Raw genomic sequence first — 130,948 nt, 5'->3', positions numbered from 1 at the left:
GCTCAGTAACTCGTCCAGACCACTGAGACAATGAAACCAGTCATCTTCTTCCTTTCTCTGGCCTTTCTTCTCCTCTCCTCTCCCACTTTCCTACCTCTTATAGACTTCGACCTTGACAAGCAATCAAGCATCATCGGGATCGGTTGATTTCTGGCCTTTTGGGAATCTGGGTCCAAGCCTACAAGCCTCCAACTCTCCAAGGAATGTTAATTACTTTGTTCGAATTGAGTGCTTGTTTTTTGAACTTTTTTCAAACTAAATTGATTGAACCACCAACTGTATTAGATTGAATTTTGATGTTAATGTTGGTTTTGAAAAATGAAAATGTGTGATGCTTACATAGCATTTGCTTTTGAAGTAAATCTATTATGCTTTTACATAAAATTTACTTTCAGTCTTCTATCATTTTGTTGTTATAAACTTAATTGTTAGTCTGTTTATATAGATGTCTATTTGTGATACTATGCTTCTAGTTTTGGTGTATTTTTTTTTCACGAGCACATAAGGGGCCACATTTGATATTTCGCACAAGACTTCTAAATACGACGGACCGGCCCTGAAAATCATGCATATAGATATGGTCCATGGCTGCTTCCTTCATGGCATTTTCTCTTGCATTCAATCATAAAGTGTGACCCGTTCGTTTTGTTTCGATCATGAATTGGAAAATTGCTAACACATTATTTGTGATATTTGCCATGATTACAAAACTATAATGGATCTGGGAGTGATACCATTCTCAGTATTATGTGCTTGAGCACACATAAATACATTGTAGTATGTTTTAAAAATATACTTATTACATTTCGTTTTATTTTTAATCATTAGTATATAAGATATTGGAAGGAATTAAACACGTGTACACTTGCGAAAAAAAAACATTTTCAATAATAAATTAGGAATCGTTTTACTATACCTCCTTTTACCATAGTTAATTAGGAATAGAACGTTCCCAACTGTCATGCGTCCAATATGATAGGCTTTTATGTTCGTGAGCTTATTTTTGTTTTAGTTTTTTTAGTTTTTTTTTAAATAATGTTTAGATCCCATAATCGTTACAAACTTAAAATCACGTCTCAATGTTTGTGTTTGTGTGTTGGAATAGTGTTTAAGCTGAGTGGCCTGAGCCTAAACTTGATTATACGAGAAATTTTTAAGTGCGCTGAACGTACCACATGACATATACCCATCAAATGAAAAGGCGACACGTGTTATGTTTTCTCACCTAAACATCCTCTTTTTCTCCCTCTCTGCTCTTCTTCGGCCATCTTCTTCTTCTTCTTCTTCTTCTTCTTTGTTTCCAAGTTAACTAATCTCTCTCTCTCTCTAATAATATTTTAAAAGGCTAAGGCGTAACCTAATCGTTTCCGGAAGAGCCTCAATAAGGCGCAAGTCTTGAGGCATAAGGCCTTATGATATAATGATTTTTAAATGTAAATTACAATATATTTGTATATATAGTTAACATAATTATACATAGAAATATTAAAACTACTAATAGTTATTTTTAGTTATTAAAATATAGGTATTTTATACAGATAATTAGTTGATTAACCAAATATCATATAGTAATTATCTTTAAAAACTTTAAAAAATCTTATCAAAACATGTTAAGTAGGAGTCTGCCTCTTCTCAGTCTTCTCTATATGTGAGAATTAGTCTGCGTCTTTCATCAAATCTCTCCCAAGCTTGGAGAGCAATATTTGCTGCATTTTTTCATTCTAAAAACTTCCATATGTAAGCTCTCCCTCTCTCTCCCTCTCTCCCTCTCTCTCTCTCAACTGTGTTTTTTTTTTTTTTTTTTCAGTTTTTCATATTTTTTTTTCAAGGCGTCTAATTTTCACGCCTTTGAATGCATTTTTTGCGCCTTTAACGCCTAGATTAGCGCTTTCAGCGCCTGTACACCTGGGCAGCAAAACACAAGCATTTTGGCAAGCGCCTCACGCCTTTTAAGCCTAAAGGCTTACCTTAGGCGAGCCTTTTAAAACACTGCTCTCCAATACAGATTACTACCAATCTAATTCAAGAAACTCCCAAAAACCCATAGCCAAAGCCAAAGCCATTCTTGTCACCCTTTCTAACTCTTTGACATTACTAAAGCTTTGACCTTTTTTCCCTAGCTAAGTCATAAAAAACAGATTAAACACACCAAACTTTGATCATCGTTCATCAAAGACCTCACTCTTTCTCTCTAATACAAACAAACATTGCCGGATTAGTCTCCCCTTAATCCCATTGATGCCTCTAATTTTACTAAACCATGCCTTCTCATTCAACCCGCCATTTTTTTTTAGTTCACTATATTGAGTATGCTCCCTGAACTAGATGACAACATAAACTCCATTCCCCATCTCATTTTTATTTCAGTTTCATGGCAACAACCACATCTACTCCTACTACTTCTACTTCTCTCAAAGCTCACACCTATCAACAACAACCCACCAAGCCCAGATGCCGAAACAACAACCCGACCCACACACATTCCTGCCGCGGTGACCCGAACCCAGTTCAGAGCTACCCGTCTTTAAAGCCTGGAAGATCTCATGGCAATCCCCTTCCACCATAATGTCCTTAAACTGGTGATGTATGGGGAATTTGGTAGTCATCTATATTGGAGAGAGAGAGGATGTTAATGTGGGAAACATAACACGTGTCGCTTTTTCATTCGATTGATATATGCCACGTGAATAATTTCCCTGACAATACTATAAAGCCAACCCCACCCTGATCCCCTGAAAAGATTATTCAAAATGAAGAGTGAGAAAAATGTAAAATTTTGATTGGCGCCTAAAAATCCTGGTAATAAATAGAATTCAACAAACAAGCCAAGGGCTGGGATCGATGCGTGAAAGAAGAAATCAGAACAAAGGTGAAGATCAGCCTTCCACGCGTTTACCTGCACAAAGCACCAGATTTGACTCCTGAGATAAATCTCCTGCCAAACAACCATTAAAGAGCTCAGTACTTCACTACTTCTGAAACTGAAAGTGAACCCATTGTGCTTCTGCTGCTCCAACCTAGAGTTTGAAATAGCTCAAACAATTGTATGGTCTTAAACTCGAAATGGTCTTGTGATCTTTGGGTTCTCTCTTCCTTATTTGCTGCAAGTTTCTTCCTTTTTTTTCACTCATCTGTTTGATTGCTGTAATTTTTTTTTTTGGGTAGTGGTTTATTGTGTTCTATTATTGCTGGCTTTTTCAAAATTTAGGGAAAAAATGCATATGATTTGCTTCATTTGCTGGTTTGTTTTATTTTCTGTATATAAATGTGTTTGGGTTTGTGATGACTGATGAGGTTTAAATTAGGGGTTTTGTTGGGGAAAGGTAGAGTCTTTCTCTGATTTTCATATCAGAATCTTGGGTTTATTTATCTACACGACCAATGGCCATCCTACATTTTTGGTATAATGTGTTACATAGAAAAATATTAATGAATTCTGGAAATGAAATCTGTTTTGGTATTTGTAATTACAAGATGGATTCTCAATTTGAAAGTTCTGATAATGTATACAGAAGCTTGTGCATGTGTTGTTCTAGGTTGCATTTCTGTGATATGAGTATCTGAAATTGGGTGGTGTTCATATTATTTTCTGCATTAGTCTGTGAAATCAACTGATTTGCACAAATATAGTTCAGTTTACTTGTACATATACTAATGTGTTCAACTCACAGCCGAGGTCTGCTAAATTGAAAACTGAGGGAGTTCAGTTGCAGCCTGAAAGACCAGATCTTCCTGTGGAAGAAATGGAACAAGAGCATGCACCTCCACAGAAGAAAAGCAAGGCAGGGAAGAAACGACCAAGGTACTACACTGCAGTTAGGCGATCTACACGCATCCAGAACACTGTGAAGCCCTCTCAGAACCGGGACCTAGAGCCCATACAGATCACACTCGGTGAAAGCGAGAGTGAAAGTGACAAAGAAGAGGAGTCTCCTCAGCTGGAGGAGCCGGCAGTGCATGGCGAGAAAACACTGGTTGAAAGAGTGGAGTACGCTGTGCAGTTATTGGAAACTATGAGCTCACAGGTATATATAACCGTATACCTTGCTATTATTCCCTTTCCTCTATCACATCACATTGTTTTTATACTAGGCTCTTAGCTGATTTACATGACTCCCTATAGACTACAGGACATTCCTCAACCATTAAAAAGATCCTAAACTCTTTAAGGCTCTTAGCTCAAGTAGATATTGCACAGATTTTTTTGCTATGTAGCTATTCATACATGTTACTTATAAAAATAGTTTCTTTTGTTTTCTAACAGGGTAACAGTAGGACTGGTGACTCCTCTGAAATCAGATACAAGAGTTTGTACTTTGAATTGCAAAAGCAGGTTATAAACTTTTCCAATTTGTTTTTTTTAAAATAATTTTGTTATCATATTTATGTACTGTTTTCAAATGTAACAACAGTCTCTTGCATATGCAGATTGAGGCTTTGAAAAAGGAGAACCATGAACTTTCTTTGAAGTTGCAACTTGCTCTCGCCAGAAATGAAGGAGTAAGATATTCAATACCACCTTATATTTTGTAACGATTCTGCCTATGCAACCTTCAGACAGTAGCTTTTACTGCAATTAGAAAAGTTGACTCCTCAGACTATTTATCTCTATTGTTCACTGGATTTACATATGATCAGACAATAGCTTTTATCTGTCTTTCTTCTTATTAGTTGGGATTTCTATGTATGGCTCCAGCCCATGAAGGGTCAGATGACTCAGATCACAAAGACATAGATTAAAACAACCTTTGTTTCTTTGTCAGATTTTTTTTTTCTTAGCGTTCTCTTCGTTTTGAGATTGGCCATTCTAGGTTTAGTTCTTTCATCATACAGTTTTGGTTGATCAGTCAATGAATTGTAAACACCATCAAGATTCAAGAAGCTAAAAAAAGAGAATTGTTTTTTATGAAGCCTTGGAATGCTGTCCCTTACTTTCTCCTTAGGCTGGGGAGCTATGTTTGACTTTGAGCTTTGTTGGATTGGTTGTAGTTTGATAAGGGAAGTAATGCATCTGTGGAATGGATGGGAAAATTCAAAGAAGTGTTGTTGGTCACAAGCTTGCCAAAACCTTCTGAAATGGCTGCTGCTGTCCAATGTCAAGATCCCAACGCTGCTTCTTCTTCAAAGAGGAAGAGATGAAGAGAAGTAAAGAACTGAGTCCCTTTTGTAAAGAATGAACCATGCTCATATTAGGTGGTATTTGGACACTGCTTCAGTTTGCTGATGTCCTAAAGTTTCGACGGTTTAGCTTAAATTAGACTTGGTTGTATGAATGGTAGCTAATATGATCTATTTGTGCACTTAGACTCGGTTGTCTCAGCAGTTTAGCTTAAGCACTTGACTTGATTGTCTGTATGATATCTAATATGATCTATTTAATCTTTCATGTTCCATGTTGTCTTGTTAAGTTGAATGTGAGTTAAATACTATAGGCACTGGTAATTATGTTGTTACACCCTTGCTGAGCTGAGTTTGAATGTGCATCCTAGTTGTCCACACAGGCTTGTTTGCAAATTATGTATGCTATTGCATGTTCATCTGATATGCATGAATTTCAGTGATGAAAAGGTTGGTCATTGCTAATTTGAGGAGCCCGATAGGAGCATAAAATTTGGTATTTATTGTCGCGGGTGACTGAGGTTACATCACAGACAACCCTGTGGCATCAAAATTTACATACAAATCAAAGAAAACGTTCTGCGAGATCAGCCTGCAAGTTGTATTTTCAGGCTGCTAACAACCTCCTTAATATTGCTCATCAAAAGACGAGTGTAATCCAAAAAGATCATTTCTTGGAATTGTTGCACCATTTTCAGATTCTACACTCTCTTCATCGTATGCTGCCTCCTCTTCTGGTATTGGCGGTGGTGGAGACGAGAAGTCTAAGCACAATCCTTGAATGACTTGTTCATATGATGAAGCAGACATGTCTTGAGAGGTGAGCTGGTGGTACTCCACAAGTTGATGGAGGCATTGGTTTTCTCTAACCAGATTTGCGTTCTCATTTGCTAATCTTGATTTCTCAGCTAGCAGTGCCTCCAATTGAAGCCTCACCTACATTGCATAAGACATTACTACTAATCTTACTGAGCAATAAAATCATAAACATTAATAGGAAAATTCGAACAACTCTCTTACCAAATCATCTTCCTCAGGTCTCAACCCCCTGTCAAACCCATCTCTGAACCTCCTATTCTCCTCCTCCAGCAAAGCACACCGCTCTTGCATAAACGATAAATCCGACCTAATCAACTTGAGTTGCCTAGCAAATGAAGCCGCTTTCGTTGCCATAGAGATTGCCAGCTGCAGGGAGACACAAAACTCAAACAATTAGTATTCAACTCAAAATTGGCACCACACATTGATCATAGTTCATAACTAAATATAAACAAAAAAAGAGAGCAAGACCAACATTTTTGGCTTTCTTCAGCTTCCCATCTTTAGGGCCCTGCTCATTTCCTTGTTCTTCATCATCACCATCTCCTTGTTCCTCTAAGCAATCACTGTTGTCAAACTTCCTCTTCAATCCTACATGAGCTTCTTTCACCTTGTGTTCTTGTTCTTCTGAGCCATCCTCTTTCCTATCTGAGCTGCTCAACTGGCTGTGGAATATCTCAGTCAATGTGGGTGGCTTAGCTAGATCATTAGCTCCCTACAAACACATCAATCCAGTTAGTCTCCAAATCAAAGGACTTTCCCCAATTCAAATCTCTAAACTTTAAAAACTTTTCTAATTCAGATCTGACACATTTGAAAGACAAAGAAAACTACCTGAAGAGCATTGTCTAAAGTGTTAGACAGCTGAGACAAAGTGTGAGCAATCGAATCAAACCCCCTCATCAGAATCATCGAGTCTTCCTTCAATCCTCTTCCACGCTTCGCTTCTCCAGCATTCTAAACACCCAAAACCCATTTTGAGCTAAAACCCAAAAACACAGACAACTCATTCAAAACAGTAGAATCACACACTCACCATTTGAAGAGAAGGATCAGCAATTGGTAAGTTCTCAGCCATTGGGACTCTGGAGTTGCGGTCCTGGAGAATCAAATCGATTCGGGTCTGTAGAGAACTCCAGAAGCGCTTATCAGATGAGGGAGTGAAGTGAGGAGAAGAATCAGAAGCAGAGAAGAAGTGGGAGGAGTCCTTGTTGAGCTGAAGTGGGGATGGAGTGTCCACTGAAGCTGCCATTGGAGGAGAAACAGGGAAAGGTGTAACGGCTAGTTTTTGGTTACGAAGGAGCGAGTGATATAATAATGGTGGGATTTATGAAGTTATATATAGTAAGATGCGCCGAAAGCCCAACGTTACTTAAATGTTTTTGTTCTTGAAGGAGTCAACATTATTGTTGTTTGATCTCGAAGATTGGAACTGTGGATCTGATCCACTGCTTTGCTTCTTGTTGTTTAATCTTGATGAGTAAAACTGTAAAAGTAGTATGGCTTTTGATATCACTGTTTGGGACCCTTGAGTGGGAAGATTGTGAAATTGACTTGTAGCGTTTTTACTATGGTAAGAAAGTCTCGGATTAACGTTTGGAGTTGATGAAAAGTTTGTTTACCGTGTATGTAATTATGAGAGCTTATTCAGTCCACGGCCCGTGGATAGACACGGGTCTGTTGCACACCCACGCGCTAACAATGAACTGTTGTTGGGGTTTATCAGATGATGAACATCACAATGTTTTAATAATCAAAAGGGACCATGTCAACTATTTCTGAAACACACTGCACCACACATTTCCACTTTCACCGCAACCAAGTGACCCCACTCACAAAAACAAAAAACAAAAAACCTTCTCTTATGTCTCTTACCTCACTCCTTTCTCTCGTCTTCTTTTGATATCAGATCTCAGAGAAAGGGAAAATGTATCCGATCAAACATCCACAATTAGCCTAACATTCCTCTCTCTCCTACTTGTTAGCATGAGTCAAATATACACACCGGATCTCACCAACCAAATCTCTAAGCCGTAGTAATTGACAAATTATCTTTGGTTTCATACTTGTTAATTAGTAGCCTAGAATTCTATAAATACCCTGTAATTATTCATATCAATACACAAGTGATTTTAGCCTATTCTATTTGGTATCAGAGCAGATGCTCTGTTTTTTCTGGGTTTAGTGGGAGCTTGGCTGGTATCACCTTTCTTCCTAACATACCTATGCGAGCTTCGCTGGTACATCTTCATTTTTTTTGGGCTTGCTTCTCCTAAACAGCAGTAAAAGAGTTTCTTTTTCCTTGTTTTGCTTTTTCATCCGAACCTTGGTATCTCTACCGGCGATACCTTGCCTCTACCGCCCGCACTTACCTCTGCCGGCGACAGCTCCGACGCCGCCCGCACCTACCTCTACCGGCGACAGCACCGACGCCACCCGCACCTATCTCCACCGAATCCAGCGGTCCAGTGGTCCTCCGACACCGCCGCACCTACCTCTACCAAATCTTGGTATCGAGTCTCCTCCGGCGACGGCTCCAACTACCCAAGAACCAAGCCTTAGCTTCCGCCGCACCAAGGCGTCGCCCTCAACAGCAGCCACGACCGGAAATCCCTCCACCCGACGTCGCTGGTGTCTCCGCTGCATTTCCTCCATCGATCGGATACTACCGACCCGACCCTCCCGGTCCGGCCCAGTTCCTCCTAGACCCAGTTCCAGCCCAAACGTCGATCCGACCCGGATTCACCCGGATTCGACCCGACCCGTACCAGATCCGGCCCGGCCCAGAAATAATAAACTCTTTATTGTCAGTGCAGGTGCACCGACAGTGAACGTGCACCCACGACAGATTCTTATTAGTTTTGTTTTTTTTGTGTTTCCGCTGCACAATTCCTGATTCTGTTTTTTCCATTTCTTTTCAATGGGTTCTGGAGACGAATCTGATGTTCCGAAATTTGAAGTATCTGTCAAGAGTTCTGACAGTGGGTCCTTTGGGGGTACTAAACTCAATGGGACCAATTTCCGTAAATGGAAGCGACTTATGACGGCTCATCTTCGAGGCATGCATAAGATGAGACATGTAACCGGAGTCACTCAAGCTCCTAATAAAGATGATATTATTGCCTACACTAAGTGGGACGATAATGATGGCCTTGTGATGTCTGTCTTGTGGAAAGCTATGAATGACGAGATTATTGATCTGGTGGAGGCATGTGACACTGCGCAGGCAATATGGCAGACACTTGAAGGCGTATATACTAATGACTCTGATTTCATACAGGTTCATGAGTTAATGTGCACCGCTTTGGCGATGCAACAAGATGGGCAACCGGTGGCGCAATATTTCACCAAACTCAGAAATATTTGGGCTGAGATTGATGTGAAACGTCCTTGCATGATCAAACATCAGGAAGATATTGTTTGGTACCAACGTGAGAAGGAGCTTGAGCGAGTTCACAATTTCCTGAAAGGTCTTGATACTAAACATAACAGTGCGAAAGGGGAATTGCTCCGCCAGCCCGAACCCCCTAGCTTAATAACTGTTTTCACATATATCTGTAAGGATGAATCTCACCAGGAAAGCCTTCATCAAACACCAGTTGAAGTTTCCAGCCTTACTATTCGTGCTAGATCTTCAGCACCACCTCTTCAGCAGGCCACTTCATCCCCATTTCCTCACCGAGGACCACCACCCGGTTTCGGGAATCAACCCCGCCCTCCTTGCTCTTATTGCCATGATACCAACCATGCTCGTGCAACCTGTTGGAAATTGTATCCACACCTTAGGCCCCAAAGGCCTAATTATCGTCCTAAGGCAAAAGCAGCTATTCAACTGGTTCAGGAACCCAATATTTATGGTGTGGTTGGACATGATCATCATACAGCAGGAGGAGCAATACCCACAGCATCAATAGCTGGTCGTGGTAAGATTGGTATGGCTTTACATATTTCTCACTTTGCTGGTTTTGATATATGGATTATTGATTCTGGTGCGTCCGATCATATGACTTATGACAAATCTTATTTTAGCATATTATCTCCTCCACCAGTACCATATGTTACTAATGCTAATGGTGAAGCCTTCCCCGTATTAGGAAAAGGGTCCGTTCGTATTACTCCCACAATAGAGCTTCACAATGTGTTATATGTACCTGCTTTATCTCATCATTTGATATCTGTCCCACAATTGAACACTGAAGCTAAGTGCTCTGTGACATTTTTTCCAATGTATGTGATATTTCAAGATCTTCTCACCGGGGAGTTAATTGGTCGGGGGTATCTACGGGGCAGGTTGTTTCATCTGGATCAGACATATGCGGGGGAGAAACCAGGGGCACAGTCCCGGATCGCTTTACTCTCCACTTCTGATAAGCTAAGTGAAGTTTGGTTATGGCATCGTCGCTTGGGGCATCCTCCATTTAGTGTTATGAAAAAATCCATGCCTACTTTGTTTATTAGTGTGGATGAGTCAGTTTTTCGTTGTAAAACATGTGTTTTGGGCAAGAGTCATCGGTCTACTTATTCCCCTAGTACTTCTAATAAAAGTTTTCTTCCTTTTGAATTAATTCATTCTGATGTTTGGGGACCCTCCCAAGAGTCTACTTTGTCGGGAATGCGGTATTATGTGTCATTTATTGATGATTGCACACGTCTTTCATGGATTGTTCTTCTAAAAACCAAAAATGAGGTCTTTTCAGCTTTCCAAGCCTTCTATACCACTGTCCAAACACAATATAATGCCACAATTAAAATTCTTCGTTCAGATAATGGGGGGAATATGTGAATCATGTCTTTCAGGAGTTTTTTAACGCACACGGAATTGTTCATCAAACAACGTGTCCTTACACACCTGAGCAGAATGGAGTTTCTGAAAGAAAAATCGTCATTTACTTGATATGGCTCGGTGTATTCTCTTTAGTGCCCATATGCCTAAATACCTTTAGGGTGATGCTGTCGTCACTTCTGCCCACCTCATTAATCGTCTTCCATCTCGTGTCCTTGATGACAAAGTTCCATATAAGGTGCTTGCATCCCATGTTTCCTTACCCTCTTTTCATAATCTTCCCGCCCGTGTTTTCGGTTGTGTTGCTTTTTTCCATCTCCCTAAACATCAGAGGTCTAAGTTGGATGCCCGAGCAGTTAAATTTGTGTTTGTTGGATATGGAGGACATCAGAAAGGGTACAAGTGCTATCATCCACCTACCAGAAAGTATTATGTCACTATGGATGTTACTTTCTTTTAGGACATGAGCTATTTCACGTCTTCTGATACTGCTCTTCAGGGGGAGATTTATTTTGAAGAGCTGTATCATGGACAGGGGGAGACAAGTCAGCCAGAAAATATGGTGACAGGTTCGGATGAGATTACTGATGTGTGAGCTACACATGCACCTTCCAGTGAGTCTGGTATAGTCACTCCAGAGATTCAGGTACCAGAAGCTGACAGCACAACTGAACCTCCTGCCTCCCCTACTGTTATTTATACCCCTGACCAACATACCCCTGGTACAGAAGATCACTCATCTGAGGTTAGTCATTCTATTGGGGCTAATACTAGTGAAGCTAATATTAGACAATATGTCTTACCAACTAGGTCTACTCGGGGTCAGCCAACAAAAAAATATGAACCTACCCTTCAGGCTAAAGCTAAGTATCCTGTGACAAATTTTATGTCTACTAAAAGATTGTCTAAGTCATATGAATCATTTGTGAATCAAATTTCTTCTGTATCAATACCTAACAAAGTGCAGGATGCATTGGGAGATCCAAAATGGAAGAAAGCAATGGAGGAAGAGATGGAAGCATTACAGAAGAACAATACTTGGGAGCTTGTATCTCCACCACATGGAAAGAAAGCCGTAGGATGTCGTTGGGTGTTTACAATAAAGCATAATCCAGATGGGTCAGTGAGCCGGTATAAAGCACGCCTAGTAGCAAAAGGGTTCACCCAAACATATGGCATAGACTATGATGAGACATTTGCACCTGTTGCAAAGATGAACACTATTCGGGTATTGCTCTCTTTTGCTGCTACTTTAAACTGGCCGCTTAGACAGTTTGATGTTAAGAATGCATTCCTTCATGGAGAACTTACAGAAGAAATATATATGGATCTTCCTCCTGGATATGTGGCAGCTTCTCCAGATAACTTCGTATGCAGATTGAGAAAGTCTTTGTATGGTCTTAAACAATCTCCTCGTGCTTGGTTTGGAAGATTCTCACAATTCATGAGGAAAATTGGCTACAGACAGAGTAATTCAGACCACACATTATTTCTCAAACACCAACAAGGAAAAATAACAGCCCTAATTATATATGTTGACGATATGGTAGTTACTGATAATGATACTATTGAGGTGGATAAATTGCAGAAGCAGCTAGCCACAGAATTTGAGATGAAGGACCTAGGTACACTCAAGTACTTCTTAGGCATTGAGGTAGCCCGGGGAAGTGATGGTATCTATCTGTGTCAGAGGAAGTACATCCTTGATCTACTAACAGAGACAGGTATGTTGGATTGCACTCCAATTGATACTCCTATTGAGCAAAACCATCGGTTAGCAGAGTACCCAGATCAGGTGTCTACTGACAAAACTCGTTACCAGAGGTTAGTTGGACGCCTGATTTATTTGTCACACACCAGACCAGATCTTGCGTATGCAGTAAGTGTAGTGAGTCAGTTCATGCATAATCCCAGTATGGATCACATGGATGCTGTTGTGAGAATTTTGAGGTATTTGAAGTCAGCCCCAGGGAGAGGAGTAATGTTTTCTAATCACAACAATATCATTGAGGTTTGCGGTTTCACAGATGCAGACTGGGCTGGAAATATTACAGATCGGAGGTCCACATCAGGATACTTTACATTTGTTGGAGGTAATCTTGTTACATGGAAGAGTAAGAAACAAAAGGTGGTAGCTCGATCTAGTGCTGAAGCAGAATACAGAGGTATGGCCCATGGAGTATGCGAGTTGTTATGGCTTAGAAATTTGCTGCAAGATTTGGGTGTTAAGCCTAAGTATGCTATGCAGCTGTACTGTGACAACAAGGCAGCTGTTGATATTTCACATAATCCTGTACAACATGATCGTACAAAGCATGTGGAGGTTGATCGTCACTTTATAAAAGAGAAGCTAGATGCTGAGATCATTAGTTTTCCTTTTTTTGTGCCTTCGGAAGAGCAACTTGCAGATATACTCACAAAAGGAGTGTCTAAGAAGGCCTTTTATGACTCACTTAGCAAATTGGGCATGGTCGATGTGTATGCACCAACTTGAGGGGGAGTGTTAGCATGAGTCAAATATACACACCGGATCTCACCAACCAAATCTCTAAGCCGTAGTAATTGACAAATTATCTTTGGTTTCATACTTGTTAATTGGTAGCCTAGAATCCTATAAATACCTTGTAACTATTCATATCAATACACAAGTGATTTTAGCCTATTCTACTCTACTTCTCATCTCCTACTACATCTTCATCGGCACCGTCCCACTGGCCATTACTGCACTCAGTCGCTATGTTTCACCGGTCCACCGCTGAAGGTGTTCACGTACAATCTACCGCAGCGATATAATGTTAGGATGCAGAGCTGGAATAGCATGGAGGAGACACCGGTAATGGCAAGGGAGTGGCCGTCGTGGCCGAGGCCGGAACTTCGGGTTGAAGAAACAGCAGTGTGGAGTACTGGATAACCGACCCCATCCTGTGGGAGGGGAACGACGGCGAGGGGAGTGAAAAGCTGAGGAGGAATCAGAGGAAACTCGAAAGATTGTCTCAATGCATTATCATGAATCTGGGCCGTTTTCCATGTCGACCACGAGGGTGAGGGGAAGCTGGCGATGAGTTGCGGCGGTGGGTGGCAACAATGGTGATGCATTGAGCGAAAGATAAGGATGCCATCTCTTGATTGGTTGATTTTCTTTTTGGAAAATTAATTCGATTTGGATTTACCGTTTGGGTGTTGTTTTGGATTTTATATTGTGTTTAGGGTTTTAATCCTTAAGGTTGAGAAGTAATAAGAATTTTTAACTAATTTTCTGACTATTAACAATTTTTAGATGCATTCAAGTTAATTATATAATTTATTTTTATTTTTAATAATAAATATATTAATTAACAACAATATATTTCAAAAAAAGAAAAATTGATGATAATGATGTTAAATTTTGAAAAAATAAAAAATAAACAGTTTGATGTGATCACAATAATGAGATTTAGATTTGGTTCAAATTATATATAATTTCGTCAATATATGGGTCAATGGGTGGGTGTTGATCGATCAGAAGTCCGTAAAGGTAGACATATATGCCAAATGTGTAAATTTTAAAATTTGTATATAGTTAAATAGATCATATCATATTAAGAGTGGTAATTTTTATAAAATTTTAGTATTTTACAAATACCTGAACAATTATCTAACATTTTTAGAAAGTTTTAGAAGTTTTAAAAACCACGTAAAATTAAAATCTGTACATGGCAGTTTCTTGACCGCACAAATCATTTTATAGGTGACTTTATTTATTTATTTTTAGTTTCAAAAAATCCCCATAAATAGATCTAGAGTCCAAAAAAATCACAACAAATTAGTACGTTCTCACATCGATGCCCTCTATCCAGTACTGTTAAAAATTTCAAATATTTATGTTCGAGTGACACAACTGTCATTAGGAATGTCAATACTACACCTTATTAACTAAGTGGATCGAGACCCAAACGTAATAGAAAATATGTGAATTTTTTACACTAGTCATCATACACTATACTAAGGACCCATTGTACTTTAAAATTTTAAAATTATTTTTCCTCAGTGTAGTTGATTTGAAAACGCACACACTTACGTAAAACACATATAACAAGTTATAGGACTTTAGCAAGCACGTTGTAATTCATGTTGTTAAATTCGAAAAAAAAAATGAAAATTTGACTGTTAGATGCAATAATAGTAGTGTGATTTTGATTTGGTTCAAAGTTTACATAATTTCGTCAATGTTTGAATTTTGATTGAGAGGTGGAACTTGTGTACCATCGGACGTCCGTAAGGGTATGTATATTTGCCAAAAATGAAAAATTCAAAAAAAAAATATGTAGTCAAATATATCGTATCATTCAAAGAACGTGGTAATTTTATGAAATTTTTCAAACACCTGAACAATTTGTTAACGTTTTTAGAAAGTTTCAGAAGTTTTAAAAGCCACATAAAGTTAAAATATGTCCCATGGCAGTTTCTTGACCACACAAATCTTTTTATGGGTGACTTCATTTATTTTTTTAGTTTCAAAAACTCCCCATAAATAGTTTCGGAGTTAAAAAACATCACAGAAAATTAGCGTGTTCTCACATTGATGCCCTCTATCCAGTTCTGTAAAAAAAATTATTTAAGTTCGAGTGACACTGCTGCCCTTAGGGTTGACAAATGCTACATAATGTTAACTAAGTTGATCGAGACCCAAACGTAATAGAAATAATGTGAAATTTTTACAATAGCCATCATACACTATAGTTAGGACATCGTACGGTTTAAATTGTAAAATCTTTTTCCCCAGTGTAGTTGGTATGAAAACATACATGCTTACATAAAACATATGTAACAAGTTATAGGACTTTAGCACGCACGTTGTGATTCATGCTGTTAAATTTGAAGAAATTAAAATTTGACTGTTAGATGGGATCATAGTAGTGAGATTTAGATTTGGTTCAAATTTTACATAATTTCGTCAATGTTTGGATCTTGATTGAGATGTGGAACTTGTGTACCATTGGACGTCCATAAGAGTAGGTATATCTTGCTAAATATGAAAATTTCAAAATTTTTATTTAGTCAAATAAATCATATCATTCTAAGAATGTGGTGATTTTTATGGAATTTTTTGAACACCTTGGTAATTTACTAACATTTTTAAAAAGTTTCAAAAGTTAAAAAATCCATGTAAGGTTAAAATCTGCCATGTGGCAATTTCCTGACCGCATAAAATTTTTTTTTAACTGACTTTAATTTTATTTTAACTTCAAGAAATCCTCATCTATAGCTATGGAGCCCAAAAAATCACTGAAAAATTAATACATTCGCATGGGGATGCGCTTGATGTACTCATCCCAACAGAAAAGAAAAAAAAGGTTGAATTAATTCAGAAAAATAAAAGAGGATTATCAAACAAATTAAATTGAAAAGAAAACGAATTTATTAAAGAAAGTTATAATTATATATTAAATTAAATCCTAACTTTTTGTTTTTGTTTTAAACCCTAACTTAGTGACCGTTTATCGGTTGTTGACCGGGATGACCTCCTCTTTTATCATCTCCTTTTTGTTTGTTCATATTCTATTCTCAGTACGAAGTATGAACCCAGTTACCCAGATATAGTGATGGAGACACACCAAGTTGGCCTTAGTTAGTGCCTCATGCGCGAGACTCGCTGCCCTTAATTATTTCATGTCTTCCTGCATCACCTCCACCACCAGAATACCCCACCCTTCGCCGCCAGCAACCGAATCTCCAATTTAGATTCTCCTCTGCCGATCTCTTCCTCAGTTTCTCCCTCACCCTCGCCGAGGGCCCCAACTTTTCTGACCATGAATCCGTCGTCCTTGAGAGGGAGCACGGCCTCCAAAATCCTATCCTGCCTCCATGCCACCGCCACCGCCACCACCGACTCCTGGGCGGTTGCGCCTTCTCATTCAATTTGGTCGACATAGAGCATGGCCTTGGTCCTATCCTGCCGCCACCCCTATTACTGTGTATTGTATATTGATCAATTCTGTACACCTTATTTTGCTTATTTGGTCTCCTTTTGTTTTGAGAGATCAATCTCAATTTGAACATTTGATGAAAATTTACTGTGGCCCAGAGGATGAATATGAATTCTTTGTTCTGTCAATACTATTCAAATCTCACTCGCCACCCTTGCGCTAAAATAAAGTCTGATCTCAAACGATCAAAAATACATTCCACATGTTGAAATCAACAGTTATGATAACCCGTGTAGATACGTGTATTGAATAAGTTACGTGTAATTATTTGATCTAATGATCTTAGTGGTGAATGAGAATCGTAACGCTAGTCTAGGATGGTAACTAGTATCTTAAACAGTTGATCATATGGCTAACAAAACCAACTTTCCATGGTCGTTAACCTTGAAACTCGTAGTTTTTACTCTAATATACATAAACTTTTTGAAACTATTTTCATACAATCTTGAAGAAAGCCAAGAGACAAAGGCGTTCACGACATTCACTAAAATACATACTAGTAACAAAAAGGAACCTGGACCACAAAACTGAAGGTGGCCTCGTTAGCCAAATAAAGGACCAAAATTGAGCAATATTTCAAATAAATCAGAATTGTTGGCTAGCCAAATAAATATAACAAGAAAAGCAATACCTGTATTATAGGGATTTTCTATTTGTTTATCTAGAAGAAACTTTTGGTTCTCAATTCCCACACAATCAATTTGTAACCAACTCAACGCTCCAATGGCCACTCTTACTTCATCCTCCTTCTCCTCTGTGCTCTTCTCCTCTCCACACTCCAACCTCACACCACCTTCTCTCTCTCCTTCACGCCTCTCTCTCTCATCTTCTTCCCACCTCTCCACCACTCTCTCCTCTTCCCTCTCAGTCTCTCATTCTTTTGTCACATACCCCACAACCTCAAGGCGCTTCAGCCCTTGTTCCTTCAGTGTCAAGGCCATTGTTGCAGACAAGAAGAAGGTCCTGATCGTCAACACCAACAGTGGTGGTCATGCAGTCATTGGATTCTACTTCGCAAAAGAGCTTCTGGGCTCTGGCCATGAGGTCACCATATTGACCGTTGGTGAAGAAAGCTCGGACAAGATGAAAAAGACCCCATTCACCAGATTCTCAGTAAGTACTCACACATTCTTGTATGTCTACTTAATGTATCGATAAATTAAGTAGACGAGTTTGATATAGTGGTGACTGCCTGATCCCGTGCTAGTTCACAACTGTTTTTCCCATTGTTATGTGATATTGAACGTTTGCTTTTGTGTTCTTAAGGAAATTGTGAGTGCCGGGGGGAAGACAGTGTGGGGAGAACCAACAGCAATTGCTAAGGTTTTGGAAGGATCAGCATTTGATGTTGTGTTGGATAACAATGGCAAGGATTTGGACGCAGTAAAGTACGGTATTGCTTCAATTTATGTGGTTTTTGGTATGTTGTGCATATGATAATTACTCTATGCACACAGGCCAGTGGCTGATTGGGCAAATATTTCTGGTGCAAAGCAATTCCTGTTTATCAGCAGTGCTGGGATTTATAAGCCGACTGATGAGCCTCCTCATGTCGAAGGGGTATGTTTCTCTTCCATCTGAATAAGACTTTGTTTTTGCTTTAGTTTACTAAGATCTTTACCAATGCAGGATGTGGTTAAAGCCGATGCTGGTCATGTTGCAGTAGAAAAGTATATTGCAGAAGTGTTTGGTAGTTGGGCAAGTTTTCGTCCACAGTACATGATAGGATCCGGCAACAACAAAGATTGCGAGGAGTGGTTCTTCGATCGTAAGTATATGATCTCAGACAGTTTCCAGTGTGATATAATTTAAGCCAAACATAAAACCAACCTGTAATGTACCTGTAATGTTTCCCTGTGCAGGAATTGTGAGGGACAGACCAGTTCCAATCCCTGGCTCTGGAATGCAACTTACAAATATCTCCCATGTTAAGGACTTGTCCTCCATGCTCACTTTAGCAGTTGAGAATGCAGATGCTGCATCTGGTAACATTTTCAACTGTGTAAGTGATCGTGCTGTCACTCTTGATGGATTGGCAAAACTCTGTGCTCAAGCTGCCGGACGCCCAGTGAACATAGTGCATTATGAACCAAAAGCTGCTGGGGTTGATGCAAAGAAAGCATTTCCATTCCGTAACATGGTAATAACATTTTCAGTGAGAAGTTTCAAACATAACATGAATGTCGACAACATAATGCATCTATGACTACTACTCTGAAAACTTATTGTGCTTAGCTATAAAAGGGCATCTATGACTAATCGTGTAGTACCCTGTACATTGACTGGCAATGCTTATGAGATTATTTTTGTCTACTTTGCAGCACTTCTATGCAGAACCAAGAGCTGCTAAGGATATTTTGGGATGGAAGAGTACCACAAACCTCAGTGAAGACTTGAAAGAGCGATTTGAGGAGTACTTAAAGATTGGGAGAGACAAGAAAGCCATCAAATTTGATTTGGATGATAAGATACTGGAGTCCCTAAAAGTTCCAGTAGCTGTGTGAAACTGCAATTTTGTGTCTTGTATCCCTGTGCACTAAAGAGATTGGTCACACCCCAGTTCAGAAGCAACTAACTGAACATTTCAATGTCTTAATGAATAAGGTGCAATTCTTGCAAGAAAGAAAGGAAAACTATAATTCATAGACATACAACAAAATCAATTCAGCATACCCATTTGCATCCATAAGCAGGAGACATATTCTAGCAACAAATGTAACAGGAAAAGAGAGCACACAACTGACTAGACTCTTGAACTTGAATGTTCCAAAGACTAAGCCTAATCTACAACAATAGATCTACGACACTGACTAAAATAAGCTGATATAGCTCATCAAAACAATTTTTGAATCAATTTAGCAAAGGCAGCAAATTGCATGACTCGGAGATTCTACTCCTCTTGCTTTATTTTAAGGCCCTTGAGCCTTGATTCCAATTCAACCTCATAATCAGCACTTTCATCTTCATCCTCATCATCAAATTCTTCACCTTCAGGGTCATTCTCATCCAAAGGCCCAAGCAGATGTGGGGAATTCTTAAACATATCCACTACCTCATCAATCCCTTCATCATATATGAAGTTACCATTTATGTTCAGCAACTTGAACCCAGGCTTGTTTACAAGAGCCTAAGACAAAAGTCTTGCCCCAGCCCTTCTAATTTGATTAGAGCTCAAATCAACCTCAGTTAATTGAACATGACCCTCTGCCAATGCTTTACTGATCAAAATTGCACCTTCATCCTTCAGCTCATTCTTTGTCAAAACTAATCTGGTAAGGAATTGTTTTGCTTCTACACAAGAAGCCAAAGCAGCAGCTGATGTGGGTGTGATATCATTTCCAACCAGTTCCAGAACTTCAAGCAAAGGTGCAGAATCCTTCAGAGCATTGGCAATGGCTTCTGTTCCTTCATCTTCCAAGTTAAGATAACTGAGGTAAATTTCAATAAGACCTGTAAAAGCAGATAGGACTTTACTCAAAGCAACACCATATTCTACACCAAACATGTTGTCACGCAAATCAAGCTTCTTCAAATGTGTGCAAGTCCCAAGTGCTTTAGCTAAAGCTACACCACCTTCAGAGCCCACCCTTGTCGATGAACAACGGAAATCCTCCAAGACAAGTGACCGCTTCACTATATCAGAGATGGCCATTGCCCCTTCATGTCTGGTCATATTATTGTGGAAATGAAGGACTTTAAGCTTCTCCGTGGATGGAATGAACTTAGAAACTGCTCTTGCAGCTTCTTTTGAAATACCATCATTCATCAAATAAAGTTCCTCCAAATTACTTTGTGATCTCAGAAGGGCCTCAAATGCGTTAACACCCTTCTCGCCCATGGCATTGTCTGTAATGTTCAGATACCTCAAAATACATCCTTCCAGGGCCGAAGAAAACAAATTCATGACTTCAATAGCTTTTGTCTCTGACATTCCAGCAATAAAATCTGACAAAACCACTTCTTTCAATTAATGTTTGATGGAAGATAGGATTGGTACAGCAACATGAGCTGCATCTAAACCAAAGCTTATATTGCTCATACATATCTTAGTATAGCAGTTTCCGTGCTCCCTTAGTGGTTTGAAAAGCTCTTCAGCCTCTTCTGCATCAATAAAAGATATGCGACCACCAGAGATATCAAAGACACTTTCAACAACAGAGATAGATTTCTCATCATCTTCCTTTATTTTGGGCCCTCTTTTCATAACTTCCATCATACGCTGACTTGAATCTCTGGCATACACCTGCACCGCAAAACTTCCATCACCACTTGCTTCCTTCTCGAATTGTTGCTCTGCAGCTGCAAAGGCTAGTGCTTCAATTTTCCTGGCCTCCTCCTCAGCCTCTTGTTTACTGAGCAGACCAAAATTTCGAGAAATCATCGATGGAGTGGTAAAATTGTTGGTCATCCGTTCTACAAGCGAAATTCTCGTGCCCTGAGAAGGAGGCCATAATTTGAATGACAGGCCGATGCTCGAAAGTTTCTGCTGTAGAATCCATGTCAAATTGATCAGAAAAAACCACAAGTACAGTCGCATCATAAAGCAAACGAGACCCACAGAGACCTCAGTAAACCAAAAGAACCAATCCAAAATGCACGAGTATATTCGCAGTCAAATACCTCGTAGTTTAAGCCACTGATTTCACTTCAGGACAACAAAATAGTTAAATCTTTAGCTAGTATACACTAACTATTCATCATAATTCGACAACAAAACTCGAAAACCCAAAATCTATCAGGTCATTTCACAGACATCCAGACCTTTCTGGTACACAAAACTCTCAAGTCTCAACAACATAAACATTGCTCTTTTTTATCGAATCAAACTTATTAAGACTCTTAACCAATACCAAAACCTCAAAGAATCATCACTTTCTTGAAACTAAATACATCAATCTCATCACAAACCAAGTCCGCAATTCAAATAAAACGTAACATCGAAACAAATTGCATCAATCTTTAACAGGATTAAAGTCACGAATACAAAATGAAACACCAGAATTCACAAATCGAAAGGTCAAAATTTTCAGTAATAAGAGATGAAGAGATCTATCTGATACAATTAAGAGAGATGTGGCTAAGAATAGATCAAAGAAGAAACAAAGTGATAAGAACGAAATTGGAAGCCCTAGAAATTTGAGGCGCGAGAGTGGAGGGAAAATATCATGAAAACCCCCCAAATCTATTCACTTTTAAAAATACCAAATCCAATGACGGAAAACTCCTTGACCTCTCTTGTAAGTTTTGTTGCTGTGTAAGATGGATTGGGCCCTTTATTCAACCCGACACAACAAGTGTGATGATAAACAACCTTTCTTCAAATGTTCTACTCTCCACAAATCTTTGATGAAAGAGATTCATGAGGTCAGAGTGTGTTAATAGGGAGAAATCGTTAATAGAACCACTACTATGTTTCTATACATTGTAGTGTACTCGTAAAAGCCATAACTTTGATTTGTAAGTACAATATATCGCTCAATGTATTCATATAGTACTTCTTACAACAAAAGGATTGATTCTCATCTTATCCTTCACTTTAAAGGCAATGTTCGAACATGTCATTTTCCCCAACTTCACAACTATCTTTACAAGATATTGTTACTTGTTAAGTGATAATAACATGTTGTATTTGATAATCTCAAAATTGTGAAAAAAATAAGAATTGTCAAACAAAATAGCGTCATTCGAATAACGGAGAATAATCAACCTAATGGTATTCATTATGGATATGAGACGGATTTATCCACATTGGATCCATCATTTCTCTATATCGTAAAATTATGATTTCATCATTGTATCATGATCATGATTTACCTATGATATATACCTCACCGTCGACCAAAGTTAGGTGCATTTTTTCTATATTTCCCTTCAAATAGACCAAAGGAAACCTAAGCGAAGGAACATATCGTATACAACCAATAGAAAAGATACAATATACAATAGGATTTGCTTAGTCACCTATTTCGCACCGACTAAACATGTTAATTAAAATGTGCAACATTATCTAGGACTAGTAGCAAAATGGCATTTCCATTGATTCTAATATTATCGCTCTCTACCGACAACTCTCCCTAGCTGTAATCTGGCATTGTCCCATTTCTGACATACCCTTGATTCATATTTAAAAGAACAAAAAAAAATTAAAAACTCCATTAATTTATATACTGTATGGACATGAACGTAAGTACATGGGCAAATTCAATCATGTTTTCATATGAAACCAAATTTGGAGGTTCAAGTGTCCCCTCACCCCTATACCAATAACTCCAATAAGTAGCCAACCTCAAACCCTCAAGGAGTCAAAATCATCTTAGCCACTCAGCAATATTTGAATCAATGTTTCTAATTACTCGCAACTCCGAGCCTTATAAGTAAAATGGCATGAGTTCGCAATTTATAAGTAAAAATGTGAATCAACACTGTTGTACACGGCTAACACAGGAAGGAATTGGAAATCCAGTCAGACTACCCTGCATGGTAAAGCAGTTGGAGTTTGATATAAGAATGGAGGATTAATCAAGATCCACAGGTTAACAATGCTGAGTTGCTGACTGATACTTTGTCCATGTATTATGGTGCCCAATCATTATCTTCACAAGTGATCCACTCACAGCCTCTCCTATCGTGTGCTACTATTAAAATCAAGACAGAAATAATAATTGATTTGGATATTTATTGAAATATTTTTGGTTTCTTTTTTAAAATAATTTATTTGTTGTCTAAACTCTAAAGTGACTTGAACTTGGCAATTGGGTTGTTTGACTCTTGCATTTTTTTTTTCATCCGGACTTACTGAGAGTCTGAGCCAATAAATCCATATTTACTTGCAGTTGTCTATTTGTTCACCATAAAATAGAATGTAATCTTGGCAGTTTTCATCTCATAAAAACTTGCATGTTGTATTCTTATTTCTTGGAGACATTACACTAAGCCTAATATAACTTAACTCATTACATGTAACTTTGAAGAAACCAACATACTGTAGTAAAATACTGACTTATAAATTGTGCATACATTATTTATCTAAAACCACAGCTGATCCAAAAAAAAGCACCTTCTTACATAATATGCAAGTAATTATCATATCAATTAGTGTAGTCTCCTTAATACTAATCTTGATCGAACAGAACAGCTAATGTTGAATCCAAAATCTGTTTACCTTAACAAACTAGGAACAAGAAGAATGAATACATGTACTTCCATACTTCTACTGCAGACCTTCCTTCCTTTTCGGTGAAAAATAAAATGGAGGAGTCATTGAAGGTCCCACTCAACTACCATAAAAAATGGCATTGAGGGAGCTTGGAGCACACAACCGACACCTTGTTTTATTCTCTCAAAGGAGTCAAAGCTATAAGAGAAACGAGAAAGAAAGAGTGACCTGCAATTGCGGCATTGCTGATAAAGAAGCCAGATCTCCCATGTGAAAGACAGGGTGAAGAGAGAGCAAGAAAGCAACCAAAAGGCTTTTGCTTTAATTCTCTCTACAAACCATGAGATAGCACTGTCTGTGTTCATTGCATCTTTCTTTGCTCTGCTCTGAGCTCATGTTCATGTAGACCAAGCAAGAAGTAAGGAGAATAGAGATAAGCTCAATCTCTGTAAGTTGTTTCTGAACTCTTTCTTAGCATTTTGTGTTTTGTGTAGTTGCTGGAGTTATGGTACTTGCTGTGGCATTGTTTGCTTTTGTGTTTAAAGTTTGGATCTTGCATGTTCTGGGTTGGGATTTGATGGAAAAGTTCGATACTTTTTGGATTTCTTTGCTGGAATATGTTGTCGGTTAGTCTTGGTAAGTTTGTTTCTTTGATTTTCTGTTCCGGGTATGTCTTATTGACTTATTATATTGGTTATTTCACTACCCCAATATTTTGTTTCTTGATCGCTTGATTGATATTAGGAGTGTATTTAATGCAGTGAATTTTAATACTACCCAAGAAGGCAAGAATTGGTAATGCTATAAGTACTAGAGATTGTGTGCCAAAATGAATTTCGGTCCTAATCTGAAACTTTAGTCCTACCTGATATGATAGAACATCAATTTATGCATCCAGACAAAAAAAAAAGATGAATTATGCATCAGACTACAAGATTCAAACGCATGCCAACTCACTGATTAATCCAAATTTGTCTTTAACTCTGGTTGCAGCTCGAATATTATGGGATCTTTGGGACTTGACAATGAGAATGTGGATGTTTACTTATTTTTGGGGCTTAAGCAATCAGGAAAAGGAGCTGTGAAGATTCCTCCCCGGGTTCTGTCACCACTCTCTTCACTTCTCGAGAGATCTGTCCAGAGCAATGAGATGCATATGGAGGCAACAGATATCAAGGAAGTCACAATATTTCATGGTTTGAGGGCACCCCCATTGAGCATTCGACAATACATTGATCGTGTTTTCAAGTACTCTGGCTGTAGCCCCTCGTGCTTTGTTGTTGCTAAAATTTATGTGGATAGATATCTGCAGTCGACACAAGTGCATTTGACTTCTTTCAATGTTCACCGGCTTCTGATAACAAGTGTGATGCTAGCAGCAAAATTTATTGATGATGCGTAAGTACTAATCCCATGTTTGTATATTTTTTATCTGATTATGTTGAGGCTATAATAGGACCTTTTATGCCCAAAGAACTGTCTTGGGCTTTGATCAGTAGAAACTTTGTGCTTGACTTGAGATTGCCTATGACAACACCCAAATTCAAGAACTAGAGATTGAAGTTTCATTTAGTGTACTGTGATTTCTGGTCTTTTTTTTATTGCAACAAGCTTCTGACGTTGAAGGTTGTTTTGCAGATTCTTCAACAATGCGTACTACGCCAAAGTGGGAGGAGTCAGTACAGCAGAGCTGAATAGGTTGGAGATGAAGTTTTTGTTTACTATAGATTTCAGACTTAAAGTTAGTATAGACACATTCAAGAAATATTGTTCTCAGCTGGAAAAGGAAGCTGCAGTACACCAGATTGAACGTTCGATCCAAGCTTGTGGTATCAAGGAGGATGAGATTGTCAAATCCTCCTCTCAATGCATGATTACATGATTTTTCTGAATTCCGATTTAGTTAGAAAGAAATTTGATTTTTTTAGTGTATGCCAGGAAAAGCATTTCAGCGAACCATTCTTTAGGTATCTCATTTCATTTTGTAAAGAGTAAAGTTTCTCTCTTTTACTTTTTCTTTAAGCTTGTAAGAACAGATTGTTCAACTTTTATGGTGAATGAAGAGTGACGCAGTGAGTCTTCCATTATTCTTGGTTGGACGTACTGCTCATTGTTAGTTTGAGAGAACAAAAGAAACTTATTTTACAAGAATCACTACACCCGCCACAAACAAAAAAGCTGCATCTTTAATTTACAGAAATTTATAGTGAGTGTGACACAGGTTCCTAGTGTTGAATACAAAAACGTTATCTTACAGATCACCATTGCCCTATGCCCCTATGGGAGCCACTATATTACTCTCCCTGTTTCACTATGAAAGTGTTCTGTTGTCTCCTCGATGAACTGTGTGAAGCTATATAAAGCTCAAGTTCCTCCAGGATATGACTTTCTCCCAGTTTCACAGCTCCTTCTAACGTAGTAAGTTCGTGGAGGATCCTTAATGCATGTATACATTCTGCCGGAATTCGGAGTCTTTGGATATTCAATGAGGGACGACTGATGAAAGCCTGATCAGTCTTCTCCTGGTCTACCACCAAGTCCCAATAATATCATCTTGGAGGCCTCTCCAGGGCAATCCAGCCAAACCTCCCTTTTCGAAAGTCCGTCAGAATACGAAATGCGGCTTGATGTGTGTCTCCATTGAACAAGTGAACAGAAAGCTTCTGAACAAATCTGCAATTAAGAAAACAAGCATTGATAAGAGTGATTTGAAAGAAGTTGGCCACACGCTTCAACAATAATAAAGAAGTCAAGACAATGTGATTCATACGTTTTACCACAGTAACCATCCGCATCCATCTTGTAGCGCATGTTAAGAGTCTTTGTGCCTGGAGCCAAAGTGATAGTCAACTAAAGTATTCATTCTGAAAACAAAACAATGGTTTATATCTCTCCAAAACAGATGATACATACCGACAGATGGAAGCCTTGCTAACATCTGGACAAGAATTGCTGCAATATCAGCAACACCATAGGATCTCTCTCCAATATCATCACAAATAGCAAGCTTTATTGCAGCTGTTTGATCGCTAATCCGCATTGGGAGTATACCAGGAGAATCTAGCAATTCAAGATCTTTCCCAAAATGAACCCACCTTGGACAATACAACAGTCATATAAGAATTAAAAACCATAATCAAATTTCACCAACTTCACAAGTTCACATTTAATGTGGCAAAGTGAATCTTAAAGAGTAGCCAAAGCAGAAATTTATACTTCAGTTCTCTTGTAACTCCAGGTCTTGGAGCGGCTGGACACATTCGTCTCGTCAGCAAACGGTTAATCAAAGATGATTTCCCAACGTTTGGATAACCAACAATCCCAGCTCGTACCTGGTTGCACAATGGAGTTATTATCAAACATTGCAATAATTAATTGACAAATCTTGTAAACTGCAGGGCAATTACATGTCCCTACCTACCGTCTGTATACATGTATATGTGCAATTAACTGTCCCTATCTACCGTCTATATATATGTATATGTAGATGATTATCTGCCTCATGAAGTTACCTAAACAGCTCCACAATACAACTTTCCAGAAAAAGTTATGAAGGTCAATTACCTCTTAGACAATATATATCACACACACCAGACAACTTGACACGTAAAGTTCTTAGATTATTGATTAAGATCACTAAATGATAGATAAGTAGTCTGGAAAGAATGTATAGGGAACTTACTGCACGAGGAAGAAGTCCTTTGGCTCTGCGTCTGACATTTACATCTGCTGCTAATGCTTTAGCTAACCGCCCTAGCTTCATAGCACCCTGTATTTGCCACATTAGAGTAATCATATTCTACTCTGAAGTCAGAAGTATCTATGTTACGGAAACCTGAAAGAGAGTATCTTATGGAACCATTCCAAGTTTGCCATTTGCAAAGACAACTTTCGTCCCTTCCCTTGCAAAATAGGTCGCCCAAGCATTCCGGTCAGCCGTGGATATCATGTCTTCTCTATTCAACACCAAAATTCTTCTCCTATTACCAAGCCATAAATCCATCTGTCCATTTAAAACCCAAAACAGAAGTCAACACAAACAACCTGTACTCTCAATTCCTAATCCCTGAATGTAGTTCTAAAAGAACAACAACTAAGTAGTATAACAAAAGTGCAACACCAAGCATAAAATTCTCTAACCTGTGGATGACTAGTAGACAGTGGAATTCTAGCGTCTCGAACCTCAATCACTACATCCATCAACTTGAGTTGTGTTTTGAGTTCTTTCTCAGTTTTGGCAATATGACCAGGATACCACTGCCCAAATAAGCATCAACTAAATAAGCACATTTTTATGGCATAGAAAACTACCCAACTTCCGTCATTTCTTTAAAGTTCAATCAAGGGTACCTGAACAGGACGCAGTGCCTTGGTCCAGTGATAGAGATCAGTATCCAAATCATACCAATCATCTTCAAAACCATCAGAATTGACATCTCCATTTTCATACCAAGTCGGATTTCTCCCACCAACAATCTACAAAAAGCTTCAATCTTTAGACACATGAGTCCAAAACAAACAAAACCCAGATCAAATTTCAAAATAAATGTTACAGAGAGCACATAAAGCAAAACCCTTTTGCAAAATATTGAAATTTAATAGGGAGGTGATTGTTACCTGAATAGTGGGAGCTGGGGATGAGAGAGAGGAAGTAGCAGAGAGAGCTGAGGAAGATGAAGATGAAGATGGTGACTTTGATTTGGTTCCAAAGGAATGAAGAAGGTTCATGTGAGTTGGGGTTGTGGAAGAAGAACTGGGTAGCCAGAGACTCGCTACTTGAACAGCCATGGCCATTAGAATTCACTGGTGAAAGCGTTTTGGTTTCGGATAATAATCGCTTGGAGTTTTAAAGAAAAAATGAGTAAACGACATGTCTCTCGCTAAAGCATTTTACTTTTTTACAGTCTGGGGTTTAGCAGTAAAAACAAACAAACTACTAAAACCTCCACAAGTCCACGTACCACAGATTAGATTAGCAGAGCTTCAACAACCCTAATTTAATTATTTTGATCTAAATTACTTTCCTAAATCAACTAGTCAACCAAATCATTTATCCTTGATTGAGCTGGGATTAGGAATCCTGAGTTGTTTGGGACACACGCCTTCTATATAAATCATGCCAAATATCCTACCCTTCTATTTATTTCCTAACCAATTTTGTTCTATTGAGTTGTGACTTGTGATTGTCATCACCATGGGGAAGAAATCACAAAACACTGCCAAATTCGGAAAAAAACTCAGATCCCAAAAATCTCTGGAAAAACAAAAGCAGACTAGTATGTCCTCTCTGAAGAAGAAAGCCAGCGAACTCGAGATTCTCAGCGGTGCGCAGGTCTGCTGCATTCTTGAGGGGCCAGCTGGGAGTGTTGCGCTCTGGCCGGAAAACCAAGCCGATGCGATATCCATTATCACCAAGTTCAAACAATGCAAAAAGAAAACCAAGCCTTATAAGGAGATCAGACGATCCAAGAGTATGGGGCAGCTTGAAAAAAACAAGGGTTTAGCTACGAGTCATGTTAACAGTGATCAAACTAAGCCTTGCAGCCGATCCAAGAGTATGGGACAGCTTGAAGAAAACATGGTTTTAACAATGGGTCATGTGGACAGTGAGCAATCCTCGAATACGCAGGAAAACTCTGAGAAAAACTTGGCGTTTGATATTGATCAATTGCTGAATACTCTCATGGATGACGACCTTGAAGATCAACACAGTTGTCTCGATATCGGTGATGATGATATCGATCAATTTTGCATGTTTGATTTTACTATGGGAAATGTTGAACCAAACACCAAAAACAAGGGTTTTGGTATGGCCGAATATCTGAATTATGAAGAAAATAAGGATTCTGATCGGATGAATTTTGATATTGGCGATGAGGGATTGGATAACTTGTCGGGGGAATCATGGAAGCATATGTCAGATTTCTTGGGTTCAAACAGAGACAGAATAGATCAGAGAATTGCATCAGTTAAGGGTGATGAATATGATCAACAAGTCGATTACCATGGTCTGAATACTAGCTCTGATTCTCTGCACGTTCAGGACAATAATGTTATTATTGATCATGATTTTAATCAAATCTTGAATGATTTTCTTGGTGATACCACTGTTGATCTTGACATGGGGTTTCCAGAGTGTTCGAGGCGCAATGCTCACACGTTGTCAGTACCAGGTTATGACCATCATCACGATGATAATATTTGTGGAATGAGGCCGTGCAAAACATTATGGCCGTCGCCACACTACCAGGGGTTGGAGAGAGCTTACAACTCGTCTAATTACTCGACGAATTTTGAGAATGAGGACAACAATATCAGTCCCTTTTCGTCAAGCCTGGACGAGCAGCCAAAGTTGATGGGTTCCAACAAATGTTTTGGAGATATTGGAAGAAATTAAAGAGCTTTCTCAGTTATTTTATGAAGTATATACCATGACAATCTCATTCTCTGCAATTAGATCTTTTTCTATATCTTCTTGATCCTGTTCTTTATGACACCATCAAACTCTTTTTCTACTAGCAGAAAACTTGATATACACCTAGCTCTAAACTAATGAATTTCCTCATTTAAAATGTGATTACTCATGCTAATCTGAAGTAATGTGGCTTACTCATGCAAGTCTGGTGTTACTCAATTAGTCATTCTCACGTGCAATTACTTGGTCATGCAAGTTGGTTTAGAAATCTATCATGACCAAGTCCCAAACCCTGGTTTACGTGAAAGTCTTATACCTGTAAACCTGCTGGTCTTGCTTGGTTTTGGTTATTTGGTACTCTGAACACTGGCTTACAAATTCAATCTCAAAGATGCAGCTTCAATTAGGTGGCTGGCTAGCTTTGACTGTGGGTCGAATTCTCTGAAGGTTGAGACGTTGAGGTAATAATGTACTCCGATCATAATTTTGATCAATTTTTGAATGAGTTCTGAACTTTTAAATTTTTAGTTCTGGCTGGCTTCAGAAACCACTGTTTATACTTTATACGCAGTTAAATTGACTACAGTCACCTTTGCTTATTACCACAAATAAAAGACTTCTAAATTGATAGAATTCAGCATAAAGCTAAAACTTGGAGGACAAATGGCACTAAAAGGATTAACATTATTGCATTACCCAAAAAATTACATCGAGTAACACTGGAGAGTCCTGAACTCCAAGACGAAACAGAAGATAGCACTTCTGTATGATTAACCTACAATTTTCTATACATCTTTCTAAATCATCTTGATAGTCAAAATCAAAACTCTGCAGCTTAAACTAGGCAAGTTTATCCTGTGAAGAGCTACCCTGATTAGGCCTTGTAAGTGCTTTAGTGAAAAATCTGCGGATCTCCGGAATGATTCGTTCCATTAGTGGATGATACCTGAGTAGTTTTGTCACAACAGTTCATATTCGTGCAATGCTGGCACAAATGAAACACAAAGCAAAAAAATGGAAACTTGGCAGTAAAGGAATGAGATCTACTACTTACCATGGTTTCTTGCTCAACTTATCAAACTGCTCTAGTATAAACAGAATGCATGCTTGCATCAACGACATGGCATTATATGCCTCTGATAACTCAAACATGAGAGCCACGTTCCCCACACAGATATCCTTTGAGAGAAAATGACAATAAATCAGAAACTATATTATAACCAAGCAGAGTAGTAATCTCAATTCAAATTGAAAATAGCTTGCCCACCTGCGCAATGGCATGTTCACATTGACGCTTAAGACCTTCCAGAAGATACTGATCAGCAGCTTTGAGGAGATCGTGAGCAATATCCAAATCAACATCAACTGATCCCGTGTATATGAATCTAGGAGCAGAAAGAAGATCACAATGATCAAGAGGGTTCAATCAACTTTTACTCTTAACCAGGGGTAAGTAGCCTACCTCATCATCAGTTCAAACACCTCCCATCGAATATTTGGAATCTCTACATCCTTGGCATCTCTTTCCTGCAATACATTTTTTTTTCACTTTGTTAATATGAATGATAAAAAAAGGCAAATAGACAAGCAATCAAACACAGAAAAGATATATTCTATGAGCTATTTCTCCGTCCATTCTTTTGTGGGGTAAATTTACACTTAGCCAGTTTACAAATATAAGGAACAGGTCAGTGACCAGTTTAAGGAATCAATCTACTGTTGCATTTTTGTTATTATCATTCACATATGAAATGTGGGGAGAAGGGGATTGGATTCAGTATATGTTCACCCTTTAGAAACAGCTACGAAAGTTAATCACTCCATCAATTCTTACCCTGTATCCACCATCAAACATGGCTCGAAATGCTTCTGAAGAAGCAAGCAAACAAATTCTGTGTGCGTAAAACTGTTTACCTGATCAAAGCAAAGGATTGGAACATTTACACAGTTAAAATAAAATGAAAACAGAAGTGACCAAAAGATAAGGGCCAAGAACAAGAACAATCCCCACCATCAACTAAGAATGTTATATCAGAAAGCGTTGGATTGTTTATGTATTGCTCACCCAAATACACCTGAAAATAGAACACAGTAATCGCATCAGAAAGTTAGAGATCTAAACATACATGCCAGGAATCAGTTTGTTTGAGCCCAGTGCCAAAACACAGTTAACCACAAATGTCTCTGTATAAGAATTTCAAAATACAGCCCTAGCAATCATCAACTAACCAAACTCTGGGCAATAATTGGATGTATTCTATTTTTAGATGTTCAAAACCCCTTTACAATAATGTGCTCAAGAGAGAAATATATCAGAAGAAATAACACTCCTTAAACCTCCTCAATGCTCAAGCACTTTGACAGTCAAAGAAAACAGTAAATCTGATCAGTGGACGTTCAATTACACCACTACTAATTATCAACCAAAATATAAACACATTGATCCCCTCAGAAATTTAGAGTAAAGAAAAATCACAATGTTATAAGTTCATTAAACCAATATAGTAAATACCTGCGACTTTGGTGCTAAAGGAACTGCATCTACATGAGAGAGTGGAGTGGCTTTTGTAGCCAATTCATGCAAAGCCAATGAAGCATCATGCTGCTGCTTCAGGCTTTGGGACTCAAGAAGCTCCAACAGAAACTCCAATCCTGCAAGAAACGGTTTCATGGAAAAATCCTTAATCCAAAGTACTGAACCAAACAATTTCATTTCCATTACAGTATCTCATTTTGAATTAGTTGGGTGGAGTACTACAAGCAAACAGAAAACAAGCACAGAACAAAAGCAAGAAAGCAGCCACATCAAACCAAGCAAACAAGAATAATACATATGGCAAGTGTTTTATTTTAGCACACGCTTGTCCAGCACCTGAATATTTAAAAAGATACCACACGAAATTACAAAATGTACTCTTTGCCTCACAAAGTCCTACCTTTGTAATTTAAGAATCTTAGCCCTACCTAATGAAGGAGTATCAAACACCTACCTTTGTGTTCAATGAAAATGACTTGACGATCTCCAGGCTTACAAAGATGAGCAAAAGTCAAAGCCACTCGACTTTGAACACCCTTGTCAGCAACCCGCATCAGATATAATAAATTGTTCAGTACCTGCTATAAGAAAAGGTACTGGAATGAGATGAATGTCTCAAGTAGCAATGGCAAAAGCAATTAAAAAGTGATACAGACACAATTAGCCCCAAAAAAGCTGTAAAATGTAACAGAGCTTACTCGTCCACAAATCTTCCCCTCTAATCTTTTCAATGTCTTTTCAACACAATCCTTAGTTCGCTACAAGTACCAGAAATTTAACATAATAAGGCAACCAATTAAAGTCATAGAATAGTATGAATACACAAAAACAAAAGTGGAATTAATACTTGAACAAGGAATTCTCCATCTTGAAATTTCTGAACAATTCCGAATTTAATGAGAGATGCAATGTTGTCCTACAATAAAAGGGTCAAATTCAGTCACATTAAGTAAACTAGGTAATGATGATACAAATAACTGCACAACAAACATAATTTCATCAAGAAACAAATTTTACCTCATTATCTGCAAGACCATATAGAGCAAAAGCAGCATTGTGTTGCAGAGATTCATTTTTGGATTCAAGCAACTTGAGTAGAGGCAGTATACCACCACTATGAGCAATGCCAGCTTGGTTATGTGTGTCCTGTTATATCAACCATTTACCCAATTAGGTAACTAATAATTATCCTAAGAATGGCTTAGTAAATACACTGGTCTATCAAAAATGATTTGCCATAATATCTCTCCTTGCACTACAAAGATACTTCAACAAATCAAAGGGTGGTCTCCTTATAAGTGCAACACAAGTGTCATAGTTTCATGAGGATTCCCAATGTGTATAATAAAGGCATTATACATTTAAAAAATGGATATAAAATTAACAATGGCAACCAGTTTCTTGTTGATTTAAACTTTAATATAGGTGAACTTATATAAAATCATTTGACAAGTCACAGATAATAACCTGTGCCAACCTCCCAATAGCAAAAGCCGACATCTCCCTGACCTGTGAATCAGGTGACTGGAGCATCTTAATTAATGGTTGTACTGCACCCCTTTGAACAATGTGTGCCTGCATCAACACATTTTTAAACATAAGCAAAATTATTTTGACAGAGAATTAGGGGGAAATAAGTGAATTTCAGTCCACCTTGCAATCTGAATCAGCCGTAGCAAACTGACCAAGTAAAAGAGCAGATTCTCTTTGGCTTTCCAAACAAGGTGAACTGTCACAAGAGTAAAAATACATTTAGAGATACCAATATCTGACTAAGGGCCAATGAGCCTAAGACAGCAACATGATTAAAGTAAATTCTACAAACCAACAGCATATAAAATTCACCATTACCCCAGTAAATCAATAACAGGTTGTAAAGCACCAGCAAGGAGAACAAGTTTCTTAATGCTTGGGGAAGAGTGAACAAGATTACCAATCACACCAACCTGATAATCCAGAAGAAAAATAGTCAGCTAGTGCTTACAGACGGGTGTGGTCAGAAAATAAAGAGAAGGAGAGAAGAAACATTAGACATATATAAGAACTTACTGCTTCAAAAGTCATAGTTGCAATCTCAGACCGCAGCATAAGTACCAGGTTAGGCAAAGCATTGCACTCTACAATCTGAAATTTCACAATTCATTTCGGCTAGAATACAAGAGGTGCTTCAAATGACGTATACCACTCAACAGGAAAACGTAGCTACCTGGTTTTTGTTTTCGTCATTTTTGAATGCTAAGATCTTCAGGGCCCCTGCAGCTGCCCTCTGGACCTTTGTGTCAAAGAAATTAAGCAACTCCACTAGAGGAGGGATACCACCTTCAATCCTGCATGCAAGAAGATATGAGAAACAAATATCGACATATTTTAGCACAACAATCAGAATGCCAGAAAAGCACCATACCTAACAAGGTTTTTAATGTTGCTATTCTCATGAGAAACGTTACAGATTGCATCCGCAGCTCTCCTTATAACACTATCGACTGCCCCATTAGAGCCCCGACAACTCTTGTGCAACTTTAAGAGATCAATAAGAGGCGACAGACCTCCAGCATCAACTATGAGATGTTGATTCTCCGGCTTTATGACATTAACACAGACATCCAAAATTTCAATCAAAACAGAAACGGAAAGCAATCATCTATAAATAAATAAAAACATCAAAATCGCGACCAAGGTCAAACATTTTGATCAAAATACTTCAATAACCAATAATCATCTATAAATCCAAATCAAATCCAATTTTGACCACCAAAAGTCCGAAAATATCGAAATAAGAGATCAAGAAGAGACAGAGAGCTAATCAACTACCTTAACGGCGATGAGATTAAGCGCGAAAGCACATTCTTTCTCGACCTCATACTCCTGCCCAACCAAACACAGGCTTCCGCCTCTCTCCGGCGGCGGCGGCCGTAGATGCTTAACCAGAGCCGGAACCGCTCCACAATCCACCAAGTCCTTCAGATTATCCTCTACAGCCAAATAACACAAACATCAAAAACCGTAAACCCCCAAATTCCATCGCAAACAAAACCCAATCGAATCGTCATAAAACAGAAATGAAACCACAAAAATCCAACTGAAGAAATGGATTACCGTCCTTGGCGAGCTCGACGATGGCTCGGGCGGCGGCCTTGGCGGCGGCGCGGGCAGCGTCGGAGGCGGAGAGGCTGGAGTCGAGAGCCTTGATGTGGGCGCGGATCTCAAGAAGCGGATCTTGGGGATCGACGGCGGGAGATTTAGGATCGGGTTCGTTTTCTAGGGTTTCTCCAACGAAATCCTCTTCCAGCTTCCGCTTCAGGCTGCGGCGCCTGGTGGTGACGGTTCGGCGGTCCATGGAGGATTAGGTGGGGGATGAGCGTAAATTTCAGAATTTTAAAAAAAAAAAAAGGTGTTTGTAGAATGAGAGAGACAAGAAATGAGAAGTCATATTTTATGATGGACGGAAAAATAAACTTCCCGCCTTTTGTTTTTGAGTGTTCCCGGGTAAAACTGTGTCACCCTCCAAAATATTTTCATGGGAGAATTTTACGGGTATGGGCTTGGGTGTAGGGGTGGCATTCGGTTTAAACGGTTCCGTTTTGGATTTAAACTGAAAATTAAATTGAAATTAAACTTCGGTTCGGTTTTTTTTTTTTTTTGAAAATTTTGTAAATTTGAAAAAAAAAACTGAATTACTGAATGTGACGTATAGTTCTATTTGACTATTTGAGGATCTAAACTTTTTTCTTACCCTAAAATAATCATTTCTAACAATCAAAACATTATGATTTTACAAAATTTATAGTTTCATACACCATAAAACACAAATTTAAAGTCCAAACTTCAAAGTAAATTGAGTTCACCAAAGTCCAAATAAACATGAAATTTTAAAGTCCAAACTTTAAAGTAAATTGAGTTCACCAAAGTCCAAATAAACATGAAATTTTTCATAACAAATGAGTCTCTTTGTGAATGCCATAATCCTTCATTCATCAATTCTCAAGACCATGAAGTGGTGTTTGGTGTCAACACATCATTCCAAACATTTCCCACCACCACATTTGAACATGACTCATTTCGTAATTCTACATCCAATATTAATAAGAGAAACATCACATATTAGAAAATAGAAAAGTATGATGTATATAAACTTTAAAACATCAAAATTAGAAACATCAAATGTTACCTTCAACAACTTCATGACATATTTCAACCTATTCCGTACTAAGCTCATGACTTATAACAACATTATCATTCATAATCAAATTTTGAACACATATCAACGTCTCCACCATTTTAGGACTTAATGAAGCACGATATGGATCAATCACCCTCTCACTAGTGCTAAAGCAAGACTCCGAAGCTATAGTGGAAACGGGAATAGCTAATACATCCCTAACAATGCGTGCCAATATAGGGTACTTGTGAATTCCATTTATCTTCCACCAATTTAACAAATGGAATTTCTCATGATCACTCTCCATAGCATCTCCAAGATACCTATCAACGTCATTGTTAATGAGTTCGGTTCGCCTTGCTCTTCTCCTTTCTTCTGTCTCCTTCAACATCTTATCAAACTCAGTTAAACCCTCAATTGAAGTTAAACTCCCTACATTCCCCTCATTAGACACTTGAGAACCACTAACACTAAATTCTTCATAAACCTTGTAAATATCATACAAGACGTCTTTCACCATCTTTGAGTTCACCTCCACCCTCTCATCCACCTCCCCAAATAAAATTTCAAAATAATCAATCACTTTCTCAAGCTTATAACGAGGATCAAGTACAATATCAATAAATATATATTGATTTAACTTATCTAAATCACCCTAATACTTATTATACTTTTCTATCATAAGTTCTCTAATCCCAATCAAATTTGGATTAACTTGTGCTTCTAAAAGACACTTAATTCGAAGCAAATCACCAAATGTATCATGGATTGAAGGATAATGAGAACAACATACCTTCAAGGTGACATCATAAAACGGCTTCAAAAAATCCATATAGCCTTGTGCTTCTTCCCAATCAAAACTACTTGGAATGGATAGAGTGTTGCCGTCGAAAAATGATATAGCATTAGGCTTATCACAAAACATCCTATCAAGGACTTTGTGGAACTTATAGGAAGATCTCAACATCAAGTAAGTCGAATTCCACTTAGTCGGCACATTCATAATCACACCCCATTTTTCCATCAATTTTCATCATCTCTTTCCACTTATTGAAATTGTTAAGTCTCTGTGGGGAAGACCTAACATACCTCACCGACAAACGAATAATCTTGATACAATCATTCATCACACCCAACCCATCATTGACAATCAAGTTGAAAATATGAGCCACACACCTCATTTGCAAATTCCGGCCTCCATGCATAATGACATTTGGATTTCCCTAAGAATTCACTCTTCTAATAAGATCTCTAATTGCTACATCATTTGCACTAGCATTATCCACAGTGATAGTGAGGACTTTGTATATACCTCACTCTTGCAAACAACTCTCCAACACCACCGCAATAGTCTCTCCCTTGTGATTGTGAATTGCACTAAACTTGATAATATTCTTGTGCAACACCCAATTGTCATCAATGAAATGTGCCATGATCACCATATAGCAAATATTTTGAACCGAAGTCCATGTATCCGTCGTCAAACACACTCGATATCTACTCAACATCTTCTTCAAGTTCTCCTTTTCCGCAAAGTACCTCTTAAACACCAACTTTGCTATTGTCTTACGAGAAGGGGTCACCCAATTGGGATTGAGCATCGACATAAAATACTTGAACCCATCTCCTTCCACATGCCTAAATGATAACTCATCCACCACAACATAATAGACACATGCATCGGTCATCTCCTCTTGATTAAACTTCCCAATAGCCAACTCATTACTCTTTGGTTTCCAACACAAAATACTTTGCCCCGAAGCCTTCATCTTCTCCATATTAGGAGGGTACTTGCAGCATTTGTCTATATGATTGTTCAAGTTCGTAGTGTCATTGCCACTAGGATTGGCTAAATACTCATTTCCACAATAATTACAAACTCCCTTCACCCTTTTCGTAGTGCCCTTGCCAACCAAGATCCTCTTAAAATGATCCCACACCGGAGCCCTTTCTTTTTCCTTCAACCGTACCAAGTATGTTTCGTCACTTTCTTCCTCTTCTAAATCAACCACCGGGTTGCCAACACTACTAGCTTGAGTATGAGTAGGAGTAGGAGAATGAGCGGGGTCATGAGTGGGAGTGGGAGTGGGAATTGCTGCTATTGATTCACCCATATTTACCACATTCTAAGATAGATAAATAAGAAAAATAGTATTAATAATGTTGTAACATACCATATAAAGTTATAAACAAGTAATAAAAATTAACATTGATAACAATGTGATATGGATGCACTTACACTTGCACTTTCACTTGCACTTGTGTTTCCCCCATTTTTTTGTAATGGTACAGTTAGAGGATGTTGCGACTTTCCTCTTCATTATAAGAAATTAAGCTGTCAAGTGTCAAGTAGAGGATTAGACAAGAAGTTTCATGACATCAAATTAAGCAAATGCGTGCATGATTATATAATATGTGTAGCTTGCAAGTTGCAACTTCTTCTTAATGGTTTTCTTTTTTCTCTTTCTTTAAGACTCTATGCCCATAGTTTAAGTCTAATTTTCAATATATGCACGCAGTTGATTTTCAATATAGCTTGTATCTCAATGTACATATGAGTTTATGGTGTAGATATAAATATATAGTAATAATCGTAATATGAAAGATAATTACCATATTCAATAATTCAAAGATAATTTGTTGAAATTTTCACTAATTGAATTGACAATTTGTTGACATGAACTAATTAACCAACGCCATAAGCTCTCAACTCTTCCCAATAGCCAGCACAAATTTCTTGGGCACCAAGCTAGGCAGCAATTTTCTTGTGGCCGCTGAGAGACTCTCAGTTCTCGTCTCTACCTCAGAGGTAACCGCTACATGAAGAATCATACAAGTGAATACAAACAGCATCAGTCATCCAAGACAAAATAAAAAAGGGAAAGTAAGTGCACAAAATGGGCCCATATAGTTGCGGAAATGAATATTCATGCAAAAAGCAGGCATGATTAGAGATTCAAAATAATTATTAACCATGTAACACATATAATCACTTTGGTTTTTGAGCCTCAAGTCTTGAATACATATATCCCCAATTATGGTAACATGAATATCTGACTTGATATCATCATAACTAAAGCAGTTTTTACTCTTAAGAGATCGTTACCCTTTCAGTTACCACTAAAATGTGATCATCTCATTTAAAGCCTACTACCGCTTGGGCATGAGCTTGTCTTTATTATTTAGGGATTGGGCTTCTTCACTTTGTAGGATGTGGACAGCTCTAGCCAGGAATATAATGAGAAAAAATGAGTTTTAGCTGCCAGATTGTATGGTACAAAAATTTGCCTTTTGGTGAATACAGTCTCGTTCAACTCATCAGTTGCTGACCAGGGAACATCTACACAACTTCCGTCCGATCAAATTAATTTCAATCTAACAGTTGTGACATAATGTGATTGAAATAAAATTTATTATCATATTTGTTTTTTTGTATGTAGATCTCTCTCTCTCTCTCTCTCTCTCTCACTCTCTCTCTCTCTCTCTCTCTCTCTCTCTCTCTCTCTCTCTCTCTCTTAGTTCCCTCTTCCCGGTGATCCCGTCGTCATTCAACCGCCACAGTTGAAGAACCAAATCCAAGTAGCATTCTCATTAATTAAGAGCTTTGTGCCAATGTTATTTCAATCATCAATTAAGACTGTTGGTATTGATTTTGTGGGGTACTTTATACTCTTAATGATTTGATGATTTGATAAGACGACCAATAGATTTGCTCAATCTCTACATCGTCTGTATAGGCGAGAATAAGATTTTAGACTTTCTTTGGCCCTTGGTAATTTCGGCAAAGAGAACACCGTCTGGGAAGAGATCCAAGGCGAAATAGATCTGAGGATGCGGAGAGGTGTTTGAGCTAAAATATTCATTTTAAGCTAATACGAGTTCTTGGCTAATTCTTGTGACTTAATTCCAACGACGTAATCTTATTAAAATCTATTTAGAGTTTTTTTATATGCTTAACCGATACCTACAATTAAAATATTATTCTAGAGCCTAAATAATTCATTGGCAATTGTTTAGAGTTTCTGGTCCGTTTGACCGGTTATTTGGAGAAGTTATTAACATAGAAGATTTTCGTTCTGTTTTAGGAATATATTTCGGGGTATTGGAGAATCCAAGTCTGAGTTGAAAAGGAATTGTTGTCCTAATTAACTAAGGGATTTTGATGACTTGATCTGAAAGAAATAACAAATTGTGTTCTCTCTATAAAGGGATATTTGACACAAAATCAAACACACAATCAATCAAACTTTTGCACAACAGCAAAACTAAAGCCTCCCAACAGATTATCGCTACTATATGCACCTTTGTTGCATGTAGCACAAGTCCAACTTACCTCGACAAGCGTCAAGTCCATCGATTCGCTACCTTAGCTTGTAGCAAAAACCAAAAATCTGCCTAGTCAACAACAATCAGTGCAAACGTCCCCACAATCTTGATATTTAGTTCTACTTATTCCCTAAGCGGTTCAATTAAGAACCGGCCATCCTACAAAGGGGTGGAGAAAAATCCTAGCAGTGATGATTGTTGGGTGCTCTTTTACTGCGGTAGTTGGGTGACGACAATGACGAGGAGAGGAGGATGCGGTCATGAAAGAAGACATGTCTAAAGACGATGACTGATATTGGTTAAGTAATTAAATTAAGTCTCATTGAACCACAACTGTTAGATTTAAAATGTCCTGATCGATCCGACATAAGTTGTACAAATGTTCCCTGGTCAGCAACTGACCAGGTGAGCGGGACTCTTGGTGAATATATGTTTCAAGATGATACAACACAGTAGTGAACACACTAGCTAGGTAGCCAGATACTGATTATCTTGAACAATAGTACGAATTCTTAAATGAATAGATCATCTACATAATCTACACTGTAAGGCATTCATCTGGAGTTAAGAATCCTTTAGACAGTTGGAAATTGGAAGTACATGCGATGTCAGTTTCAAGGGGAAGGCTTTAGTAACCTGATTTTTCCTAAACAACGGTAGCTCCATAGTAATTGAATTTCAATCTTTCATTTCAGAAAAAAAAAACAACAAAAGAAGAATCTGAGTTATATATCAACTTAAGCATTTGTATCTATATTTAGGTTGAGAGAGAGCATGGTACAATTGCCAGTGTTGAAACTTGAAACAAAGTTTGATATATTCCGGTTAATATTAGTAAATTAAGAATTATAGTTTCGAAAATATATTGGAGATCACTATAAAATCTATTGAAGTTGTAGAACTTTTAGTTATTTCGGAAAATTAAAACTCTTAACTGCGTACGTGGTACACTGGTACCCTAATTTATTGGCGTGCATGCACTTTAGACTGAGACATACTAGTGAGGAAATGTGTATTGGATAAGGAGGATTATAGTTTTAGTCTTTTAGAGATGTTTTATATAGATCAGAGCAGTGGCAAATCCACGTGTAGGCGAGTCTAAGCAACTACTTAGGCTAGGTTCAAGATGTTGGGCGTAGAGTAGGCAGTTTTATAGAAAAAAAAATCCATATAAAAATGGCAGAATCCGGCGAAAGATAGAAGTAGAAGGCAACGACGCAGCAGCACGTATTTCTCTTCTTCTTCTTTTTTCTATACTTTAGGTCCAAAACGACGTCGTTTCATTAATTATGTTCTAGTGCCAAAACAACGTCGTTTGTATACTTTTAATTTACACATAAAGAGTTTTGGACTTTTGGCTTTCTGCATCCCTTCCACAATCTCCAGATCCCCACCTCTTAGACCTCAATTCTCAAAAGACAAAATACCCTTCTCAACTTTAATTTCTCCTCCAAAGCCCCAAAAGCAAGAGAACTTTATTTTTGTTCTAAATTCATTCAAGTATTTGATTCACTATACTTCATTCAAATCGATCAATCAAGGTGTTTCAGTCTTTTTGTTTTTCTAATTCATTCACTCGTTTCTTAATGATTTATTTGAATGTTTGATTATCATGTAATCTTGTTGCCTCACATTGATGCTTTATAAATTTAAATTTGTTAAATTTAGTTTTATAGTTTAAATGTACATAATTACATGAAACCCTAATTTTGAATTGAAGTAAATTCTATTTTGAAGTGACAAGTCATTCTTGCCCTGGCTGGCAAAAATTCTTGTATCCGCCACTGGGTTAGAGGGTTTTCGTTTTCTATCTATGTGAGATTATCGGCTCATTTTTTCACTACATCATGTAGTTTTTGTGATAGTTTGAAATATATTATTTGCTTTATTATCTTCAAATGCATACGTGTTGTGTGATTGTATCTATATTAACATGCATGTCGATCATTCTTGCATACACTATGAACAATATAACGGAACAACGATGCATCATTAATCTAAGCAAATTAATTTTATGGGATATTGAAGAAAGCTAAAAAAGTATATTTTATTTCCCGCCTATTTTTCTATTAAGTACCCGGAAGTGTTTTTGGAGGGTGAAAATTTCGATTTGGTGCTCTGCCATTGTTATTTTATGACAACATTGCATCATTAAATGCCGTTATCTAAGCAAATTAGTTTTATGAGATATTGAAAAGCTAAAGCATCTCAAGTGTTCAACAAAGAACATGTTAATTAGATATGGCTATTCAAGCAAATCACAAAGTGATAAAATATATTCATCCATCAGTCATAAAAGCACATTAATGATTGTTCGAAAATTGGAATGGGAAAGGTTGACATAAAAAAACTTCCCGCCAATTTTTCTGAGTGTTCTCGGGTCAATACTATTTTCGGAGGGTAAATTTTTTTGGAGTTTCACCCAATTTCATTTTATGGGTTTGGGTTTGGGCTTGACGGCTTTGTTAGAGTCGAATATTATTTGTGTCGTGTTTGGTACAAAAATTTGCCTCTTGGTGACTAGGTTGGAAGATGATACAATGAGCTATTGTTTCAATACATCATGTAGTTTGTGTTAGGGCTGGATTGGTTGGTATACCAGCCTTAATTTTCCAATACCATATACCAACCAATATATATTTGGTATGAAAAATTCACAATTTATACCAACCAATAACGTTGGTATACCAATTAAGTGGTACGGTTGGTACGGTTGGTAATTGGCTTGTACCAACATATTTAAGGCCCAAACATTTTAAGGCCCAACCCAAATAAATAATAATAAATAAGTGAAATAACAATATAATTCCAAAGTCTTATATAACTTCAACCAAATTACCAAATACAAAGTCATAAATAGAAAGTCAAAGTCCAAATAGTCAAACTGTTAAAGTACTTATGAATTCTCAAAACAATTGAAAAAATAAATGATAGGTTTAAATGCGATATATGTTGACATGTTGTAAGCTGTGATTGTGCTACTGATAGGTCTAAGCATTTGTACTTGGGAATTCGATTGAATCGATTCATTCATAATTAAATAAAGAAATTGAAGACGAGAAAAATAGTGTACTTGAGAAAGAAACTCAGAGAGATTAGATTAAGGTTAGTAGATATATATGGTTTGGATTTATTTTTCAATAAATCTACAATTGAAATTTAAAGATATATATATATTTTTAATTAAATAATTTAATATAATATAAGTTGGTAGGTACGATATACCATGGTATATGGAAAATCTATACCACCTACCTACCGTATTTTTAATATTGGTACGGTATACTGTACCATATACCATGTACCAAGTATTTGGTATACCAACATATTTGGTACGGTTGGTATACGAATTGGTTGGAATGGTTTTCTATACCATTGCCACCCCTAGTTTGTGTGATAGTTTGAAATATAAATTTTGCTTTATTATCTCCAAATGCATACGTGTTGTGTGATTGTATCTTATGCATTCAACATGTCATTCTTGCAAACACTATAAACAATACAATGCAAGGTGGATATTTTTCTCTGTCTCTTGCCTGGAGTGTGTTCAGGAGTGTAAATGAGCCGAATCGAGCTGAATACTAGTTTGTTCATGTTTGACTCGTTTTCATTCGATCAAGCTCAATCCGAGCCAAATTGGATTTTTGTGCTTCATCTTCAATCTCGGCTCGGCTTGAAAAAAAACTCGAGTTAGGCTTGGGCCAGCTCATTGTATTAGATGAGATTGCACTCGAATCGAGCCGGCTTGAATCATACGAAACTAAAATTTTAAAATTTAGAAACTAAAATAAAAATTCAAAATCTAATGTCATTGCATCACACAAAATCTATTTTATTTGTAATAAACTATAAATAACAAATCAAACTTGTTATATAACTTAAAGTCATTAACTAATTATTCTAGAAATAAACTTTCAAGCTCTTTCGAACTAATATTATATTTTTAAATATTATTTCTCATATAAAAATTATACTTTATATATATTATAAAATTTAATAAGTGAATCTTAATTAATAAACGAGCCGAGCTTTTAACAAGCCCGAGCTAGCTCGCGAGCTAAACGAGTCGAACGAGCCGAATACTTGTTGTTCAAGCTCGGCTCATTTTCAAGGTTTGGCTAAATATTGAGCTCAAACTCGGCTCATTTAACTTTACGAGCTCGAGCCGAACACATGTAGCTCGAGCTTACTTACAATCCTAAGTGTGTTTGGACTTGGGAGGCTGAAATCTTTTCATTTCGCGCTCCATAATGTTCTTTGTATTTTTATATTTTCAATCAATGTAAATATACTACTTTTACCAAATAGTAGCGGCCTAATGCCTCAGTTAATCAAATATTGAATCAGGACATTATTTGAAATCTTTTTTTTTTGACTGAAATTATAGCCATGCATTTTCACTGTTGCCTGGTTTTAAACACATACGCATTCGGATTTTTCATTATTTTTTGTCAACAAATTAAATTTCCAAAGAAATGTCAAAGCTGGATTCACTCTTGATCAGTTACATTAATTGGGATATAAAATCTCAGATCACAAATTGCAGATTCATGAAGATCCTATAACATCTCTTGATCCACTAGGAGATGAAACTCCTCGGGGATCAAATCAGAGCACATTGTAGGTTAATTAGCTAGCGCGAAGTAGCAGTACGTATACGTCTTGTACTGGCAGTTCCAATTGATGCGTAGGTACGCATGGTTTGTCAGTGCAGCTAGCAAACCTCTCCCTCTCCCTCTCAACAAACAATGAAGAAGGTTCATGTGTGGTTCATGATATAGTACTAAACATAATGTCACGTCCCTATTTTGGGAGTGTCGATCGTGGGCTGCTGGTTGAAAGAACTTCAAGGATATATGGGATTTGCTCCAAGATTCAATGTGTGGGAGATATATGTCTGCTCCTTCCGAGGGGTTCAAGCATGCCGACCCGGTTAAATTCGGAGAGCTTGTTGCTAGTCGAGGACTTAACGTCAAAGAGGCGAGTTGGCCGTCCTACACACAGGTAGGGGTTTGGAGCCGATCCCCTGATGAACCCAAGGCATGGCGAAACCAGTGTATTGCCCCGTTGGATAAGGCTGGCTCCATGGGGATGGAGCGCCGCATGGACCAAGTGTGGCAGCCGAATGGCTAGGTCCGTGACAAGTGGTATCAGAGCCACCTCAACATCGCTGTCGTTGTGTTCGCCAAGCGCTCACACGTGTCGCCGTGTCCCTAAGATACGGGGGACTCCGCGGGGGAGTCGAGTAGGCAGGGTCGCCTCCAGGGGGGAGGACCGGACGAGAAGATCCGTGGCAATGTCCAGGACAAGAGAGATCCGGCGCGAAGTCATTGTTGGGTGGAAGATCTTTGGGAACTCCTTTTCGTCGCTCTAGGTATCGCGGGCGCACAAGAGATGCGCGGGCCGCAAGTGAGGATGTTGTGTACGAGGACGTACACGAAGTTTGGTGGGGGAGGATGTCACGTCCCTATTTTGGGAGTGTCGATCGTGGGCTGCTGGTTGAAAGAACTTCAAGGATATATGAGATTTGCTCCAAGATTCAATGTGTGGGAGATATATGCATGCTCCTTCCGAGGGGTTCAAGCATGCCGACCCGGTTAAATTCGGAGAGCTTGTTGCTAGTCGAGGACTTAACGTCAAAGAGGCGAGTTGGCCGTCCTACACACAGATAGAGGTCTGGAGCCGATCCCCTGATGAGCCCAAGACAGTGCGAAACCAGTGTATTGCCCCGTTGGATAAGATTGACTCCATGGAGATGGAGCGCCGTATGGACCAAATGTGGCAGCCGAATGGCTAAGTCCGTGACCATAAGCTCACTTCTCCGGCCCCCTTCCTTCTCGATCAGATTCCCTTACAGTACCAGCCAGCGCATTTCCGACATTATTCTCATATATTTACTAACTGCGACTACTCAGAAATCGAGGCTTTTGTCGTCGTTTCTAATCTATATATCTAATCTCCAGCACGTAACTGATCAAATGACAAAGAAGCTCACTTCTCCGGCCCCTTCCTTCTCGATCAGATTCCCTTACAGTACTAGCCAGCGCATTTCCGACCTTATTCTCATATATTTACTAACTGCGACTACTCAGAACTCGAGGCTTTTGTCGTCGTTTCTGATCTATATATCTAATCTCCAGCACGTAACTAATCAAATGACAAAGAAGTCAATCCCGTTCATCTACCTTTGCTATATATCAACTCGGGGCCCTATTGTTTTTGATAGTAATGACAGGTGAAATATATATAAAAATGAACAAGAAGAATCTGGGATTCAACGAGGTCCAACCCAAACGACCATGCATGCATACCAATATAATAGCAAGTTGCCATGTACCACGTGCATAAATACCACGTATTGTAAGGTTGGCATTTTTACCCGATGGGTAAAACCCTCTGGGTAATACCCACCCAACATCAAGCGTGTAATGCTCATCGGCTGTGTTGGCGGACCGGACTAGATTGGATTGGTGCCAACACTGACTTGAATTAGAATGGAAACATATTGGATTTGCATAGTTCCCAGTAAGATTGGTGTTTGGAGAACAAGATACAAGTTGAATTTCATTTAATTATTTCTTTAATTATATTTAAAAAAATTGAGATGCAAAATCCATTATTAGTTTGAGTTTTTTTCACCAACAATCCCTCAATTCTAGTGTACCTACCAATGTGATACCTCAACTCTTAATCGTACCAATGTGATACCCAGACTCTAGTATTGCTATCATTGAAGTACTTCCGTTAATTTTTTTAAACTTTTCCGTTATCTTGGTGACGTGGCAGGTACGTGAGGCCCACAAAGAGGGTTAAAAGACAAAATTAACCTCATCTGAGAGGAGCAATGTTTTTCCCGCCCTTTACCTTGAGAAAGACACCCAACAATTCCAATTTTGGCGCCAATTTTCCCTATCTACTCCTTAATTTGTGTCTCTTATCTAAACTAAAGAACTACCGCCAACCAGTCGACCACAATCTGATAAAACCTAGATCAATCTCATTTTCTATTTTTACCCTAGCACTTGTTAAACTAACAGAATAAATATATAAATTTATATGGAACATCTCATTTCCACAATCTCATAAGAATATAAAAACACATAACTTAACGAAATTCAAATACATGTTTAAGTACCATTAGTTGCCACCTTTTATGTTGATCTGCCATGATTTTTGCTTGTAAGAACTAATGGTACATGTAGTTGAATTTCGTTAAGTTATGTGTTTCTATATTCTTATGAGATTGTGGAAATGAGATGTTCCATATAAATTTATATATTTATTCTGTTAATTTAACAAGTGCTAGGGTAAAAATAGAAAATGAGATTGATCTAGGTTTTATCAGATTGTGGTCGACTGGTTGGCGGTAGTTCTTTAGTTTAGATATTAGACACAAATTAAGGAGTAGGGAGTGAAAATTGGCGCCAAAATTGGAATTGTTTGGTGTCTTTCTCAAGGTAAAGGGCGGGAAAAACATTGCTCCTCTCAGATGAGGTTAATTTTGTCTTTTAACTCTCTTTGTGGGCCTCACGTACCTGCCACGTCACCAAGATAACGGAAAAGTTGAAAAAAACTGACGGAAGTACTTCAATGATAGCAATACTAGAGTCTGGGTATCACATTGGTACGATTAAGAGTTGAGGTATCACATTGGTAGGTACAACAGAGTTGAGGGACTGTTGGTGAAAAAAACTCTATTAGTTTATCACAAAGCTCGCCTCAGTGATGGCGTCGATCTCAATGGAAGTGGAGGAGGCGTAGTTGAAAATGGGGGAGAAGACGGCGGAGGAGGAGGTGTCTTAGGCGGATACGAAAACTGAGCCGATTAGATAAGTGACGGAAATTTTGTCAATGAGGGAGGGGAAGACGGTGGTAGTGAGAGGAAAGCAACGGTTGGGAGTGGAGAAGCTTCTCCTTGGGATTGGGGCAGATTAAGGGGGTTGGGGTTGCAGAGAGACGAGCTCAATCGTGGTTTTGGGAATTTGGGTTAAATTTTACATAAATAACAACTTTGACCATTTTCTCGTGGTTGAGTTTTGAATCTTGATTGAATACCTTCAATCCCACCATTTTAGCCAAATTTGAAATGAATGTCTGACAAGATATAAGTTTTCCCGCATCAAGGTATCCCAACCTCCAAACACATCGTGTTAAAAATACGCCCTTTAAAGGGCTAAACATCGAAATTATTCGATTTACACTTAACTACCGTAGCCCTAAATCGCCACTTTAGGGTCTAGTTAAGCTCAAAAGCCCACTACATGCATTATTAGCCATGCACGGACAATTTGGTCATTTCAATGATCACACCATATTTGGCTATATAAATAGACATTTCATATCCACAAACAAGGTAAGTCTTAATTTTCACCTCTCCTCCAACCTTACTCTACACGTTCATCTTTGTAGTTGACTTAGGCATCAAAGTGTTGAAGGCCGGTCAACCCGGTCTTCACCCCGTGACGCTGTGTACTCATGGTTTCTAGGTGACGAAGCGTTTTCTCAGTTCGCCGGAATCCAGCCGTAACACACCGATTAGCCATATAAAATTTATTTTTGCATATCTAGTCCCTATATCAGGGCAAACAAACACGGTCTTTGGGTAATACCCATATGACAATTTGCTGGGTATGGGTAAATACCCACCCATTTCTAAATACTGATAGGTAATATCACTACCCACCCATTTACCCCTTTTATATGGGCACCCTATTTTTTTTTTCCCAATTTCAATGGGTACCTTATATTTTTTTTCATTTTTAATTGGTACCCATTTTTTTTCAAAATCTTAACCATGATTCATCATCCAGCGCTACACTTTGATCTCCCTTAATTAAAGTTGTGGTCTTAAACAAATCAGTACCATGACTATGGTCATAAACCCATATCACTCAGAGCAGTAACTTACATTCTTACATTCTAATCATCTTAAACTCATACCATGACTATCATCTATATCAATTACTTACATTCTTAGCACTACTTCTCTAGAGCAGCTATATGATCTCACTAGCTTCTCTCTTCTTACTACTAATATATGCCAAGGGAATGGAGTATTCGATTTGAAATACAAAAAAAAAATGACCAGTGGCACCAAAGATCAATTACAAAATTGAATTCTTAATGTATGTCATACCACTTAAAACTTCCTAATCTTGTTAACAGTTTTTGTGGAATGAAAAACAAAACAACACCCCAATTGACCATATTCCTAATTGTTACAGTAGATTAACAACGATTTATATTACTTCCATTAATGGTAAAAAACTTCATGTAGTTACTATAAAACATAAATCAAAGCAGCCAATAATCCTAGGGGTGGGCACGGGACGGGACGAGACGGAGCTCATCCCACGTCCCGTCCCACTCTTTTGAATCGGGACGGGATCGGGACGGGACGAGGGTTTTTAAGAATGCATCCCACTCGGGATTAATCCCGGTTGGGACGGGACGGGACGAGAAAAATCTCACATTCCTATAAAGTTAAATAAAAATCTATATTTTTACTTTTTCATTAACAAAATAACATTTAATAATGAAATTTTAACCAAAACAATACATATTATGTTCAAAATATTATAATTTACCATTATTATTTGAATTGATATAATTTTGGAGTTATTAAGAACATAAATTAGTTTCATTTTGATACAAATATATAAGATTTTATAAGTTTTCATTAAAGGTGGGACGGGACGGGATGAAGCGGGATAGAAATTATTCGTCCCACGTCCCATTCCACTATTATGAAACGGGACGGGATCGGGACGGGACGAACGTTTTTAGACATCCGTCCCGTCTCTACGAATTTCGGGACGGGATCGGAATTTCTGTTTTTTATGCCGACCCCTAAATAATCCTATGTAATTTTTGTACAGTTGTTACACTTTAAAATGGCTATGCAACTAAACAGTAAAGCCCTTGTAGAAAGGATATATAGACATATGTATATAGATAGTCTGGCCTTCTACTACTCAAATGAAAAGTGAATCAAATAATCATATTTTCAATTGCTTATACCCTCAAACATGTCCATGAGGAAGCAAGTGCACAATTTCATGATAAACAAAACAGTGAAAAGTTGGAACTTCTTAGACTTATTATGAAGTGCCTCTCTTCTATATATATTTTCTTATGTGGAGATCTATAAACCTCATAAGCACCACATCAAACTAAAACCCGACAATCTTCAACAACAATATGTACAGTCATGATCAGAAATGTATGATCATATCAAAAATCAAAACCCAAAGATCGCCAAAATCTTACAATTATGAAGATCAAAATCCATATCACATTTCACTCCCACTAAAACACTATCACCCAGTGCACACACTAAGGATAAACAAGCTAATCACACAATCAAACCAATCAAAATCCAAGAACTCATAAGCCATCTCTTCACTCTTTGATCAACATGCAAATAACACAGATTCACACATTCAGAGATGGGGTTTCAATTTCTAGTTAAACAACATAAATGGTATTGCCAATTGAAGCGTTCTGGAATGGTCCCGGACTACTTTGGTCCAACTCTGTCGACGACAGGTGGAAGGAAGTCATTAGTCCTAACAGATCGAACTAACGATTGGAAGAGTTAGTTACTGTTCAATTTTTTTTTGTTAAATCAGTAAGTTTGGTTTAAAATATGGAGGGGTAAACTCATCTTAATCTAGGAGGGTAAGTTTTAAAGTGAGTAATTAAGTATTAGGTTAGGGAATTGCGAAACTGATGAATTGAATCAATAGCAGTCATTCAAATATCCACACACTGATAAGCAACAAATGGATCAAATACGCAATGTAGATAACCAAAACTGAATACTGAAGAACAATGCCGGAAATCAACTCCTTGTGACTGAGCAAGCCCAAGAGACACCCCAATGAAACCCAACCGGGACAGGCATTGGACACAGCCTCACTCGCGGCTTCAACCCAGTCTCGAAAACTCCGATTGTTCTTGGTTGGCACTGAAGCTATTCGAGGAAATGCCTGAATGGACTGGAGCAACTAATGATTGCGGCTTCCTGGTGGGTTGGGGCCATTTGGGGTTTTGGGGAGAGAGTGAATGTGGGATCTTAGTGTGAGGTGGATAGGAGAAGATGATTTGGGTGGGAGTTTAGTAGGTCTGAGTAGTGATTGCTTTGAAATGGGTTTTGGGTTTGGTTGGATGAAAGCTCTGTTGTCATGGGCGTTTGATAGTGACGACTGCATTTCCCTCCATGATCGACTGAGACTGTAGTTTAACAAAAAAAAACAATAAATTTTGGTGGATTCATGAAAGGGGGTCAGAGAACGGATCAACTTAAAGCAAATTGAATATTTTAACCGGTTCCGGTAGATTCTGACTGAAATACACGGCCAATTGACTAACCCAGATTTTCAATGTATTAGAATGGAATAACGAACCACCTAACTAATTGGATAGGATTTATAGTGACCTCTCATTCTGCAGATCTACTCTTCTGGTCACGTGCAAACCGACGTCCCTCCTTTTACGGTAAAAAAAATACTTCACTGCATCACTGTACGTCTGCAGTGATAACAGAGACAAACGTTAGACATGATCGGACCACAGTGGGGTTAGACCAGAGCAGAAAGCTCCTTGGCAATTGAACACAAAACAGATAAAAATAAACCAAATAGGGTAATGAGTGGACGCACCACCGGACAAAAATATAAATTTTATGTAAACCCTAGAGAATTCCGGTTTACACGGAGCACTTAGGACCCCATAGAATAGTGTTAACTTGATCTCTCTGACGACAATGAACAAAGTTTAAGATGTTTTAACAGTTGGCCTAATGCCCTAATTTTTATAAGCTCGCGTGGCCTGGTAATGAGGTGCGTTAAAGAATAACTACTAGGAACAGTGCAGTTAATTTTAATTCAAATGTGACATTCTCCTTCAAACCTTCTCTTTTCTTTTCCCATCCAAAAAGTTATTTTTCGTAATATTATTTCGGGACTTCTTAATGTAATCAGGTTTTTAAGTATACTTCATATCTCCTACCCTTGTAGTCAATCTTGATCTATCTCCACCTGGCCGTAATGCGGGGTAAAGTTGCTTCAACCAATTTAGTCCAATCAATGGTCCTCCATCATGGGTCAAACCAATATATACTTCATTTGAGAAATGAAATGCAATCGAACCATTGATCGATGGATCGATGTTGTCATGTTCATGTAGTTACTAATCATTGGTTTGGAGATTATAAACAATACTAATGTCAAGTTGTCAACAGTGGATCGAGGACTGTTTATACGACTGCCCGTGAGGCCTGCTAGTTCACTCCAAGGATCTGATATGGATTGGAACGACAGATATCAGATATGTAAATAATAAAAATGCTTGCAGCTTATATCATAATCTAACGTACACTACTTTAATTAGGGTTTATCGGCTTAGGGTTGTAGCTTTAACAGTACTAAGGATGGCATTTAAACCCATGGGTATGGGTACTATGGGTAAAATATGTATTGGGTTTTTTTTTTGGGTAATAGGGAATCTAAAAATACCTATGGGTGGGTAATGAGTATTTTAAAAATACCCAAGGGCGAAATTTATGGGCATGGGTAAAGAAGCTCATCCAAATACCCAAATACCTAAAAACGCAGTTAGCTGCCATCTCTCTATTTTACCCAGATTTATCTCCAATTCTCTGACACCTCAACGGTTCAACTAGGTTCACTCTTCGCCGACAAGTACCAATTTCTAGCAACAACTTGGATTTCTCATCTCGGCTCTCAAGCTTTGAACTCGTACTCAGATTTCTTGAAGTTATTGACTTCGTTTAGATTTCTCCCATCACATACTCTTCTTCAGTACTTCTTCTCTTCTTTTGACACACTGTAGTTGAGTGAGCATCAAGAGTCTTTTTCATTTTATTGGTGATTAAGCTTCGTTTGATTTTATTGCTCTTATTTGTTTCGTTGATCTGAACCAGTCCCATTTGTTTTTCTTGCCTTAATTGTAAAACTTTAGTCTGAGATTGTGCTTGGTTGTCTCTACATGTCAAATTTGGGAAATGCAATGCATTGGTGAGCTGAGTTTTGGTGATGATGGCGCATGTGATGGTGCGGTCGACGTCAGAGGTGGAGAGGCTGGAGTCGAGAGCCTTGACATGGGCGCGGATCTTGGGGATCTAGGGCGGGAGATTAGGATCAGGTTCGTTTTCTAGGGTTTGTTCAATGAAATCCTCTTCCATGGTGATGACGGTTCGGCGGTCCATGGAAGATTAGGTGGGGGATGAAGGGTAATTTCGGAATAAAAAATGAGTGTGTGGGAGAATGAGAGAGACGGGAAATGAGAGGTCATATTTTTATGATGGACGGAAAAAAAAAACTTTCCCGCCTAAAGTTTGAGTGTTGCTGGGTCAAAATTGTTTTGGAGGGTATATTATTTTCACCGGCGAATTTATGGGCATGGGTTAGGGCTTGTCTTTGCCGGAACCGAATATTATTTGCCTTGTTAGTGGGATTGGGCTTCTTCACATAGTAAGATGAGGGGAGACATCTGACCAGGAATATAATGTCTAGCTGCCAGTTTTTTGTACCAAACAAATTCGGCTCTTTGTGACTAGGTTTGAAGATGATACACTGGCCATTGTTTCAATACATCATGTAGTTTTTGTGATAGTTTGAAATATAAATTTTGCTTTATTATTTGAAGATGCATACGTGTTGTGTAATTGTATCTTATATATATATATATATATACACGAAGCCGTTCATAATCGGACATCCGCAAAGCACAAAAAATGTGCGGATTCCCCGCTGTTGTCCATCTTGTAACCGCATCAAGCATCAACGGTGCTACTGTTCTTGCCGAATGTAGACCACAACTATCACATACAGTGTCGGCATGAAGTTGAAGGTCAATGTGATCAAGGTTGAAAGTTTTCCCGGCAAACTATTGCACACCATCAAGCTCGGTTGCAAACTCATAACATAAGAGTCCGATTGCAAAACAAAGCTCTAGGTTGAAGTTCGACATCCTTCTAACAAGAGAAACTCTGTTATCAGTTCCCAAAGATGGACGACGGCAGGGAATTCACACTTTTCTATTTTGCCAATGTCCGTTCTCGAACATGCCTATATATATATATATATTAACATGTCATTCTTGCAAACACTATAAACAATATAACGGAACAACGATGCATCCTAGTAATTATATGAGTGTGTCATCATTTATATAAAACTATTTTAAACTATTATATAGTCTAAGGTTATTTATATGATTTCACACTCATTTAAGTTGACAAATGAGATTTTTGGTTATAAGAGTATAGATCCCTCATATATTAAAGACTGTTTGAAACTATCTTATGATCTAATGTTATTTATGTGATTTTTTACACTTTTTTTATTATGTTATATATCTGATATATGTCGTTCGAATCCATATCACATCCTTGGAGTGAGCTAGCAGGCCTCACGGGCAGTCGTATATGCACTTATACAGTCATCCACAGCTGACCCGTTAGGATTAGGAATTTAGTATATTCATCTGAGATGGCAAACAAACCACATAATTAGCTAAGGTAAAATGGAAAAGTCAATCCAGAATTTCAAAATGATAATGCATGAGAAGCTAGAAAGAACCTGCGAATTTGGAAGAGGACAAGAACACCTTTCTCTCAAAAAAAAAAAAGAAGGAAAAGGACAGGAGTGCCCTACTGAGGGTATATGACAATGACTACAATATCTATAATATTTCCGATATTTTCGTGATATTTTCGTTTTTTTAAACTATGAAAATTTTCTTTCCATATTTAAAAAATTCCGCCCGATATTTAAGAAATTTTGTCTTATATCGCGAATTTATCGAAATTCACACGATATTCTCTATATTTTTCTGATCAATTGCCTTAATCTCATCTTAAATGTTGAAAATTGACATAAAATTTTAGTGGTGGGGGGGGGGGGGGGGAATCAAACCTTGCACTCCTGGGATGTATTAAATCATCCTAACCATCCCTGCTGAGAATTTTTTTATTATATTTGTACTGTTCTGGGAGAATTACTATTCTACCCTTATGTGTGTCTTAGCCTAATAGGTTTCCTGTTAGGAGATAGATTAGCATCTCCGTAATAGATTAGGACTCCGAATCCTACGGGATTGTGGTTTTTTTCTCTCTCTTCTCCTCCGCCGGCCGCCGTCGATTCCAAGCTCCAGCATCTCCTCGCCGGCGCACCTCCTGCTCGCCGCCCTTACAGCCGCCACATCGCTGCCCCTGCAACCCCCCCCCTCCCCCCCCCGCAGCCCCGCACGCAGCCCTGCAGCCAGCCCCTGCAGCCAGCACCGCAGCCCCCCCCCCCCCGCAGCTGCACGCGGCCCAGCCCCTGCAGCCAGCCCCGCAGCACCGCAGGGTCTCCTCCACATTCGCTCCGCAAAAACATCTTTTTGCCCCGCAAGTCCCCGCATCAAAGCATTCAAAATTGCTCCTCCCGCATATTCACGCAAGAGACGTGAAATTCACAAGCAAGGACTTCGCTCAAGAGAAGCTACTACCGTATACTACAAACCTTCAAAGGTAAATTTTTCATAAACGTTCCCGCTTTTGAACGTATAGATATATTATATCGGGCGCTATTAGCCTTCTTCTTGTCTTAATTCCGGCCTTTCTTATAACGCCGATGAGACTATAGAGGGATGGGTTTCCCCTCTTGGTCGATGTTTTCTGTGTGACGGTCCTGGGGGAGTCACGATTGTTTTGAAAGGGAAGTTAATCGATTTTCGTGTGGTCGCCTGAGTGCACCGCTGTTTTGGGTGCGATCATGAGTATCGCCGCTTGCATCGATTTTTCTTGTGACCATATACGTCACCCCTTCTCATTCCTATTATACTTGAATCTAATCGATTCCGTATTCGTTTTGTAGATGTCATCGCCATCTCGACCGGAATTTGGCCTTCTTGATCTAGAAGGAAAGGAATACCACCGCTGGGTTTTCGACATGGAACTCGCTTTCGAGAGCCGAGGGATTGAATGCATGTTTGCCGACCCTCCTGCTGATTTCCCACCCATGGCTAAGACTCAGACTCTCATCTTCATGAGCCGTCACATCCATGCAACTCTCAAGAGGCAATACTTGAACGTAAAAGATCCTAAAGAATTATGGGACAAACTACGCTTGCGGTACAACAACGTTAATGATAAGCTTCTTCCTGAATTGACCGTTAGATGGGATAACATCCGTCTATTGGACTATAAGAGAGTGGATGATTTCAATCAGGATATGCTTGCAATCCGATCTTGGCACCGTTGGTGTCATCAAGACCGACCTAGATCTTCTCAATAAGACATTGGACACGTTTCCAATCAACTATGAGGTTCAACCTCATACGTACCACACTCATGTAGAGGAAGGGAAGATCCGGTCTTTTGCCGACTTAATGGCACTCTTGGCTAAGAAGGAGAGACATTCTGAGATTCTCCTCAACAACAACAATAGACATGTTGGCACTAAAATAATTTCTACGCCACAATCTAACTATGGGAAAGCTCCTAAGCAAAAGAATCAATCAAGAAACGCTCCATATCAGCACCAAAATAACAACTCTCGTGGTGGGAGGCAACAAGACCGATCTCGTCCTCGGTCCAATACTTGGACCCGTGATGGTGGCGGCGCCGCACCCTCTGGGGGAGGCCGTCCCCGTCCCAAACTCTAAGGAGGCTGTGCGCCTCCTAATGCCTCCACTCCCGGTCATGGCAAGTCTCCATGCTTCAAATGTGGCTCCTTCAAGCACTTTAATCGCGATTGTCGCGCTAGCAAAGAGATGATCAAGGCTTACTCCGCCTACAAGAAGTTTCTACAACCCGAATCGAATCATGTGGATGAGGACCATGAGATCGAGACTCACCATATCTCCATGAAGCCCGAGCCCCTTGCTTCTAAGGCTAGGCCTCCGGTTGCTACCATGGATACTCCCGACTTTGATTAGTCGTTTTAGCTTCTTTAGCTTTATGATTCAAGTATTGTTTTGGCCGACCGCCATTGTTATTTTCATTGACTTTGTAATAGTCTTTTGATTTTGGAATTAGAAGTTCATGTGTGATGTATTAAAGATTGGCATTCAATAAAATTTCTCATTTCTTGCTTACAAGACAATCTCTTTGAGAATTTTATTTACCTGACATTTAGCATGATGATCAACGTGTGCAACTCACGTGGTTTTTAAATTGGACGCTTTTGGGTCACATGGGACCCCAATAGCACTACATTGTGAATTTGGAACTTAAAATTCGGAAAACGAACCTCGGAACCTCGAAAACGATGTCGTTTTGCCTTGGCCGGACCCGGTTACTATTCCAGCGTTTCCAGCACGTTTTGCCGGCGTATTCGCCGTCTTCCGGCCATTTTCCGGCGTTTCCGGCATCGCCACCCGGTTCCTGCCAGCGTCCCCTGTCGGACCTGAAGTTCCGGCCTCCATACCGTCTAGTTCCGACCGCCGCCGACCGGTTTTCCGGCAATCGGTGCCGCCGGTTTTCCAACGAGTTTTTCGACAATTTTTTTTCCATCATTTCTCGTCATTTTTCCGGCATATTGCAGCAGTCCCTGCTGCCACGTTTTCCTCATCCAAAATTCACCCGGTTTTGAGTTCTTTTGACATGGTTTTCCGATTTGTTTTTCCGGTTTTCTCCAAGTCCGTTATATACACTCACCGGTACTCTTTGTGTGTGTTTTCCACACCATTTTTGGATGGTTTATACCACCCTAGTTTACTGTTTGGTATTTCACTGCTTCAATACCATGATTTCCAACTCTTTAGTTGAAGAATGTAGTACTATTGCCATGTGATACATTCGATGAGATCGACCTTTGTTCTGATTTCCATTCTGACAATATCCTACGGCGTATTGTATAGAATTGTTCCCGTGTCGCTGACTCTCTTAATTGTCATTTTGTAGATGTCCCGCGGTGAAATCGAATGTCTAGCTGATTGCGGAACCACCCACACTATCCTACGGCACAGGCAGTTGTTCACGGATCTAGTGTTTTCGACTTTTTCGATGACTACAATGATTGGCTCGAAATCCATCATTCAAGGAAGAGGCACATCTTCTTTCATGGCCTAATGGTACGACTCTTAACGTCGTAGACGCTCTTTATGCGCCGAAGTCTCCCCGCACCTTGCTAAGTTTTAAGGACATACGTGCCAATGGTTTTCACCTCGATACTTATGTTGAGAATGGAGATGAATATCTTTGTGTTACCTCTGAGAAAGCAGGCCATCGCCGCATCTTAGAGAAGATGAAGAGTCTTGGGAATGGTTTGTATCTTACTTCCATTCAGATCTTTGAATCATATGCGGTTGAACGCAACTTTTGTGATTCGGACTCTTATATGCTTTGGCATGCCCGTCTCGGGCACCCTGGACGTGATATGATGATTAGAATTCTTAATAATTCACATGGTCATCCATTTTTCAAGTCCCGGAAGCGATTGGAGGATCACCACACCCGTGCTCCGCACGGTGAGGCCGTGCCTACCCATGCACCGCATGGTGTGGCCGAGCATGCCTCACTCGGCAGCTCCACGGCTTTCATGCCGTCGGTGGCGGCATCCCCTGCTTCACAAGAGCTTGTGATGCCTCCCGTGCTTTCAAATGCCTCCATGGCAATTTCTGATGCCTATCGCTCGTTTTGCAAAGCTTGTTCTCTTGCTAAATTTCAAGGAAGTCCTTCTTTTGCTAAGGCTTCAACCGAGAACATTCCATTCTTACAAGGTATCCAAGGTGATATTTGTGGACCTATTCAACCAGAATGCGGACCTTTTCGATATTTTATGGTATTGGTTGATGCATCGACGCGTTGGTCACACGTTGCTTTTCTATCCACAAGGAATGCTGCATTTGCCAAGTTATTAGCTGAGATCATCAAACTTCGGGCTCACCACCCCGATTATCCTATCAAATCCATTCGTTTGGATAATGCTGGAGAATTCACCTCCAAAACTTTTGATGATTACTGCATGTCTATTGGGATCGAAGTTGAACATCCCGTTCCTCATGTTCATTCACAGAACGGTCTAGCAGAGGCTACCATCAAACTTATTCAGCTTGTTGCTCGGGCAATGGTTATGGGTACTAACCTGCCGGTCTCTGCGTGGGGATATGCAGTGTTGCATGCAGCGACACTTATTCGTTTCCGACCCGCGGCTAACCAAGCATTTAGTGCGTACCAGATGGTAACTGGTTACGAACCCAATATTTCACACTTACGCATCTTTGGTTGCGCCGTTTATGTGCCTATTACGCCTCCGCTGCGTACTAAGATGGGTCCTCAGAGACGATTAGGTATCTATGTTGGCTATAATTCCCCAATGATTGTCCGCTACTTAGAACCAACCACCGGAGATCTCTTTACTGCAAGATTTGCAGATTGTCACTTTGATGAGACATGCTTCCCGTCGTTAGGGGGAGATGGGAATGTTATCATTCCAAATGAACGTCAGAAATTGACGTGGTGTGTCCCCACTATGTCTCATTATGATCCCCGCACTGCTCAAAGCGAGTTAGAAGTGCAACGCATTATTGACCTCCAGAAAGTCGCGGATTCGATGCCCGACGGCTTTGTAGATATTGCTAAAGTGACGAGATCAAACATACCCGCTGCGAACATACCGGCACGGTTGGATGTCCCGAAATACGGGCGTGGAAAACAAGCTCCTGGACCTAGCAACGTTGGCACCGCCCCTGACAGTGGGACGGAGGCCGGCGGCGGCACCACCGTACGCCGTGGTGTTGTCGGCGCCCCTTGTGGCGACGATGCCGAGATGGCCCGGCATGGAGCAGCTTCGGCCTCGGCTCCTCAAAGAAAAAGGGGGAGACCGATAAACTCTAGGGATTCAAAACCTAGAAAGAAACGAATGACTAAGGCACAGCGCGTCATCAACGATGAATCACCATCGTATGAAGTTGTCTCTGATTACAGCTATGTCCATGAATCAACTCAAGTGTTACCGTGGGACGCTATGGAACCTTGTTTGATTCCAGAGAACAACGAAATCTCAGTGAACTACACAAGTGAGCAGTCGGTTCGAAACCGAGCCACTACATGCATTGATGACGTTTTCGCTTATTCTGTCGCACATGAGATCATATCTGAAGACGACGTTGAACCTTGCTCTGTAGCTGAATGCGAACGCAGAGCAGATTGGCCGAAGTGGAAGGAAGCAATCCAGGTAGAACTTGACTCATTAGCGAAGCGAGAAGTCTTCGGAAAGGTTGAATTGACTCCAAGAGATGTCAAACCTGTTGGACATAAATGGGTCTTCGTTCGTAAGCGTAATGAGATGAACGATATTGTGCGGTATAAGGCAAGACTCGTGGCGCAAGGATTCTCACAACGACCTGGTATTGACTATGAAGAGACTTATTCTCCTGTTATGGACATCATTACCTTCCGCTACCTTATTAGTCTGGTAGTGTCCGAAAGACTAAACATGCAGCTTATGGATGTGGTCACAGCTTATCTCTATTGGGATCTTGACGCAGAGATATACATGAAAGCTCCAGAGGGACTACCTTTACCTCCATCAAGTGCCTCCAGACCACGGAGTGCTCATGCAGTCAGACTACGTCGTTCATTGTACGGGTTAAAGCAATCCGGAAGAATGTGGTACAATCGGTTGCATCAATACTTGGTGAGAAGGGGTTACAAGAATGATGAACTATGCCCATGCGTGTTCATACGAAAGACAAATTCCGGATTCGTCATCGTTGCGGTCTACGTTGATGACATAAACATAATCGGTACTCTTGATGAGATTGAAGAGACCGTGTCTTATTTGAAGTCGGAATTTGAGATGAAAGACCTAGGGAGGACGAAATTCTGTCTCGGCCTTGAGCTTGTGCATAGGGCCGATGACATCTTAGTGCATCAGTCAAATTACACGCAGAAGATGCTTCGACGTTTCAATATGGATCTATGCAGTCCATTGTCTACTCCCATGGTCGTCCGAAGTCTAGATATCAAGAAGGATCCCTTCCGTCCTAAAGAGGATGATGAAGAAGTTCTTGGTCTTGAAGTTCCATACCTTAGTGCGATTGGGGCACTATTGTATCTTGCTCAATGTACTAGACCGGACATATCTTTCGCAGTGATCTTATTAGCTAGATTTAGCTCCGCGCCTATGCTACGTCATTGGAATGGAATCAAGCATTTGTTTCGATACTTGAAAGGTTCCCTTGACATGGGATTTTTCTACCCCTATTGCAGAGAGAACACCGCCACGGTATCTCCCCACACCACTGACGTCGCCGACCCCGGCCTTGCCGCTGTACGCCGCAGCGACGCCGCCAGCCGCCATGGCGTGGAGACCGTGCGCGGTGCCGAGAGCAGCAACCGGTCCCGTGCAGCTCTTTCTCCCGATGCAAAGACTCCAAACAACTTGTTAGTTGGTTATGCCGACGCAAGGTACCTCTTTGACCTTCACAAGGCTCGTTCTCAAACCGGTTATGTGTTCACCATTGGGAATACAGCGATATCTTGGAGATCCACAAAGCAAACTCTTGTTGCTATTTCTTCGAATCACGCGGAGATCATCGCTCTCCATGAAGCAGTTAAAGAATGTGTTTGGCTACGATCACTTGTTCGCCATATTCATGATTCTTGTGGATTAGTCTCTACAACTGATCAACCTACGTGCATTTATGAAGATAATGCTTCTTGCATAGAGCAGACAAAGTTAGGTTTCATCAAGGGAGACAACACCAAGCATATTTCGCCTAAGTTCTTCTACAACGTTCAACAACAGAAGTTCTTGAATGTTCAGATCAATCAAGTGAGTTCAGAATCCAATGTTGCGGATTTGTTCACCAAGTCTTTGCCTAAATCTACTTTTGTGAAACATGTGAAGAGCATTGGCATGCGTCGTTTATCGGAACACTAGAGTTTGGTAGACTTCAGGGGGAGTCTACATCACATGTTAAGATCCTTAAGTAGTTGGTGCGTTGTGCTCTTTTTTCCTTCGATCAAGCTTTTGTTTTACCCAAGAGGTTTTTGTTTTGCTTGACAAGGTTTTTACCGAGGCAATGATATGTGCACCATGCAACCTAGGCATGCGACACAAGGGGGAGTGTTCCGGGAGAATGATTATTCTACCCTTATGTGTGTCTTAGCCTAATAGGTTTCCTGTTATGAGATAGATTAGTATCTCCGTAATATATTAGGACTCCGAATCCTACGAGATTGTGGTTTTATAAATGCTTATATATAGGCCACCATATAATTTAATAATACATAATTATTTCATCTTGCATCATGTACATAATTATATATAAGTGCTTGTTAATAATTTCAAAATATTTTAAATATCTTTATCGAATTTTACAAAAATCAATAGTGAAAGAGATATCCATTTTTTAAAAGGTCAAAAATTCAATTTTCTCGATATTTTAGTCATTAGTATACAGAGAGGAAGTGTGTTGAAGAGATATGATGCCATGCACCTAATGCATGAGAGGCTAGAAAGAATCTACGAATTTGGAAAAGGGACCGGAACGTCTTTCTCTATAAAAAAAAAAAAGAAGGAAAAGAACCGGAGTGCCATACTGAGGGTATATACAAAGGAAGTCTGAGTGTGTTGAAGAGATAGATACCATGCACCTATTAGCGGGAATCTCTTGGGAAGTCGTTTCTGTCTGTTTGCTTCCTTCCCTGTACTCCTAAAAGCCTCTTCCAACATTTCCCGTATCTCTCAATTCATTTCATTTCATTCCCCCCCCCCTCTCTCTCTCTCTCTCTCTCAAGCTAGGCTCGATCTCCTCTAATCCCGGCCACCACCACCACCGGCCTACTCTGAGGCTGACCTGCTTCCTCTACTCTCTACACCCAAATTAAACAACACACTCCGCCCACACACCAACATAATCATCATGTCTTCTCATTCCACCCACCACCTCTTTCTCTCTCTCCCACCTTCTGTTTCTCCCTCCTCCAACTACGATCAACCTAGACATGTACCTGGTAAGTCTCTCCCCATTTTGATAATTGAATCTATCACTCTTAATAGCGTAGCCAGAAAAATAGACCAAACCGGGCACAGAAATCAATAGTAAAAAAGTTTTCCTCATTGTTCACACTACTAACCAAATATACTGGTTCGTCTATATTGGTGAAAATAGTCTTAAGAGATTTTATACATTGAATTTTTTGCAAAGCAATCTTCATCGTCTGTACTAGTGTATATTACTTTCCCGAAATATTAATTCAAACAATCCTTCATAAACTTGTCACAATTCGTCTGCATCACCAAGGTAGTCTTTACAATATCTAATTAAAAAACTCTTTCTAAACTTGCATTTAAAATTGTTCAACTTAATGTGCTCGCATTAATATATGACTGAGACGGGAAACTGTAAATATATATATATATATCAATAAATTAGTAATAATAATAATTATTATTAAACTCAGTATAGAGTGCACAATGCAAAAAAGAGGGAAAATAAAGACACTAATTAAAGTGCTCATATTCCCAAAATCCAGCCCCTATGTAATAGGGGTGGCATTCGGTTTAAACGGTTTGGTTTTGGGCTCAAACCAGAAACCGAATTGAAATTGAACTTCGGTTCGGTTTAGTTCGGTTCACGGTTCTCCAACAAGTCAAACTAAAAACCGAACTGAACGGTTCGGTTCGTTTTTTTTTTCCGTTTTTTAATTCTTTTTTATATTTTTTTAATTCTAGTTTTAAAATATTGTCGATCGACACTAATAGATGTGATCGACATATATATTTAGGGACCATGTGAAAATTTCATCCATTTTGAACATAGTTTGACCGTCCGTACTAACGATTAACAAAAAAAAAGGCATTTTCACATAATAAAACCTCATTGACCGGGGCATTGCCAAATGAGTTTCCTTGTTTCGACCACGCACGATCGATGACAAACATTATGTGATTTCAAATATGTAAACAACTTTTCTCATTCGCATCTTGGTAATGGGTCCTCCCTTAGGGTATATTAGTGTTGTTTTTGATTTACCAGAAATTCATAAGGTTAAACGAGGTCCGAATTGGATGAAATTTGAAAATGATCACTAAATATATATACCGATCATATCGGATGCTGTCGATCAATTCCGAGAAGTTTCCTTCATATAGCCGCTTCATAATGCGATAGTTTTATTTTAAACCTAATATAAAGGTTATGATACATTAGTTGACACTTAGGAGATCGCCACTCTAGTTCAAAATATGATCAATCGACACCAGCAGATGTGATCTGTATATATATTTAGGGACCCCGTAAAAATTTCGTCCGTTTTGGACATAATTTGACCGTTCATACCAACGGTCAACTAAAAAAGAGGCGTTTTGACATATTAAAATCCTCATTGACCGGGGCTTTGCCAAATTGGTTTCTTTGGTGCGACCGCATACAATTGATGACAAAAATTAGGTGATTTCAGATATGCAAACGACTTTTGGTGTTCGTATTTTGGTAATGTGTCTTCCCTTATGACATATTAGTATTGATTTCGGTTTACCGGAAATTCCGACGGTTAAATAAGGTCCGAATATGATGAAATTTTTACAAGGTCACTATATATATATATATCAATCATATCGACTAGTGTCGATCGATCCCGAGAAGTTTCCTTCATATAGCTGCTTCATATTGAGGCGGATTTAGTAATTACATATCCGCTTGTATATATATATATATGTATATATATGTTTGTTTTAGCAAACTTATTTGAAACATACATATATGGGCATACATATAAACATAGATGATTATATATACATATATAACACTACAAAAGAGAAACATATAATTATATATAATATAAACCTAAAATCACATTAATCAAATCAAATATTCGGTAAGATAGACTTAAAACGACATTATTTTATGAATAGTTTGGTTTTTCGGTTCGGTTCGGTTTCTTATGTGCCCAAACCGGAAATCAAACCGATTAATTCGGTTCGGTTTGGTTTTTCTCGTGTTTGGTTCGGTTTTTTTCCGATTTCGATCCAGTTTTTTCGGTTCGATTTTCGGTTTTTCAGTCTTAAGTGCCACCCCTAATATGTAATAAAGTCGACATATTACATAAAATATTAATGGTGCAGTCATTTATACATGTAATATTGTTTTGGTGATTTATTGAGTTGGGCACTAGTGTAACTTTTTACATAATAAATTGTCTTTAGAAAAAATGACAACAAATTTCAGTGATCCCGGAGAACCATGTGGTAATGTCTAGTAATCCTCCTCAACTGTTATATTTTGACACATAGATTTATTACACCAAAATTATAATTTTTACACATTTTTATTATTTGTGAAATGACTTTCATGGGTATTGATAATTTTGAACTAAAATTTTGGGTTAAGAGTTTAGAGTTTAGGATATAGGGTATAATGTTTTAGAGTTTAGGATATTAGAGTGTGAGACTGTGGGGTGTAAGATTTTAAAAAGAAACTCAAGATAGTTTTTGATAAAATAGCTTAAATATGATTTTTTTAAAAAATTAAATCATAAGTGTCAAATGGTGATTGGAAGGGAGTGTCACTAGACATTGCCACACGGTTCCCTGAGAGGACTGTAAAATTCCTCGAAAAATGACCATTTAATACTAATTTGGCTCCCTTATTGCCTATTTGAATGGAACAATTCACAATGTAACAATTCACTCTAAGAGTATAATATTATTTGACCAAAAGTACAACAACTATAGTTTTGAATAATTTTAAGACTATTATAGCCTTATCTATCTAAACACTAAAAAAAAAGGTTGATGAGAGATAACACTTTATTAAAACTTCGCCGGACTCCGCCAACAAACACTAATCCTTAAAATAAATTACAGATCCACAATAATGTTTAATAATAAATTATTAACCTTCAACAACGGAATAAATTACTAACACCAATAACGACTAATAATAAATTATTACACCTAGCTAGTAAACATGTTATATCACCCAAGTAAACATGTTAGTGATGTTACCTAACCTAAGTTAACGTCTAATAAAAATAAAGCTAAATTGTCATATACCAATCTTTACCATTGTTAACAGACCTTTGGTTGTTCGGAGCTGAAGACAGAAGGGTTCTTCCTTCAATCTGCAATGCGGTTTCCAAATCTCGCACTCGAGGTAAGTATTTGATTCCTTTCCTTTCCACCTTTTCCTCAGATCAGGTAAAATCTTGCCTACGGATACCATATGTATCAAATAAATTTTCACACTCCAATCTTTGTCCAGACGTCTTTCAACCAGTGATTAATAAGTGGCATAAGAATCCTTCGATTCTGGGGGATGACACACAACAAGATGAAGAGGCTCCTCCTATCAAGGTCCTTAATTGATTAATTACGTACTCTAAGATACAATTTAAATTTTGTAAGTTTTGTTGATTCAGTCCATATTTGATCTGATGCATTTTAATTTATTATTATTATTATTATTTTCTTTCTTCTTTAATTTAGGACGACGACTCTGCAACAACCGAGATCATCAAGGAGCATGTGGAATCCATCAAGTCCATGCTGTCTTCTATGGAGGACGGGGAGATCAGCGTATCAGCGTACGACACCGCCTGGGTTGCTTTGGTCGAAGACGTCAATAGTAGTGGTTCCCCGCAGTTCCCTTCCAGCCTCGAATGGATTGCCTACAACCAGCTCGAAGATGGCTCTTGGGGTTTCGAGGACTTCTACTCCGCCCACGATCGAATCATTAGCACCCTCGCCTGCGTCGTTGCTTTGAAATCGTGGAATCTCCACCCCGACAAATGCGACAAAGGTAAGGCCGGGAATCCCGGGATTGATGCAAGTATTTCCACTGCCAAATTCTTTTGTCATCTTCTTTAAGGCCGAGGCCATAATATTTAATTATTAATCAAGTTGATTATTGCTGGGTCTTCAACAATACTTAGATATATCTTACTCTTAATTATAACTTAAAAAAAATAAAATTATAATGGTATTGAACTAAATTTACAATATTGAAAATAAAGTTATAATATGTGTTTTTTATATTTACAAATAACTAAATAAATTTACCACAATAACAATTATTTGTTCATAATCATGTAAAATATTATAGGCTTAGTAATTACACCTATTAGAACTAGAATTATCCAAAACAACACGCTATTTACCATAATGATACTAAATTTGTTGTGATATTAATAATTTAAAATACCACATATATACTTCGAAATACTTAAGAAAATTCTGATAATTACTCGTATACTACAGGAATGAGGTTTTTCAAGAAAAACCTAAACAAGCTGGAAGACGAGAATATCGAACACATGACTATAGGGTTCGAGGTTGCGTTTCCCTCTGTTTTGGAAATAGCTCGGAGCTTAAACCTTGAAGTTCCTGACGACTCTCCTGTGTTGCATAAGATCTATGATTGCAGAAACCTAAAACTAACCAAGTAATTTTTTTTCTCATTGAAGTTGTCTGAACAGTAAACCTTATCGGCTTATCCAAGCAACTATGCATAATGTGGTTTCCCCGTCTTTATAACCGTACGTGCATAATGATGAACTCATGTGGGTGTGGAAGCAGGATACCCAAGGACATACTGCACAGAGTACCCACAACCCTTCTTTATAGCATGGAAGGGATGGCAGGTCTCGACTGGGAAAAGCTTCTGAAACTCCAATGCCAAGACGGCTCGTTCTTGTTCTCTCCGGCGTCCACTGCCTACGGGGCTCAGCAGACCAAGGACCAAAACTGCATATCCTATCTGTCAAGAGCAGTCCGCAAGTTCAATGGAGGAGGTATGCTGGTTTTAGTTAGTACATGCATGTCAATTGTCTAAGCCAAACTGCAGCAAGGGACTTGATATTCTTTCTGTCTTGCTTTCCAGTCCCTAATGTGTACCCAGTCGATTTGTTCGAACACATTTGGGCAGTGGATCGGTTGCAGAGGTTGGGATTGTACAGATACTTTGATCCGGAGATTAAGGAATGTATGAACTACGTAGCCAAGTATGGATATACAGTATTTACTGACAACTTTGTTCACAACCGTATCTATTAGCTAGTTTTCTAATTAGTTTTTGGCCTTGATATCATGAAGGTTCTGGACTGAGAAAGGGATTGGCTGGGCGAGAAACTCAGAGGTTCAGGACATCGATGACACAGCGATGGGATTCAGACTGCTCCGATTGCATGGGCTCAAAGTGTCAGCTGGTGAGTTTGTTTTACGACACGTCATAACTCATAAGCATAATACGTTAAAGCTTAATTTGTCCCATTTTTGGTGTTTTGTTTTTTAGCGAACGGAATATATAATCAATCAGATTTATGATTTAGTTGATTAAATTTGGCCGGTGACATGGGTGGTGTGCAGATGTGTTTAAGCATTTCAAGAAAGGGGACGAGTTTTTCGGCTCCGCCGGACAATCAAACCAGGCTGTGACTGGAATGTACAACTTGTATAGGGCAAGTCAGGTGGCCTTGCCGGGAGAGAAGATCCTCTATGACGCTAAGGAGTTTTCAACAAAGTTCCTTAGGGAGAAGCAAGCTTCAAATGAGCTTCTAGACAAGTGGATCATAATGAAGGACTTGCCCGGAGAGGTATATATATATATATATATATTTTTTTTTTTCTCAGGTGTGGAGGTCTACACCAATAGTTTTAGAGCGGATTTCCATTTTTGCACCGTTTTATGATATATCATCTACTATCTAGATAGTATATTGTGTATATCATTTCTGTAAAATTTCAGCTAAGTTGGTAATCGTTAAGGCCTTTCAAATTGTGTTTTTTTTTATAAAATATGAACGGTTCATGTTTGACAAAATTCGATTTTATCTATTTGGTTTTTGATTTTGAAGGCCTTAACAATCATCAAATTAGCATAAATTTTATAAAATAATCTACACAATATTATTTAGTTACTAAACGGTGAAAATGATGAAATTCGATCAGAAAGTGGTGCAAAAATGGAAATCCGCACCAAATCCATTGGTGCGGACCTCCGCAGCCAAGAAGCCATATATATATATATATATATAGTTAGTTAGTTAGTTAAACAGTTGCTATTAACAAAAACTAATTAAGAGTGATCATATTAAATCAGATATGCGAGCTAGTTTCTAAACTGATCGAGAATGTGTTGAATATTGAAAATCAGGTGGGATATGCACTTGACGTTCCATGGTATGCGAGCTTACCTCGACTGGAGACTAAAGTCTATATCGAACAGTATGGTGGTGCAGATGACGTATGGATTGGCAAGACTCTCTACAGGTATTATTTTTGTTCATTTCTTCTCTAATTTTAATGGTGTATAATTCTTTCTCTTGTCCAATGTTTTGGACCTAGTACTGTATGTATAAATTTAGGTAATAATTAAAATGGTGCATGACAGCTTCTCTTTATGATTTATTCTTGCAATCTTATTATTAAAACTTTGATTCTAACGACTGTTTGTTTCGTTCTTTGTTCTCTCACTTCCAGTATGCCCTATGTTAACAATAATTTGTATCTTGAACTGGCAAAGGTAGACTTCAACAATTGCCAAGCACTACATCTCAGTGAATGGGACAACCTTCAAAAGTAATCAAACAAAACCTCAATTCCTTAGTGGTCAAATTATTCTTTTTCTTTTTGAGCTAGTTCAACCATGCACAGTTTATATATAACCAGTGAATAATGAAACTAATTTCATATCAATCTCATGTGTAATGCAGGTGGTACGGAGAATGGAAACTTGGAGACTATGGATTAAGCAAAAAGAGTCTCCTCACGGCTTATTTTGTTGCCGCAGCAAGTATCTTTGAACCTGAAAGGGCAAATGAACGACTCGCATGGGCTAAGACGGCCTCCTTAGTTGATACAATCGAGTCTAATTTTAAGGGGGAACCTTCTCATCAAGATAAGAAGGCGTTTGTTGATGAGTTCAAAAACCTTTCCAATATGCGAGAGTATGAAGTTGCAAGGTAATAATATAACTGACTAGCACAGACTCGAATGCATTTGCATGCAGATAGCTGTGTAAAGAGTTTTATATATCATCATCTTCATGTGGTTCATGTACCTTATAGGAGGTCGAATAAGAACAAGACTGCTGCGCAAGGAATTGTGGGGGCTTTGTTGGCGACGTTAAGCCAACTCTCATTGGACACCATGGTGCTACATGGCCAAGATATATCCCAATCTCTGCGTCAAACTGTGAGTGCATAATTGCATATACAGTTCTTATTCGAGTGCAACCTCTAGATCATGATCCAGATAACTATAACTTCCTATTTCATTGTTCCACTAATATTGTTTTGTGTTTTCGACATAATTTTTCGATTAAATATAGTGGGAACAGTGTCTACTGAAATGGCTAGAGAAAGGAGGACGGCACCAAGATGAAGCCGAGCTGCTAGTAGAAACAATAAACCAAACCGCTGGCATTTCACTAACTCGGGGGTTGCTGTCCAATACTCATCCAGATCATGACGAGCTTATCAAGCTGACTAACAAAGTTTGCAATCAACTTCGTTCTTGCCTAAACCAAAAGCACAAGGTTAGATGTTTCATTGATAAGGACTATTTTTTTTTCCTTTCGACGTACTGTAACGATAGGTTAGGGCTAAATGATGAATTTGTTTCATTGACAAATTTGTTTTGTTTTGTTTAAGGTAAATGATAATGGGGCCTGCGGAACGAAAATGAACCTGACAACGCAGGCAATAGAATCAGACATGCAAAAGCTTGTGGAATTGGTGATAACATCTTCGGATGTGGAATCCTTAATTAAGCAAAGCTTTTTCACAGTGGCGAGGAGTTTCTACTATTTGGCCTACTGTGACCCTAAAATCATAAGCCAGCACATTGACAAAGTACTCTTCCAGAGAGCAATTTGATTAACTCGCAGGAGATTAATTAAGTCATTGTAGATAGCTAGTATGAGGTTCTATGTAATCCACAGAATTAATCTTCATCAATTAAAGTACCCCTCAGATAATGATATTGTTATAAAAATAGTGATATATTGCATATATAATTTAATAAGTCGAATTATAAATAATTATAAATCAGAAACGAAGAATACGAAAAGAAATTCAACCAAAATACCGAACGATTGGTGATGGAAGAAGTAATCGAGACGTGTGTGATACCACACTGTCTTTAAGACGTTTACGCCTCCTCTACCGGTGCAAGGATGCTTGACGCTTGTCTCCCAGGATATAACGACTAAACAATTCTAGAAAGTTGCACTACTAACTAGAACCTTCATCGAACTCGAAAGGTACCTCTTTCTATCACCAGAGAAAAGCTAAGAATTTTGAGAGTGGGAGAGGATTGTGTTTCGAATGGAATGATATTACAATGAAAGGATAGTGGCTATTTATACAGTGAGGATTTGCAATCAGCAATAAATAAGATGGCGGTTATAGAAATCAAAAGATCATAACATATATGAGTTACATATGTTACAAACATTGATTTCAATTATGTTATAATTCTATATAACACACAATAACTCAGTTGTTACAAAAGAAGAATTTGAACAGTCAAGAGAGAATTTGAAAAGTCAAAAACCGAATTTTCAGAAATGCAAAAAGAATATGCGTTCCGACCCTCAATTCGGTGTTGCATTCGTGTCCGCAGGTCACACGGGCATACACGAGTTTTCCTTGTGACCTAGGATTTGCACCCCCCCTGCACGTGCGCGAGAGGGTATAAGGGGGCTTACACACTTTACAATCCATACACAATGTATTCTATATAAAGTCTTTTCGACACTTCTCTTTTCCAATGTGGGACAAATACATTTCCCTCATTCTAAGTAGCCATCTTTGAGTGACAATTTCTTATTCACCCACAAACCAAATTACACAAACAAACATATGATCTTGTAGCTCTCATTATGGAGAATTCAAATCTATGTTCATCTTTGATTAATTATAAGTTTAACTTAATTTAATTAATCAATTAAAATTTGGTTTTAAATGGTTTTTTCCAACCATTTTCCAACAATTCCCCACATGAATGAAATTGGCCACCAAAGACTCGATAGAATTTGGTGATAGATTTCTACGGTTGAAACCTGCATAGGATAGGTAGGTTTGACCCTTTGAACATTCTCTTATAAAAGTATGCTTACTTTACTAACTAAATAGTAGACGCGATGTCTTTGAACTATTCGTCATTTGTGTAAATGATGACATACTTTACATAGGAGTCTCCCTGGTACACTTCGGTTCTCATTTTTGTGCCTATTTTGGCCATGGAACACATGCATGGTTCTGCAAGTAGTTTGATAAGAGTTATGCCCTCATTAACTCCCCTAGAAGCGGCCCCACTTCTCTCTTGCATAGGTGATCTCTTAATTAAGAGTAACCCGTATTACTCTGCTCGATTTCTCGACCCATAAGAATCATTAAAAGTTTTAGCTTAACCTCATCCTTACGGGTATCACTGTTTTTCATCATAGGAATGGACTTAGGGAACTCCCCACAGTGATCCGAACTCATCTCCACAATTTGGTTTTCCCTTTTGAACCTAGATCTTGGGATCTCCAGTCAGCTAGGTTAGGTATCCACTGTAGTGATTTTTAATTTCCAATGGGCTTTAGTCCCATTTCCTTCGATGATTTTTCAACTAACTCTCTGTTTAACCCTTTGGTTAGAGGATCAGCAATATTATCCTTAGACTTTACATAGTCTATAGAGATAACTCCAGTTGAGAGTAGTTGTCTAATGGTATTATGTCTTCGACGAATGTGTCTAGACTTACCATTATACATCTTGCTCTGTGCCCTGTTAATTGCAGATTGACTATCACAATGTATACCAATCACAGGCACAAGTTTTGTCCATCTAGGAATGTCCTCTATGAACTGGCGTAACCATTCTGCTTCCTCCCCACATTTGTCTAGTGCTACAAACTCAGACTCCATTGTGGATCTAGTTATAACTGTTTGTTTTGAGGACTTCCAGGACACGGCTGCACCCCCTAGCGTAAATACATATCCGCTAGTAGACTTTGAGTCTTTCATGTCAGATATCCAGTTCGCATCAGTGAACCCTTCTATAACAGCTGGGTATGATGTGTAGTGCAACCCATAGGTATGAGTATACCTTAGGTATTTGAGTACTCTTCCAATCGCTTGCCAATGCATAGCTCTAGGATTACTCGTGTACTTACTTAGCTTATGAACCGCATAAGCTAGATCTGGTCTTGTACAACTTGTTAAGTACATTAGACTCCTAATTATTCTTGAATACTCTAATTGAGAAACACTTTCACATTTATTCTTGGACAAATGTAAATTCATATCTACAAGAGTTCTGACAATTCCAGAACCTTCCTTGTCAAATTTCCCAAGAATATTGTCCACATAGTGTGTTTGACTCAACACTAGCCCTTCTGATGTTCTCGTAATTTTAATTCCTAAAATGACATCAGCAAGTCCCAAATCTTTCATGTCAAACTTAGAATTCAACATGTCCTTAGTAGACTTGATCATCTTATCGTTGGGAGCAACGATAAGCATATCATCCACATACAGACATAGAATGATATATCCATTTTCAGTGTCTTTGACATATACACACTTATCACCTTCATTTATTCTAAATCCACTGGTGATCATGGCATTATCAAATTTCTCATGCCATTTTTTTGGTGCTTGTTTTAAGCCATATAATGACTTAACTAATCTGCACACCTTCTTACTCTGAGAAGGAGCAGAAAAAGCTTCTGGCTGTTCCATGTAGATTTCTTCTTCTACATCTCCATTCAAGAAAGCCGTATTTACATCCATTTGGTGTACTTCAAGTTTGTGCAACGCTGCACTTGCAAGTACCATCCGTATGGATGTTATTCTCGTCACAGGAGAATAAGTGTCAAAATAAACCAAATCCTCCTTTTGCCTATAGCCTTTAATAACAAGTCTAGCCTTGTACTTGTCTATTGACCCATCAGCTTTTAATTTCTTTTTGAAAATCCACTTGGAAGTCAAAGGCTTACATCCATGTGACAAATCCACTAATTCCCAAGTGTGATTTTGCATGATGGAGTCAACCTCACTTTTGATTGCTTCTTTCCACAAAGGTCCATCAGTAGAGCTAACTGTCTCTTTGAAGGTACGGGGATCACCTTCAACCATATATGACAGGAAGTCAGGTCCATAGGACTTTGCGGTCCTTACCCTTTTACTTCGTCTAGGTTCAACCTCAGACTCAGATTCGGACTCAGACTCAGATTCTTGATCCTGAGCATCATTAGTTTTGGCTCAGTTGTCTTCAGGTGCCCATTTAGAAGAATTAAATTCTTCTCTAGACTTCCATGGAAATACATTTTCAAAAAAAGATGCATTTCTCGATTCCATTATCGTATCCTTATGGATTTCAGGAATATTCGAATCGTGGACTAGGAATCGATAAGCCGAACTGTTATGTGCATATCTAATAAAGATGCAATCAACCGTTTTAGGCCCATTCTTCACCTTTTTAGGTTTAGGAATTTTCACTTTTGCCAAACATCCCCAAACTTTTAAGTATTTGTAGGATTGTTTTCTCTTTTTCCATAACTCATATGGAGTTTTCTCTTCTTTCTTTTTGGGCACCTTATTTAAAAGATAATTTGCCGTGAGAATCGTGTCTCCCCACATGTTGGGTGGCATCCCAGAACTGAGTAGCATAACATTCATCATATCCTTTAGAGTACGATTTTTGCGTTCTGCTACACCATTGGATTGTGGTGAGTATGGAGCAGTCCTTTGATGTATAATCCCATTCTGAGCACAAGTCTCAGCAAATGGCGATTCATACTCACCCCCTCGGTCACTTTTTAGTGCCTTAATTTTCTTGTTGAGTTGGTTCTCAACCTCATTTTTATAGAGAATGAACTTCTCTATAGCCTCACTCTTGCATTTTAGCAAATACACATAGAAATATTTCGTGCTATCATCTATGTAGGTAATAAAGTATTTATTATTCCCTCTAGATACCGTTGATTTTAAATCACACACATCTGTATGAATCAGATCAAGGGGTTCAGTATTTCTTTCAACACTTTGGAAAGATGATCTAGTCAGTTTTGTCTCTACACAAGTTCACACTTATGCATGTTAATTGACATATATCATATTCTTCACTACCATAAATTAGGAGGACTCATATAGGTGTAATAACTAGTTTTTGACAATAAACAATCCACCACCCATGGCTCTATGTCAATTTCAGACAAAACACATTTGTCAACACTGAGTTTTATACTCATAAAACCCTTAAGAACATACATCAATTTATTCGATAATTTCAGTTATGTTCTACAGATCAATCCAAAACTTGGCTTGGTCATACCATAGCTCTAAGTCATTTAGTCCCCAGTCATAATCACTGACTTTTTCCATGTTATCCTCTGATATCATGCAGCAGAGGTTCATGTCAGCAACCTCTTGAGTGACGGCTTCAATTAGGTTTGCATCATTCTTTTTGTTCCTCCTCGGTTTGTTGCAGTCGACAGACTTATGACTAGTTTTGTCACAATTGTAGCACTTGCCTTCAAACCTTGGCTTCTTGAAGATGCCTCCTTTCGGCCTTAGCTTGGACCCTTGATACTTGCCTTTCTTTTTTTGGAACCTTGACCATGTTCCATCATATTTGCCTTGGCAGAGACATCATTGATCCATGCTTTCTTTTCAGATCCTCGGTTGTCTTTCTCAATGCGAAGCCTAACCTCTAGATCCTCCATGGTCATTTCCTTTCGCTTGTGCTTCAAATAATTCTTGAAGTCCTTCCAAACAGGTGGTAACTTTTCAATAGCACATGCCACTTGAAAACTTTCACCTAGTTACATTCATTCAGCGTGAATCTCATGCAGGATTAGCTGAATCTCAGAGAATTGACTCATCACAGTTTTGGAATCCACCATTTTATAATCAAGGAAGCGGCCCACGATAAACTTCTTGGCGCCGGCATCCTCGGTTTTATATTTTTTCTCCAAGGATTCCCATAGCTCCTTTGCCGTTCCCATGCTAATGTACACATTGTATAATGAGTCGGCTAGACCATTCATGATATAATTCCTACATAAGTAGTCAGAATTATTCCATGCATTCATAGCAGCAATCTTTGCTTGATCGCCATGGTCATCTTCCTTAAACTCAGGAGCATTCTCCGTCAAAAATCTTGCCATATTCAGAGTGGTCAGATAAAACATCATCTTTTGTTGCCACCTCTTGAAATACAAACCGTTGAACTTCTAAGGTTTTTCCCTATGCGATACTGAGACAGGTACAACGGGAGCAGTAGGCACAGTTGGCACCAAAGGTCCCTTGCCATTTCCAGAATTTTCTCCGTTAGTCATTTTTTAGCAACTGAAACACACACACAAGGTGTAAGTTTACTTGAAAAATTGTGGATAAATATCGAATACAAATTATATAAGCAATATCAAATTAAACGTCTTAAGATTGTTATAAAAACAGTGATATATTGCATATATAATTTAATAAGCCGAATTATAAATAATTATAAATCAGAAACGAAGAACACAAAAAGAAATTCAACCAAAATACCGAAAGATTGGTGATGGAAGAAGTAGTCGAGACGTGTGTGATACCACACTGTCCTTAAGACGTTTACGCCTCCTCTACCGGTGCAAGGATGCTTGGCGCTTGTCTCCCAGGATATAACGACTAAATAATTCTAGAAAGTTGCACTACTAACTAGAACCTTCATCGAACTCGAAAGGTACCTCTTTCTATCACCAGAGAAAAGCTAAGAATTTTGAGAGTGGGAGAGGATTGTGTTTCGAATGGAATGATATTACAATGAAGGGATGGTGGCTATTTATACAGTGAGGATTTACAATCAACAATAAATAAGATGGCGGTTATAGAAATCAAAAGATCATAACATATATGAGTTACATATGTTACAAACACTGATTTCAATTCTGTTATAATTCTATATAACACACAATAACTCAGTTGTTACAAAAGAAGAATTTGAACAATCAAGAGAGAATTTGAAAAGTCAAAAACCGAATTTTCGGAAATGCAAAAAGAATCTGCGTTTCGACCCTCAATGCGGTGTTGCATTCGTGTCCGCAGGTCGCACGGGCATACACGAATTTCCCTTGTGACCTAGGATTTGCACCCCTACTGCGCGTGCGCGAGAGGGTATAAGAGGGCTTACACACTTTACAATCCATACACAATAGATTCTATATAAAGTCTTTTCGACACTTCTCTTTTCCAATGTGGGACAAATACATTTCCATCATTCTAAGTAGCCATCTTTGAGTGACAATTTCTTATTCACCCACAAACCAAATTACACAAACAAACATATTATCTTGTAGCCCTCATTATGGAGAACTCAAATCTATGTTCATCTTTGATTAATTATAAGTTTAACTTAATTTAATTAATCAATTAAAATTTGGTTTTAAATGGTTTTTTCCAACCATTTTCCAACAGATCTATGAATGATTATTAGTTGCATACATCGTATCACATGACATAAAATAGAAAAAACTTGGAATCATGTATTCCATAAGGACATTTAATTATATTAAGTTTGAAGATGTCGAAACTTAATGACACTAAATTATATGTACGATGGTTTGAACAAATTCAGCGAGCAGAGAAATATAGATGGCGAACCCTGTTATGGAAGAAAGTTGGTCTCTTTCAACTTTCAAGCGTGTTGGTGTAATGGCTTCCTTTCAAGTGAAAGCAAGTTAACAATGGCAGACAGAGTTGCATATAATGACTTGACGAAGCCGCTTCAACCTCAAGTGGAAATTCATCAGGTCCCACATTCTATGATTTAGTGTTGTTGGACAAATCACTTTCCCAAAATGCATATCGCATAAACATATCAAACTAACAGCTTCGCTCGTGTGTAACTCCACAATGTACAGATATATTTGTTTGTTGAGTTAGTACCGTGTTTGTTGAGAGCGAAAGCACATTCTTTTTGTTTGAACCTATATTTAGAAAGACCACGTGGCATGGTAGGACAAGTGTGCCGCTCCTACAAATACCGCTATTAAAATAGCCGCGATGCCAATATGGCATTGGCTGTAGTCGTGTGTCCATGTTCACGGCACATCTATGGCGTATTAAAGTTTGATTGTCAATTTCATGAAGCCGTTACCAAGTTGGAGCATCAACTTGAATTAGAATTAAGACATTTCAATGCTGGAAACATCAGTTACAGAGTTTGGCCACATTTGAAGCCAATTTAAGTTCTTAGTAACGTTTTCCATCATTCAATAGTTTCAATTTTACTATAAAGGGACCTTATGAGTCATTGTTAGTGGTCAGGGGACTTAGGAGTCATTGTTAGTGGTCCTCGAGTAAAAAATGCTCTGCGCTACTTCAAATTACCTTTTAATACAATTCTACAATTCACAACATTCTAGTCTCTTTTCAATCTCCACGTTTACTTTATCGTTTTATTTACCGGTATTTATCTTTATGCACTTTTTTATATTGTTCTCTACGTAATTGTTCATTTGTTATTTCCTGCACTTTATTTACGTTGATTGCTTCGTTCTAATATTAAGAAACTCACAAAGAATCAAGATCATCATTACCATCACTATCGCATTCACAACATTCACTCATATCACACAACACCAAGATCTTGGCTAGCAAGCCGATCCATGGTAAAGGTTTTGTATCCAAGGCATTGAGAACCCCACGCCTGGAAGTGATCTTTTCTCGGCCCACAGTCGTTTGATTATAAGTTAGATCCGCACAAGCAACTACAAAACCTTGTTTGGCCCATTGGCAACGAGTTTGCACACTAGCACACGTCACCAAGCCAGAATGACACATGGAAGCCAAAGCGAGCCTCGGCCTATTGACATGCGGCCGAGACAATTTTTGTGCCAACACTTTCTCGACCTCATATTCTTGTCTAACCGAACACTTGCTTCGCCTCTCTCCACCGCAATGACCGTAGATGCTTAACTAGAGCCGGAACCGCTCCACAATCCACCAAGTCCATAAATTGTCCTCTACAACCAAATCACTGAAACATCAAAAACCCTAAACCCCTAATTTCGTCGCAAACAAAACCAAATCGAACTGCCATAAACAGAAATGAATCCACAAAAATTCAAGAAAGAAAAGAATTACCGTCCTTGGCGAGCTCGATGATGGCTCAGGTGGCGGTGCGGTCGGCGTCGGAAATGAGAGGTCATATTTTTATGATAGAAGGTAAAAAAACTTTCCCGCCTAATTTTCGAGTGTTCCCAGGTTCCCGGGTCAAAATTGTAATGGAGGGTAAAATATTTTCATGGGCGAATTTTATGGGCATGGGCTTGTCTTTGCTGGAACGGAATATTATTAGTCTTGTGAGTGGGATTGGGTTTCTTCACATAGTAGGAGAGACCTCTAACCAGGAATAGAATGAGTTTTAGCTGCCAGTTTGTTTCGCACAAAAATTCGCTTCTTGGTGACTAGGTTTGAAGATGATATAATGGCTCATTGTTTCAATACATCATGTAGTTTTTGTTATAGTTTGAAATATAAATTTTTCTTTATTATCTTCAATTGCAGACGTGTTGTGTGATTGTATCTCATATATTAACTTGTCATTCTTGCAAACACTACAAACAATATATAACGTAACAACAATGCATCACTAAATGTCAGTTGTCGTAGCAAATTAGTTTTATGAGATATTGAAGAAAGCTAAAAAAAAAATCTTAAAAGAAGTTATGATGGAAGGTGGAATATTTCTTCCATCTCCTGCAGGACGTGTGTTTGGACTTTGGAGGGTGAAAGTTTTTCTAGTTCGCGCTCCATCATTTTAATTTTATTTGTATATATACTTTCAGTTAATGATTCACAAATATTTTCGATATTGCCAATAGATGTCGATGTTGTTAAGTTATTAAAATTTTAGTGATCTCGTAGCAATTTAATTAAACCTTTGTGAGAGAGTGCTATTTACAATGCTATTAGTGTAGAAGACTCTAGGCCTAAGACCGGTTCCAAAATAATGATTTTTTAGAACCGGAATCAGAAAAAAATAACGGTCAAGATTTAGCACAATTTACTTCCGGAACCGAAAGGAACCGGAACCACAAATATCTGGTTGGCTTCCAGATTTTTATGGTTATAAAAGTTCACTGTAATATATATTTACCTTCAAGCCTTAAACAATAACCATATAAAATATCAACTTCAAAATGCAAACACATAATGTCAACAACCTCTATAATACAATTACCCAATGATTAACAATTAACATAGTCAATTATTTTAAAAAAAAATTGAGAGAGAGAGAATGCAAACCTAAAACAATTTGGATTTTAGAGAGTAACAAAATAATAGAGGAAGTGAGGCGTAAGGTGATAGGGTTTTTTAGTGTATATAACAATTAGTATGAGTCTAAGAAGTAAAGAAAACAATGTGATGAGGGAGGCGACGATAAAAAATATTTCTTTTCGGGGTTTTTCTTATCTAGTTGTGAAGACTTGGTTCTAATAGTTCCAAATCATTTTCAAATTAGGAACTAGAATCTAATCGAATCGGTTATTTCGATGCGGTTCCTCAAGAATTAGTAATTTATTTATTTTGGAATCGAGTTGAATCAGTTGTTCCGGTGCGGTTCCGACGGTTCTAAACGGTTCTCGGGTCTTCAAAGGTAGCGAATTGATGCCTTAATTAATCTAATGTTGAATCGTGATATTATTTAGAATCTATTATTATTTTGGGTTTTTTTATCAAAAAAGTTACATTTGATACATATATTTTTTTTAAAAGTCGAGAAAGACTTCAAAACAATAAAAAAGTCATTGTTTAAAAAACCTTAAACCATTGCTCATGAAAAATATTAAAAATTTACGATTCTTGCCACTATGTTCTAAAACTCTCCAGCGCAACCGCCGCAACCTATCTTTGTCACATCCCGAAAGAGATAATAACAATATTAGAGTTTAATTTTTTGGATTAACAAGCGAACAAACGAATATAGTCCATTTGAACACTCGTCAAATTGGAAACATGTACAAAATTTTCACTAAACAACAAACATAACTTGAATTGGAAATTTAGTTACCATCTCACAAATACATTTGAAAAAGTTATGCAAGCTTTACAATATTTTTGAAACCAACAGAAGGTGATGAAATAGTCACCGACCCAAACAAATACAACAATGACTATCCAAAATGTACAACAAAGTTGACCAAGGTTATAACATAACCTTGAGACTTATATCTCAAATAGTACAAAAATCAAGAGAGAGCTAATAAACTAACAACGACTTCAGACATCATGGCTCGAGGAATGTGTACTTCTAAATTTCACATTTCCTAAACCCTTGTTGGCCCATAACCTGCACAGATACTATAGTAGGGGTGAGCTTTGTCCTCGCTCACCTAGTATGGGTCAACCCATTTATGTGGTTTGAATGTATGGTAAGCTAAGTTTTATGATAACTTAAAATATTTAAATGTGAGCACGTGCTTTAAACTTTTTAATAAGAATCAAGCTAGGTTATCATTTACAGGAAAACAATGCAAACAATGCATATATGGCTTTCAATAATATCTAGTCAGTGGTGACCGATCCTAACAACTAGGAGGTGAATATATCACAATTTAAGTTGAGGTCAATTATCTTTGTTGAATCAACAAAGGAGTATGAGCGTCCATTTAAATGGAATTCCCTCAATAATACAATATAGGATGGATCTAAGTCTTAAACATGACATTGTCCCTAAGAAGGTTTACGATTATTGACACCGAGGGGTGAATGAACTCTATTTGAACACTCGTCAAATTGGAAACATGTACAAAATTTTCACTAAACAACAAACATAACTTGAATTGGAAATTTAGTTACCATCTCACAAATACATTTGAAAAAGTTATGCAAGCTTTACAATATTTTTGAAACCAACAGAAGGTGATGAAATAGTCACCGGCCCAAACAAATACAACAATGACTATCCAAAATGTACAACAAAGTTGACCAAGGTTATAACATAACCTTGAGACTTATATCTCAAATAGTACAAAAATCAAGAGAGAGCTAATAAACTAACAACGACTTCAGACATCATGGCTCGAGGAATGTGTACTTCTAAATTTCACATTTCCTAAACCCTTGTTGGCCCATAACCTGCACATATACTATAGTAGGGGTGAGCTTTGTCCTCGCTCACCTAGTATGGGTCAACCCATTTATGTGGTTTGAATGTATGGTAAGCTAAGTTTTATGATAACTTAAAATATTTAAATGTGAGCACGTGCTTTAAACTTTTTAATAAGAATCAAGCTAGGTTATCATTTGCAGGAAAACAATGCAAACAATGCATATATGGCTTTCAATAATATCTAGTCAGTGGTGACCGATCCTAACAACTAGGAGGTGAATATATCACAATTTAAGTTGAGGTCAATTATCTTTGTTGAATCAACAAAGGAGTATGAGCGTCCATTTAAATGGAATTCCCTCAATAATACAATATAGGATGGATCTAAGTCTTAAACATGACATTGTCCCTAAGAAGGTTTACGATTATTGACACCGAGGGGTGAATGAACTCTCGGGCCCGATTCACTCTTTGGTATACTCACTTACAAACTATTCATCTATCCTCGGGTTTTAGCATTTCTAAAATAATAATGTATTTCATTCAAATAATCAATTACCGAGGCATCGACAATGAATTTAAGGACATATAAAAGGGGTTAGCTCACCCTACCTGGATTGAAGTGCGACTAGGCCCAAAATCGATCGAGGAATGATCCAAGAACGATCTTGTTGTGATTGACCTGACTTGACAGTAACAGCAGGAAATCGACCTCACCGTGACGAACCTGACTGTAACAGCAACAGATCGAGCTCACAATGATGAAACTTACAAAAGGCGTGGTAGGGGAGCTAGATGCTTGTGAGTTCAGTAGAGATGAGATTGCATGATTTCGGGGAGGATTAAAGCAAGGTGGGTGATGGTTTGAGTATGAGAGATGAGGCATGCTCTCTTGCTTGAAGTTACTGGGTCTTTCTGGATTGGGATCCGATGGAATGAATTGGAATGAATCTCCCCCAGGTTGGAATGAGTTGGATTGAATCCTCATCCATCCCCCGTCTTTGAAACAACAACCTTCCCTCTTTATAGTGGAGTTGGGAAGGGAGGATGAACCTTAAAGACCAATGGTGCTCAACGCTTCTCTTCATCTCGAATGAGTGTTCTATGGATAGGGGCGGTGATGGCAGGGATAGGTCGGCACCTTGGTGCTGCTGTCACCAACCAAAGATATTGGGCTCCTTAAATCATGCTCAAACGAAGTTGTGGGCGTGATTGCCTTTCTCTGATTTTCTGGTGCTACCGGAACTAGCCAAACACCAATCCTAGCAGCAAAAATGGTTGAACGTGTTTGTCAAATGGGGATGAAGCAACTGAAATGGGAAATAGATATGGGTTATGTGATGAGTTTTGGGCCGAAAATGGGTCTTGGCTTTATTAGGTTAAAGATACATTTCTCTACTAGCCCAATGTTGAATTTAAAGCCATAATGCATGAACTTTGGTTCTCAAGCCCAAAATTTGTTTACGTGCTCTATTTCGACGATGGACCTCACAAGCGCCGTTACCTTCCATACAATGACCCTCGTGTAAGACTCAAAGTGTAGCTTGGGTCTATGAGAATTGCATGACGTGTTTTAATTTATGTTTGGCTTGATATTAAGCTTGGCGTGATTTTAGGAACATTGATTCTGTTATTCGCATGTCGAGCCTTGACTTTGGGCTTGTGGAAAAAGAGGCATCAACATTAGCCCCCGTAATTATATGGGCCATGAAAGCAGGAGAATCAGCCAAATAATCAACACTAAATATTAGACCCCATAACTTAGATGAGTGTAGCACACTAGCATGATGGGTCACCTCTTAGTTAAACTTAGCAGACTTGTTTCTTCATCTCTTCGACGCCGGTAATGGTCTTTCCTCGAATAGCTCAACTGTATGGTCTATGAAATTCATTTTTTGGGCTTCTTGTAGTTTTATTGCGTCATGCCTCCTATGTTGCTTAATGGTAGGAGCACTTTGTGCTACATTCTTAATATGTTTTTACCTCCATTTGTACTTTGATTAACCCTTATTATTGTAATATCGAGTCATTGAGTCACAATAGGAGTCTTGGATGGTTATGGATGTGCTTTTTGTGCTTAAACGAGTTAAAAACGAAGAATTAGTCTAGAGTCCTAGTTTGAGTGGGAATCCTTATAGGACTAGGAAACCTAGTTGAATTAGGAGTCTTCATCTTTCTACGTTTTGGTCGCATTGGCGATATCTTGAGAGTCATGTTTGCATTAGGAATCCTTGTTAGACTAGGAAACGTACCATTTTGGAAAGTCCTACTTGAACTCAAACTCTTATTACGAAACTTTCCTAAATGAACTTTCATGTTCTAGTAACTTACTTATTCTAGTAAGTTTCCTTTTTGCAAATTAGAAACTTTCCTAATCTAGTTGAACTCATCTATTACATATGTCTTTTTAAGACAACCAATGTCTAGATTAAGATATTATTTTCGAATGAATTATCTTCTTCTCATTAATTTTGGTTTTTATTTTCAGATTAAAGAGATAATTCATGGGAAAAGGAATAGAGCACGGCAATGAGCTTGATGATGAAGCTACTCATGTTTTCAGCCCATGTCCAAGAAGAAAAAGGAAAGTCCAGCCGTGCTATCTACACATGAGAGAAATAAGGAGCCGTGAGCTACAAAGAGTCACATATACACGGATTAGAGGAAGAGAAGGACATGATTCCGTCCAAGTTCATTGAGGAAAAGAAGGGAATTCAGCTTTGCATTTAAGATAGAGCCGTGTGCATCTATTCAGCCAATGAGAAGAGTTCAGCCGTGTGTAACCCTAGAGAATCAAGGAGACAAGAGCTTATTCTACAAGAAACAAGGGCAGCCATTCGATCCCATCATGGCAGCAGCATCACAGCCGTGCATCCTCCATGGATCAGCCCAAAACCCTAGCAGCCTCTCCTCCTCCTTCCTCTATATAAGGCACGACCTCCCTTCATATTTGGTATCTCCATTCTCTCACAAAGCTAGCCGAATTGCTGCCTAAATCCATCCAGAAAATTCAAGCCAAAAACCTTCATCCATCACCACAAAGCCGTGCTCCCCCTCTTGCCTCTCCAAATCCGAATTCATCTTGCTCCATCCTTCAAGGTTTCTAATGTGTGATTCATCCATGGCTTGTAATTTTTATTTAGGTTTTCTGCAATTTTCGATTTCATTGTATGAATTCTTGGATGTGATTTTCGGTTTTATATATGAAGAGCATATATTCAAACTTATTTGGTTTTATGTTTTGATTGTATAAACTCATGAAAGATGTATGAATCCGTGTGTAGCATCTATGGGCAGTAGGATTTCCGATTTTTATTTAGGTTTTATTTCAATTTATTCCTTGAATTTGTGCATCTAAATCAATGCTTGAGGAAGCCAAGGCCATGGTTCTCCTAAGGTTGCGATTTCATTCACCAAAGTGTTCATTGATTGAATATGCGCTTCGTGTTTTAATTATTGATACTTGTTTAGGGCTGTGATAGTTCTAGGAATTTGCATGTTTAATCAAGATGAGTGACGCCATGCTTGCTTACATGTCTCCAATTCGACTTAATGTGCTTATGTGCTACTTTGTTGTTTAACTAGTACGCTTCGTTATGTTAAACTCTTTTTAGCATATGTTTAGGATTGAATGCTTTGTTGATTCTAAATAATTAAGAAGTCTTAACGATTAGATGAACCGCTTCGGACTCTAATTAGAATTGGAATTGAAATGGACTTAGATATAATCGAAATAAGTCGCTGCCTATATGTTGTTCTATACGTGTTATACATGTTTCTTGAGTAGAATTCGTGTTTTGGTTATGTGATGAATGGTTGATCAATTGTACATAAGTAATTTAGGTTTTATTTTAAGTAGTAGTTATAGAATCCAAATCAAATCCCCCAATACCATGATAAGTTTTGAGGCCCTTTTGATTCTCCGGACTGAACGATCCCTACTTATTCTATACTAACGATGATGTTTTACAGGGTATTTTATAGACGTTCTAACAAAACGTTCTATCACTTAATATAGGCATCTCCACTAATGTATCATAATCTTTACATTAGGTTTTATAATAAAACTATCGCATTATGAAGCGACTATATGAATGAAACTTCTCGGGATCGATCGACACCAGCCAATGTGATCGGTATATATATTTAGTGACCCTATAAATTTTTTATCTAATTCGGACCTCGTTTGACCGCCGGAATTTTTGGTAAATCAAAAAAATTACTAATATGCCCTAAGGGAATACCTATTACAAATATGTAAACGCCGAAAGCCGTTTGCATATCTGAAATCACCTAATTTTTGTTACTTATCGTGCCCGGTCACACTGAGAAAACTCATTTAGCAAAGCCCCGGTCAATGGGGTTTCAATATGTCAAAATGCCTCTTTTTTGTTTTGACTGTAGGTATGAACGGTCAAACCATGTCCAAAACGGACGAAATTTTTACGGATTCCCTAAATATATATAAATTGGTGTCGATCGACCATAATTCAAACTGGAGTTGTCGATCGCTGAAGTCTCCACTAATGTATCATAACCTTTATGTTAGGTTTATAATAAAATTATCGCATTATGAAGCGACTATATGAAGGAAACTTCTCGGAATCGATCGAAATCATCCAATGTGATCGGTATATATATTTAATGACCATTTTAAAATTTCACCCAATTCGGACCTCGTTTAACCATCGGAATTTCCGGTAAACTAAAAACAACACTAATATGCCCTAGGGGGAACCCATTACCAAGATGCGAATGCGGAAATCTGTTTACATATTGAAATCACCTAATTTTTGTCACCGATCATGAGTGGTCGCAACGAGGAAACTCATTTGGCAAAGTCCCGGTCAATTGAGTTTTATTATGTGAAAATGTCTCTTTTTTAGTTGACCGTAGGTACAGACGGTTAAACCATGTTCAAAATTGATGAAATTTTTACAGGGTTCCTTGATATATATATCGATCACATCTATTGGTGTCGATCGACAATATTTTGAAACTAGAATTTATTTGTGACTTTTTTGTTAGAATGTTTTCTAATAATTCTTTTATTCTTTCAAACCCTTAAATTAGAGTATTATGTTTTTTTTCTAATACAAACCCGCCAGGCCCGGCCCGTTGACGAGCCCTACAACTACTGCTTCAAGTTTGTTCTGGCTATGCTTGTTTGTAATGTGTTTGGCCTTCTTGTGAAAAGAGTTTTCCTTGATGACTTCTAGTAAATATCACTAGTGACTAAGCATGAGTAATTTGGACCGAGCATGGAAGGGTATGATGTTGCTGTATGAAAGGTTGTGTGTTTCCTCTACAATTGCATGTTTTGGGATTGCCCCATAGGATGTGAATGTAATAAGTTTGCATGGTGTTGGCACCAGTTGCTTTTCAAATGAGATGAGCTTGATGCATGAGTATCAGATCAAAAAGTCTTGTGGTGGAAGAGAGTATTGTTGGAAGTGCATTGGAATGAGCTAAAATGTTAGCCCTCGAGTGTATTTGTTGGATAAGAATTCGAGTTTGCTTTTAGGAGTTTCATCAATGAATATCACCAGAAAATTCTGAGGACTTATGCTCCTTGGATGATCATTAGCGAGCTTGGTGGAAGGGTACTGGTGACGATGGATAAGTCGGTGCTGAGATGGACGATCAGTTAGTGAGTTGTTGCATGTTGGTACTTGGACTAGGAGACTCTATAGAAAATATCACCGCTAGTACATCATGTCTCATATTGTCGGATGAATGACACAATTATAAATGCATGGTCGTGTACAAGCATGGCTGCTAGAGAGATTGAGCATCGAAAATAAAGAGCAATTCATCAAGTCTATTGCCGAAATTAAAATAGATTTCCCTCTCAGACATAAAGTGTAGATGACTCCTTTAGTTTTGCTTTAAACATGAAGTTGAGATAACAGTTGTACCTCCAATGAAACAAAATCAAAGATGAGCAAGTATAACACGCCCAGAATATAGCCAATTGCATGTCGTGGATGCTTGTTGGATTTAAACAACATATTAAGGTAGTGTGAAAATAGTTTAGTCAAAAGGGATAAGAATGATTAAAGAATATAAAGATATAGTAAGAGTTCATAAGACTTATCTTCAATTTGGTTTTAGCTTCAATGTGAAGTCAGAACGACTTGACAAATGCATAACGCCTGAGCAGTAGCAAAGCACAAGATGTCTTGAGTGACGATGAAAATTTGTTCGAGAGTCAAATGCTTTATAACAAGAGACCTTGTTATGATTGCATAGAACATGATGTCAAGCTTGGTTGTATCAATTAGCATTTGGAAACAAAACACTTCTTACTGCTGTGCTTGGTTGAATTGAAGGAATGCATGGTGACTTTTAAATCATAACCTAGTCTCCTCAGCGGAGTCGCCAAATGTAAAAGGGTGTTTTTACGGTGCGACTAGGCCTAAAATCGATCGAGGAAAGGATCCAAAAACAATCTTGTTGTGATTGACCTGACTTGACAGTAACAGCAGGAAATCGACCTCACCGTGACGAACCTGACTGTAACAGCAACAAATCGAACTCACAATGATGAAACTTACAGAAGGCGTGGTAGGGGAGCTGGATGCTTGTGAGTTCAGTAGAGATGAGATTGCATGAGGATTAAAGCAAGGTGGGTGATGGTTTGAGTATGAGAGATGAGGCATGCTCTCTTGCTTGAAGTTACTGGGTCTTTCTGGATTGGGATCCGATGGAATGAATTGGAATGAATCTCCCCCAGGTTGGAATGAGTTGGATTGAATCCTCATCCATCCCCCGTCTTTGAAACAACAACCTTCCCTCTTTATAGTGGAGTTGGGAAGGGAGTATGAACCTTAAAGACCAATGGTGCTCAACGCTTCTCTTCATCTCGGATGAGTGTTCTATGGATAGGGGCGGTGATGGGAGGGATAGGTCGGCACCTTGGTGCTGCTGTCACCAACCAAAGATCATGGGCTCCTTAAATCATGCTCAAAGGAAGTTGTGGGGATATCAAATCAAAGATATCTTAGAAGATCTAGGCGTGATTGTCTTTTTCTGATTTTCTGGTGCTGTCGGAACTAGCCAAGCACCAATCCCAGCAGCAAAAGTGGTAGAACGTGTTTGCCAATGGGGATGAAGCAACTGAAATGGAAAATAGACATGGGTTATGTGATGGATTTTGGACTAAAAATAGGCCTTGGCTTTATTCGGTTGAAGATCCATTTCTCTACTAGCCCAATGTCCAATTTAAAGCCACATAATGTATGAACTTTGGTTCCTAAGCCCAAAATTTTTTATGTGCTCTATTTTGACGATGAGCCTCACAAGCTCCGTTACCTTCCGTTAAGCTTGGTGTGATTTTAGGACCGTTGATTCGGTTCTTCGCATGCCAGGCCTTGACTTTAGACTTGTGGAAAAGAGGCATCAACAAAGTGCAGAATTCTCGCTACCCCCAATTCTGAAGTAATACTGCTACTGTTGTTGCCCCAACTTTATACGATTTCGTAGCATAACTCTGAATTCAATAATCAAAGACTCAATACCAAATTTGAGTATCGTAAGTCGACTCGATCCTTTATTCCTAATTTGACCAAGAATTGATTACGTTGACAAAGTTTGACCAATACTTGACTAATTTTAGAATGACTCGAAAGTAGTCCAACTCTAATTATCGAACGATATTAAGCATGTGTTAAACACACTATGAATCGTTTCGATGATATATATATTTTACCGACACATTTCTAAGTTAGACGCGAGTTCTCGATTCTCGAACCGAGCATGAATCAGAACTTCTACTACTTGTTGTAACTGAATGATAATTTTTAATCGTCGCCATTTTAAATAAGTTTGGTTTTCATTAAGTTATCTAGGTAAAGTAAAATTGTTAAAATCTTTTAACAAATAGTAAAAGGTAACTTATGATAAAACCATAAATAGTAAAAGTCAAACAATAAAACAATAACTTTTTTACCAAGGGCAATTTAATAATTTCATACTGTGGTAAAACAGTAAAAAAATTAAACTATAATAGTAAAAACCCAGATTTTCACCTTATCACCCCATTCACATTTTCCGACCTCCAAAACCATCTCATATCAAGCCTAAACTAACATGCAAAGCAATTCTAGGCTTCTCAACATCTCCACAACACAACAAAAATTCCAAATTTCACAATCACAAAAGAAAAATAACCTGATTGCTACCTCAGAGAAACTAAGGATGGAAATCGATGGCACCGCACTTCTCGGCTTCAACTCGAGCTGCTACTGTGCCACTAAGGCTCCATGATGATTTCTGCTACTCATGGTCTCCAAGTTGCCTAGGTTTGAAAGAGAAGACGATGGAGTATAGGTTTCTTGGCAGAAAATCAACAAAGAAATCAAGGATTGGAATTAAGCTATATCGGAGGAATTCGAATGAGAATCAAGTCAAAACTAGAGGAAGAGAACTTGGCTCACCAATATATGATTCAAAGGCTGCTAGGGCTCCACTGAGCCGTTGATATGGCGGAGGAGGACGGTGGCAAACACAGGGGTGAAGTTGCAGAAGAGAGAGAAATCAAGTCAGCCTTCAATTTGTGAAATTGAAGACATAAGTGAATTGGGAATTAGGATTAGAGACTAGGCTTACCAAATTTAGGGCTGAGAATTTCGTCGGAGCTTGAGAACTCGCCAGAGTGCCAAGACCACTCCACTGTCTCATCTCTAGTCTCACCAAAAACATGAGTGAATGAATGATTGAGAGACATGGTTAAATAGAAGAATATGAGGCGGTCAAGAAGGTGATAATGCATGTGGTTGGGCTGCCAAGACGGCAGCGATGGGTGGAGATCAAGGGAGACGGTGGAGGTCTTCGGTGGAGGCAACATAGATTTTTTCTCTCTGTTTGGTGTGTTGTCCAGAAAAGAAGAAGAAGAGAAGGAGAAATGAATTTTTTGAAGAAGAGAAGAATGGGTTTGGGCCTAGGGCCTGGATTAACAAAACTTTTAGGCTTTTCACAAAGCCTATAACCTAAAAACCCAATCTGAAAAATCTAATTTCAGAAAATATTTTTAAAACAAAGTACAATTTAGAAAGTTCATAAAAATAAAACCGAGCGTTGGAAAAGTATTATGAAAACATTTCCGAGCTCGTGGTGACGTGTAGTTTAATAATGACGTATTAAGCTACGTTTTCGATATTTAAGATAAATATCGATTAATTAGTCTTAATGTGTCGGTAATCGAGATTAGAATCTCGAATATTACAATCTCCTCAATTTCTCGCCATCAAGTTCAACTGAACATCACCTTCGCCCTTATCTCCCTCTTCACCATCATCGCACGATCACCCAGCGACCACCACAACACCGTCGCGGTAAAAAATCTCCGACAGGCTCGCCGAGATGGAGTCGCGTCTCACATGCGCTAGGGATTGCCGAGAGGAAGGCCTAACTCAACCGTTGCCTCGATGAGATGATCATCTTTGTCATTGAGATCTTGGAAATCTGTAGGTGAAGCTCAGGTCCTCATGACTCTTGTTTTAGGTCATCTTTGTCGTCGTGGTGTGGTTGCTTTAGCTTTGTTTGTTCGTCGGCAAAGATTTGATCTGGATTTGTCAACGACAACATTAGTTCAAATCTCTCTTATCTCCATTCCTCTTAGAAACTGAGTGCTCATAGTGAGGCCTCTCGCTTCTTTATGAACTTGACTACATGCTTGTTCTTTGCCATCAAGATTTTGTGCAAGTCGGGCAAGAGTTTTAACCAAATTGGAGAGTGAGTAAGGTCGACCTTGAAGAAGATGAGCTTCTATGAAACCAAAGCAGCGTCGTGGTCACTTAATCAAGCTATAGAGGAAAGGTAGTGAGGAAACCAGCCGCCAGAAATGGTGAAGTTAGGCATCTGAGGTCTTCGGTGAAATATTTGAGATGATAGTGACCAATGGGTGCCCATAGCAGTTTTCTGGGTGCCCATAGCAGTTTTTTAGGTGCCCACATCAGAAATTTTGTTTTTCTTTTGTTGTTTCTTCAAATTTAGTTTTCTACCCGACACAAACAATCTTAGTGTGACTGATAGTGTGGTTGATAGTGTGACTATCAGTTTACCAATCACACTACCTATCACATAACAATGTTTGTGTGACATGTAATGTGATAAGTAATTTGACCAGTGATATTTTGTACAACTACATGAGTGTCGATATTTGGATTATATTAGTTGATTTGAGAAGTTTAAAATTATATAACAATAAATTAAAGTTTGTTATTTGTAGTCATTCTACTTATTCGTCACAACAAAGTCACAGAAAAACCATGTGACATGGAGTGTGACAGTTAATGTGATAGGTAGTGTGACAGAGGTTGTGACATGGTTTGTGATAGGTAGTGTGACATGGGGTGTGACAGGTAGTGTGACAGTGGGTGTGAGAGGTAATGTAACAAGTAGTGTGACAGGAGGTGTAATAGATAATGTAACATGGGGTGTGACAATGAGTGTGACATGAGATGTCACAACAGATGTGATGGTGTGAAATTTTATTTAAAACTCACAAGCGCACACATCGTCGTTAGTATAGTGAGAAATCAAAAGGTCGTTCCAACTAGGTATTGAGAATCGATTTATCCTAACTTAATTAATCTAAACTATGAACACAAAGCAATCAAGATATGATTTTAAGATTTTCAAATAATAAGTGAGATAAAAAAACAAACAAACAAGATAAAACTTAGGGTATTAGAAATAACCACTGAGAATGGGCCAAATAATCAACACTAAATATTAGGCCCATAACTTAGATGAGTGTAGGACACTAGCATGAAGCGTCACCTCTTAGTCAAATATAGCAGACTTGTTTCTTCATCTCTTTGACGCCGGTAATAGTCTTTCCTTTAATAGCTCGACTCTCTAGTGTATGGAATTCATTTGCTGGGCTTATAGTAGTTTGATTGCGTCAAGCCTCTAATAAAGTAACTGAAGACTGATTCAAATATGCGCCCGAGATCAAGAAAGATGGAGATTATTCAATACGCATGCCGAGTCGGACCCTATGTTGCTTGGTATATGCATCTCTTTTACTGGTTATCTCTATCTTCCTCCCCTCCCATTTCGGATCTGATGATAGCTTGGGTCATTCTCAGTTGCGGATTAGGTGATTCCGGCTACCGGCGACGTGCAACGATTACGCTAACTAGCACAGCCGCACTCCCTCCTTCCGACGCTCCTGTCTGTGCCAACCGGAGCTGCAGCGCCGGCCAACGACAGTCAGAATCTTAAAATCTCCGCATAGTGCCCATAAACTTGAAATTTCGAGATTCCGGCCGACCCAGGCCGGTGCAGCAGCTCCGGTCGGCACAAACATGAGTATCGGGAGGAGGGGAGTGCGGCTGTGCTGGTCGGCGCCGTCATTGAGTATCGCCGGTGGCCGAAATTGGCGAATCTGGACCGTACGGACGGTGCAGACGTCCACAACCGAGAAACCATGTATATATATATATATATATATATATATATATATATATATATATCTTCCCGTACATCAACCTTAGCGATAAAACAACCTTGGAATGAAGGAGAGCATTTTTCAATCTTGATTCACATTTCTTTCTATATATACATTTCTCTTGGCGATTTCAATTTTATCTAAAGTTTTTTCTTGTACATACTTCTCTCAACATCTAGTGACACCATCAACAATTGCATGAAATCTATATACAGGGGCGGATCCAACCCAAGGCTTGTCTGGCTAGAGCCATGCAGAAATTTTGGGCTTAAATTTTTTACTACATATCAGCTAGCCCAAGAAAAAAAAGACATTAGTTCTCCGCACAACCATCGTTTCATTCGTTCGTTACTTGTCCTTCGTCTCTCTCTCTCTCCTCGCGCGAAATCCATTGTTGGTCTGCTGCTCGACGCCCACTAGCCACTGCCCAGCCGCCCATTGCTCTGTCGGCCTCTAGTCCTCCGCGCCCTCTGCCACACTCCTCCCACCCTCACCTCCGTCGATTTCATCACACAAAGGTTCTCTCACTCCTGTGATTTCAAATTTTCAATTTGATTGATTCCAAAGCTCATGTGGATTAGTTTTTGTAGTTGACTAGTTGTGTTTGTTACTTTATTGCATGATGTTCATTGAAGTGGAATTGTATAGATGGGAGGACGGAGGATGGGGGAAAAGTTTGAAGAAAAGTATTATACAAAGGAATAGGGATTGAACTAGACTGCAGATTTACTGACAAATAAAAGAAAACAAGATCAGATTTACTGACAAATAGGGATTGAAAATATACAAAGGAAAATATAGAAATTATGCATTGAATTGAAATTTGAAGTATTTTGACAAGATGGTTGTGATTCAGTTTATAGGGCAGAGAGCAATCATCAACCTAATAATGAACTAGACTCCAGAGTAGTTCCTCTTATAATTTCAAGACAACAGATTAACTTGGTGAACTTGTATAGATCCTCGAGCCTCTCTCTCAATACTGTGGAGAGAGAATATTTCCAATTCCCATGGAACTCTGGTTTTGCTAGCATCTCTGCTGAGAGACTGTAGCTACTGTTGGTTCAACTAATTATAAGTTTCATGATGTGGGCAACATGCATTTGTACTCTTGAAGTATGCAGAGAAACCTTTTTTCTCTTAACGTCTGCTGAGTATTCATATATCACATTCTGTCCCATTTGTGGCTCTGTCGCTTGAGTTAACAATTTAGTTGTTTATAGAAAACTCAAGAAAATTTAAACATTATGCATATACAATCTGTCTTCGTATGCAAGTTTGGTTGACTTCATTTCTATAAAGATGACAACTGTTATAGTGGAAATCAATGTGAGAAGTTAAGATAAAAAGAATTTGAAGATGTGAAAAGAAATTCATCTATATAGTAGCATTTTAGGATGTTGATTGATAAACGGTTCTACGTGAATTAGGATTTCTGTTCTGATGTGAGTGGGAGTTTGTTAACTGTTACCTCTATCATGATCTTGTCTCAAGTTCTTGTGTGTATCATTATATCCTGCAGTTGGGGGCTGGTTAGCTTCATTGGCTGTTGCAGGATATACAGCAATAGCTATCAGAAAATTGGTAACGACAGAAATGACAGATGCTGAGTTGATGGCAAAACCCGCTCCATTTTTCTTCCCTTGTAAACGGTCATGGAGTGGCATCCTCCTGATCTCATTCGTTGGAGTATTAGTAAAACCAACAGCACTGGGGACAAGTGCTCTTTTGGTGTAAGTAAACAAGTAAAGTAACAACTATAGGATTTTTAATACAAGTTACCCGGGTTCTAAACATGCAATTTTCAACTTATAATTTTCAGATTCCCATCAGCTGTGAAGACGGTTTTCCATCAAATTATTCGTTGTGCACTATCTGCAGAAGTGGCAGCAGTGGCTTATGGATACTTCTCCAAGTTTGGGCTTGATCCTGTCCTTGGTACATTTTTGAAACTGAAAATGTACTTCTTGCTAAAACCTTTTATCCCCAAGATTTTTTGTAAGATGATTTACTTACTCTATAAGTGGAGTCTGCATATTATATGAAAGATATAGTTGAGAATGCAACATTTCACAACTTAGATTTTATATCTGATTTATGTCGGCAACTTATTCAAATAAAGAAATCAGAGTTTTTTCCGATGACATATAGACTGATTTGCCTAGTGCTGACCTTTCCCGTTTCCACTGTTACCACTGAGAGAACTTTGTCATCCATGAACATAATAAAAAACAAACTCAGAAACAAGTTAGAAAACGAATTTCTTGATAATTGCATGATACTCCACATTAAGAAGGAATTTACTAAAGCGGTTGATAATGAGGTGGTGATCAAAGATTTTGAAGAGTTGGTTCTACGTAGAATAAAATTTAGTTAATTTTTATTTATGTTCCTTTTATATTGTATTGTATTGCATGTTGCTCAAATTGTTCATGAGAGAATTACTACATTATTTTAAATTAATAATACTTTTTTAATTAAAAAATTGTGTAATGCTATATAAGCCTCGTTATTGAAGCCCCTCGTACCATTTCAATCCTAGGCCCGCTCCTGTTTATATACGTGGTTTTAAGAAATTATAGTATAATTATTGCCCAATTACGAAAGGAAACAAAAGTCCTGACCCTTATAATTATCAATACAACTAGTCATCGATAATTTTTGTGGATTTTAGTTAGGGTTTGTAGAAAGAGATTCCGACATATATGTATGAGAGGTCTGAAATGCACCATGTCTCCATCGCTACTTTCATTGGATTTGACATACAGTGACAAGTATATTTGTCTCTTTAGCCAACTAAAAATTCACAACTACTATGATTAACAAAACAAATGCGTGCAAGTAAATATTCTTTACAGTGAGTAGTACGTACGTTTTCGTTAACATATGTGAAGATTCTCACACAAAAGTATCTATACATGCATACGAAATGTGACCATATGTAAAACGATCGATGAGACCATGGATCGAGACCGGCCGAGATGTAAATGCATAGACAGAATAATAGAGACCAGAGAGTACGTACTGCAGTATTATGGTGATAAATTAGTTTGTAGGGAGAAGAAGACAAAAGGCGTATTGGAAATGAGAAAGGTATGTTACTTATCCCACACATATACAAACAAAGCAGACAAGATCTTATCAAAATCTATCTGATGTCACAGTTCGGAGGGTCCGATCGAGTAGATATCATATAATTTTACGTAAGAACGAGTACATGAGATCTGGAAACATAGAGCAATGGGCGCGGCATGAGTTAGCGTTCTTTGGTCTATGTGTCTAACAATTAGTCACATAATGAAAGAGGCTAAGAACCAATTGCATGCAATCGAATGTTGGGTAAGTAAATAATGAAATAGCTTGTCTCGTATTTGGTCTATAAATTTTCATGAGTAAGAAGTTGGTAAAGATGCTTGGAAATACATTTCAGGAGGATAACAAGGCCGGGGAAATGAATAAATCAATGATTTCACAAACGAGAGATATCTGCAGGCTTTGAAATCGGGAATTGTTTAGGGTTAAATATCGAGAGACATTTGCTTGTTGTGACCAACGTTGTGACTTGTGAGGTATGCTTGCGTTAGGAGGTAGCCAGGATTTGAGAGTCTTATGCATATTATCGGTATTAATTATGCAAACAATGTTTATGTAACCATCATTCACATAATTTCTATAATAACTTTTTCTTATATAACTCTGAAAATCAATCTAACATTCAAATAATAGGATAGTAAATTGATGTACTGATGTGGCTATATAAAACGAAAAAAATATTAGAACATGGCAATGTGCACGTATTGCAGTTTCTTTCTTCTTCTTTTTTGGGATATTTGACTTCAGTTTGAGAGCAGTAAAAACTTGGATATCATTTGAGTTTTATTTTTATTTCAGTGCGTATCAATAAGAATTATCATGTGTTTTTTTCTTAAGATTGTATTATCATGTTAATTATAGGACCCAATTATAATATAACCGTGATCTTTTCGCAGGTCCATAGCGGGTGTATAAACGCCTGTTTAATTTCTTTCAACAAATTATAATTGAAATATATATATATATATATATTGTAATCGAGAAAAAAAAATTCCTTCAACAAACAAACATATATACTTATAAAAATTATGATTGAGTGGCATCAAATCTAGCTGGTTGTGGCTCATCACTTAAATGATTTCGATGAACGCATCAGTACTTTTTCTTTAGAAAATAAATTAACACCTAACAATTAAGAAGAAAAGAAGACAGATTCTGGAATTCAATTATACAGAGTGTTTATGTACTCTCACGCGTACTCATTTCCAGAACTATGATATCGACAGTAGCTATTTAAAGGCATCGACATTTGTAGTTACAGAGGACAGTGCTTGATCTTAATATATATACATAATCGAGTTTGATTATGTTAGAATTCGTTCCAGTACATTTGTTAGTTAGTTATTTCGAGTAGATCGATCTGGTGGTAGCTCAAAATTAAAGAGAGGTAACTCAGATAAGGCCAGGATGAAAAGGATCATTCGTTTTGATGTCCTGTCCTTTTGCCTCTTGGGGTATTAGATGAATTGCCCAGATAGAAACCGATCGATCTGAGCTATGAAGATATTCTTGTAATGAATCTTCCCACCGACTAAAATGTTTTATGGTGTGAAGCCCTAGGATTCGTCTATGGTGCAGCGCTTCATACCATACATACCGAATCGGACGGTGGATAAATGGTGTCTTGAAATGCACGAGGATCTGTAGGGTGTATGGACGGTGGATTAGAGGCCTGCACCATAGAATTTTCCTGAAGCCCTAGTTGGTTTTGCACATATAAATTGCGACTTGCGAGTACACTACGTACATGCTTTGGTTTACAAGTATATATATGACGGACAACTCGATTAATGAAAAATCTATACTTTTTTTTAGAACGGAAAAATATATACTTGGCATCTAGTTATATATATTACTTGAAAGAACATTAAATTAGACATCATTCAAATTAAAAGAAAAAGTAACGAGGTATGGTAGGAAAATACGTGGACAATGAAGAATCTGTGCCTGCATTGTTTGATGATATATGTCACATTAGCCTATTCGCTGGAAGTGAGAGATTGCGATTTGCGAATTCATCTCATAACAACAAAAACTACAATAAGTATTTTTACAAAGACTTCAAAGTTCAAACTATTATACAATCATAATATATCAAATCTCAATGTCAACTACATATAACTACGAACAGTACAATAGATATGGATGCGATTGATGAGTGTGTGTACAAAGGCGTGAACGTATTCAACGTGAGTTGATGACCCGATTTTACCAGGAATTTTTCTTGTTTGCTCTTGATCAATATTTAAGAGAGTAATGAAGGCACTTCCTTTGAGTATTGGGGACAACATAGCTGAGTTAATATCGTGTTTGCATACTTCGACAAGGTTCGAGTTAAGTTGATGATTAACATGTAATAGCAAAACAAGCCCCTTAATGAAGTTGGTGGAGATGAATTATAAAAAAGAGGATCTCAATGCTTGGTTTGATGGAAATGGACATGATTCTTTTGAAGAGTATAACTTGGGGTGTTAATCAAATGTGTTTTCCACAAAAAAGTAATAATCTTCATATTACAGTACTCCTAGTTAGGATCTTAGGTACGGTCTTAATCAATTGGAAATCATGATTGTCTATTGAATAAGATTGCCTACCAAACTACATCCACAACTTCAACTTCGTTAATAATTTTATCTTCTTTGTTAGTTCATCGTGTACGTGTACTATTGATGAAAATTTGGATTTAAATGGACAAAAACAACTTCAAGACGCTTTCTAAAACACGACCTAAAAAAGGCTTTCAGTAGCGTCTTTAGAATCTAAGCCTTTTGAACCCCGTATATATTTCCTTTTTTTTTTTGTCAATGGATAAACTTCATTAAAGCCTAGATAAACCAGCAAATAAAAAATAACAACTGAAGAACGAGACTAAGGAAAAGAATATAATAAGACTAAAAGTTTAGTACAATGGAGGTCATGTGAGACCATCACTTCTGAGAACATGAACAAAGGAGATAGGGGGTCTGCTAACCCAGTCCGAAGAGTTCAACCTCGCAATCGCAAGCTTTGCTGCGGCACCATGCGGTTCGCTTCCCTTAGAACCTAGTTCCACTCCACGAGAGAAAAACCTGCTGCCAACTGCCTATATTTTCTAATCATCAAGCTGATTCTCTAATTTCCATATATATATATATATATATATATATATATACACGTATGATGGGGATTGATGGCGATAGACCTGATCAATTTATCAATCATATGATGGCCTAAAGCAAATCATGCATAATGATAACTGAACAATTTATAAATCATTTGATAGCCTACTGAATGATACACACCAACTGATGTACATTTATAGATATATTTAGTGTAACAAACCTATCTACTGCATAATGGAACTTTATTAAATGTAAGAAGCCTAACTAGAATCTGCTTTACTAAAAGCTTTAACAAAAGAAGCAAACCAAGTTGTAAATCTATCTCCTTCCTTTTCTAGTCCTTGAATGAGCATTGATATGAAACCATTAACAAAAAGAAGAAACAAGCCTATAAGTAAAAACTACAGAAAGAAGATCCTACAACAAGAATCTGTAATTTTTTTTAGAACCACCATCAGATCAAAAGTGAAAACAAAGTAAGCTAGCTAGAAATAGATGCTTGATGGGTCAGAATATATATCATATGCATATCTATTAATTTATGTCTATGAGCAAGGTGACAGTAGCAGGAGTAATTTCATGTGACTTGAACAGTTTCTGCTGGCATGGGGAATAAAATTTGGCTAGCTTTATCGGGAAGCATCAAATAATTTCTAAATTTATTTGATCTCATGTTATTTTTTCTTGATGGTTGTTATTTGATCTTATGTTAGGACTTAGGAAATTGGAAATTAGGAAATATTTCTAAGTGCATAGTTTAAGGGTATGTTCTTCAATATGAGACTTGGAAATATAGTCATGAATCTTATCACAGTAGAGTGAGGTGATACATCTAATTTTACCTCCATCCGAACAAAGTCATGAAAGAAGGTCGTATAATTAGCCGATGGGTGTGCCGCTGGGTTGTAGGTGTTTCTTATCATATTTCATTATTTTGTGTCAACTATGGTGGTGGCACGACAACTCTGGTGCGGCAATTAACGACAAGGACGACGGCTACTGGGTGTGCTGCACTGGTCCTTTGGGCCTAGTTCTTTCCCATGGGTGTTGGGCGTTCGCCTCATGAGCCGAGAGTCTGGGCCTGGGTATGGGTTTTTGGCCCATATGAGGTAACTATCTTATTTTCTATGCTTACTACTATATGCAGTCATTTAACCCGTTTAGTGGTGCAGTTTTCACCCAATGTGTGGTGCATTATCCCTTTGTGGATATTACTGGCATAGTCCAGTTCGGAAGGACATGGTTCCTTAAATCGATGTCAATCTATCCTAACTGTTTCCAAATTATTGGTTACTCAACACCAAAATAACTCGTTAACTACTATTGCATACTCTGATGAAAGTTTGTGTGTCTGCACCTAGGCTGCATGGAATCGGGTGCGGGTACGTGGAAGCGAAGCGTTTGGAAACGCGGAAGCGTTTTTTTTCCAAAAATTAAGGAAGCGGGTGCGTTTTGGAAGCGTCAGAATAATAAATATATACATATATATATATATAATATTTTTATATTTTATTTTTTAATTATTTTATCTAGTATTAAAAATAACTGGATAAATATTAATGACTTATTTTCTAACCCATGATTATCTTTAATTATTGCATTATTAAAGCTTCATTTCAAAAAAAAACAAAAGAATGTACAACATAGTGTGAAGGTGTTGGGCACGTGCAAGTCAAAGAGATATCACTAGATGAAATTGATAAAAAAAAAGTTCGTTTTCTCTCTGTCTCTTTTCTCTAATCTGGATTTTTTTTCATATCTCTCCACAACTCTCTGTCTTCTCTCTATATATCTCTCTCATCTAGATTTTCCTGATATCTCTCCCCCTTATTTCTGACACATATTAGATTGATTGATGTTGATCATCTTTAACCGGTTAACGAAATAAATAAGAAGATGAGACGATAAGAAGAGTCTCAAGACATTGATTGATGAAATAGAGGTAGAGAAGGAATCACGCTTCCAATTTGGAAGTCAACGCTTCCGCTGCGCTTCCAATTTGGAAGCCAACGCTTCCGTCGCGCTTCCAATTTAGAAGCCTACACTTCCGTCGCGCTTCCAATTTGGAAGCCAACGCTTCCGCCGCGCTTCCAAACCCACCTTTTTCGGAATCGCGCTTCCCCGCGCTTCCGCTCCCGCTTCCGCTTCCAAAGCGGGAATCAGTCGTCCAACCAAGCTTCCGTGCTATGTAGGTCTGCACGCTTAAAGTGCATTTGAAACTTACCAATTGGATTATGGGTGCTCAAGCGTGGATTCATCACCCCCCATTTTCTTCAGTACTGGTTCTTTGTTATGGTTACGGTTCTTGATTCTCTTTCGTCAGGCTCAGCTCTTTCATGTGTTGAGGTTCAATGATGGTATGTATGATGTTTTGTTTGTGGTTTCCATATGATCTATGTTTTAGAATTAGAATGACGTTGGGTATTCGAGCTTCTACGCTCCAATATAGTACACCCTGCTACCTTATGCTTGTCAATGTTGATGACATCGTTAGTGTTAGCTAGCTTTAGAGGTGTGTGTGGTAGAATTGTTAGTATAATTACTTTTATACTTTTCATTTGTAGGATCATTGACCCATAGATTAATGAGTTATCAGTTTCTTTTCACTTTTTCTGCGAGCCGTGCTATTTGTATTATTTCATTCTGACTATATACGGGTCTTGTATGTTGGGCTTTATCCCTTTTATGAATTACTCTTTAACAAAAAAAAAACACTATCGGAAAAGAGCTAAAGTCAGAGGCTCAGAGCACAAAATATGATGCAAATGCAATATTATTATCCAACTTCGATTGATGGCATGCTATGTGACGGAGGAGCCATCTGGGTTTTCATATAGTAATTAACTTTGTTTCCATTATTAAGTGGGTTGCCTCGTTATATATAATTGCAATTTGGTAGGGGAATTAGGATGATTATAGCACCAAAAACTTTGTGAAAACTATTAAACGACGTAGCAATTTGTCCGTAGTTCTTGTCCTAAATAATTAGAAAACGATAAACTAAGAGCATTGAGCCACGTATCGAACCCGCACAACTCGAATTGTTTGGTACAGAAGAAACAAATTAAGTTAGAGGGTATTTTTTGTTCCAAGTAATTTTGGGGTGGGGCAAAGACTAAAAGATCACACTGGGATTTGACTCGCTTCCAAAACTTGTCGGCCTCGGGTTGTTTTGCACTAACACATTGGTATTACCGTATCACGTACTACTTGCTTAATTAGCACGTATAAATACAAAATTCAGACTTACTTCGGAGGAATCGGAGCTACCACATCAGCAGATAAGCTAGCTGCCTAGTGCCTACCTTTGAAGCCATATAATTTTTGACATAATTAGAGTAAACCTATTTGTGTTTATGATTGATTGTGCTTTATAATACTTTATATTGCATATTTATGAATATACATATAATTTGGAGGGCAAGATGGTTGTTTGAGTTTGTCCATTGGCGCGCATGTTATATATGAGACCTAAAATTATGTTACTAACAATTGATTCCACACACGTGTAATGATGGCCGTATAATTTTAAGTTGCATAACATGCAAATTTGTACCTTAAATTTTTCTAATTGCCTCATCTATAATCACATAAAGCTGACCGTTAATGTTTGAATAATATTCACAGTGGGTTTATCAAATTGGAAGAAAGTAGGAGCAAAATATCAATCAAATATCGTCGTCTTTTTGGGTGGCCATGTATAATCATATGCGTCAGCTCTCTAAAAGATCAGTGTATACTATAATGAAACACACACTTAGTGGGTGCGGTCCAATGTTTGTAAAATTTTAAGATAATTAGAGTTTTACTACAAGGACCTTATTGCAAACAGTGGAGGAGAAATTCTTCCGTGCGCTAACCACACCACCTGTCATATACCCAACCAATAAATAATCGACACGTGTCTCAACATAATTCCCCTCTTTCCATCTTCTTCCTCTTTTTTTCCCAGAAGGTCTCTACCTTCTTCCTCTTTTGTTCCCGACCCCCATAACCCAGCTGACAACGGTGAGAACAGCTAGGTAATCAGTCCGCCTACATGACCGGTAATATGGGCTCACCCTCCAGCCGCAACGAGCAGACTGCCACAGTCCTTGGCGATAATTTCTCTCTCCGATTGACTCATGCCGATGTGGTTCACGATGATGTTCCCGCCTACACTCTCCGGCTATTATTTATTTTGAATCATCTTTGTTGGGGTCAGGCTGATGTTAGACAAAGGAAAGTAAGAGATGGAAGAAGAAGAAGAATCAGCCGAAGTTTCTGTCCTGGGATAGATTATGCCACGTGTTACTCTTTAACTGGGCGGTCGCATAGGACAGGTTGTGCGTTGGTCGAACCTAAGAATTTCTCAATAGTGGAGATAGAGTTTCTAGTAAGTGGGTGATTACTGAAGATATAAGTGGGTAATTACTGAATATATGGGTGGTTAATATATGAAAATTATTGATTTTTGTTCATTTTCTATTATTATATGTTGTTTTATAATTTGACTATTTATATTTATATTTATATTTATTTTCTTAGTGTTAATGTTTTTTAATATTACATAATCAAAATGGTATATATATAATTTTTCTGATTTCGTTCACAAAAACCTATTTTGGTTATAAGATGATCATCAATTACTAAGCAGGCATCGCAACAGATCGATGTACAACCAAATATAGGAAAACTGCAAACCCCATTGTGGGGATTTCGACAGCTCCTATATTTATCTTAGAGGTCAAAACTTGCAATTAGCAGTGTGATATATACGGAGTACTGAATAGGTCAGTAAGTATTTTTTGGCTATTGCGAAACAGACATATAGGCAACCTGCAAGTTCTCATAAGCAGTCATATATCAGTACGCCTTAGAAATATTTAACAGCCCAAAACCTGGGTTGTTTTCTATCTTGCTGTAAGGAATAATTCTCCTCTTAATGGAAAGTAGGGAATAAACTACGAATTATGTACAGAGAAGGAAGAATCATACAGTTTTTCATATCCATAAAAATCCATTTCTGAAATTAGATCACGAGGTCCCCCCTCGCCCACAAATAACCACATTCACTGAAATTCATAGGATTCTGATATTTCATATTTTCCTACATAATGCTCACGGGAAGTCCCCATCGATACAGGTTGTCTAATCTAAGCAGCCTCAGCTAGATCTTAACCTTAATTGGCCGCACACTTTGTCTTATAGATTGACATTATCGTCATTAATAAAGCTGTGCAGTATATTAATCACTGATCTGTGCAACGAGCCAAGGAGGAAGACGAAGAAAATGATAGTACCCCCAGAAAAGAAGCAGAAAAAAATTAACGAGCAAGTAGGGCTTTCTGTTCTCAAGCTAATTAATGAGTACGGCGTTAGTTACTGCACCAAAACTTACCTACCAGAAATGGCCGGCCGGAGGAGAGGTATTAAGTGATAGGATTCCCAGAAAGTGAAAAATTATACGAAGTTAGGTATTGAAATGGATCTTTCTCACCTAATAACGATTCGATCCATTACTGCATGTTTACGACGGTAGCTGGGTTCTGTGAAAAGGTTTGCGGAGCTTACTATCTATAGCCCTTGCAACTTGCTATGGCTAGGTGCATCAACGATCTGTTCTGAATGTACCATGATTGTTGAGTGTGGCTAAAAGTGAAGCTAGCTATGGCTACATGGCTAATGCTATGTATTGAAGATGTGAAACACGACGTGGTGGGTTACCAGGGTTCAGGATTCGTGCTTGGTTTCAACCACTTATGTTTCAGTCTCAGTGATAGGTTTGCTAGCTAGTAACTAACTACTCACGATCGAGAAGTTTAGGCGAGGTATTAATCGTGCATCCTGTCGAAAGGTGAATGGTTTCCATCACTTCTGTATGTTCCATACTTCCGTACGCCTTCGATAGAGATACCTTCATAGTCAGTTGATGCAAATTGGTAATATTATGAAAATAACATATCATAAGTCAAACTGTGAGGGAAATTAGTTTCTGATTTATCAAATCCAAACATAAAAAAAAACACGTTGAAAAGAAGAAAACAAAATTAAATATGAAACAATAAATCTATATGTAAACGACTTAGAAGAATCACGACGTGTAAGTACACTATGCAATATTAATATCTAAAACAATCTATATATGAAGGTTACCATGTGTTTTTATTATATATGTCATGCAATCAATCATAGTCATTCACATTTGTATAGTAAATGAGTCTTCGATGCTTTTTTAGTAGATAAGTGTGAATGTATGTTTATGATGAAATGACATGTCTAGTTATTTTGAACACAAAACACGTAATGATGTAGCGACTTATGGTTATGGTCGACAAAGCTTCGGAGTGAAACAATGGATATATGTCACACCCCATCCTAAAGTTCACGTAAAACTTTCACCATCAGTCCATTCCTCTCTTTCCGATATTGTATTTTACCAGTTGACAGATGCTACCAATAGTAATGCAACTAACGCGAATAAGATACTCAGCTGTGTTTGGATATGGTACCGCAAAATGGTTTGGATCTATATTATCCGCAGTCTCGATCACAATGTAATGTCACATGACTCGGAATTTGCATGATGAATGTGAACATCAACCATTTTGGCAACAAAAACATGTTCAGCCTCGTTAGCAAAACAAGCAAATTTAAAGGCTAACGCCGCCGATTAGTTAGGTTAATCAGAGTTTCCGGTAGAACTGAACAGGTGGTGGGGTAATTATTAGCTTTGCTACCATAAACCTGAGCTTGGTTTTACAAATTAACAAACTTCCCAAACCTACAAATTACAATTCCATTGCTAATTAACGGTCGTTAGCGAGTTGGCTAACGACGGCGGAATCCTTGCACGGACTAGGTGGCAAACTGCTCCTTCCACACGCCACGAGTCTCTGAACGAAACCCTCGATTCTCTCTCCGTTTGTCTCCTTCAGTAACCTCTTCCCGCCAAACGGTAACGTCTCCACTCCTCTCTCCTTCAACACCTCTCCTCGCACCGATCTCGGCCCCACTACTCCTTCACTACCCAATCCAAAGGCCTGAAAATAATCATAAATAAAATCAATCCCAAACTCCGTTTACTTCTTTTGAAAAAGAAAAAAAAAACAATCGAACGGAAAAATCTATTACCTGAATTCTGACGTAGTCGGTACGGTTCCAACAGAAGGCGTTACCAACCATCTGGTCAACGGTTTCTGAGACGCCGTCAAACACAATGTCAACGACGGAAGAGGCAGAGCACTCGCCGTTACGGCGGGGCTTCCTTCCGCTCAACGGGCCGTTCCCCAAGGACAGAACGAGCAAGTCCTCCACGCCGTTCACGGATGGGAAGTCGCGCTTGTTGTTCAGCGCGTGCGTCACAGCGGCCGCCGTCGGGTTGTTCATGACAAGACCACCGTCGACAGCCGAGCACGACGTCTTCCCGTCCACTGAGCTCAGGTCGAACGGCTTAAACAGCCCCGGCGTTGCTGACGTGGCGCGGCAGACTTTCCGGAGCTCGAAGTCGAAACTCGGCGACTCAGAAGCGTCGGCGCGGGAGAAGACGAACGGCGCGGAGCTCTTCAGGTCGTAGCAAGGAACCAGGAGAGGCTTACACGTGTCCTTCAACGTCAATACTTTGCCGTCCTCCCTGGCCAGGAGCTCCGTCAGCGCCGTGTCCATACTTCCGCCGGAGAATCTCCTTCCGCGGCGGAAGACACCCACCGCCCTAGCCTTGAACAGCTTCGAGCACTTCCCAGCCACCGAGTTTACAGCGTCCCTAGCAGTGTATAACGGCCTACCGGAGCCGTCGTCGGAGACGAGCATGGCGGCGAGGACGGCACCGATGCCGGTCCCGGCAACAAGGTCGAAGAAATCGGCGATTCGAGCGTCGGGATCGCCGGTCTTGAGACGGATCTGGTCCTCGAGATGGATAAGAGCTTCACCGGCGACAATGGCGGTGGTCCCTCCGCCGTCAATGCTGAGAATGCGAGTCTTCTTGGAGGCTTCACAGTGAGAGAGCCATTGCTGCTCGAGCTTCGTGAAGATCTCCAACGTCACCTTACTCAGCTCCATTTGAAGACACAAACTCAAAACCTCGACGATCTTGATGATTTAGTTACCGCAAGGAATAGTAGAGTTTAGTAGTACTGATGGTATAGTGCGATTGAGGGTTTGATAATATTAGTACGTGGCTCACGCTTTTGGGGTGCGAGGCATTAATGGGCGAGACAAGAGAGCTCTCTGTTTCTCTGGTGGAAGTGAGAAAAGGGTAGGTACAGTTATGGAGGAGAAGAAGAAGAAGGTGGTGGAGAGAGAGTTGATAGGAGAAGAGAGTAGTGGGGAGTGTGGGAGTGAGAGAGTGGGACGGCGTGTTTGGGAAGGAGAAAGCGACTCGGTTATATACACGACCCCCTGCTGCTTGTCGTTTTTTTACGATTTCTATTTTAATTTCTGAGTTTTATTATTATTATTTTTACTTGGGGGGTTTTACGGAATCGAGTGAGACTGTGTGTGGTGTCATTGCACGTGCAACTGCGCGTGTTGGTTTCTGGGTTATGGGAAGCGGGAAACTCGGCTTCTTAGCCGGCTCAGCTAGCGCTCGTCAACCCCATTTTACATTTCCATTTCTCATTTACTTAATTAATGCACTTTTAGGGTTTAACTAGTTTAAACGAGGAAGGGTGCTAGAAATGATGTTGAAACACCAAGGAACTAACCTAGTAATTGTCTGAAGTCTGAACTCCTTGTTAAGCAAATGATCCCAGCAACTAATAAACAATGGTAACTACAGGGTTCTATAGAGTGTACGGTCGTGTGATTAGCATATCTATATTTTTTTCAGTCAGATGTGCTTGCTACAATTGAGTAGGTTAAGAGATTCAAGTTACATGCGATCGAAGAAATAATGCATCTACAAGACTAACTAAGAGACTAAGAGTACGGTATTAATTAGTCTATTACCATTAAATTGGAGAAATTAACACATATACTAAGAGACTAAGAGTACACAAGTATGATGCATATTGCCACAGTATAACACATATATACTCCTATTCATTAATCATTATACATGTGTAATCCGCTTCTATGATAGGAGAGTTTCTGATCTTCCCCATGTCCTTGAATCCTTGATTATCTAGCAAGTGACAACCTCTACGGCGTCTATACCAACTAGAGAACTCAGTCATTTAAAGAATAGATGATAGTCAAAAGTTAAAACAAGAATCAAACTCGCACTCCAGCGTCGGTGGAGAGAGAGATAGAGAGCGAGGACCGCTGCGCGCCCTCTTTTGGCCTTCTGGTAGATCTTTGATCGGATTTCACTCAAACAACTATATATGTGAAAATGATATATGGAAATCGATGAACAATTAAAAGCGACAAGTTACTGAAGTGAGTAAATACAGCCTTTAAATACCAACTGCTTGATAACGATCAGATTGACTAACCCAAGCTACCTATGTTATTATGTTACAATAGGCACGTACCGAGCTGGTGGAAGATGAAGTGAACGCAGAAATTAACACATGGAATGGAATGGAAGACATTGATATACACGACCTATCTATACATTTGCCATGAAAGACCCTCAGAACTACAATGGCAATAGCCATATCTAGTTAATTAGGTATACGTACCAGCATTAAGGCTGGGAAGTTGGAATAGTTCATAGTTTTTACATTCATGCATCGATCGTATTTGAATATACGTCAAGGAAAATTGTTACATATTGAATGCCAGGAATTAAGGAAAAAACCAAACCTCTTGCATGCGTCGATCCTTTCAGATCGATTTCGAATTAACTATAGCCAAATTTCGCCAATCATTGCTCATATATATTCTGAAGCTAAACTCGGGAACTCTGGATACGCTCATCAAGATCGATTTTAAGGGTAAGAATATTATAATTAACTGCACCAGCTAATTAAATTAATTTGTAGTACTATAATACTTGATTAAACAAAGATTCTCAATTAAAATCCAACATTATTTGGTTGCATCTTAATGGGATGCGACACAACTTTCGCAAATCTCATGATCTGTTTATCTTTTAATCACTGTTTGCATAGTGTCATAGATTTGGTCCTGATGGCTGCATATGTTCCTCACTCCCTTGTTCTATTGTATTCAATATGCAATTATGCATGTACAAACTGACCTGAAAAGATCTCGATCAGCATATATACTGAAAAGATTAGCGCGCATATATGATTAAGCTAATCATGGAGGTTTCAGTTTTTTTTTTTACCCCAAATAGGCAGTGATCAATATTTCTGAAGGTGGCAGTTGAGAATGGTACAGCTGCTATAAGTCGATATATCGACACGGTCTGTATCGTCACAGGCAGGATAGACCGAGCTACACAGCAAGGAGGACATACACCATATATGTAATTATTAAAGGCCTCTGTTCAATCTATAAATGATACGACGACCACACTGGGATTTGGTCACGACATTCATGTCTAAACTTGAGCAATGATGTACAGTAAATTTTTAAAACCCCTATATGGCTTCATATATAATAACAAACTCTATTATTAAGCTAATGATATGGACATCTTTTCGATTACTGCACACAGTCTGCACTCAACATAATCGAAAACTTAACTTTGCAAACAAATTAGATCGATTAACTACAAGGGTGTAACTACACACGGGTTATAACCCACCTTAAATTATTAAAAAACTTATATTTCTAATTAAATTTTAGTGTAAAAAAATTAAATTTTAAATATTAGCTCACCTCAAATTTCTATAATATATAGCCTATAAATAATTGTAATTTTTTCCAGCCTAATTCATTATGAAATTCTAGTAACTAACTTGGAGTAATTAGATGAATAATAGTAACTAACTTTTCATCCCGAATCGCATTAAAAAAAAAACTTTTCATCACGAACCATTATAGTCTCGCACTCTTGCCGACAAAGATTGTGTATGGTTCCAAACTCTTGCAATGCGTAAACTTCCCATTTGAGTGCCAGAAAGCGAGGCTTAAAGCTAGTTCTACTTAGATACATATTGCTTCAAGAGTAGCTCAAGGACCATGAATCCAAATTAAACATCGATCTATCATTGTTTTTGGACTAGCGTGTGGAAGTACACTTTCAATTTACTTATACGCAAAGTTTTAAAGCATGGAGCTAATGATACTATGAGGACTCAGTGAAAACGAAAGCATTAACTAAGATCGGGATATTTACTTTTAATAAGAATTAGGTGATAACAGATCCTCGTTTAGCTTATGAAATTCTCTTCAGTTTCTGCTTGCTACTTTCAACGTTACGTTAATCGATATTATATATCCTAACCAAAAAAGAAAAAGAAAAAACGTTGATCGATCGATCAAGTGTGCAAAGAATGACATAATCGAAGTACCGGTAATGCTGAAAGATTGTCAAGTTGACAAGTTCTTTAGTCGATCTTGAGATCAAAGTGCAAACCTTAATATTCAGTTTAACGACTATCAGAGACGTGCATTACCTACGTAGGGAATATAATATATGTTCGTCCTATCTCTAATCATATGCCTATTACTAAGGCAAAATCATCTTGTTAATAAAAATGTTCACAGGCCTAGCGCAGCCTAGGGGGCTAGCTAGGATGAACCAACATTGAAGTCATGATACATTAGTAGCCTCATTGGTTGAAACTTTGATGTTCATCAACCCGAATCATAACTCACCACTGATAGAGTTGTCGCTGTTTCCGGTCTACATTTCTGGCTAGTGAAACCCAGAAACTTAAGAGAGAGAGAGAGAGAGAGAGAGAGAGAGAGAGAGAGAGAGATCATCAAATTAAGGGCATGAAAAAGCCTTGAAAATAGCTTTTAATATACTTTCACAGAATCTTGAATACGTCAAATAACTTAACAACAATAACATCCAAAGTCCAAACAATTATATGAATCCATGACAAATTAAGAAAAGGAGAAGTGCATTATATCCTAAATTATTAGGCAGCGAGAGAGGAAAGGATGACTACCGCCATAGTCATCAATAGAGCAGATATCGCAGTTGACCATTGAATAGATGGAGCACCATTCTTGTGTGGTGAATGGCTAGGGCTAGGGGTTGGACTCAGACTTGTTGGGTAGTTAACTCTGATGTCGAGCTTCTGTCCGAGTTTGCAGTGTGGTTTGTAACCGGTGATGTAGAAGAAATGCCCAGGCTTGTCGAGGACAATAGTATCGTTACCAGATCTGATTTCGTGAATCGGCTCGGTGGTGTTGCATGTTTGGTAATGTTTGCGATCGACTTGCAGTACAGTGTCCTTTCCTTTGTACACAAACACTACATGTAAAATGCGTAAAAATTCGTTAGACATTTATGTGACTAACAAAAGCCTTAACTAGTTCATATTATATCCAATCAACACCAAGCTAGCTAGCGTTATCTCCCATTCAGGGCCAGTACGTACGTCTAAGCGTCTGATGTTATGAAGATCATTGATGGGTGGAATCATAATGTTCATCCTTACGATTTACGAATACAAATATATATTCATTTCTCTTAAAATAGGGCTAAACTCAGAGGAATCAAGCTGAGGTAAATCAGGTAACAACGATACAGAATCGTTCTAATTTTTTTTACAGATTGCTCAATTAGATACACCAGAAAAACATACGTACTGAATATATCTGATTCTGATTAGAGTACTGTAAATTTAGTCTCAGTCCACACCCGTTTATATAACTTCAAAAACAAGGGGAAATGGAAATTGAAAGGAAAAAACTTACAGAGAGAATCTCCAACAATGAAGTTTTTATCAAGTCTCCAAGCAAGGTAGTCGAAACCTTTGTATCTCCATCCCTCAGAGTCACCTACCTTGTAAACTGCACCAAAGCAAACACCGAACAAAGCCATCACCAAGAAACATATCATTAAACTCTTGGGCAAAGCCATTGCTAATGTTTCACACAAAGCGATACACCGGAAGAAATCAATCAAAAAATATACTTGAGTGGATGAATATTTAAGGTACAACTTCCATGAAAATCCAACTAATTAATAGTTTCGCCACAAAAATATCATCCTACAAGTTACCATATGAAGAATGCATTAATTGCTGATTACTTTCATGTTACCATATCTTCCTACAAGTTACCATAGGTTATCACTAACGCATTTATGCATTACGTAATTGCAATCCGCAGTATCTTGATAATAAGGAAATCGATCATTTTGTTGTAAGAAGATTTGATCCTCACAGTAAAAAATCGAAGCAAGAATACATGCATGGAGATGATACTCAAGATTCGTATGAAGGATTGGAGGAAACCTATAAACTTGATTTCCAAATAACAATATACGGTAATAATTTAGTAGATATGATTTCATATTATTTTTGTGACTTAATTTAAATTTTGTATTTAATTTGTTATGTTCAACCATATCCAACGGCTTTACATACATAGTTGGTACGGTACAATGTCATGTTAATACAATGATTCATACTTGATTAGATAACTAACGAAAAATAGTATAACGGCAGTGAACAAAAATTGCGATTCACTTGCTCATAGTGTCACCAATATGAAAGTCATTCAAAACGCATTTGTTTTAACTTTTCCAACGAAACCTTGCGACATCTCACTCATCAGAGTCCAAGCTATCAAAACAATACTAAAACGATTGCATTCAATATCAACACAAAACCTGACCAAACAAACAAATTAATCAGAAAAGAAAATGAACAAGTGAACACATTTAGTGTGAACAAAATAAATAAGAAATAAATGTAGGAAGTTATAGAAGTTCTGTAGATCAAAAACATATGGACCAAATCCATTTCCAAAGAAACCAACAAACATTCTCAGCCCAACCCAATGAAAACTTCTTATCCTCTCCTGCCACTCGCTCTCTCTCGTCGTCTCACTTGACCTCACTGAGACCATACCCCACTCTCTCCCTTCATCTTCTAACAGTCACTCACTACTTATAGTTTCACCCAGAATTATCACAAGTTCTCGTCTTTCATGGCGACCCGTTTCTCTCCTGCAACTCCTGTACGCTCCATCCTCCAGCCTAAGCAAAACCCTCCCAAAGCCTTGCTCTCCGTTCGAGGTACACAGCCCATTACTCATTTTGCAGAATTGTATAATTCCTGTACTTTAAAGTTTAGATTTTTATGGTGTTAGTTCAAATATCTAATGAACCCTTTTGGTGTTCGGTTCTGTAATTGCTTAGGCTTAGTGGGTTGAGTTTGTGTGTTTGTTTAGTAATTAGGATTGGTGTTTTTGTTTCACACGGTAAATTTATGTGTAATTTGACGTTTATACAGATTCTTATGTGGCTGCTGGGGTTTGGAAGAAATGCCTGCCCAGCACGGTTAATGTATACTCATGGAGTTCAGCTGCTAGTTATGTGACACCTCCTGGTGGCTCTGCTAAGTTTTCTGGCAATCCTGTTGTTGTGAAGAAGCAACTATCGCAAAGGAGGCAAGTTTTACTCCCACAGAATTATTATAATCTCTGCTTTTGTCTTGTTGATGATGTTTTTATGGACTTGACATTTGGTATAACTTATAGATGCATATGTTCGTGTAGCCTGTGAAAATGATGTACTAATGACTACTGTCCAAAGCTTCATACTTCAAATGTTAATTTTGCATCTTTTTATAAGAAAATGGGGATTTGGGGCCTGTGTAGTTGCTACAATGGTTCAAGTAATTCGTCGAGTTAGTGGCAGTGTGTGAACTGTCTTGTTTGTGATTTTGATTTTATTTTGATGCATTTTTCAGAGCTGGAACTGTAAGGGCTGCTACTGTTGAAGAAATAGAAGCGGAGAAGTCTGTCATTGAAAATGAAGCTGTAAGTTTTTCTGTGTGGTCTTGGATAGTAACATGTACAATGCTAATTTGGGTAAAAATGTTTGTAAGTATTGAGTTTTTCTGATGGAGTTGGAAGAGAGCATATGTATTATAAAATGTTGGTTATATTTCAGAAAGGCAGGATGGAAAAGACTATTGAATCAGTACGATCCAATTTCAATTCTATTAGGACAGGGAGGGCAAACCCAGCCATGCTGGACAAGATTGAGGTAAGAATAAACTAGGGGGATGTCTAGCCTGTTCTAAATTCATTTTATTCCGACGCTGCCTTTTCTTTTGAAAGAGTTATGCCTTTCTAGGTAGAGTATTATGGAAGTCCAGTTGGCTTGAAGTCCATTGCTCAAGTTAGTAGTCAGGATGGAAATTCCCTATTGATTTCGCCTTTTGACAAATCCAGGTAATTTATAAGCTAAGGCATTAACCTAGTATGGAATGTAGAAGATCACTGCATCATGCTGCTTTAACACATGTAGTACATGTCTGCTATGCTAGTCGCTACTTATTTACTTAATCCGTCTAACATGAAAGGAGGGAGGGCACAACACAGCATTAGCTAGTTGGCTAGTCGGCAATATATTTTCACCGATAAGGGTGATTTAAAATTTTTCTTACTATTTCTGTACTTGCATTTTAGAACAGTCAAACATTTTTTTTCCAGTGACTTGATGTTCTGGGCTGTCACAGAGATGTTTTCTTATATTCCAGGAGTGTGATTGTCACAACTGGATTTTCCCTTTGTAGTCTTTCTTTTCTGCTTGGCATAACACCCCCCTCCCCCTCTCTCTTTTCTTTTCAGCTTAAAATCTATTGAGAAGGCCATAGTTGCCTCTGATCTTGGCATGACTCCAAATAATGATGGAGAAGTGATACGATTGACCCTGCCTCAACTTACAGAAGATAGGCGGAAGGTATTTTCTCATCTATGATTCTCCTTTAATGGACTTGTTCTTACAAGCTGGTTATATTGACACAAATTATGTGGAACTCCCAAATTAAACATCAGGTATTCGTTCTTGGTATAAACAAATATGCCTAAAGATTCTGTTTTGTCATAATGCATAATAATCAAACATGTTTTCCTAATGTGCACCCTTTCTTCTTTTTATTTCTTCAATGCAGGAATTGACAAAAGTTGTATCAAAACAAGCTGAAGAAGGGAAGGTACAGTATCATATGTGACTAACACTTCGAGAAAAATTTATCTCTTTGGTGTGGAGATATCATTGTTCAAAGTTTGGAACTTTAGTTGAACAGCACATGAACCATATCTAAATAAATTCTAAGATCACCTGATGCATTTTGAAAATTCTTTATCAACCATTGAGCATGCATGCACTCATAACAGTAAAGCAATTGATCTATTTGTTATAATTTTAGGTGATCTAATGAAATGCCTACTTTTCAATTGGTATAGGTGGCATTGAGGAACATAAGAAGGGATGCTTTAAAAGCTTATGAAAAACTTCAGAAGGTTTGAACTTTAAATTCATCCCATGCAGCCCTTGATCTGTCATTTTCAGTGTCATATTGCTGTCGTCTTTTCGTTTCCCCTGGCCAATTGTGCGTTTACAGTACATTCCTTGTTGATATTATATTCCTTTTCCCTTTTAGGAGAAGAAGCTCTCTGAGGATAATCTCAAGGGCTTTTCAACTGATTTGCAGGTAACTTGAAGATTTTGTTTTGTTTATTATCCGCGCCATTATAGCTAGATATTGTGTTTTGTCTTGGGTTAAAGAAGCGAACTACTGATTAATTTCTTGGAAATTTTTTCGGATATCTGGGGCACTTACCATTCAACTAGGTTGATATCAAAAGAATTGCTGAAAATGAAAATTTGCTTTATTTGTGCAGAAATGGACGGATGAGTATGTGAAGAAGCTTGATACCTTATCCAAACAGAAAGAGAAGGTACTACCTCCCATCTGACTATTTTGTAGCGTGTGCATTACCTGCAATACCCTAAGTATTATATGGCGGTTCTAGTTTTTAATACTCATTGGTGCTTTTCTTGAAATTTAACATATGTTTTTCGCAATTGTGTTTCAGGAATTGTTGAAGGTTTAGGAGTTGTTTATGTTCATGCACCAATATTGTAAATGGTTGAGCTTCAGTTTCAAACTTTTATAGATCCCCTCTTTTGTGTTGACACTCACCTCATGAGAAGACATTTGAAATGAATCGCACAATTTGTTTCAAGGCGAAAAAAGCAATTGAGCCATGTTCATGTTTAAGGCTTTGAATGGGAAGTTTGCATCGGATCATATGAACTATGTGGTCTGACTTGTGAGTATTAGACTAAACGAGTCCATTTCCTTTTCTTCTTTTAAAAGATGTACATTTTCAAACCTTTCATCAAAAGCAAGCATGCTGCAACTTCAGTTTTGGGTTTCATAGTATATATATCCATCTGAAAATTCTACATCGTGTACAGCCCTGAATTTGCTTCTGGAGGGATTCCAGTTGTATCTTCACAGGAGTGATGTGACCTGAGGATGATTAATATCTTCCAATCCTAAGAATCATATCCAAGAATAAATGGAACTTGATACATTTTGCGATTCTGACTTCTTAGGTGAGTGCATTGCATTTGAAATCGAGTGATATATTCTCCAATCAGAGTTTAATTGAAAGAAATATCTGGGCATCTAATACATGGCTTTTCTAGGATCTTTCGTATATCATTCATACATAGTTTTGTTGTGGAAAATAATGCACTACCCTACACGATGTCTTCGCTCCTAAATCAAAGGTTCTTGCCTTCTTGGTGCTTTGCTCCGTACAATTTCTTATAAACTTCCAACAAACCAAAGGACTAAATAGAAATTTTATGATAATCATATAAGAAAATGTTTATCAGACTCTTTCGTGGGGAACTACAATAAGCATCTCTAATGCAACCAATCGACAGGAGTTTCATCAACAAAATAACCACAAACCTTGCTTTGTGTCCGCATAAGAGGTAGTGACCTTGGTAATTTAGGCTAATTATTAAAGCCTAAATGGGTCACTAACTGGGTCACCGTAACCTTAAAGACCTGAATGAGCTTAAATGGTCGAATTCGACATCAACAAACTAGAGAGATCTCCGAAGGATCCTTCCCCAATGTGTTTGAGATCTCATTTCTTTCATTTGTGGTATGAAGTATTGAATCAAAATCACCATCATTAGGATATCTCACCTTTTTCCACGAGAATGAGGCAAATGCAAGGCATTGATTTACTTCCATTTTCTTTTTTGAAAAGGGATTTGCTTCCTATTAAGTCAAGTTAATAAGTTCTCCTTCAGCTCATGAATCAAGAAGAACAAGACGTATGTAGGCATGCAAAGGAAGATGAGCTACTTTTTGTCCGCTTCATTTCGATGTATGCTATCCTTGACGGAATGCAATTTACAAAGAAAGGATTAAAATTTCAAGTTTTATTGAAGCAAGAAACTAAAAGTCAGAGAGACCTAACATTGTTTGAACTTTGAATATTTGTCCCGAGCTCTCGATCTCAGCTCAGAAATAGAAATAATATATCTCCTAGCTCCTCTAAACCTCCACCACCCCCATGAATTCTTCACTAAAATACTCACTATTTATATATTTTCCAACTTTAAAAATATAATTTTCATTGACCATGGTGACCTCCACGATTGTACTGGGAATCTGAAAATGGTTATCGACTAATCAATAGTTAAATTAAGAATTAGTTAATTAGTATATTTTCTGAGAATTCCTCTGTATATGTGGAGCATCAAAGTGCTAGCCACCTTGACAATTCCGTCCCAAAACAAAAAATTACTATTGTCGATCAAATCAACTAAACAAGCTACATCTTACAGCTTGCACTAGGATCAAACTAATTGTTTATTGTTGTTGAAATTTTATTTAATTGATTAAGTGCCACCATACTATAGTATAGCGTCCGTGTTTTTATAATGTTGTTTTAGTTGTGCAAGCATATTGTTGGAAGTTGTTGAATGTATGATAAGTGAAGGTAAGCTCAAGTGGAATACAATAATCACTTTTAGGTAGCTAGGCCTCATCCTCATGAACAATTATGATAAAATATACGTCCACGTAATCAGTGACAAAACTTGGAATTTCATCTTTCACACTCATCTCTACTATTTACTGTTTGAGACAATTTGATCGTGCTACGTATTAAACGTAAAATTAAAAGTGAACGCTCATCTTCACTAATAATCACGAATCCGTTTAAAATTATGAAAGTGTTCATTGTCCATTTGAGCGGTTGCCTTCTCGCAAGCAAAGACGATTATAAGCGATTACTTAACTTTAATGAAGATATGAATTCTTTATAGCACTTGTTTATTCTTAAACACAAACTAAGCTAGAAAAGCCTGCTTGCTTCATTCTTTTTCTTAAAGACAAATCAAAGAGAATATTAAAATTTTCATATGAACTTTCTCGTATTGGGCAAGTGGATGGATTCCCATCCTAGGGTTTGATACTCAACTAGAACTATAGAAAAGCCAAAGCACTAAAGAAGCATGCTTTTAGTACTTTTTAATTAAAGAACAGAGACCATCTCTAACTTAGTTTATAAAATCTCAAACAATAACTAACGTCTGCTGCCATTATAGAATTCTCATACATGATGATATTGATTGTACTCTATGATATATTATTCTATCAATCTTAGATTAATCTATTGTCTGCATTGATCTGCATCTTCTTCCTTCAATATAATATTGCCTCCATGATCAGTGATCACCCCCCCCCCCCCCCAAATTCTTGTTCTAAGGAATACTTAAACTAATCGATAAACGACTTAAAAATTCGAATTTTAAAAGCAGTGAAATCGAATCCAGGTATAAACCAGAAATAGAATGATTTAATACGTCTCTCTATGCATGAAATGGTATTCTGATGACTATAAAACTATTAAAAACAGAGGAAAGCAGAGCAAATGAAGGTGATGGAGAGATTCGGGAGAGAGGCGAGAAGGTCAAGCATGGCTGCTGCTGCAACTGATGGACTTTCCGGCTGCCGTGAGAGAATGAGTAGCAAGCGGAGGAGGAGAGAAGAGAGTGCCGGAAGCATGGAGGAGGAAGACTGCAAGGTGGAGGTGGAAGATAATATGGTACTTTCTCAGATGTCATCATCATCATCGGCTCGCCGGAGAAACCATATGGTGATGAGTGGATCAAAGAAAGATCAGCCGTTGGAAGTGATCGGCGCTCGAGTTCCGAGGAAGGCCCGTTCAGGTAACTCCAGAATTCGAATGTACAAGCTCTCTGTTTCTCTCTGTTTCAGTTGATTTTATAACGGGAAAGATTTATATGTAAGTTGATAAATTCTGCAGCTTCAGGGAAAAGGTTGCATGAAAGTAGTTCTTCAGGAAATGATGGGATTGGAAAAGATCATAATCTTCAGAAACAGCATGTAGAAGCGAGGAAGAAGATGGTTAGTTCATGATTATATATATATATACATTTTTTTTCTTCTGCGGAAAAGTTTTAGATAGCTTGGGAAGATTCTGATTTGTTGTTTTCATGGAAGAAATCAACTGGGATCAAGAACCGGCCACCAAAGTCGTCGAAATTGTCTTCAGGGCCTGTAGAGGAGGACATTGAGAATGAGATCGCCGAAGTTCTTTTTGGGTTGATGAAGCATGTTGATAGTGTTAAAAGCTCTACTTCAAACCGGGATGATGAAGATAAAGATAGATATAGCATTAGAAAAGATTCTAAGATTTCAATCTCGGAACAGGAACCTACTCATGCCTCTGATCCTGAGCTTAAAAATGGTGTGTTATAGTTATACTATTTTATAGGGCAAATTCTGGTTTACGATATGAATCTAATGAGTTTTTGTTCTTTTGTTTGCTATGTAGTCTCCAAGGAGAACAATTCTATAGCAGAAGCAGTAGAAGTAGAAAGTAATCAGCAGCCAAAAATGGGAACTTCTTCCCCAAATTGTGAGCCAGAATCCGGAAGTGTATCCGGGCCACTAGAGTTGCAGAAGGAGGAAGCCAAGCCATTTGTGGAAGAATCAGTTGGCGGAGAGGTACCGGAGCTTGAGAGGAAGAGGGATGACAAGTTTGGATTTGATCTCATGGTAAAGATTCATGTTATTAATTTCCAAACTGCATAGGATAACGCTCTTTGATTTGCTGAAGCATAAACGCCTGCATCTTTTAACAGGCTCCTCCTCCTATGGAGGATTCGGCATCTGATACTGTGGCAGAAGCTGAGCTTGAAACACTGCAAGACAAGACGATAGAGGTAGTCAACGAAAAGCTTAGTTTGAATTCAAACCAAGACAGTGGCACTAAAACAGAAGAGCAGCCTAAAGCCATCACTCCTAAGCTGGAGAGATCTGACTGGCGAAGCGGTCTTTCAGCCACCACATCACAGGTTTCAAACTTTAGCCTTTTAGCTATGCCAAAACAATTGAGTCCTGTGAAACATAAGTGTCAACTTTTTTGTTATGTAAATTGTAGCCCGGGAATTCCCTTCTGCCGCAACCATGTGCTAAGAGATGCGCAACGCACCATTACATTGCTCGCAACATTTACTTGGATCAGAAGGTTACAAGGACGAAGAATCTCTCGCCACCACCAGCATACAGCAAGCCAGACATTGTCATTGTAAATGAACTTCTAGGAAGTGTCTCAGGTCATAGTGCAAAAGAATCAAAAGATCAACGTTCTGAGGCTGCATTCGTAGAAGCATCAAAGAGCAAGAAGCCTGTGGCTTATCAATCTCCATCGCAGCCAGCCTCTGCTGGTAATCTAATGGTATACATTGTCTCTGCACTACAGTTCTTTCATTGAAAGCGATGAATCTCTAGTTCAATTGTTAAATTTTTGCAACTTCCACCAAAAATGGTATTACAATTGCTTCACTCTTTACTCTACTGTAGTGTGGATCTACTTTCACATTCTCTCTGGGACAAAATCAAGCATCAGTTGCAGCAGCCAGTGATCCATCTGGTCCTTTGAAATATACAGAAGTTACAAACAATGCATCACATTTTAGTCATTCAGCATTGTCAAAAGCAGCTGCAGCAAAGGCCAGTAGCTTGAATGTGACATTCCAGGAAGGTCCATACATGGCAATCAAGGGGTACTCATTCCCCATGGCAACTCCTTCAGGAACAACACTTGCATTTCAAGGAGATAACTCTACTCAGGCAGTGCCATTATATAATGGCCCCTTCTATTCAAACCAAATGTTCCGCCCTCCTCAGCTTCATCATCAAAAGCCTCAATCACAATTCCAGCTTCAAGTCCAATCAAACCATCAGAAGAACATGGGAATGCCAACCGATTCATCATCATCTCAAAGGCAACTAGAGTCTCAGCAACTGCAGAAAACACAATTTATCAGTATGCAATCACAGCAGCCACAGAAGAAGTATGTGACACAATCCCTTCGATCTTGCAAGGTTGAAAATGACATCATTGGGGGGCATACTGCAACATCTTCTCAGGCACAACATAGCGTTTATGGTTACGGGAAGAATTTTGCAGTGCCACTTCAACCCATGAACTTTGCCATGTTGCCCTATGCTACAATGAGTGGCGGCAGCAGTAAAAATCACATTGGGCAAGAACAGCAACAGGACTTCAAGGGTGTGTTTGGCATGTCATTTGGCTCTATCACTGGAAATGAGGGTACAGGTACTCTACTAAACTTTTCATCTATGCCGCAAAATCCAGCAATGTATCAAAACCTTCAGGGTGCAAACCAAAAGCATCATCACCAAGTATCCGAAAGGAAGAATGGAGGCAATTCTGATAATCCTGCTCATGATAAATCAAAAGCTGCTACTGGGAGGTCTTCCTCAACTGTTGCGCAGACCCTCGTTTTTGATAACTCACCAACAAATCTCAACTTCACAACCTTGAACTCACATCCACAGCACCTCTACCAGTTTCAGCTTCAACAGCAGCAACCTGGTACGGTGGCCTGGAGCAAAGCACCAAAGACGGCTCCAGTCTTGTCACAATCTCTAATACAATGCAGTACTTCTGTCCAATCTCATAGCAACTCTGGAAGATCTTTAAGTTCCCAAGTTCCAATTAACACTTCAACAGTCAATAGTTTTCTTCAACAACAAGGAAGAGCTTCACAAGGTCCGACTCAGATATCTTTTGAGGGAAACCCTAAATCCTCCTTAACAGTAACACAAGGTCAACACAATAACCCTAGTTTGCTGACGACTTGAAAATGAGGATTCCGGTAAGTAATTTGGCAGCTAGTGCAAAGTGGACGACCAAATGAAACAGAGTTAGGCTTAGGCTTACATTTCATCAATTCATGAACTAAAGGAGGCAGTTCAAAACTTGAGGGTGGTTCAAAAGGGGGTCCATGTAGATTTAATTGGTCTACTCCGATCGATGTATATATGATAAAGATCTTGACTATGAAGCAATGAATTATTTCTGTATATATGAATCAGCAATTTTATATTGTTTTTGGATGAAGCGAGGGGTCATGGCAATTGAAGTCAACAAGAAAGCAAACAAGCTTTAGAAAAAATCTACCACTTCAAGAATTTGGCCAAAAGAAGATGCTGGAGGTGGAAGTTACTGCGATTCATTGGCTTCAGGAATAGTCTGTTACCGGTTCTTGTAATTTTGTGCAGCATCTTTGAATAGACCTGCAATCTATGAAAAACATTGAATTCAATTGCTCTTAGTTTTGAAATAGTGAACTTGACCCTAGCCTAATCTCTAATATTTGCCAGTACTCTTCAATAAAATGTCATAATTCTTGGTGGTGACTTGTGAGGTTTCAACCAAGAGGAGCTGAGTTCAGAGTCTGTCATTCTGAGACCGCATGGAGATGAATTTTCAAGACTGAATTAGTGAATTTTGATATTCGAAGGCTCATCGAGTAAGAAAAAAGAACGTATTATTCAGACAATGAAAAAAACGAGTATGAGTACCATTAAACATGAAATGAGAGAAAGGGTACAAAAAACGTATGATTCTTCTAAATGACATTCATCTACTCCTGAAGGACAGAGGCCAAATTGAGCTTCACATCTTCTTTGGCTTGTTCATCAAAAGGTTCCTCACCTATAAACAAATCCAGAATTGATTTACAGAGGACTTTGCTCTGGATGCTTCCTACATCATTTCCATCAACTGCAATAATTTCACACATTAAGATTTGTAGTAATCTAGGTCTGTTAAGTAAAATTAATAAAGCCTGCCAAAAGTATCCTAAATTTAGTCCAGCAGATGTGAAGTAATAGATACATTAATGAAAAGGGAGATCTTACTGGTTGTTCGAAGTACATAGCCTGGTTCCCTTGAAAGATCTATAATAGATCCTCGTGGAATTTTAATTTCATCCTTAAATTAAGAAGTGAACGTACAATAAATTTAACTATCAGATTGGCAGTTGATACTATACCAAAATTATACTATAAGATCATTAAGACTAGCTATACCAAAATTATACTATAAGATCATTAAGATGTGACATGTCAAAAACTAGCTATAGCTTCCGAGTTCTAAACAGGGTACACTGGTAAATATAAGAAATACTAGAGAACAAAAAAGGAAAATCTAGCAAATAATCATTGTAGTAATAATAATGAAACAGAGACGAATAATAATGACAGCAACTCCAGTATTGTAAGGTAGAATATCCCCTGAACATATTGTTACTCACACCTATTCAATACTATGCACTAAGGCACAACTGTTCATTTTTAGTCTACTTTGCACATGGATTAGAAAGTGAGTTGGAATGTAATGATCATAAGTCCGTTCATTTCAACCAAAAAGTTAGACAATGTCCAATGATAATGATATACCTCTGTAGCAATTCTTTGATGGTCTGAACCCCCCAAATTTCTGAAGTCTGGTTCCTACAGACTCCTCAAAAGCACTACGTACAGAACCAATGCTCAATTTGCCATAAACTATTTGAAGTCTAACAGTCGCCCCAATATCAGTCTCCAGAAGTGCATCATTATACTCCTTATTTTCCAGGAGTTCAGAAACGGACAATTTCCCATATTTTTCGCTAAGCAATTTCTTGACATCTTTGTCCTCAGCATAAATACCTGCAGATAAGCATAACTAGATTATAATGAAATCCATCAAAAAGTATACGCACCGCAATCTAGGCATTATTCTTCTCACCAAAAAGCCTTCAGGCCTAGCAGAAATAAGTGTTTTTTTTTATACGCTAGCAGAAATAAGTTATGCAGATACTATCAACCATTCAAGGAAACAAATCATGTGAAACCAAGATGAGTGTTTACTGTTTAGTCAACCAATTACTATAGCACTTTCTATGTCAGTTCTTGTCAGGTAACAGTATTAGATAGTCGGCAATCTTTTCTCGCAAGGCAAAGTGTAATTCCCCTAGTCTTATCAACCGTTGTAATCACAGTATCAATCCACCACCTCCAAATGACACCAATTCAACAACATTGTCTCCAACAATTTTTCAAACCATGTTAAATAAAAACTCCATAAACCATTACATTACTCAATAATCGGCAGCCACTACAGACTCCTATCGACATTTTTCGACAATGCACATAGTTTTCACAGCTTAAATTCACATTATACACAATCATATACGATTATATATACACAGCTCACAAGCTATCTTTACTTTCCCAATATAAAGTTATAAACTTTATTTTAAAATGAGAGAAGAGAGAAATGTGATACCATATGCATACACATCGATGTTCTTCAACCCCAGAATGCGTTTTCTCCTCAACCCAATTCCCAGCAGCCTTCGGGTCCCGTCAAGCAACGACAGAAACGACATGCCGGTCTTGGAATCTACGACGGAGGCCGGAGCGTCGTTCAGGGACATGGCACAAGTTGAGTGCGTTGTGGAGAAATGGGCGGGTTGATGTCGGGTCCGTGCAGGCTGCAGCGAGTCCGGCAAATGCGGCAGCACCGGCGGCGAGGGTGACGGCGGCGAATGAAGGAGGGGCGGAGGCGGGAGTGGGATTCGGGGGCTGAGAAAACGAGAAGGGGAAGCGGAATGACACCATTGTCAAGCAAGAGAATAGTGAGGTTTCTTGATTCGGTTGGCAAAATATAGTTAGGGAGGTTGGCGCGTGGAGGGCACGTGTCGCGTGATAAGTTTGGGCCTTGTATTTTCGGGTTGTGACCTTGAAAAGTTGAGCTATGGGATGAATAAAGATGTTCACACGGTCGCTATATGATTTGCGATTATGAATAAGATTACCTAAAGGAAATGATCCATTGTGTTTTTGGTGGTTTTGCTTATGATTTGTGCGTTGAGATTAGTATAGCATCAGTTTTTCGGGTTTGATTACTCTAATTTAGTGCATTTTCCTACATCAGAGTTAGTGTGTATTAGTGGTGGGTGTAGTAGATTTATTAGCTTTGTTGCATTTATAATTCCGGTTGTAGGGTCCTCGACTCATAATTTAGCGAGTTGTTTGATCGATTTGGTGAATTGTACCATTTGTATTAGTTTCTTTTTTAGTATAGTGTATTTGCGGGTACATGGATTTGTAATTAGGCATGTTCCTTGATTAATGAATTTATTCAATTTTTCTAAAAAAAAAAAATCCTGACCTAGTCATATACTAAGTTACTAACTACAACCAGCCAAAAGCTAAGTTTGGAGTTGAAAATATGTTGTTTTGATAAGGGAGTTGAAATTTACTTTCCGAATTTTACAATCCACACTTTAATTTTCTTTTCTTTTTTTAATAACTTAGTTGTCTTTTTTTAAAAGTGATTTTTTATCATAAAAGTTTTTTTTTAAAGATGAAGTGTGAATTGTATAATTAAGAGTAATTTCAGCTTTCAGCTCCCTTTTATAATTGTGATTTTGAAGAGTATTCCAAACTGGTGGTTTAGTCAAACAAACGTACGAGAAAATGAACTAAGCATGTACGATTATAGAGTTTCATCAACTAGACTCGAGAGTCGAGACAATAAGGCATATTGCAAACTCTTTGGAAGTTTGATTCGTCTGGGAATCGAAATGTCTGTGTTATATTACTTATATATCATTATATCCCATTGATTTGATTTCTGGTATCCATCGATCTCAAACTTCAAAGATACTAAAGAGTAAAGAGTAGTCAAAAATTGTGTTTTGTTCGATCTGAAAGAGGGAAGTGAATAAGCACAACGTACGTAGGTCGAGTTGACCGAATATATATATATACAATACTTTTCACATAAGGAGGTCATTATCTTAGCTTAAGGTACGGATTTTCATTTTTGACCAAATTTTCGATCGAGTTTTCACATCTCCACCGTCTAATATCTAGGTTATAACGTATAGATTAGCTCCACAAAATTTCAGCCGATTTCATGATCGTTAAGGTATCGAACTAATCAAAACCAATGGACGTATTGAATTTGCCGAACCTAAACCGTTCATATTTTGAGTAGAAAATCGAAGTTATGAGTACCTTAATGGTTATGGAATCGGCTGAAATTTTGTGGCGATGATATATACGTTATTACCTAGATATTTGACGGTGGAGATGTGAAAACTCGATCGAAAAGTTGGTCAAAAATGAAAATCCGTACCTTAAGCTAAGATAAGGACCTCCTTATGTGAAAAGCCTTATATATATATATATATATATATATATATATAAACAAATTAATGACGTACAGGCCTGCAGGGGAGTCAAAGAATTTAAGCCAAAATATCAAACAAAATTAGATCGAATTTTTTTTCATTCTTGAGGAAGTGCATATTTTGCCGGAGTCTTATTCCATAATAGTACGGAACAATAGTATCATTGGATTGGCTCTGTATCAATGGAATCTTATCATCCATACATAATGAATTAGTGTGGTATATTCATATCATAGCATATGAACAGTAAGAACTAGAATTTTTATTGAGACTAGAACTCATAGGGAAGAAAATAGATTTATGGATGGAATAAAATATGCAGTATTTACAGACAAAAGTATTCGGTGACACGATCCGCCCTAAAATATACTTTAATATCGAGGCAGATCGTGCGGGGACTACTGTCAAAAGAGATATATCAAAAATTTCGGCATAGTCTCTCCTGATAGTAGCCAACCCTACCTGCACAAAACAACACTCCCAATATCTCAAATCCAATCTCATCACCTGGAGCCTCCGTGCTCCCCATAATTTCACAACATCCCTAATCACAAATCATAAATATAATTCAGCATGCATGTCAGATTATACAATGTTCGTTACTTAATCTCATTGGATCATTGGAGCTCATAGTCCGTCTTATACCGCAACCGCCTAACCCACTAAGACGACAGGGTCGATAACAATCATACAATATTCTACAAACATTGAACCGTGTAAATTATATTTAAAACTCGTCCCCTCGGAAATCAAACACGAGACCACCCAACGGTCGATGGGTTACCCGTCCTTTCCTTTCTAACCTCTATCGGGAGTTTACTAGTACATCCCATCTCTTCTAGCGACTCGGTAACATCGATACCGCTGCCGGTTCATCCCCTCTCTTCTCAATTCTACCGGTTCATCTCCTCTCTTCTCGGTTATACCGGTTCATCCCCTCTCTTCCGTTTCCCCCAGTTCATCCCCTCTCTTCCAGTTATGCCGATATCATATCTCACTGCACCTCGAGTCTCACTCACGCACACATAACAATCTCACTCGTAAACGCCGAAGCCAGTCAATCCGACTAATTGAGATAACCAAAACCACAACCCAACGATCACACAACACTCAGCGTTCACCTGCATACCTTTACCTGACCATAAATCTCACGATCCTAACACCAATTTTGATAGGATTAAATAATTAACGTCATACTAAGTATCTAACGATATGAATAATAATAACCCATATTCTAATCTAGAATATTTGTGGTTGCACCCAAACCTTAGTTGGGCTGCCTACGTAGCCTATAAAATGGATCAAGCCATTTATAGTTCAATTCTCCACCAAGCCAAACACTCCAACCAACTGAAACTACAGAACCCACAACTGCCAACGATCAAGGACAAATGCCGGTATCACAAACCCTCACATTTACCACCAACCTACAACACTCACCTTAACAACGCAAACCTCATAACCATTTCGATTCGTATATTACAATCACATCATCACAACCAACACACATAATTAATATCCTAACCATTATTCATCAAGCACACATCTCCATATCCATTATCAAATCAAACAATCACATTCTTAACACATCATTAGCAAACGATACAAACACATCACATCCAACATTAAATGAAACCAAAGCCTACAGCAATAACACATTATTCCTTATAACGATAATCTAAAACCACAACCTCATACGATAACCAAATTCAACCGTTCAGACATCAATAAGTTCATATCGACATATATTACTCGATGGAGCGACTCACTGCTCCAAAAATGACAACACTCGTCGCCGCAGTGGCTGTTCATGGGCCCCACGCGCCACCACTCTCCAACCTCTCTAAATCAACTCGACATCAACATGAAAGTTATAGATCATAAGAAAACAAACCATTTTCCTGACAACGTCGAAGCCCAGATCGGTCAGGAAGTGGCCGAAAAATGAAGAGAAAGATCGGAACAGTGCACTGAATTTGACTTCGTGAGGCAGCTCAAATCGGCGTCCAACTTCGGTTGAATCACAACTAGAAGGAATGATCACATCGTCTTGCAACAGCCCTGAACTTCAGAATCGCCGGAAAATGTCGGCGGCAACGTTGACTTTATGCTGAAACTTGCAGTGGTGACTGCGCCGTGCATGACGACTGGCAAGAGTTGAGTCTTGCACCAATCGTCGGAGAATGGCGAGGCGGTTCGAATGAGATCGGACAGAGGAGAACGACAGTAGAGAAATTTCCGGGGAAAATTGAGTGAACAGTGGCGCGACAAATCTGATTTTCTCCATTTTCTCATTTTCACCCCTATTTATACTAAATTCCAAAAATGCCCAAATGCTCTTTTGATTCGTAACTTCTTCATACGAACTTTAGGCGTGTCGCATGTCCACGAATTCGTATCGAATAGCCCTACAACTTTCATGTATGAGGTTTCCTTGGAAAACTTATGCATCAAAAAATCAACTTTTAGAGTCGTCACATTTAGTATGACTCTCGATTCAAGTAAAAAATAAAACTGTAATCGTATCGAATTGTAAAAGATTTAGGTTAGGGCATATCATTGGGTTATTGGGGAAAATCAATATACTTCTAATGTC

At 38.3% G+C, this 130,948-nt stretch overlaps 12 protein-coding genes across 16 annotated transcripts; 6 read left to right on the top strand and 6 right to left on the bottom strand.

The window, feature by feature from the left end:
- The first annotated feature begins 2,983 nt into the window (after positions 1-2,983).
- Positions 2,984-5,308, top strand: LOC126784833 (uncharacterized). The gene is made up of 5 exons (XM_050510343.1): positions 2,984-3,044; positions 3,672-4,025; positions 4,265-4,333; positions 4,429-4,500; positions 4,990-5,308. Exons 2-5 carry the CDS (start codon positions 3,744-3,746, stop codon positions 5,137-5,139), a joined length of 573 nt encoding a protein of 190 aa, XP_050366300.1. The 5' UTR covers positions 2,984-3,044; positions 3,672-3,743; the 3' UTR covers positions 5,140-5,308.
- Positions 5,309-5,603: 295 nt separating this feature from the next.
- On the bottom strand, positions 5,604-7,222 carry LOC126784652 (uncharacterized). Its single transcript, XM_050510128.1, has 5 exons — positions 6,974-7,222; positions 6,772-6,894; positions 6,413-6,652; positions 6,139-6,303; positions 5,604-6,054 (listed from the first exon to the last, which is right to left on the bottom strand). The coding sequence occupies exons 1-5, from the start codon at positions 7,187-7,189 to the stop codon at positions 5,746-5,748; spliced, it is 1,053 nt and encodes a 350-aa protein (XP_050366085.1). The 5' UTR covers positions 7,190-7,222; the 3' UTR covers positions 5,604-5,745.
- Positions 7,223-17,409: 10,187 nt separating this feature from the next.
- Positions 17,410-19,205, top strand: LOC126784637 (chloroplast stem-loop binding protein of 41 kDa a, chloroplastic). Its single transcript, XM_050510113.1, has 6 exons — positions 17,410-17,799; positions 17,953-18,074; positions 18,144-18,246; positions 18,316-18,454; positions 18,549-18,826; positions 19,008-19,205. Exons 1-6 carry the CDS (start codon positions 17,410-17,412, stop codon positions 19,188-19,190), a joined length of 1,215 nt encoding a protein of 404 aa, XP_050366070.1. The 3' UTR covers positions 19,191-19,205.
- A 371-nt stretch (positions 19,206-19,576) lies between these two features.
- On the bottom strand, positions 19,577-21,185 carry LOC126784636 (RAN GTPase-activating protein 1). Its single transcript, XM_050510112.1, is given in 2 exon segments — positions 19,577-21,151; positions 21,153-21,185. Coding segments are annotated over 2 exon segments (1,608 nt in total).
- Positions 21,186-23,998: 2,813 nt separating this feature from the next.
- On the top strand, positions 23,999-25,929 carry LOC126781972 (cyclin-P3-1). Of its 2 annotated transcripts, none has more exons than XM_050507108.1 (3): positions 23,999-24,290; positions 24,836-25,240; positions 25,481-25,929. In XM_050507108.1, exons 2-3 carry the CDS (start codon positions 24,846-24,848, stop codon positions 25,722-25,724), a joined length of 639 nt encoding a protein of 212 aa, XP_050363065.1. In that variant the 5' UTR covers positions 23,999-24,290; positions 24,836-24,845; the 3' UTR covers positions 25,725-25,929. The 2 variants fall into 2 exon arrangements, with proteins under 2 accessions (XP_050363065.1, XP_050363066.1); XM_050507109.1 differs by lacking the exon at positions 23,999-24,290 and adding an exon at positions 24,308-24,478.
- Positions 25,930-26,008: 79 nt separating this feature from the next.
- On the bottom strand, positions 26,009-28,645 carry LOC126781971 (DAR GTPase 3, chloroplastic). The gene is made up of 9 exons (XM_050507107.1): positions 28,460-28,645; positions 28,193-28,318; positions 27,983-28,099; positions 27,702-27,845; positions 27,525-27,611; positions 27,059-27,174; positions 26,756-26,937; positions 26,613-26,670; positions 26,009-26,515 (listed from the first exon to the last, which is right to left on the bottom strand). Exons 1-9 carry the CDS (start codon positions 28,634-28,636, stop codon positions 26,392-26,394), a joined length of 1,131 nt encoding a protein of 376 aa, XP_050363064.1. The 5' UTR covers positions 28,637-28,645; the 3' UTR covers positions 26,009-26,391.
- Positions 28,646-30,920: 2,275 nt separating this feature from the next.
- On the bottom strand, positions 30,921-36,162 carry LOC126805568 (ARM REPEAT PROTEIN INTERACTING WITH ABF2-like). 2 transcript variants are annotated; one of them, XM_050532365.1, is made up of 19 exons: positions 35,890-36,162; positions 35,605-35,765; positions 35,198-35,373; positions 35,000-35,120; positions 34,843-34,917; positions 34,645-34,739; positions 34,447-34,522; positions 34,261-34,368; positions 33,811-33,939; positions 33,641-33,709; positions 33,492-33,551; positions 33,248-33,374; positions 32,770-32,909; positions 32,269-32,332; positions 32,092-32,171; positions 31,720-31,784; positions 31,525-31,642; positions 31,312-31,436; positions 30,921-31,203 (listed from the first exon to the last, which is right to left on the bottom strand). In XM_050532365.1, the coding sequence occupies exons 1-19, from the start codon at positions 36,128-36,130 to the stop codon at positions 31,098-31,100; spliced, it is 2,136 nt and encodes a 711-aa protein (XP_050388322.1). In that variant the 5' UTR covers positions 36,131-36,162; the 3' UTR covers positions 30,921-31,097. The 2 variants fall into 2 exon arrangements, with proteins under 2 accessions (XP_050388322.1, XP_050388323.1); XM_050532366.1 differs by having other exon boundaries at positions 33,248-33,371.
- An 8,352-nt stretch (positions 36,163-44,514) lies between these two features.
- On the bottom strand, positions 44,515-109,296 carry LOC126784838 (probable inactive patatin-like protein 9). Of its 2 annotated transcripts, XM_050510351.1 has the most exons (3): positions 108,096-109,296; positions 107,746-108,004; positions 44,515-44,662 (listed from the first exon to the last, which is right to left on the bottom strand). In XM_050510351.1, exons 1-2 carry the CDS (start codon positions 109,017-109,019, stop codon positions 107,771-107,773), a joined length of 1,158 nt encoding a protein of 385 aa, XP_050366308.1. In that variant the 5' UTR covers positions 109,020-109,296; the 3' UTR covers positions 44,515-44,662; positions 107,746-107,770. The 2 variants fall into 2 exon arrangements, with proteins under 2 accessions (XP_050366308.1, XP_050366306.1); XM_050510349.1 differs by lacking the exon at positions 44,515-44,662 and having other exon boundaries at positions 107,679-108,004.
- On the top strand, positions 64,067-72,215 carry LOC126784844 (ent-copalyl diphosphate synthase 1-like). The gene is made up of 15 exons (XM_050510357.1): positions 64,067-64,253; positions 67,319-67,396; positions 67,505-67,596; positions 67,729-68,041; positions 68,500-68,683; positions 68,818-69,032; positions 69,122-69,242; positions 69,334-69,446; positions 69,607-69,833; positions 70,394-70,509; positions 70,720-70,818; positions 70,953-71,201; positions 71,307-71,433; positions 71,570-71,776; positions 71,892-72,215. Exons 1-15 carry the CDS (start codon positions 64,163-64,165, stop codon positions 72,114-72,116), a joined length of 2,457 nt encoding a protein of 818 aa, XP_050366314.1. The 5' UTR covers positions 64,067-64,162; the 3' UTR covers positions 72,117-72,215.
- Positions 109,297-114,818: 5,522 nt separating the features above from the next.
- On the top strand, positions 114,819-118,003 carry LOC126784840 (ribosome-recycling factor, chloroplastic). The gene is made up of 11 exons (XM_050510353.1): positions 114,819-115,014; positions 115,232-115,388; positions 115,691-115,760; positions 115,894-115,989; positions 116,080-116,177; positions 116,577-116,688; positions 116,900-116,941; positions 117,195-117,251; positions 117,392-117,442; positions 117,633-117,689; positions 117,828-118,003. The coding sequence occupies exons 1-11, from the start codon at positions 114,927-114,929 to the stop codon at positions 117,843-117,845; spliced, it is 846 nt and encodes a 281-aa protein (XP_050366310.1). The 5' UTR covers positions 114,819-114,926; the 3' UTR covers positions 117,846-118,003.
- A 2,310-nt stretch (positions 118,004-120,313) lies between these two features.
- On the top strand, positions 120,314-124,451 carry LOC126784834 (protein TIME FOR COFFEE-like). Of its 2 annotated transcripts, XM_050510345.1 has the most exons (8): positions 120,314-120,600; positions 120,684-120,996; positions 121,095-121,195; positions 121,292-121,538; positions 121,626-121,849; positions 121,936-122,148; positions 122,235-122,531; positions 122,657-124,451. In XM_050510345.1, exons 2-8 carry the CDS (start codon positions 120,699-120,701, stop codon positions 123,962-123,964), a joined length of 2,688 nt encoding a protein of 895 aa, XP_050366302.1. In that variant the 5' UTR covers positions 120,314-120,600; positions 120,684-120,698; the 3' UTR covers positions 123,965-124,451. The 2 variants fall into 2 exon arrangements, with proteins under 2 accessions (XP_050366302.1, XP_050366301.1); XM_050510344.1 differs by having other exon boundaries at positions 120,314-120,996.
- A 281-nt stretch (positions 124,452-124,732) lies between these two features.
- LOC126784841 (fatty-acid-binding protein 1) lies at positions 124,733-126,772 on the bottom strand. The gene is given in 5 exon segments (XM_050510354.1): positions 124,733-124,889; positions 125,027-125,154; positions 125,596-125,818; positions 126,438-126,636; positions 126,638-126,772. Coding segments are annotated over 5 exon segments (825 nt in total). The 3' UTR covers positions 124,733-124,749.
- Between the last annotated feature and the right edge of the window lie 4,176 nt (positions 126,773-130,948).

The sequence above is a fragment of the Argentina anserina genome, chromosome 2 (genome assembly GCF_933775445.1).
Source record: "Argentina anserina chromosome 2, drPotAnse1.1, whole genome shotgun sequence".
NCBI lineage: Eukaryota > Viridiplantae > Streptophyta > Magnoliopsida > Rosales > Rosaceae > Argentina > Argentina anserina.
The sequence above is the reverse complement of the archived record's forward strand: the minus strand, read 5'-3'. Positions and strand labels throughout refer to the sequence as shown.

What these genes read in the sequence shown, in the direction of transcription:
- LOC126784840 (XM_050510353.1), top strand. Translation starts at nt 114,927, where the DNA reads ATGGCGACCCGTTTCTCTCCTGCAACTCCTGTACGCTCCATCCTCCAG. An exon ending in AAGCAACTATCGCAAAGGAG is followed by an intron (nt 115,389 to 115,690) that starts GCAAGTTTTACT and finishes TGCATTTTTCAG; the next exon opens with AGCTGGAACTGTAAGGGCTG. An exon ending in TCGCCTTTTGACAAATCCAG is followed by an intron (nt 116,178 to 116,576) that starts GTAATTTATAAG and finishes TTTTCTTTTCAG; the next exon opens with CTTAAAATCTATTGAGAAGG.
- LOC126781971 (XM_050507107.1), bottom strand. Translation starts at nt 28,636, where the DNA reads ATGGCCATGGCTGTTCAAGTAGCGAGTCTCTGGCTACCCAGTTCTTCT. An exon ending in TGTCTACTAGTCATCCACAG is followed by an intron (nt 27,846 to 27,982) that starts GTTAGAGAATTT and finishes TTAAATGGACAG; the next exon opens with ATGGATTTATGGCTTGGTAA. An exon ending in CAAATGGCAAACTTGGAATG is followed by an intron (nt 27,612 to 27,701) that starts GTTCCATAAGAT and finishes TGGCAAATACAG; the next exon opens with GGTGCTATGAAGCTAGGGCG.
- LOC126784844 (XM_050510357.1), top strand. Translation starts at nt 64,163, where the DNA reads ATGTCTTCTCATTCCACCCACCACCTCTTTCTCTCTCTCCCACCTTCT. An exon ending in AAGAGGCTCCTCCTATCAAG is followed by an intron (nt 67,597 to 67,728) that starts GTCCTTAATTGA and finishes TCTTTAATTTAG; the next exon opens with GACGACGACTCTGCAACAAC. An exon ending in CCCAATCTCTGCGTCAAACT is followed by an intron (nt 71,434 to 71,569) that starts GTGAGTGCATAA and finishes GATTAAATATAG; the next exon opens with TGGGAACAGTGTCTACTGAA.
- LOC126781972 (XM_050507108.1), top strand. Translation starts at nt 24,846, where the DNA reads ATGGGATCTTTGGGACTTGACAATGAGAATGTGGATGTTTACTTATTT. An exon ending in GCAAAATTTATTGATGATGC is followed by an intron (nt 25,241 to 25,480) that starts GTAAGTACTAAT and finishes GTTGTTTTGCAG; the next exon opens with ATTCTTCAACAATGCGTACT.
- LOC126784838 (XM_050510351.1), bottom strand. Translation starts at nt 109,019, where the DNA reads ATGGAGCTGAGTAAGGTGACGTTGGAGATCTTCACGAAGCTCGAGCAG. An exon ending in CCGACTACGTCAGAATTCAG is followed by an intron (nt 108,005 to 108,095) that starts GTAATAGATTTT and finishes GATTATTTTCAG; the next exon opens with GCCTTTGGATTGGGTAGTGA.
- LOC126784637 (XM_050510113.1), top strand. Translation starts at nt 17,410, where the DNA reads ATGGCCACTCTTACTTCATCCTCCTTCTCCTCTGTGCTCTTCTCCTCT. An exon ending in AGCCTCCTCATGTCGAAGGG is followed by an intron (nt 18,247 to 18,315) that starts GTATGTTTCTCT and finishes TTACCAATGCAG; the next exon opens with GATGTGGTTAAAGCCGATGC. An exon ending in CATTTCCATTCCGTAACATG is followed by an intron (nt 18,827 to 19,007) that starts GTAATAACATTT and finishes TCTACTTTGCAG; the next exon opens with CACTTCTATGCAGAACCAAG.
- LOC126784652 (XM_050510128.1), bottom strand. Translation starts at nt 7,189, where the DNA reads ATGGCAGCTTCAGTGGACACTCCATCCCCACTTCAGCTCAACAAGGAC. An exon ending in CTGATCCTTCTCTTCAAATG is followed by an intron (nt 6,895 to 6,973) that starts GTGAGTGTGTGA and finishes TTGGGTGTTTAG; the next exon opens with AATGCTGGAGAAGCGAAGCG. An exon ending in AGCTGAAGAAAGCCAAAAAT is followed by an intron (nt 6,304 to 6,412) that starts GTTGGTCTTGCT and finishes GTCTCCCTGCAG; the next exon opens with CTGGCAATCTCTATGGCAAC.
- LOC126784833 (XM_050510343.1), top strand. Translation starts at nt 3,744, where the DNA reads ATGGAACAAGAGCATGCACCTCCACAGAAGAAAAGCAAGGCAGGGAAG. An exon ending in TGGAAACTATGAGCTCACAG is followed by an intron (nt 4,026 to 4,264) that starts GTATATATAACC and finishes GTTTTCTAACAG; the next exon opens with GGTAACAGTAGGACTGGTGA. An exon ending in ACTTTGAATTGCAAAAGCAG is followed by an intron (nt 4,334 to 4,428) that starts GTTATAAACTTT and finishes TTGCATATGCAG; the next exon opens with ATTGAGGCTTTGAAAAAGGA.
- LOC126784834 (XM_050510345.1), top strand. Translation starts at nt 120,699, where the DNA reads ATGAAGGTGATGGAGAGATTCGGGAGAGAGGCGAGAAGGTCAAGCATG. An exon ending in TCCGAGGAAGGCCCGTTCAG is followed by an intron (nt 120,997 to 121,094) that starts GTAACTCCAGAA and finishes TAAATTCTGCAG; the next exon opens with CTTCAGGGAAAAGGTTGCAT. An exon ending in TGATCCTGAGCTTAAAAATG is followed by an intron (nt 121,539 to 121,625) that starts GTGTGTTATAGT and finishes TTTGCTATGTAG; the next exon opens with TCTCCAAGGAGAACAATTCT.
- LOC126805568 (XM_050532365.1), bottom strand. Translation starts at nt 36,130, where the DNA reads ATGGACCGCCGAACCGTCACCACCAGGCGCCGCAGCCTGAAGCGGAAG. An exon ending in AGGGGAAGATTTGTGGACGA is followed by an intron (nt 33,375 to 33,491) that starts GTAAGCTCTGTT and finishes CTTTTCTTATAG; the next exon opens with CAGGTACTGAACAATTTATT. An exon ending in CATTTTCATTGAACACAAAG is followed by an intron (nt 32,910 to 33,247) that starts GTAGGTGTTTGA and finishes CGTTTCTTGCAG; the next exon opens with GATTGGAGTTTCTGTTGGAG.